The sequence below is a fragment of the Macaca mulatta genome, chromosome 12, assembly GCF_049350105.2.
Source record: "Macaca mulatta isolate MMU2019108-1 chromosome 12, T2T-MMU8v2.0, whole genome shotgun sequence".
NCBI lineage: Eukaryota > Metazoa > Chordata > Mammalia > Primates > Cercopithecidae > Macaca > Macaca mulatta.
The window spans coordinates 23,855,792-23,999,970 of NC_133417.1; the positions used below are offsets into that span (position 1 = coordinate 23,855,792).

General features: G+C 40.0%; 1 protein-coding gene, 1 long non-coding RNA gene and 1 other non-coding gene across 12 annotated transcripts; 2 read left to right on the forward strand and 1 right to left on the reverse strand.

Moving 5' to 3' along the window:
• Positions 1-5,750: 5,750 nt before the first annotated feature.
• On the forward strand, positions 5,751-85,327 carry SLC35F5 (solute carrier family 35 member F5). Of its 10 annotated transcripts, XR_013401969.1 has the most exons (20): positions 5,751-6,023; positions 6,848-6,935; positions 7,087-7,228; positions 11,389-11,532; positions 15,628-15,690; positions 18,161-18,242; positions 19,090-19,277; positions 26,440-26,521; positions 27,624-27,711; positions 29,486-29,550; positions 31,641-31,745; positions 35,602-35,761; positions 38,260-38,350; positions 42,094-42,248; positions 43,398-43,491; positions 48,764-48,809; positions 55,917-56,052; positions 57,803-66,075; positions 83,918-84,219; positions 85,001-85,327. XR_013401969.1 is itself a non-coding variant. In XM_015109950.3 (16 exons), exons 1-15 carry the CDS (start codon positions 6,324-6,326, stop codon positions 43,471-43,473), a joined length of 1,551 nt encoding a protein of 516 aa, XP_014965436.1. In that variant the 5' UTR covers positions 5,751-6,323; the 3' UTR covers positions 43,474-43,491; positions 46,693-49,359. The 10 variants fall into 10 exon arrangements, 6 of the variants coding, with proteins under 6 accessions (XP_014965436.1, XP_077812999.1, XP_014965434.1 ...); XR_013401970.1 differs by lacking the exon at positions 57,803-66,075; XR_013401972.1 differs by lacking the exons at positions 55,917-56,052; positions 57,803-66,075 and having other exon boundaries at positions 5,751-6,345.
• Positions 85,328-88,866: 3,539 nt separating this feature from the next.
• LOC114671690 (U6 spliceosomal RNA) lies at positions 88,867-88,973 on the reverse strand. Its single transcript, XR_003721706.2, has one exon. It is a non-coding gene; the product is annotated as a U6 spliceosomal RNA (small nuclear RNA).
• Positions 88,974-93,001: 4,028 nt separating this feature from the next.
• Positions 93,002-114,920, forward strand: LOC144333370 (uncharacterized). Its single transcript, XR_013401974.1, has 3 exons — positions 93,002-93,124; positions 93,649-93,834; positions 112,821-114,920. It is a non-coding gene; the product is annotated as an uncharacterized LOC144333370 (long non-coding RNA).
• The last annotated feature ends 29,259 nt before the right edge of the window (positions 114,921-144,179 follow it).

Here is a 144,179-nt window from a genome sequence, read left to right on the forward strand (position 1 = left end):
CAAGCGACTCTCCTGCATCAGCCTCCTGAGCAGCTGGGATTATAGGCATGCACCACCATGCCTGGCTAATTTTGTATTTTTAGTAGAGACAGGGTTTCTCCATGTTGGTCAGGCTGATCCCAACCTCAGGTGATCCACCTGCCTTGGCCTTCCAAAGTGTTGGGGATTACAGGTGTGAGCCACCATGCCCAGCCAATACTTTCTAATCTATTGAAAGCTTTTCTCCCTTACTTAAATGCCCTTAGGTTTTCATTACATACAAATTAAAAACTCTCTTGCCTAGTTTCCAAAGCACGCTTCAGTCTCTCCAGAACTCACCTGACCTGTCTTATTTCCCACTGCTTCTCTACCTATATGCCAAACCAGTTTTACTCTTGCCTCTGAACACACCTTGTTTTCTTGTTCATCATGGTTTTACTCACTTGGAAAAATATCCTTTTTCCCCCATATTAAAATCATACCCATCACTGAAATCAAGCTCAGATTTCACCACTTTTTAAAAGTCTTCTCTATCAATATCTACCTGAATAGGTCATTCCAAGTCTCTGGTCCATCCCCTCATGGGCATGGCAATAAGTGGGGTACACAGTTGGCTGAGGCAAAATGAATATAAGTAGAGTTAATTTGGGCCAAGCTTGAAGATTGCAACCAAGAAGCATAGATTCAAGTTGCCTTGAATATACGCACTGATTAGCAGCCATCTTCAAGCAAACACTGCCTAGGGATGCTTATTCTATGGAAGTTTGGAACTTTTATTCAAATCTTTGTGAATATATTACTCCTCCAACTTGGCAGTAAAGCCCTTGAAACTTACGACTTGATTGCATGCAATAACCCTTAATACCTTAGATATCTCAGAACCTCCCAAGTTTATGACGTTCACTGCAGCATGATTTACTCCATAAAATGTAGTAAGGTGCCCAGGAGTAGGTGGCTTATGCCTGTAATCTCAACACTTTGGGAGGCCAAGGTGGGCAGATCATTTCAGGTCAGGAGTTCGAGACCAGCCTGGCCAACGTGGTGAAACTCCGTTTCTACTAAAAATACAAAAGTTAGCTGGATGATAGTGGTGCACACCTATATTCCCAGCTACTCGTGAGGCTGAGGCAGGAGAATCACTTGATCCTGGGAGGCGTAGGTTGCAGTGAGTCGAGATTGAGCCACTGTACTCCAATCTGGGTGACACAGTGAGACCCTGTCTCAAAAAAAAAAAAAAAAAAAGACAGTTCAAATTCAAAATAAGTCTTTTATATACAATAATTTTTAAAAATTGTTAACCTCAATCCATTTAACTACATCTTAGAAGGAAATCAAATCAACAAATATTTGTCTAGCTGATCATGTACCCAGCATTCTGGTAGGTACTGCAGAAAATAAGATGATATAGAGTACTCTTGTGACAGACAGAATATAGAAATGGACAATGACCAGAGCATATGTAAAAATGGAACTCTGACCTACAACCTCTCCAGGAACTAGTTCAGAAAGACAAAAGCTATTTCTGCATTAATCAACCCAGGACTTGATCAACTGCCAGTTTCCTTAGTTTTTGTCCTGTTTCCAATTTAGGACCAACCAGAGAAAGCCAAATGTGTATCCCCAACTGACCACATAGGATGCCGCGCTTCCACTTAACCTGCCTCCAGCCAACAACATCAAATCAGGGCATACCTGAAGTCTTTCCTTTTTTCTCATTATAAAACTTTCACACTCTCCTGCCTGCCTTCCAATCTCTGACAAACACAAGTGATGGTGGCTGACTGCTTTGCCACAGCAAGCTTTGAATAAATATCCTTTGCTTGTATTCATATGACTGTTCTCCATTTATTTCTGCTCTTGGAATTACAGAATTATTATAGGTGGTTTCAATTATTAATTTATACCCCCAAAGACTCAAGACATAGTCATTTATAATTTTACTAGGGCTGGAATTTGAATTGTACTATTTGAGACTGATATATGGCAGTTAGTGACTGCCCTGTACACACATACAACTTTGCTTTTATATTCATACTGTGACACATGTACCTTACTGGGGAAATTATATTCTCTAGAGTATATTTTGGGGGATTTTTTTTTTTGTTATTTTTATTTTTTGAGATGGAGTCTCGCTCAGTCGCCCAGGCTGGAGTGCAGTGGTGTGATCGTGGCTCACTGCAAGCTCCGCCTCCTGGGTTCGCACCATTCTCCTGCCTCGGCCTCCCAAGTACTGGGACTACAGGTGCCCACCACTACTCCCGGCTAATTTTTTTGTATTTTCAGTAGAGACAGGGTTTCACCATGTTAGCCAGGTTGGTCTCGAACTCCTGACCTCGTGATCTGCCCGTCTCGGCCTCCCAAAGTGCTGGGATTACAGGCTTGAGCCACCGTGCCCGGCCTGGGGGATTATTTTTGAAGGTATCAGACTTAACACCTATGTATCTTAAGGGTCTACTATTGAGAAATTTCCAAAGAGTGATCGACTTTGAAGAGTAGAAAGGAAATTAATAAAAGATCAAGCCTGTGGGACTTAGAAAAAATAGTGCTACTCTGTTGACCTAAAAGGAAGAAGCTGAAGCAAAGTTAATATAAGTAGAGTTAATTTGGGCCAAGCTTGAAGATTGCAACCTAGGAGCATAGATTCAAGTTACCTTGAATATACACACCGATTAGCAGCCATCACAAGTGAATCTTATTTATTTATTTATTTATTATTTTTTTTTGAGACGGGGTCTCGCTCTGTCACCCAGGCTGGAGTGCAGTGGCCGGATCTCAGCTCACTGCAAGCTCCGCCTCCCGGGTTCACGCCATTCTCCTGCCTCAGCCTCCTGAGTAGCTGGGACTACAGGCGCCCGCCACCTCGCCCGGCTAGTTTTTTGTATTTTTTAGTAGAGACGGGGTTTCACCGGGTTAGCCAGGATGGTCTCGATCTCCTGACCTTGTGATCCACCCGTCTCGGCCTCCCAAAGTGCTGGGATTACAGGCTTGAGCCACCGCGCCCAGCCTATTTATTTATTTTGAGACAGAGTCTTGCTCTGTTGCCCAGGCTGGAGTCAATGGCATCATCTTGGCTCACTGCCACCTCCACCCCCAGGTTCAAGCGATTCTCCTGCCTCAGCCTCCTGAGTAGCTGGGATTATAGGTGCATGCTACCACGCCCAGCTAATTTTTGTAGAGACGGGGTTTCACCATGTTAGTTAGGCTGGTCTTGAACTCCTGATCTCGTGATCTGCCTGCCTCAGCCTCCCAAAGTGCTGAGATTACAGGTGTGAGCCACTGCGCCCGGCCCACAGGTGAATCTTTAAAGGCAAAAAAGGGAACAAGGAGTGAACTGATACAACGTTGTGTACAGAATTCTTATTGGTTTATGGAAATAACATTTATTAGTGACTGGTTACATTGTTAAGCTATAGGATGTAGGTTATAGTGTCTGATGCGACATTAGGTTAATTTATAGCTACTTGTGGCATAAGCAAGCAGTTTCAGGAGATGAATACCTAGCTCAAGGGAGAAGTAGGATGTGATTGTTGTCTCCTTTTAATGTCCCTCTGGGTCTGACAGTTTAAAATAACCACATTCCTCAGATAAAAATAATTTTCTTTTCTCACTCTAAATGACAGAAATGGAGACTTCGGAAAGGAATTAAGTATAAGGAAAAGATCAAGAGACAGCAGGATGTTCAAGTTCATTGAACAAACATTGACTGGCAGCTAGAGAATAGTAGGCACTATTCTAGATGCTGAGGATAATAGTGAAGAACAAAACAGAACAAAATCCTTTCTCTTGTGGAACTTACATTTGAAATTACACAGTTGAAGATTTAGCCTTGGGTAAGACATAGACATAAGGACAAAAAAAGGAATGCCTGAGATGCTCAGGATGCTGCCACAGCACAGAAACACACTAGGGCCTATGTTACAGCAGTCCCGTGGAATTTCCCTTAAATAACCCAGGGAAAAGATATTAATGGAAGTTAAACTAGGTTTTGAGACTAGCTGAAGACAGTCTGCCAGAATTACTTTATCCGTTACAAGAATATCCACAGCTTGTCCTTTAACAGATGGTCTGGAAACAGGAGGTAATAATGGTAACTTACACAGTACTATCATTTACAATATTTTAATTCAGAAGCTCATATTTATAGAAGAAACTGAGGCACAGTAGAAAGTAGAATAATCCTCAAGATTATATAACAAATTGTAGTCAGATTAAGAATTGGTATCTAGCTTTCCTGACTCTTAAGATTCTGAGAGATATTTATAATGCTATTATTTTTTCAGACTATACATCAAATATTAGCATAAAGAATTCTTAGGCGTCTTACGGGCTGATACCCTAAAGAATGCTAACGAAATAAAAAAAGAGACTGGTGCTGGAATAATATGATTAATGTCTGCAACGAAATTTCCCCTAAGTAGTCATACCAAGTAGTTGGTTAAGGTTTTTTTTTTTTTTTTTTTTTTTTTTTTTCTTGCACAATACGTTTCTGAATGATTTATTAGAGGTGTTTGATGCTTATAGTTTATTTGAAATTGATTCGATCAATTAAAATGCTCATTGGCATTGTTTTATTAGTCGCTAGAATATGCATTCAACTTCACTGAAACAAGACTTAAAAGGTAAGAGGTACACTAAATCGTGACTACAAGAGTAAGAGAACTTAATTTCTTCACACCATCTGGACAAGATGTTAAATTACAGAACCCTTTAGTCTTGTTTTTGTCTTCTAGATAGAAATCAGGATGCTGAACAAACCTTTCCCATGGAATAGTCAAAATATTTAAGGAACAATCTATATACAGTTTAATAATCGCCAACATTTGGCAGGGCGTGGTGGCTCGCGCCTATAATCCCAGCACTTCGGCAGCTCGAGGCGGGCGGATCACTTAAAACCAGGAGTAGGAGACCAGCTTGGCCAACATGGCGAAACCCCGTCTCTACTGAAAAATATAAAAATTAGCCTGGCATTGGTGGCTTGCGCCTCTAGTCCCGGATACATTGGAAGCTGAGGCTGGAGAATCGCTTGACCCCGGGAAGCAGAGGTTGCAGTGAGCTGTGATTGTGCCACTGCACTCCAGCCTGGGTGGCAGAGTGAGACACTGTCTCAAAACAAACAAACAAAAAATTGCTAACATTTGTGAGGTTCTTATTATGTGCCACGAATGGATCTAAGCCCTTCACATTTGTAAACTCATGCAATCCTGGCATATACACAAAAAACGAATGTGGCTGGTACTATCATCATGTCCATTTTGTAGATAAAGAAACCGAGGGCCAGAGAAGTTGAAGTAGCTTGCCCTAGGATGTAGTTTGTAACTCCTAGAGCTGAGATCTTGTTTATATACAAAAGGTTTCAAGAATCAAAAGCACTCTAAGCCACTTTGCGTTTCGGCTGTCGAGAAAGGGATATCCAAAGTTTCAGGTTCGCAGTTTGTGAAACGGAGCTGCCAGCTTTCGTTCTAAGGCGGGCTTAGGTTTGGCACTCCCTCGTCCAACGCTCTGCCCCAGACACCCACGCTCGCTTTCCTCTTCTTCCTCCACCTCGCCCTACTTCCCTTCTTCCTATCTTCGCTCTTTTTTCGCCTCGCCGCCGTGTATCCTCGTTCGCTGCAGAGCGCCTCGCATTACTTCCCTAGCCTCTGCCACGCCACGCTGGATACGCGCCCACGCGCAGTCCGCCGTCGCGCCTCTATGACGTGTCGCCGCTTTCGGGCGGGGGGGGGGGCGAGGCTGCGCGGAGGGCAAGCCGGGGGCGGGGCCGGGGCCAGAGCAGAACCCCGGGTCTCCGCGGCCATCGCTGACTGAGCTGTCCCTTCCCCTCACCCGCTCCACGCCCTCCTGGGCCGAGTGGAGTTGGGTGGTGTCAGCAGCCTCTCCCTGAGGGGCACCGCGGCTTCAGGAGCTGGGCCTCAAGTGCGGCGCGATGTCAGGCGCCGTGACAGCTCTGTGAGTCCGAGGCCGCGGCCGTGGCGCTGGGCGGCTGCGGGGCCTGGCCGGTCCGCTCATGGTGCCGCCACGACGCCATCGCGGGGCAGGAAGGCCAGGTAGGCAGGCAGGGAAGGGCCCCGACATCACCGGAGCCCAAACCGGGACGGAGTGCCCACCAACAGCACCACCTCCTGCCCTTGGTGGCAGCCGGAGCGCCTTGACCGAAACCGTGACGGTCTCCAGGGGCGGAGGGACGGGAGCTGACAGGGGCGCCCGAGCCCTGCGCCCACCCCTGGCAATTGAGGAAGCCGTGCGTGCGCCCTCGCCTCGGCTCGCCGGGGAGGCGTCACTGCCTTAACTGTCTTCCCCGCTCCAAAACAGGAGGAGGATTCCTTTTCCCAGCTGTTTCTTTTGAAATGACTGGATGTTTTGACAGAGGTGGGTGGAGGAGCGTGGAGAATCCTTTTCTTTTACCACTTGAGGATATTGGAGAGGTGCCTTCAAGATCCACAACAAATCACTTACTCTCGGATAACCAAATTCCACTCCAGGAGATCGGGGACAGAAAAGACACTTTTAGAAACAGTGTCTAGACGCTGTCCCCGGGGATGGATTCCTCTGGGTGGAGAGGTGAATGGAGTTCTGTGTTTGTGAAATTCAGAGAAGCTATTTTCTAGTAGTTAACTATTCTTAAATGTGCCGTCTGTTGTATATTACTCCCCCTCGCTGCCCGCCCGGTATCGCGTATCTCTCTAAGGATAATCTGAAGCGTACAGTGGATACCATGAAAGTACTGAGAAAGGTGGCAAGTATGTTTAACACCTTTTGGTCCTTTTCTTTGATTTGCTTTCAGTTTGAAGGCGAAGAGTAAAAAACGATGTGATGAATCTTACCTTGAGTTACTGACGTTTTCATAGCATAATTTCATGGTTGTTTTTAGGGGTGCTGAGTTCTTCACCTTTCAGACTGAGATCTGCCAAGTTTTCCGGCATTGCTCTTGAGGATCTCAGAGAGGCTCTTAAGACCAGGTAGGTTCCACATGCTTATCCACTATGTAACTTTCACACTGAACATTAGCTAACACATGTCAGATGTTTCTGTTATACTAATTTTCTGATTTTTAATGGTTATTTTTCTAAAATCATCTCTAATGTGATCTGTATTTTCTAAAAAAAACAGACTGCAAATGGTGTGTGTGTTTATCATGAACCGAATGAATTCCCAGAACAGTGGTTTCACTCAGCGCAGGCGAATGGCTCTTGGGATTGTTATTCTGCTGCTTGTTGATGTGATATGGGTTGCTTCCTCCGAACTTACTTCGGTACGTACCTGCGGTCCAGGAATGATGTTACATTACAGCCACGATGTTACTGTTAACCTGTAGTAACTCTAGCCATTACAATCTCCTGCTTTCTCAAAGCAGTATCTTAAATGCTATCGAATTTTTAAAAAATATCGAATGATTGCCACTTGAAGTTAAAACTGAAAGGATGATCTTTTTTATTGTTTCATACAGTTTTCTTGCATCTTTTAGGGAGGGTTACTTAGAGAGACTATGCATATTTTCTTATATTTGAAAGTGTTACTTTTGGCTTTTTTTCTAAATTCAAATTCTTTCTGTGAATATTATTTTCTAGTGAAATAACTATCAGGATGCAAAACAATGTCACCATTTACTAGAAAGTTCAGCGTGCTTTTGGACAAATGAGTAAAAATAATGAGTTTTCATGTGTAGGTCACTGTTATGCCCATGAGTGGTTGCATCCACATTTATGCTTGCTGACTCAAACCTTATTATGAGGTGCTTGGTATACCTCATAATTTTCCTTCAGTTAAGTTGTATCTTTACAATTTCCTTCAGTTAAATTGTATCTTTATTGATGACCTATTGGTAGTAATGTGGCATTTTGAATTTGCAAGCTAGTTTTTCTTTCTACTTGTATACTTTATTCTGCTTGGTTAATGATCCCTATAAAAAGCAACTTTTATTTTCAGAAGTCTGCATTTCAACTTCTATGTTGCAATTTTAAGGCGAATATACAGCAGGAAACTGGCATTTATAAAATGAATTTAACTTTCAAAAGCAGTTTAATACTCAGGTCTTCTCATATTGTAGCTAAGTAAATATTGACATTGGCATTGTATTCTATGAGTATATAAGTTTTTTTTTTTGAGATGGAATCTTGCTCTGTTGCCCAGGCTGGAGTGCAATGGCGCGATCTCGGCTCACTGCAACCTCCGCCTCCTGGGTTCAAGCGATTCTCCTGCCCCAACCCCCTGAATAGCTGGGATTACAGGCGTGCCCCACCATGCCAGGCTAATTTTTGTATTTTTAGTAGAGACGGGGTTTCACCATGTTGGTCAGTCTGGTCTCGAACTCCTGACCTCGTGATCCGCCCGCCTTGGCCTCCCAAAGTGCTGGGATTACAGGTGTGAGCCACCGCACCCGGCCAAGTATATAAGTTTTTATACTTTTCGGAGTTAGTCTCTGGAATCTAATAGGCCATATATTTTTCGTTTTAGAACTCTTCTATAACTTTCTTTTAGATGAACATTTTGTACTTTTACCTCAAAGAAATGTCTTTGATATTGACAGGGAACTAAATCTATCTTTTAAATTTTATTTTCATTTAAAATAAATAGTTTGCTTTTATTTATCAGTTAATACAATTTAGGACCAAATAGCACCTGGTTAAGTTATAATTTAACCATATCTAAGCAAAGTAGAAAAGAAAAAATGTGTTGTTTGTGGTAATCATTTCACAATGTATACATATATCAAAACACCACGTTGTAAAAAGTACATATATTTGGTATTTGTCAGTTGTACTTTAATGAAACTGGAGAAAAAAACTCATCTTTATTGTTTTAAAGTAAAATATTTTAGTAAGAGGATATTTTATAATCTCATTATTCAAGAGTATATGTAATGTCTCTACTTCTTCAACCAGATATGCTCATTAAACTTTGGAGATAGGGCTGGGCGTGGTGGCTCATGACTGTAATCCCAACACTTAGGGAGGATGAGGTGGGTGGATCACCTGAGGTCAGGAGTTTGAGACCAGCCTGGTCAACATGGTAAAACCCAGTCTCTACTAAAAATACAAAACTTAGCTGGGTGTGGTGGTGGGTACCTGTAATCCCCGTTTCTCGGGAGGCTGAGGCAGGAGAATCGCTTGAACCTGGGAGGCAGAGGTTGCAGTGAACCGAGATCATGCCATTGCACTCCAGCTTGGGCAACAAAAGTGAAACTCCTTCTCAAAAAAGAAAAAAGAAAGCAAACTTTGGAGATAAAGTGTGTATTTCAAAAATAAAATCAGTCTTTTTATTATGGATATTTTCTAACGTATACAAAGTAGAATATTATAATGAATCTCCTTGTGTTCATTACTTACCTTTAGCAGTTAACCAAATTTGCCAACCTTATCAACCTCTCCTCAAAACTTTTTTCCTGGAGCATTTTAAAGCATATTTTAAAGCATATGTCACATGTCATTTCAGCCACAATTTCTTTCCTATATACTTGAAACTGAAAAGGACTTTTAATTTTCTTAAACATAATCACTATGCCATTAACATAGTTAACAAAATTAACTGTAATTCCTTAAGATCATCTGACATCCAGTTCATGTTCAGTTTTCTCCAGTCCAGTTTTCTGCAGTGGTGTCAAGGACTTTTTTTTCCCATTAAGTTTGTTAGGATCTAAACAAAGATCACGCGTTGCATTTGTGATATCTTTTAAGTCACTTTATTCCTTAACTGTATCTTCCCTCCTTTTTTTTTTTTTTTTTCATATCATTAATTTGTTGGAGAAACTGGGTCATTTTTCCTATTGGGTGTATCACACATTCTGGATTTAGCTGATTGTTTCCTTGGGGTATCATTTAACTTGTTATTTTTCTCTTTATTTCTTGTAAAGTGGTAGTTAGGTATAAAGTCGATTTAGGTTTAGTTTTCAGGAAAGAATACTTTGGGGTACTGAGTACTTCCTGTAACATTCCAGCATGAGATTAATGACTGCAAGTCTCAATTTAGATGATGCCATTTAAGTACTATAAAGTTCCTCATCACCTTTTAGGTAATAGTTGAATATCCACGTTTAAGTTGTCTAGATAAAGTATTTCATTAGGGGTTGCAAAATGGTGATTTTTTTTTTTTGAGTTATTCCCTCTGTATTTATTAGCTGGAATTCTTTAAGTCTTTTTAATATGGCCTTATTGATTTTTTTTTTTTTTTTTTTGAGATGGAGTTTTGCTCTTGTCACCTAGGCTGGAGTGCAATGGTGCGATCTTGGCTCACTGCAACCTCTGCCTCCCAGGTTCAAGCAATTCTCCTGCCTCAGCCTTCTGAGTAGCTGGGATTATAGGCACCTGCCACCATGCCCAGCTAATTTTTGTATTTTTAGTAGAGACTGGGTTTCACCATGTTGGCCAGGATGGTCTTGAACTCCTGACTTCAAGTGATCCACCCACCTTGGCTTCCCAAAGTGCTGGGATTATAGGTGTGAGCCACTGTGCCTGGCCAGAGCCATTGTTTCTTTTAGTATCAAATGGCGTGAACCACCGTTTACGTCCTAGAGTTGCACTTTCCTCCTGGATTGTCATTTTTTTCTATGCCTTTTTAGTGGCTATAACTAGGTATTTTCTTAGGATATAAAAAATTGTGAGTTTATATTCACGATACACTAAAAACAAACAAACAGAAAACACTAGTCTCCCTTGGGAAACGTCCATAACGTTGAAATTTGTCAGTTTCCTTTTGGTGCTCCCATGGTATCCTGAACCCCTCTCTTGTTACTTGGCACATTATGCTTATTGTCTTCATATATATGTCTCCTCTATTAGATGTTAAGCTCCCCAAGGGCAGGATAACTTCCCTTATTTCTCTCTTTTTTTTCTTTATGAAATAGGGTCTTGCTGTGTTGCCCAGGCTGGAGTGCAGTGCCTTGATCATGGCTCACTGCAGCCTCAACCTTTGTGAACTCAAGGGATCCTCCTGCTTCAGCCTCCTAAGTAGCTGGGACTACAGGCGCATGCCGCCACGCCTGGCTAATTTTTCTATTTTGTTGCAGAGACAGAGTTTTGCCATGTTGCCCAGGCTGGTCTTGAAATTCTGGACTCAAGCACTCCGCCTGTCTTGGTCTCCCCAAGTGCTGGGATTATTGGCGTGAGCCACCACGCCTGGCCCTGTCTTATTTTTCTTTAGCTCCTAGTATAGGCACTGTTTCATAGTAGGTTTCAATGAATGTTAAACCAAACTTATTTTAACAGGTTGTTGCTGCTTTGTTTGGTGATATCCTTTTGTATGCAAGGTAAATACAGTATTCAGAAATGAATCTAAAATATTTTTGTAATCCCTTTGACTTCTTCTTTCCAAGTGAACTTCTGAAGAGTTAAAAATCATGTAGTGACTTTATTTTGGAGACGGGTAATAAGGTTTAAGATCATCTCAAAGTTGTCTGTGTAACTTGTTCCTCTGCAGTATGTTTTTACCCAGTACAACAAACCATTCTTCAGCACCTTTGCAAAAACATCTATGTTTGTTTTGTACCTTTTGGGCTTTATTATTTGGAAGCCATGGAGACAACAGTGTACAAGAGGACTTCGCGGAAAGCATGCTGCTTTTGTAAGTTTTTAATTTTAAGTGTCTGTTGGGAAGGGGGTATATGTATGTTTTTTCAAAGTTTAAAGACGTATTAGTTTCTTTAAGGAGAGTCTTATTTTAAGTTGTTCAGTTAAGCGAGTGAAGATGATATAAGGAAACCTGCTCTCGTCCAGGATTTTAAATGTATTCTTCTAATCAAGTAGTATCAGAATATTTTGTGAGAACTCTTACTCCATGACGTTTTCTGAGTTGTTAAAAATTGTTGAATTAGTCCAAATCAATTAATGTGGCGATGAAGATGAAACTAAGGAATAAGAAGAATGTCAAGAGTCTTTGCAGATTGGATGAGTATCCTCTAATTGTTAGGTGGATTCTGGAAACAAAACAATTCAAAGTTTTATGTATTAAAATGAAAATCTCATATTTCCAGACATATTTTAGATGTTTGGCTAATCAAACTATATTCTTTGATTGAAGTAATATAACATGCTCATTCATAGTGTTGAAAGAAATATGAGTTTATATAATGATATATCTTCTTTATAGAAGTAGAAATTTTGAATTATTGAGAATGAAGAATTATAAAACTGTTTCTTATATTAATCCTTTTAAAAAATTATTATGTTAAAATATATATAATGTGAAATATACCATTTTAACTATTTTTAAATGTATACTAGTGGCATTAAGTGCATTTTCTTTGCTGTACAACCATCAGCTCCAGAATTTTTTATCATCCTAGACAGAAAGTCTGTACACAGACTTAAAAATAACCCCTATTCATTCTTCCCTCCAAACCCTAGTAACCACTATATTATTTTCTGTCTCTATTAATCTTTTTCTTTCATGTGTATTATTTTTTGTGGGTTAAAATAGTATTGTTTGTTTCTTGTCTTATCTAATAAGTACATTCTTTTTAAAATTACTGATTTATTTTTAGAGACAAGGTCTCACTTTGTTGCCCAGGCTGGAGTGCAGTGGTTTAATCATAGTTTGCTATAACCTTGAACTCCTGGGGTCAAGCAATCCACTTGCCTCAGTCTCTCTAGCTGAGTACATAGCCATGCAATACCACACCCCACTCATTTTTGTATTTTTTGTAGAGACAGTGTCTCACTATGTTGCTCAGGCTGGTCTCAAAGTCTGGCCTCAGGCAGTCCACTGTCTTGGCCTCCCAAAGTGCTGGGGTTACAGGCCTGAGCCACCGCACCCTGCAGTCAGGGGCTTTCAATAATTGTATTTTAAAGCTGGGCTTGGTGGCTCATACCTGTAATCCCAGCACATTGGAAGGCCAAGGCAGGCAGATCTCTTGAGCCTCAGGAGTTCAAGACCTGCCTGGGCCATAGTAGCTCATGCCTCTTATCCTAGCACTTTTGGAGGCTGAGGTGGGCGAATCATGAGGTCAGGAGATCGAGACCATCCTGGCCAACATGGTGAAACCCCGTCTCTACTAAAAATACAAAAATTACCTGGGCATGGTGGCATGCTCCTGTAGTCACAGCTACTCAGGAGACTGAGGCAGGAGAATTGCTTGGACTCGTGAGTCAGAGGTTGCAGTGAGCTGAGATCACGCCACTGCACTCCAGCCTGGTGACAGAGCGAAACTCCGTCTCTAAATAAATAAATAAATAAATAAATAAATAAAAAACATTAAATTTTTTTTTTAAATTTAGGTGAAGCCTGCAAATGTATACTCATGTGTACACACAAATTTAACTTACCAAAAATATAAGTACGTATTTCTTTACTTTGCAAAAGTAATACATGTACATTGTAGCAATTATATATACATCATAATATCACATGTAGGGATAAATTGTATGTGTATTAGCATAGGTATATTGTTGAAAATTTAGAAAATACAGAGAAACAAGAAGAAGAAAAGAAATTCTACCATTCAAGGAATAACCACTGATAATATTTTGACATATATCCTACCATTCTTTTCATGTGTGTATTTTTTATTTTTTACAAAAATGGAATTGGGCCTGGTGCGGTGGCTCATGCCTATTATTCCAGCACTTGAGGAAGCTGATGTGGGTGGATCATTTGTGGCCAGGAGTTTGAGACCGGCCTGGCTAACATGGTGAAACTCTGTCTCTACTAAAAATACAAAAAATTAGCCAGTAATGGCAGTGCATTCCTATAATCCCAGCTAGTTGGGAGGCTGAGGCACGAGAATTGCTTGAAGTCGGGAGGTGAAGGTTACAGCGAGCAGAGATTGCGCCACTGTACTCCTGTCTGGGTGACAGAGTGAGACTGTCTCAAAAAAAATAAAATAAAAATGAAAATGGAATTGTTTCTTTTTAAGGTTTATCCATGTTGTAGTGTTTCTGTACTTCATTCATTTTTTGTTGTTGTTGTTGAGACAGAATCTCACACTCTTGCCCAGGCTGGAGTGCAGTGGCGTGATCTCGGCTCACTGCAACCTCTGCCTCCTGGGTTCAAGTGATTCTCATGCCTCAGCCTCCTGAGTAGCTGGGATTACACGCGCCCACCACCATGCCCGGCTAATTTTTGTATTTGTATTAGAGACGGGGTTTCACCATGTTGGTCAGGCTGGTCTTGAACTCCTGACCTCAAGCAATCCACCCACCTCGGCCTCCTAGAGTGCTGGGACTACAGGCGTGAGCCACTGCATCCGGCCAAGTAATGTCATTTTTAAAGCTTTTAATTCTTATTGCTAAATTACCGTCTGTAATGGTTGCATTAATTCTTATCTCTGTTAGCAGTATATAATTAAACCCTTGTTAAACACTCATTAAATCTCATGATTGAACCCTTACCAACATCCCGACATTTGGCAACTTGACAGGTGAACAATGATGATAGCTTGTTTAATGTGCATGTTTTTGGTTACTTTCTCATATATTTTTTGGAAAGTAGAACTCTTGTGTTTGTTGTCTGCGTCTTATTTTTCTACAATGACTCCCTTTTTGTTATTGATCTTTTAGGGTTCTTTTACAGCATGGGGCTCTAGTGTTTGAATCTTATTCTATCACTTGCCAACTTTTGACCTTGTGCAAGTTTTTTAACCTCTTCAGACTTTCAGCAGAGATAATGATAGACTAGCTATGAATATGAAATGGAATCATATAGCATTAGCGCAGTGATTCTCAAAGTGTGGTCCAAACCTTGAAATTCATTCAGGGTTTTTTTCTTTTTTCTTTTTGAGACGGAATCTTGCTCTGTGGCCCAGATTGGAGTGCAGTGTCGTGATCTCGGCTCACTGCAACCTCTGCGTCCTAGTTCAAGCGATTCCCCTGCCTCAGCCTCTTGAGTAGCTGGGATTACAGGCACACGCCACTGTGCCCAGCTAATTTTTGCATTTTTTAGTAGAGATAGGGTTTCACCATGTTGGCCAGGCTGGTCTCAAACTCCTGACCTCAAGTGATCCACCCACCTCAGCCTCCCATAGAGCTGGGATTACAGGTGTGAGCCACCACGCTTGGTCTCATTCAGAGGTTTTTGAGGTCAAAACTAATTTCATCATAATACTGAGATACTGAGATGTTTCTTCCCTTTTTTTTTTTTGAGACGTAGTCTTGCCGCCCAGGCTGGAGTGCAGTGGCACGATCTTGGCCCACTGCAACCTCCACCTTCAGAGTTGAAGTCATTCTCCTGTCTCAGCCTCCTGAGTAGCTGAGATTACAGGCACGTGCCAACACCCTTAGCTAATATTTTTGTATTTTTAGTAGAGACAGGGTTTCACCATGTTGGTCAGGCTGGTCTTGAACTCCTGACCTCAGATGATCCACCAGCCTTGGCCTGTTACTTGCCTTTTTAACTAACCCATCCCTCCTTTCCCTACTTATCTGAAATATTATAGTAGTGTTGTGAAAAGGGCATAAGCTTTTGTTTTAGACTAACTTGGGTTTTAATCCTGACTGTCAGGATTAAAAATCTCTCAGCCTCAAATTTTTCATCCATAAAATGAAGATAATACCTACCTCACAATGGTGAATATGTGGCATTAGCTGCTATTATTGTTAGTAACAGTTATACTCTTGTAGGTTGATTCTGGATTTTTGCTTCTATTTATTTGAGTCATGTCTGACTAGTCCTACAGTGTAATATAAATTGAATTGGATTTTATACCTTGTTATCTGTATTTAGTTTGCAGATGCTGAAGGTTACTTTGCTGCTTGCACAACAGATACAACCATGAACAGTTCTTTGGTAAGTCCTTTTTTTGTCAGGAATGGAGAGGTGGGGTTGAGCCATGGTAGGAAAAACTGAAACAGTTTTGATGTTAGCAAAGCTATGTTACAACATAGATATGGCTCAATATTGGGTGCCCATCATGAGGATTGTAATTTGGTACTTTTTTTCTCCTTAGGGATACCTGGGGCCTAGAGGTAAGCAATTTAGCTGCCTCTGAAGAGAGAGGGGAAGGGGAAACTGGTTCAGGAGTGAAAATAATAAAGGACAATCCTTTGTTACTAACCAACTTTTTTACTTCATGCACGTTATTATTATCATTTAGAAACACATATTTTTGACACTGAGACTATATAGGCAAATTGTTTGTTTGTGTATTCCACAAATTTTTTACAGTGACAAATATGTGTTAAACACTTTTTCTAGGCTCTGAAGATACAGCTTTGTTCTAGTGTGTGAGTGTGTGTGTATTTGCGAGGGGACAGGTAATAAGCAAGTAAAGTAATTGACGTAGTCACTTATTTTAAGCATTTATAATCTAGTTGGAGAGGTAGTATATAAAAATCTGTTTTTTTTAAGATGATCACTCAGGCACCTCTTCTTTTATTTTTTATTTTTAGATTTCTTTTTAGAGACAGGGTCTTGCTCTGTTGCCTGGGATGGAGTACAGTGGCAATGTTATGGCTCATTGTTAACTTTGAACTGCTGGGTTTAAACGATCCCCTTGTCTCAGCCTCCTAAATACAAGCATACTCCACCACTAGCTTTTGATTTTTATTTTTTAGAAACATGGTCGTGCTGTGTTGCTCAGGGTGGCATCTCTGTAAAATGTATTTTTAATGATACTTGTTTTTTTTCCAAACATGGCATTTTATCTGAGAAAAATTGTAATTACTCTAAAATTTAATAGCAATTTGTGAAGCACTGGCTTGGGGACCTTACTCCCAGCACAGTTTTCTTGTTTGCCTCTCTGTTTTTTAGTGTAGGCTACAGTGGCATGCAGAGTAGGTTAATAGGTACTATGAAGAATTTTTTTTTTTCCTGGGATTTTAAGCATCAATAACATAATTTAGTATCATTTGTCTCTATCAGTACAGAAGACAGAGTTGAGATGACAGCCTGCTCTTCTGACTACTCTTATACTAATTCTTGCTATTATCTGTAAGATGGATATGTCAAATTGCTCTAGGCCAGATGCTATAGTGAAAACTTCAGTATAACAAAGAGATTATGTCTATTTCCAAACCTACTGTCCCTTCATTTACTGAATACATACATTTTTTTATTGGTAGAGCTCTACACCAGGAGTTAAAAGAGAAATCAAAGAAATAAAAAAAATTCTGTTAATTTTGAACAATTAGCCTAGTTGGAGATTTGTACCTTAAATATAGATCATCTGAAGAACATTTGTAAAAACAGTTGAGAAATTTATAACTACCTGAAAATATGGACCTTTGGAGCATGGTTAGACAAACCTGGCTTTAATTCTTTTGTCTACTACCTGATTACTTTATATCTCAGCTTTATTCTCTAAAATTATTAATATTATTATTATTGTTTTGAGATGGAGTCTCGCTCTGTCACCCAGGCTGGAGTGCAGTGGCAGAATCTCAGCTCACTGCAGTCTCCGCCTCCTGGTTTCAAGCGATTCTCCTGCCTCCACCTCATGAGTAGCTGGGATTACAGGCACACACCACCACGCTCAGCTAATTTTTGTATTTTAGTAGAGATGGGGTTTCACCATGTTGGCCAGGCTGCTCTCGAACTCCTGACCTCAAGTGATCTGCCCGCCTCAGCCTCCCGAAGTTCTGAGATTACAAGCATGAACCACTGCACCGGCCATATTCTATAAAATTATTGTGAGGACTAATGAGAAATATATGTTTAACTGCTCTAGAGTTGGTACTCAATACATAGTAAGAACTGGTAAGTAGTAGCTATTTTGTGTAAAGGTCTTCAAGAATTTTAGTTACTATAAGAGGAGACAATTTAGTAAATATTAAATACATACTATATACCTGGTTATCAGTTTGTTATCTGCCTTCCCTGTTAGGCTGAATGGTCACTGAGGAAGAGACTGCTTTTATTTCCCCTTATTTCCCCAGGATGTAGAACAGCATCTGACATCGTAGGAGCTCAATAAGCATTTGTTAAATGAATGAAAAGGAATGAGACATAATCTGTTAGCTGAGATAGAATCTGTTAGCTAAGAAAGAGATATGTTTTTATGACATTTAAATATTAGATATCATAATATGCCAATGCTGTTATATTACGTTTCTAAACTGTAAACTGGATTCTTTTCTGTCATTGTACCTGTATGGATCTGTTGAGTTTCCTTTTTTAAGTCTTGAAAATTGCTGTTTAAACTTGGTGGTGAACAACCATGTTTTAGATGGTATTTGTGTTTACGTACCATCCGTTTAAATTTTAACCAGTATATTAGCTCTTATATTTGTTGTTTATTTTTTTTTCTGTTATATTACAGAGTGAACCTCTGTATGTTCCTGTGAAATTCCATGATCTTCCAAGTGAAAAACCTGAGAGCACAAACATTGATACTGAAAAAAGTAAGCAAAACTTAGAAATGGGTAGAAAGTTTAGCTTTATCCAAGCCACTTCAGAACTTAGTGATGATGTGGGTTGACTGAAACACCCAGCAATTCTGCTCCATGTGGTGTCGTCTCAGCCTAAAGTCTTCTAGAAGTTTGACTGGATTGTGAATCTAATATAGTATAATCATTTTTGTATTATTTCAACTGGAAATAATTTCTAAATACCAGAGATCTCTATGGTTTCATCATATATATGTATACACACATATACACACACGCATCACACGCATATACATTTATATATATACTTTTTTAAACAAATAATATCCTCTTAAATATGCCCTCAAAGAGCCTAATAGCAAATTATAAGAATTTTGCTGCTTCTGTGAATTTAGTGAAGAATGCCACCTTTAACATAAGGTGCAGTATTTATCCTTAATTTCCCTTGCAAGGAATGGACCTATAGAGAATTGTTCTGTGTGCTTGCCCAGGAAACGAATTCTCATAAATTGGATATGCATGAGGAAAAATCCAAATAAAGTTTTACTAGAAATACTAAAATAGTAATCAACTAAAATCCTGAAATAGGCAGTTGTGTATATACAGTACACAATTGCAGAAACCTTGTTCGAATATTGGTTTCATTTTAAACCTTTTACAACATTTTTGTAGATGAAAACATTTTTCCTTTTAGCTCTTTTAAGTGAACAAAGTTGTCTCAGGTAATGATATACCTCTGGTTTACTTTGACTGTCTTACTCTGATCATAGATGAACTTATACATTTATCAGTAAATTAAAACTTGTGACTTTTGTTGGAGAAGAATTATTTAAATATTTCGTATTGTGCTTTTCCTTTTAAGCCCCCAAAAAGTCTCGTGTAAGGTTCAGTAATATCATGGAGATTCGACAGCTTCCGTCAAGCCATGCATTGGAAGCAAAGTTGTCTCGAATGTCATATCCTGTGAAAGAACAAGAATCCATACTGAAAACTGTGGGGAAACTTACTGCAACTCAAGTAGCAAAAATTAGCTTTTTTTTTTGCTTTGTGGTAGGTCTTTTTATGATCTGTTTGCATATGATATTTGAAACTTGAATTTTAAGACAGTATATATACCAACAATATAGGATGGAAGTGTGAGACAATTAGGTTGTTTAATCATGACTTTAAACTCTGCTGTTTGAGACCTGTAGGAAGTTAGGGTATCAAAATTAGTAAATGCTTGATATACCTCAAAGAGTTAGCATTCAATAAGTCCTATAACACTTCAGCTATTTATATATATGCACAAACTTTTGAACACGCACAGTTTGGGAAGTTCTTCAGAATTTAGCATTGCCTCATGGTCAAAATTATGAATAGAGTTATTTTCCACTGTAATATATGTATATACAAAGGTTAGTAAATATCCAGATAAGAGTTTACTGTATGCATTGATTTTTTTCAAATAAGTGTTTTGCAGTTTTATATTCATATAAATGAGGTTAAGTATTATTTTGTCAAGTACTCAGTATATTTCTACAGAATTTCTGGTTGTATTATTTATAGTTTCTTACTTTTTAAAGATAGAAACTGAAAAATGTGCTTAAGATTTCACATAGAATAATGATGGAGTAAATAAAGTATTGTTATTTTGGGCTAAGCTGGGATTAGAGACTTGTCTGAGTTAGTGAGAACTCTAACATGTAGAATTTAAAAAATGAATTTCTGTGCTATTTTATGTATACATCATTGGAAGTAGCCTAATCCAAGGTTTTTTAATATGAGCCTTTAAGATTCAAATTTATACCGAGCATCTTAAAACCCTAAATAATGAAATGCTAATGTCAATGTTATTAGCCTGATTATAAAATTTTTTTAATGTCATGATTTTGCCTTTCATACTCAAATAGCCCATTTTTCTCCATTCCCTGGCTCTACTAATAACACTACTCTTTATAGCAGATTTAAAGGTATGTGCAGATAATAGCCTTTTTAAGAATTAATTTTTGAAATTATAATAAAGTATACATAAAATACACCATTTTGATCATTTTTTCTTTTTTTAAACGGAGTTTTGCTCTTGTTGCCCAGGCTGGGGTGCAATGGCGCGATCTCGGCTCACCACAACCTCTGCCTCCTGGGTTCGAGCAATTCTCCTGCCTCACCGCCCCGAGTAGCTGGGATTATAGGCATGCGCCACTACAGCCAGCTAATTTTGTGTTTTTAGTAGAGACGGGGTTTCTCCATGTTGGTCAGGCTGGTCTCAAACTCCCGACCTCAGGTAATGTCCCCTGCCTCAGCCTCCTGAAGTGTTGGGATTACAGGCATAAGCCACCGCTCCCGGCCTTGATCATTTTTAAGTGTACGGTTAGTGGCATAAAGTACATTCACATTGTTGTGCAACCATCACCCCATCCATCCACAGAATTTTTTCATCTTATAAAACTGAAACTATCTGTTAAACAATAACTCTTCTTTCCCACCACCCACAGCCCCTGGCGACCTCTATTCTGTTTCTGTTTCTATGGATTTGACTACTCATAAGTACCTCATGTTGAGCGGAATCATACAGCATTTGTCTTTTTGAGACTGGTTTATTTCATTTAGCATAATGTCCTCCGGGTTCATCCAGGTTGTAACTTGTGTCAGAATTTCCTTTCTTTTGAAGGCAGAATAATATTTCATTGTACAGATATACCATCTTTTGTTTATTCATTATTCTGTCAGTAGATGCTTGGGTCACTTAGACCATAAATTGTCTTTGAAAAATAGCAACTTAAAATACATTGTGAAAGCAGAAAGCTAACAGATAGTTTCAGTTTTATAAGATGAAAAAATCTGGCCAGGCGCGGCGGCTCATGTCTGTAATCCCAGCACTTTAGGAGGCTGAGGTGGGTGAATCACGAGGTGAAGAGATCGAGACCATCCTGGCCAACATGGTGAAACCCCGTCTCTACTAAAAATACAAAAATTAGCTGGGCGTGGTGGTGCACGCCTGTAGTCTCAGCTACTCAGGAGGCTGAGGCAGGAGAATCGCTTGAACCCAGGAGGCAGAGGTTGCAGTGAGCTGAGATTGCGCGACTGCACTCCAGCCTGGGTGACTGAGCGAGACTGTCTCAAAAAAAAAGAGAAAAAAATCCTGTGGATGGATGGGGTGATGGTTGCACAACAATGTGAATGCACTTTATGCCACTAACTGTACACTTAAAAATGATCCAAATGGTATATTTTATGTATATTATAATTTCAAAAAATAATTTTTAAAAATGCTATTATCTGCACATACCTTTAAATCTGCTATAAAGGCTAGTGTTGTTACATAACAATTTACATAATACATTTCTCTCAGAGTTTTAAGTTAGGAAAAAGTTTGCTTTTTCCAAGGAAGGGAGATAGTTCCTTTTAACAGACAATGAGCTATGTAACTCAGGTTTTCCTATTGCCTCCCTGCCTTTTTGCCTACAGATGAGTTGTATGCTCGCCTGAAGTAGCTTTCTTCCTTTAAACTGAAGTTTCTGATATAATCATCACGTTCCACAGCCAGCTCCCACTCCATTACCCATTTAATCTGGCTCTGATCTTTTTACTCATTTTAATTTTCACCATATACAATTGGTCCTTGAACAACATGGGTCTGTATTGCGCAGGTATGCTTACACACAGATTTTCATCTATCTCTGCCACACCTAAAACAGCAAGACCAGTCCCTTCTCTTTCCCAGGCTTCTTATGCAACATGAAAATGACAAGGATGATGACCTTTATATGATGATTCATTTCCACTTAATGAGTAGTAAATATATTCTTTCTTATGATTTTCTTAATAGCATTTCTTTTCTCTAGCTTTCTTTATTATAAGCATATAGTATACACTACATATAACATACAAAATATCTGTTAATCATTACTTATGTTATTGGTAGGGTTTCCAGTCACCAGTAGTCTATCAGTAGCTACATTTTAGGGGAGTCAAAAGTTATAGCAGATTTTTTTTATTGCCTGAGGGTTGGTCCCCCAATCCCCATGTTGTTCAAGGGTCAACTATAGATGCTTTTATTACATATCTCCTTTGAAAACTGGGTAGCATATAATTAATACATTTTAGTCCTGCCTTACACTCATTTAAAACAAGCAGAGACCCCAACTAATAAAATAACATGAATATATGAGACTTTAAACTATTTTTATTACATATGTAATTATCATACTGCAAATTCCAAAGATTTTCTTTTGATTTACCTAGCAGAGTATTATTAATCAAGTTATCACTAAAATAAAGGCATTCCTTTGGGAAGTCAGAGGAATACAGTCCAGACATACAGTTTGTCCTCCAAATCCTTGAGTTCTGCCTCCTTGGATCCAACCAACTTCAGATCAAAAATAGTGAAGGTGAAAAAATAGAAGAACAGCAATACAACAATAAAAATAATAGAGATTAAAAAACAATAGCACAACAACTATTTACGTTGTCTTAGGTACGAGTAATCTAGAGATGATTTAAAGTATATGGGAGGATGTATGTAGATTGTATCCAAATGCTATGCCATTTTATGTAAGGGACTTGAGCATCTTTGGATTTTGATACCTTTGGGGTTGGGGTCCTGGACCCAATCCCCTGCAGATACTGAGAGAAAACTTACCTTTTTAGAAATCTAGCTTAATGGAATGATAAGCTTTAGATAAGGTTAAGAGCAGTGCTGTTCAATAGAAATATAACATGAGCCTCAAATGCAGGCCACAAACATAGTTTTAAATTATCTAGTAGATGCATTTAAAAAAGGAAAAGGAAACAGATGTTATCCATTTCAATATTATATTTGTATTTAACCCACTATATGTAAAAATATTATTTCAACATGTTATTGATGTAAAAATTATTGATGAGATAGTTTACATTCTTTTTTTGTACTAAAATTTTCTAAACCCAGTATGCATTATACTTAAAGCACTTTTCAGTTCAGATCAGCCAATTTCAATTGCTCAGTAGCCATGAGTGGCTAGTGTCTAATGTACTGGACAGTGTAGATTAAAAAGAGTTAATGATTACTGTATTTGCCAATCTTCTTTGAATATCTTTTGTCTTACTAGGTTTTTTTTTTTTTTCTGTAAAATATAATTTAGGTGATACTGGCTTTATCAAGAATATCTCTTACTACATATCCAAAGTAAATGAAATCAGTATCTCATAGAGATGTCTGCACCTCCATGTTTATTTTACAGTATTCATCATAGACAAGATATGGGAATAACCTGAGTGTCTATCGATGGATGAATATATATAGTACATTTTCATGGCTGAACATAATGTAATATTATTCAGCTGTAAAAAGAAGGAAATCCTGCCATTTGCAACAACATGGACAAACCTGGAAGATATTATGCTAAATAAAATAAGCTAGGCATAGAATGTCAAATACTCACAAATATGATCTCACTTATGTATGTAGAATCTAAAATAGAAGCAAAGAGTAGAATGGTGGTTGCCAGAGAGTAGAATGGTAGGGAAATGGGGACGTGTTGGTCAAAGAGTACATAATTTCAATTATAAGATAAATAAGTTTTGGGAACTAATGTGTATGGAGACTTCAGATAACAGTACTATATTCTTGTAATTTGATAAGAGCAGATTCTTCAGTGTGTTCATCACATATACACACAGAAAAATGGTAACTATGGGTGATGATGGATGTGCTAATTAGACTATGGTAATCAGTAGACAATGTTATGTGTATATTAAATCATGTTATATACCTTGAACATACACAATATTTTGTCAAATATTAATGTTTTATGACAATTTATAAATGAATTACTACTAATGAAATTATGAAATGTATTATTTGCTATAATTATTCATAAATCGTTGTCCTCAACTCTGAAATAATGAAGGCAGACGTTGTATGGACAATTTTTATTGGAGGATGGTTGAGATGGGTCTTCTTTTGTGATGAGGGTGCTGTGGAAACAATAGCCAAAGAATGGTGTTTGGTGAGAGGTAGAGAATGGAAAGGCTATTCTGGAAAGAGTTCACAGCTAATGAAGGATTCTTATGACCTTTGAATGCTTCTTATCTAAGTGATCTGTTTTTATTTATTTACCTTGAATTAGCATGGACCAGTGAGGTTGTTTGGAAAATGAGGACAATATTTAAGTATAAAAATAGTAAGAGAAGTGGGTCAAGAAAGCTAATAATCACTCTGTGAGCATTGTCTGTTCATGGAGAAAATCTTTGACAGATAAGATTAAGGGTTGAGTCTTCTTTTCTAGCACTTCATCTGCACGCAGATTGTGGCTTCTCTTGCCATATATGTTTGATATTGCCCATCAGTTGTTACCTCGTTTTATCTAGATAGGCATGTGAAATTATCTAGGAAATCAAAGGATTGCAGATGGAATCAGAACCACGTTGCCATAATTTCATTCTGGCTTTAGCCTTGAGTACAGTATAGACTGAATGGAGACTACTAGGCTGTCAGCCATCTGCTGCCTTCTGATAGTGCTCTACAATCATGTGTCTCTACTGCTTCTTTGCAGTGTGAATACTAGTGTAATACTACTCAGCCATAGGCTCTGAGAGAGTTAGATGTTCCTGTCTTAATAGAGATAAGTCATTTAGTGAGATAGCTCTTCGAGTCAACCAGTGTAAGTAGTAGAGACACCAAAAACAGTTAGTCTAGCTGTTAGTTTACTTTGCTTGACCCAGCAATCCACCTCTTAGTATATGCTTTGGTGACACTCATGTACTTATGTACCAGGTGGCAGGCATGTGCTAGAATTAAGATATTCATAGTCGCATTGTTTCAGATAGTAAAAAGAGTGTTATCCACAAAAAATGGATGAATTATCAGTGAAAATTACTGAACTTTGGACACACACACATCCTGCCAGCCTTCATCAAAAAAAGTATTATTTCCTTTTTTTTTTTTTTTTTTTTTTTGAGACGGAGTCTTGCTCTGTCGCCCAGGCTGGTGTGCGGTGGCACGATCTCGGCTTACTGCAAGCTCCGCCTCCCGGGTTCACACATTCTCCTGCCTCAGCCTCCTGAGTAGCTGGGACTACAGGCGCCCACCACCACGCCCGGCTAATTTTTTCTATTTTTAGTAGAGACGGGGTTTCACCGTTGTTAGCCAGGATGGTCTCGACCTCCTGACCTCGTGATCCGCCCGTCTTGGCCTCCCAAAGTGCTGGGATTACAGGCGTGAGCCACCGCGCCCGGCCAAAAGTATTATTTCTTATTCTCCATCCTAACCTAGATAAGTGGAAGAAAAGAAAGAATTTTTGTGAAAAAGTCCTGATAGCTGGAAAGCTTCCTTCACTGTATCCAAAGTTATGAGAACTCTTTGTGTCTCCAAACTGAGATTCAGAAAAACAATCACAATTAACCAGTAAATTAACAATTTTCATAGGACATGTCTAAATTTCCAAAGTGAATATAGCCTTTTATTTTTCAATCCAGCTAGCTAGCTAAGACCATCCATATCCACGCACATCATCTGGTTTAATAGATTTCTCGTTATGCTGTATTCATCTGTACATATTCTAATGTTGGAGAATTTTCCCAAATTTAAATATGATTTAGATAAACTTCACAGAGTGTCAGCAGTACTTAGATAAAGCAATTTTTTTTTTTTTTTTTTTCTGAGACAAGGTCTCTCTGTCACCTAGGCTGAAGTGCAGTGAGGCAGTCATGCCTCACTGCAGCCTCAACTTCCCAGGCTCAAGTAATCCTCCCACCTCAGCCTCCCGTGTAGCTGGGATTACAGGTGTGCACTACCACGCCTGGCTTATTTTTGTATCTTTTTTTGTAGAAATGGGGTTTCACTGTGTTGCCCAGGCTGGTCTTTCTGGGCTCAAGCAATCCACCCACCTTAGCCTCCCAAAATGCTAGGATTACAGGCATGAGCCACTATGCCCAGCCTAGATAAAGCAAATTTTTAAATTGATTTGATACTTGATTTTACTCTCATTAAAAAAAAGAAAAGAAAAACCTGAATGCTAATTGTTAACCAACTATTGTTAAATTTTAAGGGAAACTGGGTAGCGGGGTCTTAGGTCTGATTATAAATGTTTGTCTTTTTTGGGAGCCTGTGATTTTTTCAATACAAAGCAGCTTTTAAAACATCTTGTGAGAACAGTGTTTAGGAGGAGAACAAAAGAGGGAATTCTGAATTGTAATGACAGATGTAAACATGTCTTTCATTAGGGTTCACTTTGGTTTTCTTTTCCTTTAGTGGTTTTTGGCAAATTTGTCATATCAAGAAGCACTTTCAGACACACAAGTTGCTATAGTTAATATTTTATCTTCAACTTCTGGTAAGAAATTTGTCTTTAAAACTCTGCATTATAAATCAGTGTATATATTTCTGGTGTATATGTGTGTACATATACAGCATTTTTATCTCGTTATAGCTTCTTATATTAGTTCTAATATACATTAGTCTATTATAACTGCCTTTTAATCTGTATATAGTCAGGTGCCGCATATGATGTTTCAGTCTACAACAGACTGTATATACAATGGTGGTCCTATAAGATTATAATACTATATATTTTACTGTACCTTTTCTATGTTTAAATATGTTTGGATACACAAATACTTACCGCTGTGTTACAATTGCCTAGAGTATTCAATACAGTAACATGCTATACAATTTGGTAGCCTATAAGCAATAGGCTATAGCATATCGCATAGCTGTGTAGTAGGCTATACCATTTAGGTTTGTGTAAGTGTGCTCTATGATGGTGGCACAAGGATGACATTGCCGAACGACACACATTTTCTCTGTATTTATCCCTGTTGTTAAGCATGACTGTAGTTTCATGCCTTAGCCTGTGCTATTTATGTTCCTTCAAATAATTTACAATTTTTTAAATATAACAATATATTACAGTTTTATAGGCTGGCCTTTTGTATTGTAGTTGCCTTTCCCTTCATACATACTTTTCCGAGATCTTTTTCTAGACCCTTTGGCTAAAATGTAATTGCTTATTTCAGAACTATAATTTGCCCTATGATAGGTGTTTTATTTTTAAGATTGAATCACTTTTCAAATCTGGAAGACAAAAGTATTTTTGAAACTATAAAAATAACTTCAGGACACAAGCTTGATTATGATGAAGTCAACATGTTACTCTGAATAAGATTTAAGTTTCCTATTAGTTTAAAATAAATAGGACTGTACTTGATCTGTACTGTTGAAATAAACATGGTTTAGTTTGGAGGCTATTTTATGCATGAACTTTAAACATTTCAGTCTAGTCATTACTTAACTGCAGTTATTTTCTTAGTTAAGAGTGACAAAAATAATTTGAAAGTTAGGTATATAATTTGCTTATTTAAACAATGAAGTTGTTAGTAAAAATGTTGACAGTATTTAAACTCATGTACCATTTTTAAATTCTTTTCTCCTGATAGGACTTTTTACCTTAATCCTTGCTGCAGTATTTCCAAGTAACAGTGGAGATAGATTTACCCTTTCTAAACTATTAGCTGTAATTTTAAGGTAAGAATATACTGTGATAGCTAGTTTACTCTGCTTAAAAATACAATGTCACAATTTCTGGTAGTGGCACCAGGGTAGTTTATATTGTAAGAGCAAAGAAAGATGTGGATAAAAGAAGGCTTTAAATGGACATGATGCTACTTAGCCCTGTCACATCCAAATTTTATTGAAACACAGCTACTCTCATCTATTTGCAAATTGTCTATGGCCATTTTAGCACTACAGAGGCAGAGTTGAATTGCAACAATGTGGCCCACAAGCCTAAAATATTTACTATCTGTACCTTTAAAAAAAAGTGTTACTTAGAAATTTTTTGTGTAAGTGTATGTTCTTAAGAATTATGTATTAAACATTGTTTAATACTTTGCTTTGAATTGGCATTTTACTAAGAGATTCAATTTCTGAGGATATAAAAAGAATTTTACATAGCAACAATCTGGAAGGAAATCTAAGCAAAGAAATCTCATTTCATCAATTGAGAGACAAGAGTGTGGCCTCAAGCCAAACCACTTGGAATCCAATCCCATCTCCATCATTATTAGTTTTGAGATCTTGGGCAAGTTCCTTACGTTTCTGTGCCAATTTTCTCGTCTGTATATTGGGGATAATAATAGGATTTCTCTCATAGGATTATTATGAGGATTGAATGAGTAGAACTTCTAAAGTGCTTGGAACAATGTGTGATACACAACAGGAGGTGCTCCCTATATTTAGCCATTATCATAATCATCATCATCTAAATGGAAACAAAACCCCTGGTTTCTAAATATATTGTGGATACTCAATAAATAATAGCTGAATCTGAATATGAACAATGATTATTATAGAAAATTGTGATGATTTAATTGAAGGGTATGCATATTTAATGTAAGGACTACATTTAAGTTCTGATGACATCTTTCCATAAGGGAATACATATTTTCTTTCATCTTCTCCTACTGCCACCCTGGTCTTTCTGATCAGGGTGAGAGAATTAGGCTTTTTTTTTTTTAAATTAGGAATATCTCATCTACTTGAAAACATGTTACAATTTATAAGATTCATAGAAATAGAAAGACAATGTAAGTTCCCTGAGGACAGGAACCACATCTGTTTTGGTCACTTCTGTAACCCTGTGCTTTGCTCATATTAGATGCCCAGAAAATAACAATTGAGTTTATGAATGACCTCTGATATCTCTACAACCTTAATTCAGTCTTATTTTTATCCACTAAAATCATGAGATTAGTGAAATTGTTTAAGCACATAAGGATAGTTTTACCGTTAATTTAGATTTTACCAATAAGCAAGAGTAAGTACTGTTACATTGCTGGATTTATATGGGTTTGATATATTTTTGTAATCCAAAAGAAAGATTGGAAAGGGATGACAAGTTGGTTAATTCATTCCTAATTGAAAGACAGTTGATAGCACAGCACTTAAGAGCACTGGACTGTGGAGTAAAACTGCCTGCGTTTCAGTCTCGGCTATGTGATCTTGGTCAAGTTACCTTACCTCTTTGTGTATTAGTTTTCACATGTAAAATGGGAATGGCAGTAATAATACTTCCTTATAAGGTATAATATTGTACACGTTGTGAGGATTAAATGAGTTAATACGAATATAACACTATATTATATTGATATTGTTAGATATTGTTATTGAAATTGCTAAATTATTTGACAGTGTTACCCAAAGTTGAGATTAGTCTTGATCACTTATAAATAATTTTTATCTTTATGATTAGCCTTTTCAGAATTGTTTAGCTCATCATTAATGACTGTTATTCTCATAGCATTGGAGGTGTTGTACTGGTAAACCTGTCAGGATCTGAAAAATCTGCTGGAAGAGATACAATAGGTAAGTACTTGACTCTGCATTCTCTCTGTTAAGGGTATACAGGAAAGTTTTTTGTTAAACAAGAAAGTCAAATGTGCATGCTCACGCGCACAGATACACGTACAAAGTGTAGGCACTAGCAGGTGTTTTTTTAAACTTTTCCTTGGGAAACAATATTAAAAAATGCATAAGTATTTTAGTGAATTCTCATAGCCTTCACCCAGATTTTTCAACTGTTAACAACGTACATAACTATTATACAGTTATAAAAATCAGGAATTAACATTGACTCTAATACTGTTACCTATAAAGCCTTTTCAAATTTTGCCATTTTTTACACTAATGTTCTTTTTCCGATCTAGGATCATTTATTGCATTTAATTGTCATGTTCCCTTAGTTTCCTTTAAATGCAGAACTGTTTCTCAGTCTTCTTTTATGACCTTGACACTTTTGTAGGGTCCCACCTAGTTGGTTTGTAGAATGTTTCTCAATTTGTATTTGTCAGACATTTTCTTTGGTTAAATTGAGGTTGTGCATTTTTGGTAAGAATATAATGGAAGTGATATTGTTTCCTGAGCAGTGCATTCTACCAACAGGCACAGGATATTGATTTGTCCTGTTGCTGGTAATGTTAATTTTAAGGTGGTTAAAATTAACCACCTTATTCCAGTGTAAAGTTACTAATTTTTCCCATTGTAAGTAATAAGCATCTTGTCGGGGATTCTTTGAGGCTATACAAATTTCCTGTTGCTGTCATATCACCCAGGAATATTGTCATTCCCTCTTGATTCTTGTCTGAAACAGTTACTGCTATGATGAACACTTAGTTTTTGATCCATTGCTTAGACTTAACAAAAACGAAGATAAACAGAACCTAGCTGGGCTGAGCATGGTGACTCATGCCTGTTAACCCAGTGCTTTGGGAGGCCAAGGTGGGAGGATTGCTTGAGGCCAGGAGTTCAAGACCAGCCTGGACAGCACAGTGAGACCTCATAATAAAAAATAAACCTATATTAATTATTTCTCTTTGGATACTTCTTTAGATATTTGAGGTTTATTGAATAGAACAATGCTTTCTAAATTATTCCTAACTACTACCCAGTGAGCTGTGCTTTGAACCTCCTCACCTCTTTCTCACCCAGAGCAGCTTTGTGTATACAAATACATAAAACAATATATGTATTTGGTATGTGCATGTGTGTGCAATATTTTGTTGACAAAAGCTTTAAAAAAGTTTGAAAATAATAAAAGATGTAATAAAACATTCATCTTTTGAATAATTGATTAAAGTATTGAATATGACCACTTGGCAGAACATTATTTAGCTGTTTTGAAAGGTTTAAATGTTTTTGAGAGAGAGTTAATGAAGAGAATCAGTATTTATTATTCATGTACTGTGAGAGCTGTATTATGTTAGCTATTTTGGAACATTAAAAAGTATAAATTATGTGTTTGTAGTTTTCAAGGAGTTCTTGATTTGGAACAATAAGAGATTTATAAAATGAAGCTACTAGGGATTAAACTAATACCATACTTGACAATAGTAAGTATTGTCTAAAACAGAAGACAGAATGGAAATGCAGCAGATTAGAAAGAGGATGATTTGTGGAAGAAATGAAACTTTAACAGAGCCTTTAAGATGGGAATGGTAGTGCAATACATATTAAGAATGATATATGGGGGTAAGGAAGACAATACAAGCAACAGCTTAGTGATGGAAAGAAACATTTGTTAAGTTGGAAAATGCCAGGTGTCAAGATTGTTTATGTAGGGTAAAATAAGAAACATGCATTTCCAAATTAAAAACAAAGTGTTACTTTTTAGTTGTATTACTATAATATGTATAGGTTTTGGTCAGATCATTGAGGTGAATGCTTTTGCATTTATTTGTTAACACACTAAACTCCTTCCTGTACTCCTAAAAGACGTGGATGGGGTAGGCTATACCTTTTCATTATATATCTTTGTGTCAATATAAAGGTGATTTATCTAATTATATATCTTTTCACTTTTGTATATTCTTGCAATATTATCTGATACATTATTGGATTTTAAGTGTATATTGAATGAATTAATGAGTGGTTGCTTTAAATCATGTTGATTTTTACAGGTTCCATTTGGTCTCTTGCTGGAGCCATGCTCTATGCTGTCTATATTGTTATGATTAAGAGAAAAGTAGATAGAGAAGACAAGTTGGATATTCCAATGTTCTTTGGTAAGAATATGTTTAACTTGTGAGGCTATTTACTGTAAATGTCTAACACAGGGTTTTGCTTTTGTTTTTTTGGACGGAATAGGGAACGCTTTTTTTTTTTTTCTTCCATATGATTCTTTAAAACCATTTAAAGATTATGAAGGCCGATCCCAATGTTTACTTTATCCTGCATGGTTGTGTACCTATGAGGGAATGCCCATCTCCTTAGTGTGTGACAGAAACTCCTAACACTTTTTTCAAATTGATGTCTTCAGACTGCAAGTCAGATATTTATCTCAGCGATATGACAGAGTTATGCTCTTATAAGCATGTGAGAGTTTACCTGCTGTATTTTACATTTTGCCAGTTTTGAATAGTTAGCAAAGGATTGGGGAGACTGCCCCCAAATTATATGTTTAACGCTCTCACAGTCTATGTACTTATTTACATTAAAAATTGTGGGCCATTTAAAGGGTTTTCATTTGCATTTTATGTTTAAGACATAGACACTTTTATAACATAGATTCCTTCTCAAATTACCCAATTATAGTTTCTAGATATGGTTTATAAATTTTCCTTTGCCTAACATCAGTTCAGGAAAGAACTGGCGATATCTGTAGGACTGCAGAAGAAGAACGCATTGACAAGCTATCTTCAAAAGATATCTGAATATAAATAGATAAAGAAGCTCAGTGATAAGAGTTCAAAGTGCAGCTTACAAGGAGTCAGGAGACCTGGAATCCAGCTGTTGTAACTTTATTTATCTCATAGACATCTGGAATATGAGGAAATTGGACTAGATAAATGGCCTCTAAACTGTGATTTAGGGAATAGATAGGCTCCCGGGATGGTTGGAAGGAAATAGAGTTGCATGCAGGGGTCTAGTTCTTGGACTCCTTTGCTGCTTCACCTGTGGAACAGCTCTACTTTGTTGAGCATTTTGCATTAGAATTTAATTTGTAGTAAAGATTTTTCTTATGATTGGGCATGGTGGCTCACTCCTGTGATCCTAGCACTTTGAGAGGCTGAGGCAGGAGGGTTGCTTGAAGCCAGGGATTTAAGATCAGCCTGGTCAACGTAGGGAGACTGCATTTCTATTTAATTTTTTTTTTTAAAGACTATTTTAAAACTAAAAATAGTTTAAATACTTGTATCTGAAGACTAACAAAAATAAAATGTTTGAAAAGCCATGAGGCTGAGTGATTGCTTAAATTCTTTTTAAATACAGAATTCAAGAAATATAGCTTAATAGCCAGGTTTGGTTGCATGTGTCTGTAATCCCAGCTACTTGAGAGGCTGAGGCAGGAGAATCACTTGAGTCCAGGAGTTCAAGTCTGCAGTGAGCTATGATTGTGTCTCTGCACCTTAGCCTGGGTAACAGAATAAGATGCTGTCTCTTAGAAAAGATAATTTTAATGGTATTTTATTTGGCAGTCATAGAAAATTTTATTTGGAATGGAATAAAATGCTAGTTTTTTTTAGGGTTTTAGGTAGGTGATTGGGTCAGTGGTACTTTTTAAAAATTTAAACGTTGACAACTTGCAAGAAAAATTGCTTAATTTACTCATATTAGGGAGAGTGCATATAGACATGTAGCTTGTGTTGGTCCTGTTCATATGTGATGTGATATGTAAAGCAATATTGATCTGCCCTGGGCTTTAGAATAGACAGGATTTGGAGAAGTCAGGGTTGGGATATTGGGGGCTCTTCAGGCAAGGGAGTTTGAGCAGAGGCTTAACGCGGAGCAGTGAGTAGATCTGAATGATTGTGCTGGAACTTCGCTTTGTGGAAGAACAGAAAGGTGTGTGGTGCCAGATTCTGGGCAGTCTAGGGAATAGGTGGAGTCATTGGGACTTTTGTCTTTAGGTCAAAGGATGTTAATTTATGTGGGATTTCATAGACTCAGCACTTCAGGGACCAGAAAATAGGTTCAGTTCTTGGTAATGCCACATTTTGGTGTTTCATTAAAACAACTTTGTAATGTTATTTAAGCATTTTAGGTCATGTGTCCTGTATATGTGTTCTTTTGTTGTTGTTTTTTTAATGAATAGATGTCTGAAGGTTGTGTATTAGTCTGTTTTCCCACTGCTATAAAGAACTACCTGAGACTGGGTAATTTATAAACAAAAGAGGTTTAATTGACTCAGTTCTGCATGGCTGGGCAGGCCTCAGGAAACTTACAATCATGGCGTAAGGTGAAGGGGAAGCAAGGCATGTTTTACACACTGGCAAGAGAGAGAGAACTTGCGAAGGGGGAATTGCCAAACACGTTAAAACCATTAAATCTTGTAAGAACTCACTATGATGTGAACAGCATGGGGGAACCGCCCCAATGATCCAGTCACCTCCCACCAGGTCCCTCCCTGACATGTGGGGATTACAATTCGAGATGACATTTGGGTGGGGACACAGAGCCAAACCATAATAGTTGGGCTCCCTAAAACAGGATATGAGATGGGGAATTTGTGTAGGTGATTCATTGTGGGGAGTTCACTGAAGGAAAAACTTGGAGTGAAGGAAGCAAGATAGAGAAGGGGAAAGAACCAGGTGGCACACAAGTATAACTGAGGTTTGGCCCAATTCATTGCAGGTGCTGGGGCGGGGAGCAGAGGGAGAGCAGCTAATATGTCTGGGCCTTGAGCCATGATGGCCGGCCTCATAAAGCCTCCATCAATTAGTCATGAGCTGCAGAAGATGGGGTGGGGTGGAGGGTGGGAACTTGCTGGGAAAGGCAGACTTATTTGCCCCTCCCTTCACTGAAGTGGGGTGGCTGTGAGTCTTTAGCATCAGATAGAGAGTGGGTGCTCCTGCCCTGTTAAGATTTAATTAGGCATCCTAATTACCGGTTTATTATTTAGGTGACATAGTATCAATTATATATCTACTGTAATTTAATTTTCTTTTAAGAAAGCTATATAGTTACCGCATAAATCATATAGCAAATTTGTGACATAAACTACATAGAAAGTACAACAAAATTTATTATACAGTTGTAATCTTTTTTCTTTATAGTCTTTACTTTCACATGTATATAGTCATATATAAACTTAATTTCTATAGTAATATTTGCTTTTATTAAATGCTTACTTTGTGCCAGATACTATGCTATATTTTATGTGTTTAATCTTGCCAGCAACCTAATTAAATATTATTAAATTTTATTTTATGTTTATAGATTGGAAAACTAAGGCTTAAAAGAGGTATAAGGTTCGCACTACTATTCAATGATAGATAGAGCTGGGATTGGACCCAGGCAGTCAGACTGCCGAGCACACACTTAACCACTATGTGGGATGGCTTTCCTTAATAACTGGTCAGTCTGTACTTTGCTCATATGTTGAATAGCTCTTTGTGTGTACAAACTTTCTCACTAACTAGCTAGAAGTCTGGGAATGCAGGAACCAAGAGTTTTATCTCCTTTGGAACTTCTTCCATTACTGCTCGCGTAGCACAAGTGTTTTGGACATAAATACTTGAATCAGAAAGCAAACCATCCAATTCTTTAAAATTAATTTAGGCTGAATACACAAACACATACATACCAGTTATTTCTTTTAAGTTCTAGGGCACTATATTGTCAGTTGCTAAGGCTAACAGCCCTTCTTGTTGAGTTGTCCTAAGTGGTTTACTCCACAGTAGTTGCTCCCATACAGTGGGATAGTTGAACTGACTGATCACCAGTTGCTTCAGGCAGTTTTCTTTTTATGGTTTTGAGCTATTCACAGGACTGACTTAAAAACAAACCAACAGAAGGTTTAGCTAGTGAATTCTCCCAGAGTGCTTTTGTGCAAAATCTAATTTTGATTTTAGAGTTAATAAGCTTGGAGAATAGAAATAAATCACAATTTTAACTTTTGTTTCTTTTATACATGTTCAGGTTTTGTAGGTTTATTTAATCTGCTGCTCTTATGGCCAGGTTTCTTTTTACTTCATTATACTGGATTTGAGGACTTCGAGTTTCCCAATAAAGTAGTATTAATGTGCATTATCATTAATGGCCTTATTGGAACAGTACTCTCAGAGTTCCTGTGGTTGTGGTATGTACTGTTTATTCTCCAATTATTAATTATCAGTTGATTAATTTTTGTATATTTTAAGCGTTTATATTTTGTCTGTTTGCTGGTGGCCCTTCCTGTGCACCCCATTCTGCAACACACGTAAAACTGAATACTTTAACTCCACTAGAGCAGGGACTTTGTTTTTTAACTTCTGTGTGCCCATTCCAGAGTAGTGCCTTGTCCACAGGAGGAGCTCAATAAATACTTGTTGAATGAAGGAATGAATATGAATGGTCTAAATCTGTAAAAATGTTTTAGAAAGTGGAGTATTATGCAAATGAAAGTAGTCATTATCTAATGGATATCCAAATGTATGAGTTATGTATGCCAAGTGTGAAGGCATGAGTTCTAATTGAGAATCCAGGAGATGGTGCTTATTTAAGAGGCTTTGGAATATCTGTTTGCTTGTTCATAGGTGTTTTTGTTTTATTTATTTTCAGGACCTTTCATATCGGTGAGCCAGATATGTAAACCTTAAACTCTGATTGATTTGAGATGTTGACATACTTTGATATGCTATATATCCAATATATTGATATGCAATAATAAACTTAAAATAATTTGAAGACAGTATCATGTATGGAGTTTGAGAAACCTTTCAAATAACAGAGCTTTCTACTTAGTCCTATTTTTATTTAATAGAAACTTAAATAAATAGAATGAATAAAACATAAATGAATAAAATGAATTTTATTACATACCCATTGAAACTGTTAACTAGTTTTCCCTTGTGAAAGACTGCAACAGAAATGGACTTTTTTTGTGGAGTCTTCCTTAATGCTCTGCCTATACTGCTGTGCCTCCCTGCCCAGTTAAGGAATATCTGTTTTCTTGGATCCCCCATATTCACTCTCTTTTGTGTAATACTTGAAGATTTACTTTGTATTGTAGTAATTTATGTTCTTATCTAAACTCCTTTGCTGATCTAAAATTCTTTAAAATCGTAATCCATTAACTCATTAATTTTTTCATCTTTAATTATATACATTTTAGATACTCGATTGTTTTAACCTGAACTATTAACAGATGACAAAAGGCTTTAGCCATCAGCTAAATTGGATCCACCTTAAAAGCTGGATTAAGTCAAACAGGCTTTATAATTCTACCTTCCAGGTTTTTTTTATTTTTATTTTTTATTTTTAGACGGAGTCTCGCTCTGCCACCCAGGCTGGAGTGCAGTGGCCGGATCTCAGCTCACTGCAAGCTCCGCCTCCCGGGTTCACGCCATTCTCCTGCCTCAGCCTCCCAAGTAGCTGGGACTACAGGCGCCCGCCACCTCGCCCGGCTAGTTTTTTGTATTTTTTAGTAGAGACGGGGTTTCACCGTGTCAGCCAGGATGGTCTCGATCTCCTGACCTCGTGATCCGCCCGTCTCGGCCTCCTAAAGTGCTGGGATTACAGGCTTGAGCCACCGCGCCCGGCCCAGGTTTTTTATTATAGTACTCTGCATGACAAATATCCAAGAACATATGCTATATTTGACCCCGAACGCTCTTTTCACAGAGCAGCTAAGTAGTGGGAACCACAAGTACTTAAATTCCCTTTACCTCATCAAAAAGGACTAATTGTTCAGCCTCTGTTCAGTACTTCTAGTGACACTTTATTGAGAGATAGCCCCTTTTATTGCAGGACAGCATTATTAATTCTGACATATACTGAGCTAGATTTTACTTGCCTATAACTTCCATGGATCTGTAGTCCTAACGATATACATTATGGTTTTGTCTTGGCTTATAATTCATTTTCTCCTTATAAACCCAAATTATCAGTCTTTATAAATGGCTCATCTGTCTCCATTGGGTATAATATTTTCTTTCAATTCAACAAAATTATATGCAGATAGATATTTCAAAATTTCATACCCACATTGATAATTCAAGGTAAAATTAAAGAACTTAACTTTTGGTTAGGACAATTGTTAGAAAAATGGAAAACAACAAGAAGATATTTTTAAAGAATATTCAAGCCTTTCTTTTTTATGCCAAGCCAAATCAAAAGAATAACACACTATTTTAGTGTTCATGAAGGTGAGATATTTTTGCTTGGTGACAGAATCACATGTTGGCTTATCACTTCCTTAAAGTCTATGTGTGAAGTATTGTCCTGCAACATTAATATTGCTGTTTTCTTTGTTATCTACGTATCATCACAAAACTGTAACAACTGTTCAACAGTTTTTTAAAAAAATTAATGAAATATAAGCTATAAACTCAAAGTTGAATGTCTGCAAACAGATCTTGAAAAATAGCATAAAATATTTTGAGCTTTTTATACTTACATATTTGTATTTTTAATATTTGAAGAAAAACTTTGAGAATCATCTTAATGACTTTATTGTATTTTATGTCTCAATCCATCCTAACCTCTTATCTTTGCTCCTGATCTCACAAGCCTATATTATAAGAAAGTCTTTGTTCAGTGTTTTTCTTTGGTTGTTTAATTTTTTTAATATAGAAATGTCTATTTTCTTTTTTTTAGGGGCTGCTTTCTTACCTCATCATTGATAGGCACACTTGCACTAAGCCTTACAATACCTCTGTCCATAATAGCTGACATGTGTATGCAAAAGGTAAGGAAACTATTATTCATAGATATTTTAGGTATGTTATTAAAACAAACGTAATGAAAGTTGAGATGTGATTAAATTATAAGGATACAAACATAAATAATACTTGATGCTTTCTCTCCCAAGGTGCTTTACTACATAGAAATACAAAAAGTACCAAAGAAATAGATAATTTCCATTTTTAGCTTTTCCATTTTTTTCCCTAAATTTCTAAGTTAAGGGCATCATCTTCATATGTAGTTCTCCAGTTTTAGAGCTGATTCTGTTCCAGATGTTCTTTGGTAAGTCACATTTATCATATAAGCATTTTAGTTTCTGCGATGAACCGTATCACAGGTTCCTTAACACTGTGCTGATACTACCGAAGATATGAGCAGTACATGAATAATGTTGTTTGCAGTGAATGTTAGCCATCTCTCTCTGGACTCAGCAGAGTGGGTGTCCCATCCCTCTTCTCTGAAGGCCTAGTATGGATGCGGGGATTCTTGTAATAATATTGGCAATGCTAACACCACAGAAAAGAGAATCTGGGATGTTTCTCCCAACAGCCTAGAAGGGAAGAGTTTTTTCAGTGCTCCTAGGTGTAGCAGGAAGAACAGAGGTATGCTGTTGCGCACACTGAAAGATGGAGCATAGCCATTTATCACACAGTTCAGTAGATGTAGGCATTTAACTACAACTACTAAGTCATAGAAGTGTGTGTGTGTGTTTTAGTCTAATATAATTTGAAGAGGGAAATATTTCAAGGCCCAAAGGTTTATAATGTGTACAAGCAATAGTCAAATTTTTAAAGCTATTTTTCTTTAGGTCTTTGTGCGGTTTTTAAGATAAAAGTGGCTGGGCACCATGGCTCATGCCTGTTATCCCAGCACGTGGGAGGCCAAGGCAGCCGGATCACTTGAGGTCAGGAGTTCGAGACCAGCCTGGCCAACATAGTGAAACCCCGACTCTACTAAAAATACAAAAATTAGCTGGGTGTGGTGGTGTGCACCTGTAATTCCAGCTACTTGGGAGGCTGAGGCAGGAGAATCACTTGAACCTGGGAGATGGAGGTTGCAGTGAGCTGAGATCATGCCACTGCACTCCAGCCTGGGCAACAGAACAAGATTCCATCTCAAAAAAAAAAAAAAGATAAAAGCAAAATATGCTTAGTGCTATATATCCTCTCTATTTATAAAACAATTCTTTACTGATATTTAACTTTGTTTTATGGTTCAGTAAATTCTTATTTATTTGTCATGGTTAAAGAACTGAGATTCTCTCCTTAATTGAGAATTAATTGCCTTACATAACTTGCATTTTCATAGAATGTGGATATTCTATATAACACTAACATTACACATTATTACAAATATGAACCAAAATGGTTGTGAAACTGGGAAAGTGCTACTTGCTAGAGGATTTTCGTAGACTACTGTGTAAATCCTCTTTATTGTACTGATATTTTAAAAACATAAGCTTTTGTAGATTGAAAAAAAATGGCAGGTTAATGTTCAGGAATTTTTAAGAGAATAGTCACAGGGGACCTAAATTTATTAAATGATTAGTCATTTAATAATTATCATTACAAATAATGGTTATAATTTGTTTAATAAAGTATTTTAGGATAAAGGCAAAACGGGAAAATGTATGTACAAGCAATTAATTATGAAAACATAACTAAACTTTAACTGATTGCCGAGTTCTAGATATGAAGACAATCAGGAAAAAGATCTGGTTTTCTTGATTGTCTTCACATCTAGAACTGGGCAATCAGTTAAAGGAGTAGGCTGTGCGTTGGTGTTGGGATTGAGGTTAGGGAGATTCCATCTGGAAAAAGAAGCAGGGTGTGTCCAGAACTGTGACAGAAACATGATAAGAGAAATCTACTTTTATAGGGTTTGAGGTTCACTTAGCTAACTGTATTTATTTATAGCTTCTGAAATGTTAGCATTTATTAACATTATTGTGCTTGAAACAAATTGGTTATTTAAGTCTATTTATAATTATTTTATATAATAGGAAGCATCCCTGATCATAATCTATTTTATATTCAGATATATTTAGGAATTAGAAAACAAATTTTGTTTACATAGGTAATTTTCTTTGTTGTAGTAAGTGGCTTTATTTCTTTTGTCATAGCTTGTTGGAAATCAAATTAGAAGTTTTTTATTATGAGACAACATATACACGACTACATTGTTGCAAGCAAACTTGCCTTCTAAAGTCTTCTAGGGCTTTATCTGTCTTTATTAAGTTTGCTTTGATTCAGTTATGAAAGAAGGTTTTTAGTTGAATATTCATGAAATCATTCTGTCAACTATAGCTGCGTTTTTAATTGCATTATTTATAACTTCTTAATACCTTTTCTGATCTTGGGTAATTTAAATACAGCATGGTTTTTCCTGATTATTAGTCATTCTGGCAAATATTCCAGGAATATGTTAAAATATATTGGTAATTTCATAACTAAATGAAGACTTTTTAGTTTAATGACTATTGTTTCTGGGGTGTTCTCAGGCTGACTCAGTCACCGTGGATGAATACCATACAAATAGGGCCTGCATGTTAAAAATCGCTGGTTATTATTCTTGTGTTATGTACTGTGAGTTCCCTCATAAAAGACATTATGCTCACAAAACCCCTTTACTCTGACTAATGGTGCTATGAAGTGGAATAGTATATGTTTTCCACCAGAGGGAGTCTTGCCTGTGATTCCAGACTTTTTTTTTTGGAGTTCTCAAAGAGGGCAAACACAGTTTTCCTTCCCTATTTTACAGATAGAAGTTACTATTTTCATCATTTTTTTAAAGCAAACCTCCTGTGTGTTGCACTTAAGTTTCAGTAGCTGATCGGTGTAGGCTTCTTTGACAATTGTTTCTGATCTTTAGTTGAGTCTGGATGGTAAAAGTGAACTAGTGAAAGGGAAGAATTAGTTTTGTTTTGGTAACTTTATGGCATCTCATTATTTTTTATTTTCTTTTTATGTATATATTTGTTTTCTTGTTTATTTTTTTCTTATTTTTTTTAATTTTAATACCTCCACCCTACTTACAGATATTTTTTATTTTCTTGACAACCCTGATAAATGATGGATTGGAGGATCACACTTGTTGACATCAGAGGGCCCTTCACTGATGAGGCTTGTCTTGTTGCTTGTCTTCTCTGACTAATATTCCTTAGTAAAAATATTCCTATATATTTTTCTTTATTTTAGTCATTATTTCATTTTGAGGTTTTTTCATTTATTGCTAGTTTTGAGTGTCATAAATTTGCACTTAATTTGTTTTTGGTACTGTCATAAGAACTGTAGCATACACAGGATAGTACAACTATAAGTTTTTACGAAAATGTACATTTTTTGAAGATGACTGTGGAAATTGAGGAAGAGGGAACTATTTGAGACCAGGCAGCAAACAGTGAAAAAGGAATGAGCAACATGGTGTGCAGGACCAAAGTTTCATACTATATATCGCTACTCTCAGTGTGCAATGCCTATAAATGGAAAGTATGTTTTTTTGGCTTTCCTTTAGCCTGTTTTCCAAGCAAGAACTATTGTTGTTGGTAATTTAGGTACATGGAATTGTAAGTTGAAGTCTTGAATTCTTACTTAATAATAATACACTTAATACACCGTCAGTGTTTAATTTTGTCTTCCCGTTGTTCTTATTCCTGCTAGTTGTCACAAATAGAAAACTTACATTGAAGGGGGAAATTGCCTTAATGATAATTGTGGGTGTGTTTTTTCCTCTATCTTTTATTTTTAGGTGCAGTTTTCTTGGTTATTTTTTGCAGGAGCTATCCCTGTATTTTTTTCATTTTTTATTGTAACTCTCCTATGCCATTATAATAATTGGGATCCTGTGATGGTGGGAATCAGAAGAATATTTGCTTTTATATGCAGAAAACATCGAATTCAGAGGTAAGTTTAGTCCCAATACACATTTTTTAAAATAGTGTTTGCTAGATAACTGAGAATTGCATCATGCTGGCCTAGCTTTTAGAGATTTTGTGAGGAATTATTGAAATATGATAACTTATATGTTATGGCAGATAAAAATAAAATAATTTGTTTAGATCTTTTGGGTAATAAGATTCTTTCTCTTTCTCTCTCTCTTTCCTTTTCTTTCTCTCTTTCTTTCTTCTTCTTTTCTCTTTCTTGACAGAGTCTTGCTCTGTAGTCCAGCCTGGAGTGCAATGGTATGACCTCAGCTCACTGCAACCTCTGCCTCCTGGGTTCAAGTGATTCTCTGCCTCAGCCTCCTGAGTAGCTGGGATCACAGGCACACACCACCATGCCCAGCTAATTTTTGTATTTTTAGTAGAGACAGGGTTTCACCGTGTTGGCCAGGCTGGCCTTGAATTCCCGACCACAAGTGATTTGCCTGCCTAATAACTACAATTTTTAAAAAAAGTTTTGATTCACAGGTAATACCAAAAGGTTTACTGTTTTGCCATAATGAACTTAAATATAGAAGACTTTTATTGGTTTGAACATAATTCGTGATAGAATAGTATTGCCTCAATTTTTCTTTCCAATTTCTTTCTATTTAAGAATGAAAGCTTTTTATATTTTGCTATGAAAAGAACTTGATTCCAGTGACTCTGGAGGCTGAGGTGGGAGGATTGCTTGAGGTTAGGAGCTCGAGACCAGCCTGAGCAACATATCAAGACCCTGTCTCTAAGAAAATAAAAAAAAATTACCCAGACATGATGGCATATACCTGTAGTCCCAAGCTACTTGGGAGGCTGAGGTAGGAGGATCACTTGAACCCAGGAATTCAAAGCTGCAGTGAACTATGATAGCACCACTACACTTTAGCGTGGGTGACAGAGTGATACCCTGTCTCTTATTTAAATAACAAAAAGTGAGACCCTATCTCTTATTTAAAAAACAAAAACAAAAACTGCTAACTTGGTACAAGTTCTTGAGAAATTTTATCCTAGTGTTGGTTCTCCCACTGACTTGCATCCTGCCCACATAGCTTCAGCCAATGGAATAAATAAGGTTTAAGGTTCCTTTTCAGCTCTAAAGCTTTCCTTAATTATTGACTTTTTTTTTTTTCTCAAGAGTTCCAGAAGACAGCGAACAGTGTGAGAGTCTCATTTCTATGCACAGTGTTTCTCAGGAGGATGGAGCTAGTTAGCTGTTGTCTGTAGCCCAGGTTTGTATGTGAGCTGGGTTTACTATTGAATATGATTCTTATTTGTGTAATATTCAAACAAAGGATTGATTTTTTTTTTTTTTTTTTTTTTGAGATGGAGTCTCACTCTGTTGCCCAGGCTGGAGTACAGTGGCACAAACTTGGCTCACTGCAAGCTCCGCCTCCCAGGTTCATGCCATTCTCTTGCCTCAGCCTCCTGAGGGACTACAGGCGCCCACCACCACGCCCGGCTAATTTTTTGTATTTTTAGTAGACATGGGGTTTCATTGTGTTAGCCAGGATGGTCTCGATCTCCTGACCTCGTATCTGCCCGCCGCGGCCTCCCAGAGTGCTGGGATTACAAGCATGAGCCACCACGCCTGGCCAGGATTGATTTTTATAATTAGTTGTTTGAGAGGCCATACAGCCTTAAAGGCTAAAGGGGCTAAAGCCTGGGCTCCAATTCTATCTTCTGCACATACTAGCTGTGTGGCCCGGTGCAAGGTTCTTAATCCCTTGGTGCTCTGGTTTTCTTATTTGTGAAATGGGATTACAATAGAACCTCCCTTATAAGAGTGTTAAAATAGTAAATACTTGGTAAATATAAAGTATATACAATAGTGCCTGACTCAAATGATCAGGAAGTTTTAACTCTTATTTTTATTCATGCTAAGGGTCATTTTATTTAATAATATGCTTTAGAAAAATATTTTTTCTCTGATGATAAAAGTAAGAAAAATGTAATATTCTGGTGTACAATATACTGGTTGGAAAATACTAGTCTTTTATGTGTGTGTTTTACATAACTGGCACAGTGTATATCCTCATTCTCTGACATTGCTTTGTCATTTAATAATGCTTCTGGAATATTTTCCCATTTTTTACATTTTAAGAAATAGTGTCTTCTATATGTCTTTGATGGTAGAGTACATGACATTTTGCTGAATGGATGCTTGAATTAAATGCAACATACATATTTTGCAGGTACAAAAGTGATTATTTAGAATGAAAGATCACAATAAACTACTAGAATTCTGAAGATCCAGGCCCCTTTTTCTGAGACATCTTTAGGCAATTTATATTGAAATGTTTCTTGATTGCTACTGAGTTTTCCCTCCCTATCTAGAACATTGTACAACTCCTGTCAATTGTTAACACTTATGTTGGGCTTGAAGTTTAAGTTTCATTATCCTCATGGTAAACTTGCTTCTAACCTACGGCTAACGGTCCTGGTTATCTGTTTTTCTTGAGTGGGCTGTTTTTAAATCTAGTTTATACTGCACATGGTTTAAGCTCTAGTTCTCCAAGACTTTTTGTACAAGGCAGCTACCCCTGCCCTTCCCTGGCCTGCCCATCCTGCTTTCATTCTCTTCCCACTCTGAGGAAATTAAACTCTTAGCTGATTCCTTTGGTGTTTTCCTTCTTGTCTCCCTAAGTATCATGCTTATGACTTCTGTTCCATGAGTTCTCAGTTTTAGGCATCTTCTGCTGACTTTTCCACTGAGATCAATGAAGACAGATTATTTTCAACTTTACTCCTCCTCTGCTCCTACCTCACATGCCTCCTATCTCCATATCAGTTCTGCCTCCTCATCATCCCTGTATAGTTATTGCATAATTTTGGATAGATCTGTAGTCAGTGTTTATACTGCTGCAACTAAAAAATTGTTACTTATAACTGAGCCATGTAGGATTTGTCCTGGTATTTCCCTTATGCAGAGATCCTCTGTTACTACCCTTTTTGGAGAATAAACCTTAAAGTCTTCTCCTGGGTTAGAGAAAAGGCACTTGGCCAACTGTGAAAAGTAAGAGAGGGCATCTGAGTGTCTCTCTGCTTTTGCTATAGACATTATACCAGTCTTCCTGTTTGTAGTTGTTTCTTCATCCCTCCTTACAGAGATATCTGGTCCTATTTTTCCATTGCTAACTAAGAGTTGGCTGTTATTTTCTCATTTCTCTACTTTTCTTTTTGTCCATGTGGTTTATTCCTTTTAAGAAAAAAATTCCAAGCTGGGCACAGTGACTCATGCCTGTAATCCTAGCATTTTGGGAGGCTGAGGAGGGAGGATCACTTGAGCTCAGGAGTTTGAGACTAGCCTGGGCAACATAGTGAGACCTTACTTCTATTGAAAAATATATATATTTTTTAACCCTTTATTTTCTTTTTAGTGAGGTTTTGGAGAACAAGTGGAACTAAATATGTGTTTATGTGCCATCTTTAAATTTAAAAAAACCATAAACACAATTATAGTAAGTCCTCACTTAACATCATCAATAGGTTCTTATAAACTGTGACTTTCAGCAAAATTACAGCAAAACCATTTTTTTTTTTTTTTTTTTGCATCAACACTATAATGTAACAACACTGAACAAAACAATGTTATTCGGGGACCTAAAGTCAGTTTCCTAGAACCTGTGACATTAAGAGAGGACTTTGTATTCTTGAAAGCTTTTTAATGCTGTAATTTATGCATTATTTTTCTTGGGTATGCTGTGCATTGTTCTCATACTCACACTTAAACCCACCCATATCCAGCAAGGTTTCAGTATTTTTAGAAGTGAGAGCTGGGTAAAGAAGAAAGAGTGGGCCGGGCGCGGTGGCTCAAGCCTGTAATCCCAGCACTTTGGGAGGCCGAGACGGGCGGATCACGAGGTCAGGAGATCGAGACCATCCTGGCTAACACGGTGAAACCCCGTCTCTACTAAAAAATACAAAAAACTAGCCGGGCGAGGTGGCGGGCGCCTGTAGTCCCAGCTACTCGGGAGGCTGAGGCAGGAGAATGGTCTAAACCCGGGAGGCGGAGCTTGCAGTGAGCTGAGATCCGGCCACTGCACCCCAGCCTGGGCGACAGAGCAAGACTCTGTCTCAAAAAAAAAAAAAAAAAAAGAAGAAAGAGTGAAGACTAAAGAAGATGGATTGCAACAGAGTAGAATAGACTGGGCAAGTGTCTTTGTCTTTGCAGGAGTAATGGTGGAATATACCAGGAGTAAAACTAACTGCTAATACACAATCTCTCGTGTCGATGTCAGCTTTTGACATTGCTATAGAAGTCACATTCATAAGTTCTTAGTACTCCAAATTTGAGTATCCAGTTATTAAGTATGTATACCGTGAAAATAGGTATTTCATTTTAAGATAATTTGCTTTTTAAAATGTAAACTGTAGAAAACTAAAACTATGAAATTATAATCTAATCACATTTCTGTGGTTTTTGTTTTTAGCACGATAATGGAACTATACAGCGAAGAGACAATCTCTGGCAAGTTTTTGTAGAAAAAATGTTTCAGTGCCTAGTCTGAAAAATAACAGTTTCAGTTCTTTGAAACTCTAAAATATATTTTTCTCATACCTGTTTTCTTCATTTTCATAATGAAGCACTTTGCTATGTAGCTGTGTACATATCACTACAGTTCTAGGAAGTTCCAGTCTACAGTCCATCCAAAGGACCAACCTGCCTTACACATCTCAAGGAGTTCAGCTGTTGAAATCATTTGAACTAATCAAGGAATAAATCCTAATGTTCCAGGACTTTATTTTCACATACTTGTTAAATGCTGGAATATATTATAAAAATGTTTTCAAGAAATCACTTAAGTGTTCATAGACCAGTGTTTCTGACAGGTAAAATGCTAAAATAAGCTACCTGTAGTAAGTATGGATGATATTTTTGGGTTTTGTTGAATATTGCAAATTAACCACACAAAAAACGTTTAATTTATGCAACAAGCATGTTTGTGCAAATTTCGTGGAACTTTAAAAAGAATAAATATTTGAGAAAATATCTGATTCACTTACACTACATTTACTGTATTATTCTTTTATAGCATTAGGTGCCTTGTATTTTAAATCTGTGACAAACCATGGCAAATTTTTAAAGGGGAAGTATTATTATAAAATGAAGAAATATGTATTTCTAAAGGCTATATTGCTGTAAACTTAATTGATAAAGCTCTGTTTAATTTAGAGTTTTGAAGAAATAGTCTCCCTTCAATTAAGAACTTTTCATAATGGAATGATTTAAATTGAAGTGACAAAGAGTATTATTAAAATACAATGTTTATATGTGTATTTGTGTATTATAGATGTATCAAGTGATTTCTAATTTTTTCTCATATGAATATGCCAGATTACTCTAGAACTAGATGCCTCTTCTTTAAATAATTTTAGTTTTCCTGAATAAATTTGTAATGGTTAAAGTACCAAGGAAGGAAGGCGAGAAGGGATTCTGTTTTTAAAATCACATCTGAACTGTTCCTCTACTAAGATTAAATTAAAGGTGAAATACTCGTAATTGCAATTCTTAAACTTAGGCACATGTGCTCACTGTGCACCTGCTCCTGGACTCTATTCACCATAGTACCAGTAAACGTGTGTCCCAGGATTCACAGGCTTTTGATTAATCAATATTCTTTTCAAGTTTTCTGTGAATAGTTTAGTTCTCTTCAAAATTTCTTAACTAATCTGATTTTTAAGAATTCACTTTGCAGTGTTTAGCTTCCTATTCACATTCTTAAAATTGCTTTGGTGTTACCATGAGTCGAAAATGAAGTTTAGCCTTCTTTCTGCTTCATTCTGAGAACTTCTTGATTACCTTTAAAAATTGTTTATGATATTAAATTTAAAATACAAACAGCTCTCTCTCTCTCTCTCTCTTTTTTTAATCATCCAGCCCGAAGTGGCAAAAACAGCTCTTTTCTCATGTGGCACCACCAATAACTCAATTAAAAATAATGTTGAGTTTATTATACTTTTGACCTGTTTAGCTCAACAGGGTGAAGGCATGTAAAGAATGTGGACTTCTGAGGAATTTTCTTTTAAAAAGAACTTAAGGAAGTAACATTTTAATTACTAAAGGACTACTTTTGGTTGAAGTTTATTATCTAGATACCTCTACTTTTTGTTTTTGCTGTTCGATAGTTCACAAAGACCTTCAGCAATTTACAGGGTAAAATAGTTGAAGTAGTGGAGGTAAAACTGAAATTTAAAATTATTCTGTAAATGCGATAGAGAAAGAAGCTGAGCTTAGAATCTTTTGGTTGTTCATGTGCTCTGTGCTCCTCTCATCACACAGGTCATGTGTTGTCACTCACGATTCTGGAAGTACTAAGCCGTAGTTAACAGGCTGGATAGATCTTCAGGCAATCTTCTTCCAGTATACTGCTGCTTTTCTGTTTCTTAAAACAAAAAATCAAAGAACAACTTCTTTAGAAGGAAGCACCACCATTCAGTTGGTTAACTGAAAGTATGAATCACTGCTGCTTCGCTTGCCCACCTGTTCTCTTTTTCTCACAGGTTTTATTTCTCGGAATGATTGTTGCATTTGAATACTGTAGCCATGGTGAGTGAGCAGTTGAAGACTTCCTTTCTGCACCTTCATAGTTAAGGGTTCATCTTCTCACGAAATAAAGTTGTGCTGGGTTGCTTCAATTCTGTGGATTGCCTGGAAACTAGGTAACAAGGCCCTTAGATCACAACGACCACGTTGCAGGTCTTTGGAAATGCTGGGAAGGGGTTACGTTCAAGTAACTGCTGACATCCTTCCTGTCTATCAGAACCATGTTGGCCTGTAATTATATTTTTCTGAATCTAAAAACAAATAGAAATTTCTGGTATCTTTTCAGTCTCCTACTTTTCTTTCTATTCATCACTTAAATCTCATTATTGTATAATGTTTCAAATTATGACCTGGATTGAAGGAAGTCTGTTTTGTCAGAAAGACTTTGTTAGGTGAACATCAGAATCTCAACCAAAACAAAGCTGAAAAATGAGGCAGACTTAAAAGTGAATGCTTTTGAAATGAGTGCTTTTTGGAGCTTAGGAGAGCCATTAGGTTTATGTAATGCACCCATACTTATTCCTTTAAATAAATTTTAATTTAAAAACATTGAGATATTGGCTTCTGTCAGCCTGATTTAATTAATTCTTTACATTAAGCTGATTTTCCCCCTGGCAGCTGACAAATAAGTTCATTGTTCTTGTAGAAGTGAGCTCACAAGGTTAAATGTGAATGTTCTCACAGGTACACAGCCCTGGTTCAGAAGAATTTTAATGCCCACTTTAAAATCAATCATGCAGAGCCAATTTGGGGTTGCAAGGTATGACTCCTCTGGAAGCCAAGTTTTTTCATAAAGCACTGTGGTAATACCCATAGCACTAATCCTCAGTGTGCTGGTTGAAGAAATAAAATGTCTTTAAAGAAGGATAAAGGAGAAATTAATTAGAAAATGTTTTTTCCCACATATTAGCAAATAAATGAAATGTTATTTTCGTATTAACTATAGTTACGATCTTACTTCATTTCTCCCTCTTCTCCTTTGAAATATTCTTTATTACTAAATAATATTTTAGGAGGAATTAAGAGAAATAATTACCTGTAACATCTGCAGATAAACTTACATAGCTAACATTGTGTGCTGACTTTTTTAAATGGTGAAGTGGCATTAATGAGATGTTCAGTTTACAGAATTTGAAGTTTGAGTTCTATTTTAATAGTCTGCTGTGTCCCCAAAATCCCATTTAGATAAATTGAGGTTCATTTTTCACATAGACTTGCAATTTTTAGACACCACATTTCCTTTTTTATAGTAACAGCCTCATTTGCCTGTACAATAAGTAATAATACAGTATTTCATAGGTACATTGTATGTGCACAGGAATTTTTTCTTTAAATCTTAAGAGCCTTTAATAAACTGGGGATATTTAAGTATTTTAATGTTACTACATTTAAAAAATAGTGTTTTCCTACAAAAATTTCTGTATTCAGTATACGTTAACTATGAGAATGTCAAACAGTGAAATCATTGAAATATATTTAAGGAAAAATTACCAACCAAAAGTCATGAGTACCTTCTATATGCATATTTACTGGAATGTTCATGTGAAATGCCAGCATCTCCAATAAGAGAATTTTGAGTCAGGGGTGACACAAACATGATTTTTATTTTTGAGCTGGGGATTTTGATGGAGAAGCACCTAGATGAAGATACCATTTCATTCATGATATTTTAAAATTAGAAAAGTAAAGCTTCTAAATTGAAACTCTTATCAGGTCACTTCATGAAATTTTTAGTTTTAAATCTAATTTTACATGAGATGTCTTTCGGAAGAGCTACTTTTATTAACTTTCACTTAGATCCTTGTGTGCTAGGCATTCCGTATTTCTCTACTTGATTTTCCTGTACCTAGTTTTGATTACAGCAAGTATTTAATAATAAAGTCAGTCATGTGAGAGTATCCATTAATTTCAGTGGGTCCTTGCAAGGCAGGCAGAAGATTTCTTTCCAAGAGTCTTATTTTTGACATGAGGTGAAAATCTTTTTTTTTTTTTTTTTTGATGGGGTCTCACTCTGTCACCCAAGCTGGAGTGCAGTGGCAGGATCTTTCTGCAACCTCCCAAGCTCAAGCCATCCTCCTCCCACCTGAGTCTCCTGAGTAGCACTACTGGCATGTGCCACTATTCCTGGCTAGTTTTTTGTATTTTTGGTAGAGATGGGGTCTTGCTATATTGTCTAATTTTTGTGTTTTCAGTAGAGATGGGGTTTCACCATGTTGGCCAGGCTGCTCTTGAACTCCTGAGCTCAAGTAATCCACCCACCCTGGCCTCCCAAAGTGCTGGGATTACAGGTATGAGCCATCATGCCTGACTCAAACCAGTTCTTTAGATTGTTTTTGCCACCATTTACTTACTTGGAATAGTTTTCATATTTATTTTTCTTATGAAGAAATCCAGTATCAATCAGATCATGTAACATCAAAGCAAAATTTCATTGAAGGCTATCCTTGTCTTAATTATTCTAAAATAAAGTACAATAAACTAAATTATTTTGACCTTTGTAGTAGCATAGTGTTAAGTTATATATATATATATATATACACACACACATATATATATATATACATATATATATATACATATATATATATATATACACATATATATATATATGCATACTCCCAAGTAAAATTTCAGAGACAACATGCTGGAGAGCAGTGGCTCTCAGACAGCATCAGTATTACCTGAAGGCCGTGTTAAATACACATTATTGGCAGAGAGGGGAGAACACAGTGACTCATGCCTGTAATTCCAGTGCTTTGGGAGACTGAGGCAGGAGGATCACTTGAGCCCAGAAGTTCAAGATCAGGCTGGGCAATACAGCAAGACCCCTGTCTCTACCAAAACAAAAAAACAGGCATAGTAGTGTATGCCTGTAGTCTGAGCTGCTTGGGAATCTGAGGCAGGAGGATCACTAGAACCCAGGAGTTCGAGGGTGCAGTGAGTTGTTATTGGACCACTGCAGTCCAGCCTGGGCGACAAAGTGAGACCTTGTCTATTAAAAAAACAAAAGCAAAAACTTGATTGCTGGGTGCCACCCTAGAGTTTCTGATTCAGTTGGCCTGGAGGTGGGGGTGGTGGGCCTGGGAATTTGCCTTTCTAACAAGCGTCCAGGGAATGCCCCAGCTGCTGGTCCCAGGACCACACTTTGCAAATTATTACTCTGAGAAGAGCACTAACTTTGACATTGGATTCCTTCTGTTCCTCATTAGCGAATTTATTTGGGGGAGATTATTCAATCTGGTAGATCCGCATTCACTTAGCTGTGAAGTGGGGGTTAATGCAACCTGCCTGGGACTGTGAGAATGAGAAACTCTATTTGAAATACCCAGCCCAGCGTGCCTGCGTGCTTGAAAAATGCTGACTCCCATGGTCCGTCCTCCCCTCACTCTTCTCAGCTATAAAGCGAGGAGCGAAATTCAGTATCTTCTAAGATTCTTCTTAGGTGTAAAATGCTGTGATTCTAAAAGTTTTGTAGTTCCAGAGACAATGCCAAACACCTGTGTGTACTTAGTGCTTTATAAAGAGTGGTAATAACGTGATACCACATAGGCCATAGTTTTGTTTTTGCTTTTGTTAGGGTGTTTAGCATCTTGACTCCTTAAAAGTTTTCAATCAGATTTATAAAGCAGCATTGAAGAAGTTGTATTATATTTGAGCACAGTTTGAATCCATGGCAGTTTTACGAAGGCCGAGTATATCAGATGAATAGGCTAATTTCCCTGAGTTGCTGACCTTATTAGTCCCTACCATGTTGCCCCCTGGTTACCTAATACATGTTCAAAATGTATAGTTTTCATCACCTGCTTGATCTTGATTTTCAGACAGCATCAAATCAGCTGCAAAACAAATCCAAGCTAAAATTGTGAGCATATGATTAATTTAATATAGCATGTAATTATGTAGTATTTTATTTATTTATTTTTTGAGATGGAGTCTCACTCCCTTGCCCAGGCTGAAGTGCAGTGGCACGATCTCAGCTCACTGTAACCTCTGCCTCCTGGGTTCAAGTGATTCTCCTGCCTCAGCCTCCCTAATAGCTGGGATTACAGGCATGCACCACCACGCCCAGCTAATTTTTTGTATTTATATAGAGACGGGGTTTTACCATGTTGGTCTTGAACTCTTGACCTCAAGTGATCTACCTGCCTTGGTCTCCCAAAGTGCCGGGATTACAGGTGTGAGCCACTGTGCCCAGCTATCCAGTATTTTATTTAAAAGTTGTCACTAGGGTGTTCACTATTATGAATTTATAATCTTAAAAGTTGGGGATGCTAAAAGTACCAGGCTAAAATATTACTAGGTTTTCTCCTCTTTTAATTCCATTTTGTTAGAAAAAAAATAATCACAACCAGGGTTCTTTTGCCTTTCTCCAGCCATCTAGACTGCTTTACTGCAATGTCGGGAAGATTGCATACAATGAAAAGTGTAACTAGTTGATTGGGATTTGGAAAAATTGAATCAAGCATTTGCATTCATCCAGAATGGTCTTAAACTACTGACTAGGGGGTGCCCACAGGATGAGCACTGGTGGCGTGGGTGGGAGGAATTTCCCTGGGTACTGCAATTGCATTTGAAAGATCTATTTTCCAAAACCTGAGCAGAGAGAGGCTAGGAGGAATGCAGACAGGACATTCAAAATGCTAATTTCCTTTACTACTAGAACATGAAATATCTGATAATGGTTTTAAAAAAAATAAGTGCCAGGATTCATTGTAGTATAAAGGTTCAACTAGTATAATTTAAAATGAGTCTTTATATTCAGGCCAGGCACGGTGGCTCATGCCCTTTAATCCCAGCACTTTGGGAGTCTGAGGCGGGTGGATCACCTGAGATCAGGAGTTCAAAACCAGTCTGGCCAACATGGAGAAACCTCATCTCTACTAAAAATACAAAAAATTAGCCAGGCATGGTGGTGCGCGCCTGTAGTCCCAGATACTTGGGAGGCTGAGGCAGGAGAATCACTTGAATCCAGGAGGCAGAGGTTGCAGTGAGCTGAGATAGCACCACTGCACTCCAGCCTGGGTGACAGAGCGAGACCCTGTTTCAAAAAAATAAAAAAAATAAAAAATAAAAAGTGAGTCTTCATATTCAAATTAGTATATGAGGTTAGACAAACCATTCTTATGTGGGACCAGGTATATTTAATTTGCCTTTCTTTGTAGTCATCCTAGTAAATCCTTGTAAAGGGTTGTTTTAAATACAATTTTATAGTATATTCTAAATCCCCTTTGGCAAATAAAGCTGAAGTTATCTAGTGTCAGCATATTGTGATTTGTATACTTATATAAGACAAGATTATATCATTCTGATCAAGTTGCAGCATTTTAATTTTATATGATAGGTCTGTATTGAGTAATCAGTACCTATGTGCAAATATTAAGTCAACTTAATTACCAGACCCAGAAGGCCAGAGCTAATCAAAGAGTACTTTAGGAAGATGAAATATTTATAATGAGTTATGGAAACAATGTTTTAGAAATGTTTTTCTTGGTGTAATTTAATGCAGATTTTTACCTCAATTTTGTTAGAAAACTTGGTAATTTTATCCCTCCATCTATTTAATATTTAATATTTTCAGATTCTAGAGTATTTAAAATTTAAACACAATTATAAAATTAATTATAATTCCTACTTATGTTAGTAGCTATGATTTAGGGCCAAAACTATCCTGGTTTTGTCTGCAACTTGAAACATTGTGTATTTTAAACTATATAATTTGGGAACATTATTTTATAGACTGTGGATAACCAAATATAGAGTTTGTGATTTTTTAATGCTTTATTTGTATAAAATCATTTGTATATTCTATTTATAGTATGCATTTTCTAGCTCATTAAAAGTACATAAAAACTTCAAATCTATCCTTATACAAATATTTGATTTCTAGTTTCCTTTTATTAAAACATTTTCACTCATTCATTCTTTCACACCTTAATCTCCAAGATGTGTCTTGGGTATTTGATAAAGTAGGTCTTCTTGTGGAGCACATCACTCAGCTTTGGAGACCAAACATTAAACACACTGAGTTGCATCTTATGCATGTTAAGGTCTAAAGCCAACAGAAAAGGTGAAATTTTTGAATAATCAAATTGCCCTGGGGAGGGTCCTGAATAAGAGACCTATATCCATCATGAGATGGAATGTAGGTCATTGAACTTTTCCTCCAAAATTGGAATAGAAATTAGCAACAGCAGAAAGCCAATGCTATCCCTAGGATGGTGGGGTGGAGGGAGGAAGCCATCATAAAGCTCAAGGCCAGGGTCACACAGAGGAAGCAGAACCCCCACAGCAGAGCACAGGGGCCTTCAAGGTGTTGCAGCTGGAGGCAAAGAAGGAGGGAAAGAAATAATCTTGCTTTTCTTTTCTTTTTGCCATTGACTCCCATTGACAGGACCTGACTGGAAGCCAGCTGGCATGGGAGCTTGGGAGACGTATCCCTCTGGTATATCCCCTGACTTAGAGCAGAGCAGCAGATCTCAGGTCAAGCAGGCTCAGAATTGGCACAGACGCTAAGTAACTGGCTTGCACTGGGGACCATATTGTACACTTACTTTGAGCAATAGAATCACAGCTGTGAAGATGTCACAGTACAAGAAATATTCTGGAACCAAGATCACTTTTATCCATCTCAAGTTCACTCCGGAAAGTGGAATTAGGGGAAAGTGCCTGCCCTGCACTAGTATTTCAAATCCCATCCCTCCTGTTCCTCTACTTACTCCCCTTTCCCTTTTTCTTCTCTCAAGCTGGGCTAAAGGGAAATGTGAAAAACATTATTGTCTCTTTAAAACCAAACACATATAAAACATGAAAAATACTTTTCAGTGACAAAAGATAAGAATGGAAGTATTCAGGATAGTGTATTCGTAGATGCTTTGGGAAAGAGGAAAGAAAATAATTTCTTAAATTTTTTTCTTGAAAGACTAAAAATAGAATCTTAAGGAGATAGTGTTCTTCAAGCCTTGCTCTGACTACTTATAATGTCTTTCTTCATCCACTAATTATTTTGAAAACTCACTTAGTCATTTGTCAATCCTAACCTTTAGAGAGAAACATTTAAAATCAGTTCACTAATCACAGCATCTTTTTTTCTTTCTTTTTTTTTTTTTTGAGATGGAGCCTTGCTCTGTTGCCAGACTGGAGTGGCAACATCTTGGGTTACTGCAACCTCTGCCTCCTGGGCTCAGGTGATTCTCCTGCCTGAGCCTCCTGAGTAGCTGGGACTACAGGCGCACGCCACCACGCCCAGGTAATTTTTGTGTTTTTAGTAGAGACAGGGTTTCACCATGTTGGCCAGGATGGTCTCGATCTCTTGACCTCGTGATCTGCCCTCCTTGGCCTCCCAAAGTGCTGGGATTACAGGCGTGAGCCACCGCACCTGGCCCACAGCATTATTTTTCAAGTGTCTCTAGGGTGAGCAGGTGTCCCGGTTTGCCAAGGACAGTCCCAGTTTCTACCTGCTGTCCTGGTACAATCATGAATAGTGCCCCTTTCAGTTTCAAAAGTGCCATAGTTTAGACAATAAATTACCTGACCACCCTTATATGCCGCATGTTTCTTAACACCTAGGCTGTGACAAAACTCACATTTTCTGACTGTCAGTCTAGTGTTCTTTATACTAGACGGATATGGTCCACAAAGGAAGCAATATTGGCCAACAATTAATCTTGGGTCTTTGGATTAGAATGTTAGAGTCCTACCTTCAAAGCATTTTCCTCCTGGAGTGGTCTTTGCACAAATGGTAGGGTGATTTGTGGAGCCAGTGAAGAACCAGACTAATCCAGCTTGTTTTATTGGCCCCAATTTTTCTTCTCAGGGCCATAAGCCAGTTATTACCAGGAAACAAAAGCGAACAAGCAAGTATTTAGTTTTAAATTGGTATAAGGAGAAGCATCTAGAATTAAATCTTGCCACATAAACCCAAATCACCCCCAAAGCTAAGGGGATCTAAAATAGACAATGAGTGCTGTTTTCATAAAGATGATGGAAAAGCCTTAACAGGTAAGTTGCTGTACCTTCACACAAAGAAAATAGCAGGTTATTATGCTTTTGTTAAAACAAGTGACTACTACGTCATTTCTAAATCATTCCAGAATTAAGATGAGTCCTAAAAAAATATATATAGTGCCTCTGATGAGTGCATTTTAGATTTGCTTGAATGAGGGAGCAGTTATTACTAGCTGCTAAAATGCTCTGGAAACTCTGGTGCATACTCCAAAAACACACAAATAGTTAGGCCTAAGGAGAGAATGATACATGAACACTGGCAAAGAGCCTTACAAGAATGTATGCTGTGGGGAGTGTGGCCAGGGCTTTACAAACCATTAATTAATAAAGTTCTGTACATATGATAGAAAAAGACTTGCCTTGACCAACAGCATCAGTCTGGGCTGCACTATTCTCGATCTGAAAGAATCCAGAAGTTTAAGAGTGCATTGAAGCCCTTCAATAATCAAAATGAGGGAATATTAATGGGACCTTTTCTTTCTATCAGGTACATTTAATCTGGGAGACCTATTAACCCTGAGTTCTTGAATAGTGTTTGCGAATCAACCGCTCAGTCTTCTATAGGACACCCGTGTATGTCCTATAACCTGAATTTTTAAGTCAGATCATTTTTGTTTTAACATTCATTTTAGATGGGTGATACAAGCATACCTACATGAAACTATTTCTCAATTAAAACCAGTACTAGTGGCCCAGAAGATAATGGGTGTTCCAAAACAAAACATAAAAACAAAAGCGAATTCTAGGATGGAAAACTTGGGAAACATGTTCATAGATTTCACTGTAGCAGTGAAACAGGACTCTTTATTGCAGCATTGTGTGAAAGATTCGATATGTATATAAACAAAGGGGATTTTAAAGAGGATGAGAGGGTTTAAGAGAGGATGTGGCCTAATTTTCAGTTTTCTTCATGCTCATTTGATCACTGATTCCTCACACTCCCCCACTCCATAAGTCCTTGCTTTGTTGCTAACCATCTATTCTCTATGCAGAGACACTCGCATTCCATAGAATACAGTTCAGAAAATGCTGGCAAAAGGACTCACAAAAGGTCGGGAATCTTTATGTGTTTTTGTGTCATTTTGCATTTTTGGGGGAAGAAATGTTTCCCTTTCTGAGATAATGAAGAGGGTGAATAGATAATATGTTTTCCTAGGCACAGATGGCAGATTTGAAGTGCTTTGGCAATCAACTTTGTGTCCCTAATACGTGCGTAGTACTTTTACCTTCAGCTTGTAGTAAAACATCACACAGCAGAAGATTGATAAGCAGTTCAAAAATAATGTCTCCTATCCTTTTTAAATTAGATTCCCAAACCGAAAGAAGCTTTGCAATTACTGCCAAAATGTCTCAGAGGGCGTTAGGTTAACCGAAGCTGGAGAGGATTGGGAAAAGAGGCAGCTGCTAGTCACTGAGAATAAGGACTCTATTTGCTGTGAGGTTTGTAGGGGCAGCACTTTGCTGTTGGGGTTTGGCAAGGGGATTTGTTTTAAAATTGGAATTATATTTTGTTGGCTTTTAATCATAAGCAGGGAAATACATTTTTCCTATGCCTAAGAATATACAGAAGCTAATTTGGTCCATAATTAGAAAAATCATTGCCTTTAGCATATGGACCGTAACAATAGCGGTCATAACTCATGAGTCGTGTGACACATTGTTTCCCTTTGGTGAAGTTTTATTTTAAGATCTGTTAGGTATATCCAGGGAGAGAAAGAGATGAAGGTCAAGACATGCTTATTTTTACAGATGAGAGAGAGAGAGAGAGAGAGAGAGAAACAGAGAGAAAGAGATTCATTAAACTTTGAGTTATACTTTATTTTTATTTTTATTTCTTGAAATGGGGTCTTGCTCTGTCACCCAGGCTGGAGTGCAGTCACATGATCTTGGCTCATTGCAACCTCCACCACCAGGGCTCAAGTGATTCTCCCACCTCAGCCTCTCAAGCTGCTGGGACTACAAGTGCACACCACCAAGCCTGGCTAAGTTTTTTATTTTTAGTAGAGATGAGGTCTTGCTCTGTTGCCCAGGCTGGTTTCAAACTCCTGACCTCAACAATCTGCCTGCCTTGGCTTCCCAAAGTGCTAGGATTACAGATGTGAGCCACTGTGCCTGGCCTATATTTTATTCAGTAGGAATCTTTGCTATTTGCCATTATTTTTAATTCTTCTTGCATCTTAATTTTGCTTCCCCAATGAGTATATGTTCTTTAAAATCTTCCTATTAAAAAATCATAAACATATTAAACAATTCTCTAATTGAATGTGCTAATTTGGTAAATATTTGAGTGGATACCTACTATTTGCAAAGCTTCAGGGAATACATTGATGAATAAGATAGTATTTTTTTTTTTTTTTTTGAGACAGAGTCTTGCTCTGTCTTCCAGGCTGGAGTACAGTGGCACGATCTCAGCTCATTGCCACCTCTGCTTCCTGGGTTTCAAGCGATTCTCCTGCTTCAGCCTCACAAGTAGCTTAGATTACAGAAGCACATTACCATGCTTGGCTCATTTTTGCATTTTTAGTAGTGATGAGGTTTCACCGTGTTGGCCAGGCTGGTCTCGAACTCCTGAGTTCAAGTGATCCGCCTGTCACAATTTGCTCCGCTTATAGGCGTCAGACACTGCACTTGGCCAGTAAGATCATCTTTAATCTCAAGGAGTTTACGATTTTTTTCTTAGGGGAGGTGATAAGAAAATACGTAAAAACAATAAACATAGGTTACAGTAGTTGCCATTATAGAGGGTGGGTTGGGGGTGTTCCTAGGCCATCAAAGGAATGGGGAAAGGCTTTTTATCAAGCTTGTCTAGCTTGTGGACCATGGGCTGCATGTGGCCCAACACAAATTCGTAAACTCTCTTTAAACATTATGAGATTGTTGTTGTTGTTGTTTAGCTCACCAGCTATCATTAGTGTTAGTATATCTTACGTGTGGCCCAAGATAGTTCTTCTTCCAGTGTGGCCCAGAGAAGCCAAAAGATCGGACACCCCTGCACAGAGAAAGGAGCATTTAAGATGGACTTGAAGGTTGAAATTAAACTTCAAGAGGTGTTGTTGGCAGGCAGGAGATAGGAAGCAAATAACTGCACAGAGTTGGAGAAATTTGTTGGTCTTTGGGGAAAAGCAAGTAGTTCAGTCTGGCAGGAGTTGGAATAAGTGTTAGGGAATAATGGGAAATAGAGTTAGAAAAGCAAATTGTGAAATACTGTGTATCAGTCGGCTTAGGCAGTTAAACTGCAGTAACAAAGGACTCTCCAAATCACAGCAATACTACAAGCTTAGTTCTCTCTTACATTACATTTCCCTTATGGGTATCTGTAGCTCTGCTCCGTGGCTCCTTTGTTCTGGGGTCAGGCTAAAGAGGCAGCTTCAATCTTGGTTATCATCAGTTCTGGCCAAGGGAAAGAAAATATGGCAGAACTGTTCAATGGTTTTCATAGTGTCCGCTTGACTGTGGCTTATGTTACTGCTGTTTACATTTCATTGGCCAAAGCAAGTCACTTGGCCATGCCTGCCATCCCTGGGAAACGGGAAATATAATCCTCTTACAGGAAAGAACAACAGTTAATATATAAAACAATTTACCAAAAGCCTTGAAAGCCAGTGTGAGTCTTTTGCATTTAAATCTTTATATGGTTTGGAGCCATAGCAAGTTTCTGGACAAGATCATATGGCTTAGTAAAACAAACAGACAAATAAAAACATCAGGGCAGTTTATATATTGTGTGTGTGTGTTTGTGTGTATGTGTGTGCATGTACATAAAAATGATTTAGGGTATTTATTACAAATGCAGGTTCCAGGGTTCCAGAAAGTCTGATTCAGGGAGCTCAGGAATCTGCCCTGTAGCAAGCAGCCAGGTGGAGAGCATGTAGATTGTCCACAGACCTCATTTTAAAAAACCCTGGATCAAGGAATGAATGGAGAGCACTCAGGCAAGTGCAGGTGAGAGGGGGCAGTGAGTGAGTGCAGAGGCCCAGGTGCAATGTGGGCACATGGTAAATGGCCAGTACGGAGGCAGATAGATACAGAGAGAACAGATTGAACTAGAATTACTCAAGGAGGGAGGCTATGGTGCAAACAGCCAGGAAACAGGGTAGTGGAAGGGGCAAATCTTAGGAGCTAAGATTAGGAATATCAGGGGATCCTGATCTTCCCTGAGAAGGAGGAGGCAAGCCTAGTTGATGCAAGAAAAAACTGAGAACTTGAGGAGAGCAGAGGCAGTGAACAGGAAGTCGCAGGAAACTCAATGCTTGTAAGCAGCTATGGAAAATAGTGTTGACCAAAAGCGACCACATAAATTTGATTTTGCATTCGGCCAAAAGAGGGAGCTACAGTAGCACATATGCTGATGTCTGGGCTCGGCCACCCAAACTGAGTATAGCCAGCTCCTGTCCAACAGGATTATTAACCCGACCCACAGTGCAATATTTTGGGCGATTCATTTATTACTTTTATAGCCGTGAACCTTTTTAGAAGGAACTTTAAGGTTTCTATTTAATTATTAAGGAATCCAGTGGTTTTTTTTTTTTTTGAACTGCCTATCCTATAGTCAAGAAGAAATTAATTCCACAGAGTTTAAGGGAATTATTACCCATTTATTGGCTTCACTTGAGGCATGGAGTGGAGATTAGGACAGAGAGAAGAAAAGATCTAGAAGAGAGAAAAGTGCATTTGAGGCATGACTTCTGGAAGTGTAATTGCTGAGCCCAAGGGGTTGGAATCTTACATGGTTTTTTTTGAGACAATGAGAGTCTGGCTCTGTCGTCCAGGCTGGAGTACAGTGGTGTGATCTCGGCTCACTGCAACCTCCACCTCCCAGGTTCAAGCGATTCTTCTGCCTCAGCCTCCCGAGTAGACGAGATGACAGGTATGCGCCACTACGCCCGGTTAATTTTTGTGTTTTAGTGGAGATGGGGTTTCTCCATGTTGACCAGGCTGGTCTTGAACTCCTGACCTCACATGATCCGCCCGCCTTGGCCTCCTAAAGTGCTGGGATTACAGGCGTGAGCCACCGCGCCCAGCCGCATCTTAGGTTTTGTTAGATGCTGTCCGATTGCTTTTCAGAGACATTGTGCCGATTTACTTTTACAACAATAATGCATGAGAGGCTTATTTTTTTAACACATTTGAAAATGTTTTAATCTTTGCCACTCTGATGAGGAATTATGGATTTGGGGGGTAGGTTTAACTTGAATCTCTTAAGGTGCCGAAGAGGGTAGACACTTTTTCCTACTTAAATCCTATTTTCACATTTTTTCCTCTCTGTGAATGGTATGTGCATGTTCTTTGCCAGTGGGTCTTTTACTTATTGATTTGTAGGATCTTTTTTTTTTTTTTTTTTTTTTTTAATGAGGTCAATCCAAAGATTCAGTGAACAATAGGATAAATAAATTATGCTCTTCAGTAGATGTTTAAATGATGAATGGCTGTCAGGTGTTGTCTACTATACCTGCGTATTCGATGCATGAATCACCTATCTTGTGGACACGGGTCTAAGACTCCTGTTTCAGATCACCTTTGGGTAGTCTGCTGTGTAGAATCATTTGCCTCAAGAATGCCATTTTCTTTGATTTTATCCTTCATTTCAATATGGAGAAAAGCCAGAAGTTAAATGGTAATGAATCAGCTGTATGTAGTGGTTGGAATATTTTTACTGGTTTAAAATCACCCAATGGCAAAGTGGTGGGCTCCCATTCCCAGTGCTTAAAATGGGGCATTTTCAGAGGAGGCCCGGGCATGCTCAACTGTGATATGGATCAAGATTCAACAGGCTCTTGAGTGAGGATAATCACGAAAGCCCCGCCATTGATTTTCCGCCCCTCCCAGACACGCATTCCTTAGTAATGAGATTACATTTGTTTTGTAACAGCTTCATTGAGATAGATTCACATCCTACATAGTTCACCCATTTAAAGTGTGCACTTAAATGGTTCTTAGTGTTTTCATGGAGCCATGCAACCATGACTGCAGTCAATTTTAGAACTTTTCCATTATTCCTAAAGAAATCTTGTACCTCTTTAAAATTGCTCCCCAGTCCCCTCCTTGTCCCCAGCCCTAAGCCAATCACAAATCTACTTTCTGTCTCTATACATTTTGCCCATTCAGGAGATTTCTCATAATGGAATGACACAGTAAGTAAGCTTTTGTGACTGGCTTCTTTCACTTAGCATAATGTTTTCATGGTTTATCCATGTTGTAGTGTTTCTGTACTTCATTCACTTTGTTGTTGTTGTTGAGACAGAATCTCACTCTCTTGCCCAGGCTGGAGTGCAGTGGCGCCATCTCAGCTCACTGCAACCTCCACCTCCTGGGTTCAAGCGATTCTCCTGCTTCAGCCTCCCGAGTAGCTGGGATTACAGGTGCCCGCCATCACGCCCGACTAATTTTTGTATTTTTGGTAGAGACAAGGTTTCACTACGTTGGCCAGGCTGGTCTTGAACTCCCGAACTCAAGTGATCCGCCCGCCTTGGCCTCCCAAAGTGCTGGATTACAGGCATGAGCCACCGCACCCAGCCTATTTTTATGATCAAATAATATTCCATTGTGTGGACAAACTACATTTTGTTGACCTGTTCACTAGTTATTGGGTGTCTGGATTGTTTCCACCTTTTAGCTATTATGAATAGTGCTGCTGTGAATGTTTGTGTTCAAGTTTTCGTGTGGATACGTTTTTATTTCTCCTGGATATATATCTGGGAGTAGAATTGCTGGATCTAACGGTAACTCAGTATTTAATGTTTTGAAGAACTGGTCAGCTGTTCTACAGTGGCTGTGCCATTTTCCCTTTCCACCAGCAATGTATGAGTATTTCAGTTTCTCCACATCCTCACCGACATTTGCTATGTTCTGTTTTTTAGGGGCTTTCTTGTTTTCATACAGCCATACTCATAAGTCCAAGTGGTATATCACTGTGATTTTTTTGGTTTTGTTTTTGTGGTCTATGCTTGAGATGGTTACTCATGTGTCAACTTGACTGGGTGATGGGATACCCAGCTGGTTGGTTAAACCTTATTTCTGGTGTGTTTGTGAGGGTGTTCCCAGAAAAGATTAGCATTGGAATGGTTGGACTGAGTAAAGAAGATAGTCAATGTGGGTGGGCATTATCAGATCTACCAAGGGCCTGAATAAAACAAGAAGGCAGAGGAAGGTTGAATTAAGTCTGCTTGACTACTGAGGTGGGGTATCAGTCTTCTCCAGCCCTCACCACTCCTGGTTCTCAGGCCTTAAGAGAACCAGTTCTCAGGCCTTAGGAGAACCAGGACTAGAATCTACACCATTGATTCGCCACCTCTGGGACTTTTGGACACCACAGGCTTTCCTAGATGTCCAGTTCACAGGTGGCTCACAGCGGGACGTAGCCTCCAGAATCATGTGATCCAATCAATATCTATTTTATTTTATTTTCCTTTAAGTTCTGGGATATATGCACGGAACATGCAGGTTTGCTACATAGGTACACATGTGCCATGGTGGTTTGCTGCACCTGTCAACCTGTCATCTAGGTTTTAAGCCCCACATGCATTAGGTATTTGTCCTAATGCTCTCCCTACCCTTTCCCTGCAACTGCCCGACAGGCTCTGGTGTGTGACGTTCCCCTCCCTGTGTCCATGTGTTCTTATTGTTCAACTCCCACTCATGAGCGAGACATGTGGTGTTTGGTTTTCTGTTCCTGTGTTAGTTTGCTGAGAATGATGGTTTCCAGCTTTATCCATGACCCTGCAAAGGACATGGATAAAAGACCCATGCAAAGGACTCATTCTTTTTCATAGCGGCGTAGTATTCCATGGTGTATATGTCCCACATTTCCTTTATCCAGTCTGTCATTGATGGGCATTTGGGTTGGTTCCAACTCTTTGCTATTGTAAATAGTGCTGCAGTAAACATACCTGTGCATATGTCTTTATAGTAGAATGATTTATAATCCTTTGGATATATACACAGTAATGGGATTGCTGGGTCAAATGATATTTCTGGTCCTAGATGAGCCAATCGATATCTTATAAATAAACAAGCAAACAAATTCTATTGGTTCTATTTCTCTGGAGAACCTTGACTAATACAATGCTTTAATTGTTTTTTCTTACTGTGGTAAAATATGCAGCATATAAAACTTATAATTTTAGCCTGTTGTTGTTGTGAGACAAAGTCTCACTCTTGCCCAGGCTGGAGTGCAGTGGTGCAGTCACAGCTCACTGCAGCCTCAACCTCCCAGGCTCAAGCGATCCTCCCACCTCAGCCTTCTGAATAGCTGGGACTACTGGCATGCACCGCTACACCCAGCTAATTTTTTATTTCTTGTAGAGCTGGGTTCTCCCTATGTTGCCCAGGCTGGTCTTGAACTCCTGGGCTCAAGGGCTTCTTTCACTTTGGCCTCCAAAAGAGCTGGGATTATAGGTGTGAACCACTGCATCTGGCCTGTTTGAGGCATTTTTAATTGTACAGCTCAGCAGCCTTCATTACATTCACATTGTTCACATCATGGTGGTTTTGGTTTGCGTTTCCCTGGTGATTAATGATGTTGGGCATCTTTTTCCTGGGCTTGCTGGCCATTTGTATATCCTCCTTGGAGAACTGTCTGTTTGAGATCTTTGCTCATGTTTGATTTGGGTTGTGTTTTTATTGTTGAGTTGTGTCTATTCTTTATATATTCTGGATACTTGTCTCAATTGTAACAGCAGGGTTTTAGTTTATGGAGGTGACTGAATGATGATGCGGAGAGGTCAATGCTACTGAAAGAAGAGTTTTCTTACTTACAGTTCCTGAGCGGAGGGGACATGCCACAACACACAGGGCCACAGCGGAAGCATGAGGATGGTCAAGAGGCAAAAGACGAGTGAGAAGGCATGAGCCAGAGCCCTTGCTGGAGTTTCTGCAGGAAAGGCGAGGCCAGGCCGGGCCATCAGTTTAGGACTGGCTACTTTGAATAACATGGGTGAGCCTGGGCTATAGGGGTGGCTCTAGTTGCTTGGAACCTGGCCTTGGGATGATTTAGGATAAGGGAAATATTGGTTTGGTGTGTGAGAGTTATATAGAAGGCGGGTGGAGGTACAGACTTGGATCAGCCTGTCTGCACATGACAGGAGAATTCTAGTCAAGTTGACGTATATTTGTCCAATTGTTTGATAATGAATTTCCATGTTTTTGGAAACAGTGAATCAAATGTGGACGGGAATAACTCTCCCTCACTTGCCTCCCGCACCCAGGCTTGCCTCGCTGTGGGAATGCCCCATCCTTGGAGAGGAATGCCCCTTCTTGAAGGAGAGAGGTAAACACTTGTTTGCTGGCCTTGCAGTTACTAGATGCCAAATGGACGTAAAGAATCTCAGGTCAGGTGTGGTGGCTCACGCCTGTAATCCCAGAACTTTGGGAGGCCAAGGTGGGCAGATCACTTGAGGTCAGGAGTTTGAGACTAGCCTGGTCAAAATGGCAAAACCCCATCTCTACTAATAATACAGAAATTAGCCAGGTGTAGTGGCGTGTGCCTGTAATCCCAGCTAACTGGGAGGCTGAGACAGGAGAATCACTTGAATATGGGAGGCGGAGGTTTCAGTGAGCTGAGATCGCGCCACTGCACTCCAGCCTGGGCAACAGAGCGAGACTCCGTCTCAAAAAAAATAAAAAATAAAAAAATAAAAAAAGAATCTCTGAAACCACAGGACATCAGACAGACCCTGAACAGATACATACAGTTGGCAAACATATTCTCTGATTCTGTGGGTTGTCGTTTCTCTTTTTTGATAGAGTTCTTCAGTGCACAAAAGTTTAAAATTTTGTTGAAATTCATTGCATCTCTGTTTTTCTCTTGTTGCTTGAGCTTCTGACACTGTGAGGAGAGTTGGCATTCTCAGAACAAAGAACCTATTGCCAAACCTAAGATCATAAGGATGTATCCCTCTGTATTCTCTTACATTTAGGCCTTTGTTTCATTTTGAGTTAATTTTTCATATAGTATGAGGTAAGGTTATATATTATAGAAATTTTTATGTTATAAAGTGATAAGCCAAAGCCTACAGAGGACAATTTGGTGATATTTATTACAAATGTATATCCCTCCCAATTCTATTTCTAGGAATTTATTCTATAGATACAAGGCAAAAGATATATGTGTAAGGTAAATCACTGCAACATTCTTTTTTTTTTTTTTTTTTAAATAATAGTAAAGCATTGTAAAAAGTCTACGTGTCCCTCAATAGAGGCTTTGAAATAAATTGTGCAAAAATAAAATACTATAGGGCTACAAAAAAAAAAAGAATTTCTATATGTGCTGCTTTGGAAAGCTCTCCAAAAAATATTGTTCAATGAAAAGAAAAACAAATTTTAGAACAGAATGGCTTTTTGGTGTGTGAAACATTTGGGACAATAAGACACATATTTATTTTTGAAGTTTTTAGATTTTTTTTTTTTGAGACAGAGCCTGTGCTCTGTCGCTCAAGCTGGAGTGCAGTGGCACGATCTCGGCTTACTGAAACCTCTGCCTCCCGGGTTCAAGTGATTCTCCCGCCTCAGCCTCCTGAGTAGCTAGGATTAGAGGCACGCGCCACCACGCCCAGCTAATTTTTGTATTTTTAGTACGGAGGGGGTTTCCCTATGTTGGTCAGGCTGGTTTCGAACTCCTGACCTCAAATGATCCACCCTCCTCAGCCTCCCAAAGTGCTGGGATTACAGGCATGACCCACCACGCCTGGCGTAAGTTTTAAAAAGTTTTTAATTAAAAAATAATTGCGGCCGGGCGCGGTGGCTCAAGCCTGTAATCCCAGCACTTTGGGAGGCCGAGACGGGTGGATCACGAGGTCAGGAGATCGAGACTATCCTGGCTAACACGGTGAAACCCCGTCTCTACTAAAAAATACAAAAAACTAGCCGGGCGCAGTGGCAGGCGCCTGTAGTCCCAACTACTCGGGAGGCTGAGGCAGGAGAATGGCGTGAACCCGGGAGGCGGAGCTTGCAGTGAGCTGAGATCCGGCCACGGCACTCCAGCCTGGGCGACAGAGCGAGACTCCGTCTCAAAAAAAAAAAAAAAAAAAAAAATTATTGCATGCATTTATGGGATAAAATGTGATGTTTTGATACACATAAACACTGGGGAATGATACAACCAGGCTAATTAGCATATCCATCACCTCCAGTAGTTACCATTTCTTTGTGGTGAGAACACTTAAAATTCTCTCCTTCAGGTCTTTTGAAATATACGATACATTAGTATTAACTATAGTCACCACGCAGTGCAATAGAGCACCAGAACTTAATCCTTCTAACTGATAATCACTTTGTACCCATTGATCAACCTCTTCCCTTTCCCTGCCCGCCCCTCCCTCCAGCCTCTGGTAACCATCATTCTACTCTCCACTTCTGTGAGTGTGACGTTTTTAGAGTCCACACATAAGTGAGGTCATGCAGAATTTTTGCTCTGTATATGCACATGTCTTATGTACAAGTAAAGAAGCTCTGCAAATTTTAAGACACCAAGGATGGGGCATTCCCACAACGAGGCAGGTGCTGGGTGCAGGAGGTAAGTGAGGGAGAGGTGTTCCAGTTCAGATTTGACTCACTGTTTCTGAAAACATGGACATGCATTACCAAACAATTGGACAAATATACGTTAAAATTTAAAAAGAACCTTCTGCAGAAAAGAAAGGAGCAGCGGGGATAAAACAGCCACATAGTCATGGGTGTTGTACACATATTTTGTTCCAGTTGAAGCTCTGTGCTTTTCTTAGCTGGTTTTCTCATGACCACTGATGTACTAAGTACAATCACACCAGAGCTGGCTGAGGTTAGACTGCAGGCTATGGGCATGGAGCAGAGCGGCAAGCTGGCCCCAGGATGTTGAATAACAGCCCTGGCCTCATCCACACAGTAAAGAGCAGACCTCACATGGGATAGTTTACCATCAAGGAGTCCAGACAGAAAGGCTGTTCTAGAACCCCTCTCACTTAAAGAGCACAAATCTGAATGAATACATAGTTTTACTGTTTTACCAGTAAGGTTCTTGACACCGGATGACTTACCTTCCTATCCCCAGGTAACAGACGGTAAGTGTCCTTGAGAAGAATATCCCTTCACAGCAAATTCACATCTGTCCTTCAGCCTAGAGAGATCGGACAGAGATGAAGACCTCACCACTAAAGACCCACTCTCCTAGCTGTTTTGGAGAGGTCACTCTTGTCTTCATCAAGTTCTGAAGTTGTCTCTTGGCATATTTCCCTCCCCTCAAATCCTTATAAAAACAGGTGTGGCTAAAGCCTGTCTTTGCTGAAAGAACACTCTCTTCCTTAATAGAAAATTCTCTGTTGAAAATGTATTTTCCCAGGCCCGGCGCGGTGGCTCACGCCTGTAATCCCAGCACTTTGACAGGCCAAGGCGGGTGGATCACACGGTCAGGAGATCAAGACCAGCCTGGCCAACATGGTGAAACCCTGTCTCTACTAAAAATACAAAAATTAGCTTGACGTGGTGGTACGTGCCGGTAATCCCAGCTACTCAGGAGGCTGACGCAGGAGACTTGCTTGAACCAGGGAGGTGGAGGTTGCGGTGAGCCAAGATCATGCCACTGCACTCTAGCCTGGCGACTAAGCGAGACTCCACCTCAAAAAAAAAAAAAAATGTATTTTCCTTTTCTGGCTTCTGTGGTTAGCAGTGTAATAGTAGCAAAACTGGTTCTAGACATGTGAGCATGCAGCAGGAAATCTGCAAACCGACAATGGTCACCGTGTGTACTTTTCACCCTTTCTGTGTATGCTAGACCAGAGGCCGGTGCTGGCATGCCATTCTGACACGCACTGTGAGAACAAATGCTGCATGTGTGGAAGATGGACGAGTGCTGTGTGAAGGAAGCAGGCCAAATTCCTTCTGTTTTTATCTTCCTTCCAGTACGAGCCCCAAATATCAACTCCACAAGTGGGAAACTGTGCCTGACCAGAATGTGTAGAGAAGTGTTTGGGGAACTGTGGGAGGGGGAGAAGATAATATTGGTATAATAAAATCAAATTCGGGACTGGGCATGGTGGCTCACGCCTGTAATCCCAGCATTTGGGAGGCCAAGGTGGGTGGATCACTTGAGGTCAGCAGTTTGAGACCAGCCTAACCAACATGGTGAAACCTGTCTCTACAAAAAAATACAAAAATTAGCCAGGCATGGTGATGCCTACCTTTAGTCCCAGCTACTCCGGAGGCTAAGGTAGGAGAATGGCTTGAACTCAGGAGGTGGAGGTTGCAGTGAGCTGAGATCGTGCCACTACACTCCAGCGTAGCTGACAGAGTGAAACCCTGTCTCAGAAAACAAACAACAACAACAAAAAAAAAAAAAAAAAAGAAAAGAAAAAAAGAAAAAAACTTGAAAAAGAACTCCATTGAAAAGAAAAACACTGGTTGTATAACTATAATAAAAATATACTATAAATATAATAAAACGCCATAGAGTCTTTGTCTAACTCTAGAGAAAAAAATTGTCATCTAAAAGACAAATTCCAGAACCAGACACCAGAAAAGTTCTCAACAAATGAATGGCTTCTTTAGAAGACAAAGAATAAGTAAGTTCAGTTGTAACTAGAAGTGAAAGGAAAGTCATCTCCAGCTACGCTTGGAGATGTTGGTCTTTTCATAGCATGGTCTTTTTGTGGCATGCAGCAGTGAGGGCAAAGAAACCATTAGGGAACTTTGAAGCCTTGGTTTGCTGCTGCGAGGGTTCTTTCTCTGGTAGCGCAGGAGCTCTGAGGCAATGGAGCTTCTGAGAGCCAGGTGGCAGGAGAAGCTCCATTTTGAAAAATGGGAAAAATGGCTCCTGTCTTGTGGTTGGCACAAGACACCACATGCATCCTTTCCACTTTAACTCAAAGTCAAATCAGATTGTTTGCTTTGTTGTTTGAAAAAATGCCCAGTTGTTAAACTTTCCTGTTGGACCGGTTTTACCAACTGCATTCCATCCTCTGGGTTTGAAAACTTGGAGGCTATTTGACCACATTTCTTCACCCATGTCTCCAGAAGTCACCAAAATGTAGCTAAATATTTCTTGGTGGAGTTAAAGCTTTTTCTCTTTTATTTTTGCAGAAGTCTTGAAAGGTTAAAGGAACTCTACTTCTACCTTCCGTTCATTGCTAGGGTTCTCTTACCTTTGATAAGAAACCATATCACCTTTTGATTAAAATCTCCAGAGATGTGAACTCACCTCCGCCAAAGAGAAGTCCCATCATAGGTGGATAGCTCTCTGGTTTCACACATATCTTTGCATTTCACTATTTTGCTTCCCTAAGAGCTGAGTGTTGCCCCACTGAGCAAGGCCAACTCTTCTTTCTTTTGATGGTCCTTCAAATACGGGAAGTTAGTTCTCATGTCTATGCTGTGAGCTAGTTCCAAAGTGAGTCACACCTTTCCCCAGGATTGCGGCCCCATCTGCCATTCGGATCTTCAGACTGCCAATGCCCCCTGCAATCAGACTTGCACATTGACGCTAGATTTATCTAAAAACAGCTTTTCCTTTGCAATCACTTGCTGAAACATCAACAAAGTGTTCCCATTATACAAAAACATATTTCCTGCTAAGACTTTTTTTTTCCCCTCCCACAGCCCTATGATTGGTTTATAACCTGGGTCTCTATTTCCCAATAAAGCCATCTCCTGCTCTGGTTAGGCGACCTTCACAGTAGTCCCGCCACTTACTTTGCTCATCTCTCAGCTTCTCACCGTATGCATTCCTGGGCTTCCTCAACTGGCAAGCTTTACATTGCTTTCTCCAAAATCATCATCTTTTTTTTGTAACCTTAAATATCGCTTTCTCCATAAAGCCTATCCTGAACAACATTAGCCTCAATTATGTGACATGTATTTTGAATGTGTCCTCATAAGTGAATGTCTTCGGGCAGGTTCCCCAGGAAACAAACTATGAAATGGAGATTTGCATGCAGGATGTTTGTGGGGAGTAGTCTCAAACACAAACCTGAGAGGAAGTCAAGGGAGAAGGATTGGATACAGGGTAAATTTGAAAACTGCGATGTTGTTGCAACAGAAGCTTCAGTAAAGTCATGGGGCACCCTGGAGTTGGGATTGCCTGTTGAGGCCGGGAGGCCAGACTTTCTATTGCTGTATGGACCAGTCATTAGATGTGGGCTGCCTCCTGTGAGAAGCAAAATCTTGAGCCAGCAGCTTTCTTTTGCAGAGAGCAATTTCTGGGGAGGAACTGGCTGTGAGTTCTCAGCAAGCAACACTCCCAGCAGCTGGGAAGATGAAGACAAGTGTCTCAGCTCTGAGGTGGAGTCTGGGTGGCAATCTTTGACATGAACAGTCTGCAGTTGAGAACAACCTAGCTTGTGCTTGTCTAGATGTATAAGAGCTTTAGGTGATTTTGTTGTACCTTTTGGTAAGAACCACTGTTCTAGCCCTTTGGGTGACTCATGGACCCATGGATGTTTGTGGGTGTTGTTTGCTATCAGAGGACAACATATTGAGAGGAGACAGGTAGATATAGGTCAAAATAGTTGAAAGTGGTTAAAAATTAAAATGCCATGAATATTGTATGCAGTTTGGATATTTTTTTTTTTACCCTACAAATTAGGAAATTTCTACAATTTGACCATGAGAAAAATATTTAAATGTAACCCTATAGATTCCAGATTTTAAGAATTGATCAGTTAATTTTATTAGTAGTATTACTACATGTGGTATTTAACAGCATATTACATACAGAAAAAATACACAGATCCTAAGTGTACAGCTTGATAAATTTTCACTTAGTGAATAAACCCGTATATCCAGCGTGCAGATCAAGAATGAGAAATTTACCTTATCTGACAAGTGTTCATGTACCTCCTTGCAGTTTCCCCAGCTGCAGTGCAGAGTAACCTCTCTCCTGACCTCCTGCACCGTAGGTTAGTTTGCTCCCTCTTGATGTTCATGTACATGGATTATACAGTGTGTAACTTTCACAAACTTGTGTTCAACATTATGAATGTGAGTCAATCATGTTGTTATGCAGTTTTAATCCATTCATTCTCCACAATGTATTTTCTGTTCTACTATAGATGGACATTTGGCTGTTTCGAATTTGGGGATATTATGATTAGTGAGGCCACGGACATTCTTTTACCTATCTTTTAGTCAATACGTAAATGCACTTATTTTGTTTATATATCTAGGAATACAATTGCCGAACTATACATATAGAAATGTTCCTTGACTTACAATGGAATTATGTCCCAATAAACCCATTGTAAGTTGAAAATACTATTAAATTGAAAATACATTTAATACACTTAATCTACAGAACACCATAGCCTAGCCTAGCCTACCTTAAATGTGCTCAGAAAACCTTACATTAGCCTACAGCAGGTCAAAATCATCTGGCAATGCAGTACACCACATACTATCAGTTGGTTATCCTTATGATTATGTGACTGACTGGGAGCTGTTGCTCCCTGCACTGCCCAGAATCATCAGAGAGTACTGTCCTGCATATTGCTAGCCCAGGAAAATATCAAAATTCAAAGTATGTTTCCAGCTGGGTGGAAATGACACTGATAATCCCAGCACTTTTGGAGGCTGAGGTGGGCAGATCACCTGAGGTCAGGAGTTCAAGACCAGCCTGACCAACATGGAGAAACTGTACTTCTAAAAACCTCATCTAAAGATTAGCCAGGCATGGTGGCGGGCACACGTAATCCCAGCTACTAGGGAGGCTGAGGCAGGAGAATCACTTGAACCCAGGAGATGGAAGTTGCAGTAGCCGAGATCATGCCGTTGGACTCCAGCCTGGGCTACAGAGCGAGACTCCATCTCAAAACAAAATAAAATAAAACAAAAATATGACTTCTACTGTATAACTTTTGCACCATTGTAAAGTTTAAAAATCGTAAGTTGAATCATCACAAGTCAAGGACCATCTGCACATATGTTTAGCTTTTCTAGATACTGTCAAACAGCTTTCCAAAGTGGTAGTACCAGTTTACCTGCCCACCAGAAGAGTATGAGAGTTCTAACTGCTTCACAGTCTTGCCAACATGTGCTTTTATCTGTTTCTCTCATTTTGGCTATTTTGTTGTATATGTAGTAGTATTACATTGTGGTTTTAATGTGAATTTCCCTGATGACTAATGAAGCTGAACATTCTTTTAATGCATATTGAGCATTTCCTCCAAAAAACTGTTTAACTCTTTTTTTTTTTCTTTTTTTTTTCGAGATGGGGTCTTGCCCTGTTACCCAGCCTGGAGTGCAGTGGTGCGATCATGGTTCACTGCAGCCTCAATCTCCTGGGCTCAGGTGATCCTCCCACCTCAGCCTCCCAAGTAGCTGGTACTACAGGCATGCACAACCACACCTGGCTAATTTTTGTATATTTTATAGAGACAGGGTTTTGCCATGTTGCCCAGACTGGTCTTCAACTCCTGGGCTCAAGCAATCCACCTACCTCAATTTCCCAAAATGTTGGGATTATAGGCATAAGCCAACATGCCCGGGCTGCTTAAGTCCTTTGCCCATTTTTCTATTGGGTTGTCTGAGCTGAGCAAAGGCTTTTATATGATATGATGGCACGGATTTATATTTATTAACATATAAAGATTCTCATAATACTGGAAGAGAAAGTAAAAATTACAATGGCTCTAACACAGCTTGCTTAATATAATCATATTGTCTTAGTCAATTTTTTGCTGCTGTAACAAAATACCACAGATTGGGTAATTTATAAAGAAACATATGTTATTCATCTCATGGTTCTGGAGGCTGGGAAATCCAAGAGCATGGTGTTGGCATCTGGTGAGGCCTCCTTGCTATGTCATAACATGTCAGAGATCATCATATGACATGAAAAAAGTGGGCATAGCAGCTCAAGTGTCTCTTCTTCTAATAAAACCACCAGTTCCATCATCTAATAACCTTATCTAATCCTAATTATCTCCTAAGGGTGCCACCTCCAATCAATGTATAAATTTGGGAATTCAGTTTCCAATACATGAAATTTTGGGGACATATTCAAACCTTACACGTGTTTTTATTTACAATTATATAAACTTGAAGGATAATACACTAAAATATCCATAACTCTCTCTGATTGGGAAGATTATGAATAGTTTTAACTTTCTACTTTCTAGCTACCCTTACTTGTTTTGTCTTCATTTGTTTTAATAACAAACATGGATTACTTTTATAATCTGGAAAAACAATAAAACGTTTTATTTTGAAACAAACAATCAAAACTCAAAATGAAACAAAACCTTCTCAGTATGTACTGGTTTGGCTTAGCCATCAGCCCTGTCCCATCTGGAGCACCAAGAGACACTGAGGAAAAGTGTGCTCTCTGGGCATGTTTTGAAAGTTTGAGTTAGGAGAAGAGAGTGTAAAAATGAAGAATTGCTTTTATTGCACTATAGCCATGTGCTCCCTCCCACCCCGCTGAGCCTGGAAGATGATCAGGGCCATAAAGACTGGCTAATTACTTAAATTGCCTCTTCTTTGTGGGAGTGAACTTTCTCAGTGCAATCGACTGGGCTTATTTGGTCTGATGACTGGAGTCCTGCTGTTAGCTAGGGTGAGGAAAGCACATTATTACAGTGTGTAAGTATAATGCTTTTGTTTACATTTCACAAGGCAAACAGAGTGACTTCCAGTCTTGTGTAACCTGGAGTTCTACCAGAACCAGGGCTAGGAAGCCCGTGATACTTCCCTCTGTTTCCCATTTTGTTCTATTTGGTCCTACTAACCCATAAACCAAAAACTAGTATGAAACCACCCTACCCATTAATATACAACTTCTAAAAATTTTTGAAGCAATTTTAAATTTCTAGAAAAGTTGCAAGTGTAGTACAAAGAACATTTATCCCCTGGACCGCTTGAGAGGAAGTTGTCCCCATGATTCTCCATCACTCCAAATACTTTAATATTTTCCACAAAGAGGGGTATTCTTTTACATAACGAGAATACAACCACTAAAATTGGGAAGTTGACACTGAAACATTAATACCATCCATATTCATATTTCTTCAGCTTTCCCATATAATGTCTCTTATAGCAAAAAATCCAGTGCAGAAGTATGTGTTGCATTAAATAACTGAGTTTTTGATGACTGTGTTGAAAACTTGCATCTCTTTAAAATCTGAGCAGTCTTTGGCCAGGGCTTCTTGTCTCTGTCCCAGGAAGACTTCCTCCCTCTCCTCTACCACCCACAGGAAGGTGCTATGGATTCTTGGTCTTGAGGGGCACAGACACAGGAAGAGTGCTGATGTTGCAAAAAGGAAGGGCAGGCTTGGCATGGGGAAGCACGGTGGAGACAGGGATGTGGGGCACAGAATCCTCCCATGATGGGGATAGTACCCAGGAAATGTCAACTAAGCCCCATATAAAATTCTCCATCTGCCTTTTAATTTTTTCTCTGTATCTCTTCTATTGTCTTCCTTTTTCCTATTCCTTCTACTTCCTTCTTCATGCCTTTCTCATTTTCAAACTCTTGCATCGTTCTCATGTACTCCTCCTCCTCTGCTTCTTAGACATTTCTTTTTTCTTTTTTTGAGACAGAGTTTTCGCCTTGTTGCCCAGGCTGGAGTGCAGTGGCACGATCTCAGCTCACTGCAACCTCTGCCTCCAGGGTTCAAGCTTTTCTCCTGCCTCAGCCTCCTGAGTAGCTGGGATTACAGGTGTGCATCACCACGCCCAGCTAATTTTTTGTATTTTTATTACTGACAGGGTTTCATCATGTTGGCCAGGCTGGTCTCGAACTCCTGACCTCAGGTGATCCACCCTCCTTGGCCTCCCAAAGTGCAGGGATTACAGGCGTGAGCCACCATGCCTGGCCTCCATTTACAATCGCTATAAAAAAAATAACCTAAGAATACATCTAACCAAAGAGGTGAAAGTTCTCTACAAGGAGAACTACAAAACACTAAAAACACTACTGAAAGAAATCATAGGTGTCACAAAAAAATGGAAAAGCATTCCATGTTCATGGATCAGAGTTAATATCTTTTTTTTTTTTTTTTTTTGAGACAGAGTCTCACTCTGTTGCCCAGGCTGGAGTACAGGGACATGATCTTGGCTCACTGCAACCTCTGCCTCCCAGGTTCAAGTGATTCTCGTGCCTCAGCCTCTCGAGTAGCTGGGATTACAAGCACGCACTACCGCACCCAGATAATTTTGGTAATTTTAGTAGAGATGAGGTTTCACCATGTTGGCCAGGCTGGTCTCGAACTTCTGAGCTCAAGTCATCTGCCTGCCTTAGCCTCCCAAACTACTGAGATTATAGATGTGAGCCACTGCACCTGGCCAGTAAATTGATTTTTGATAAAGGTGCCATGAACACACAATGGGCAAAAGACAGTCTTTTTAATAAATGGTGTTGGGAAAACTGGATAGCCACACGCATAAGATTGAAACTAGATCCTTATCTCTCTCCATATTTAAAAAAAACCAACTCTAAGTGGATTAAAGCCTTAAATTTAAGCCTCCAAAACTATGAAACTGTTAGAAGAAAACACAGGGGAAAGCTCTGTGACATTGGTCTGGGCAATAATTTACCTCAAAAGCACAGGCAACGAAAGCAAAAAATGCACAAATGGGATTACATCAAACTGAAGAGCTTTTGCACAGCAAAGGAAACAATGGTGTTAAGAGACAACCTACAGAATGGGAGAACATATTTGCAAACTATGTATTTTATTTTATTTTATTCTTTTGAGACGGAGTTTCACCCTTGTCCCCCAGGCTGGAGTGCAATGGCATAATCTTGGCTCACTGCAGCATCCGCCTCCTGGGTTCAAGCGAATCTCCTGCCTCAACCTTCCGAGTAGTGGGGATTACATGTGCGTGCCGCCATGCCCAGCTAATTTTTGTATTTCTAATAGAGACGGGATTTCACCATGTTGGCCAGGCTGGTCTCAAACTCCTGACTTCAGGTGATCCACTTGCCTCGGCCTCCCAAAATGCTAGGATTACATGTGCGAGTCACCACGCTCTGCCAAACTATATATTTCATAAGAGATTAATGTCCAAAATACGTAAGGAACTCAAGCAACTCAACAGCAAAAACAGATAACTTGATTTTAAAATTCAGCAAGAGATCTCATAGACATTTTGCAAAGAAGATATACAAATAGCCAACAGGTACATGGAAAAAAAAATGCTCAGCATCACTCATCATCAGAGAGATCACTTCTTGGCCTTTCGGCTAAGATCAAGTAATCATCAGATAATGCAAATGAAAACTGCAATGAGATATTACCTCATTCCAGCTAGAATGACTTTTATCAAAAAGACAAAAGATAACAAGCGATGGAAAGGATATGGAAAAGGGATCCCTTACATACCATTAGTGGGAATAGAAATCAGTCTAGCCATTATGAAAAACATTATGGAGGTTCCTGAAAAATTAAAAACACTACTACCAGATGATCTAACAATCCCACTACTGGGTATGTAACCAGAATAAATCAATGTGTTAAACAGGTATCTGCACTCCTGTGTTTACAGCAACACTATTCACAATAGCCAAGATAATGCAATCAATCTAAGTGTCTATCAACAGATGCATGGATAAACAGAATGTGCTCTATATATACAATGGAATACTACTCAGCCATTAAAAAACATTGAAATACTGTCATTTATGACAAATAAAAGGGAAATGAAACTTTAAAAAATAAAAAACAAAATATGTATCTCATGAAGGCATGCATTGTAGACTTTCTTTCTTTTTTGTAGTTCCACAGATATGTCTGTTCTAACTCTGCTCCTCAGGCTCCATAGGTGTGTGTTTTCTAGAAGATTCTGTCCTGTCTTGCTTGTTCTTAACACTCACTGTCATGATGATCTCTCTCACTCCCATGATTTCAACTCTGTGGATGATTCCCAAATGTATCTCCTTCAAACTGACATTAGTCTGATCTCCGGGGTTGCATTTCCAGGTGCCTATCAGATACCTTAAACTCAACCAAACTTGTTAGTGATATTTTATACCCTCCTTAGAGCAGCTCAGTCTACTGACTTCTGATGCGAAAACTCATGCTTTTTTATTCCTTCCTGTCTTTTCCGGTGCTCTTCCAAGCTTTAGTAATTGTCAGTTATTTCTTTGAAATATTTTTATCTTTTTGGGTTCATTCCCACATCATTTGTTTCTACAGTATTTAATAAACATATATTAATTTTTCTATTTCTCTTCTAGTACTTTTTCATTTTTAATTTATTTTAGTAGCTTTATGGAGATACAATTTACATGCACACAATTCACCCAAGATAAATGCACAGTTTAATTACTTTTGTAAATGTAGAGAGTGATGCAACCATCAACACCATCTAGTTTTATACATTTTCTTCAACTCATAAAATGCCCTTGTATCCATTTGCAGTTCTTTCTCATGCTCACCTTCAGCCTCAGGCAACCACTGATCTGCTTTTTATTTCTATAGATTTGCTTTTTCTAGAAATTTTATACAATTGGAACTGTACAATATGTAGCCTTCTGTGTCTGTTTTTTTTTTTTTTCATGTAGCACAATGCATTTGAAGTTTATTCGTGTGGAAATATCAGTAGTTTGTTTCTTTTGTATTGCTGAGTAGCATTCCATTGTACAGATCTACTACATTTACTTTATCTATGCACCAGTTAATGAATATTTGAATTACTTTCAGTTTTTACTTTTTATGAATAATGTGGCTTCAAACACTCCCATGTACATTTTTAGGTAGACATACACCTTCAGTTCTCTTCATAGATACTTAGGAGTGAAATTGATGGATGATTTCTTAAGTATAGGTACAGGTTTAACTTTTTAACACACTTCCAAACTATTTTCCAAAGTGACTATGCCATTTTAAAATCTTACCAACACATACTTGTCAATACTTGGTACTGTCAATCTCTTAATTATAGGCATTTTAGTGGGTATGAACTGAGTGTATGTTATTGTGGTTTTAGTTGCATTTCCCTAATGATTAATTATTTTGAACATTTTTCATGTGTTTGTTAGCCATTCATATATCTTCTTAGGTGATATGTCTACTAAAATCCTTTACACATTTTTAATTAGCTTCAAACTATTGAGCTGTACAAATTCTTTGCATTATCTGTATATAAATCCTTGATCAAATAAATAATTTGCAAATATTTTCTCCAAGTGTATAGTTTATCTGTTTACTTTCTTAATACTATCTTTTGAAGAACTAAAGTTTTAAATTTTGTTGAAGTATAATATATCAATATTTTCTTTTATGAATCATATTTTTGATGTCAAATCTAAAAATCTTTTTTTGCCTAATTCAAGGTCACAAAGATTTTTCTTCTATCTTTTAAAGAAGTTTTATAGTTTTAGTTCTTACATTGAAGCTTATGGTCCATTTAAATTAATTTTTGTGTATCTCTGCTGGTGGGAATGTAAATTAGTACAACCTCTATGGAAAACAGTATGGAGATTTCTTAAAAAACTGAAAGTAGAGCTACCTTTCGATCCAACAATCCCACTTCTGAGTATCAACCCAAAGGAAAAAAAGTCATTATAAAAAAGACACCTGCATGCATATATTCACTGCAGCACAATTCACAACTGCAAAGATAAGGAACTAACCTAAGTGCTCATTGACCAATAAGTGGATAAGGAAAAAAAGGTATATATACACCATGAATACTACTCAGCCATAAACAATAATCAAATAATGTCTTCTGTAGCAACTTTGATGAAGTAACTCAGGAATAAGAAGCCAAATATTGCATGTTATCACTTACAAGTGGGAGCTAAGCTATGGGTATGCAAAGGCATACAGAGTGATATAATGGACTCTGAAGACTCAGAAGGGGGAGGGTAGGAGGGAGGGCAAGTGATAAAAAGCTACATATTGGGTACAACAGGTGACAGTTGCACTAAAATCTCAGACTTCATCACTATACAATTCATCCATGCAACTATTGAAAATTTCAACTATTGAAATAAAAAATAGTAAATAAAAATACAAATAAAAAAGGCAAAAAATAATACGTTTCTGTATGGTGTGAGATAAAGGCCTAAAGTCATTTATTTTATAGCAATTCAATTCTGTAAGTATATTAATCCATTCTTACGCTGCTAATAAAGACATACCCAAGATTAGGTAATTTATAATGGAAAGAGATTTAATTTACTCACAGTTCAGCATGGCTGGGGAGGCCTCAGGAAACTTACAATCATGGTAGAAGGGGAAGCAAACACGTCCCTCTTCACATGGTGGCAGCAAGGAGAAGCGCAGAGCACAAGGGGGAAAGGGCCCTTATGAAACCACCAGATCTCATGAGAACTCACTCACTATCATGAGATCAGCATGAGGGTAACCACCCCATGATTAAATTACCTCCCACCGGGTCCCTCCCATGACACATGGGGATTATGAAAGCTATAATTCAAGATGAAATTTGTGTGGGGACACAGCCAAACCATATTAATAAACATTATCTGTTGAAAAAAAAAAACCTGTCTTTTCTACAGGTATTGCCTTTGTACCCTTGACAAAAATCAATTGTCCATAAATGTAAAGGTTTATTTTTGTACTCTATTCTGTTCCATTGACCAACATGTCTGTCCTTATGCCAGGACCACCCTGAATTGATTACTCTAGTTTTACAGTAAATTTTGAAATGAAGTAATATGAATTGTGGGGTTTTTTTTGAAACTTACATTGGCTAGTCTAGATCCTTTGCATCTTAATATATATTTTGAAATCAACTTGCTAATTTCTACAAAATCCTAACTGGAATTTTGGTAGGGATTGCATTTGAATTTGTAGATAAATTTGGTTAGAATTGCCATCTCAACAACACTGAGTTTTCCAACCCAGGAACATAACACGTTTCTCCATTTATTTGTATCTTCACAAAATATTGTTTCAAAGTTCTCAGTGTATGAGTCTTACACTTCTTTTGTTAATATTTTCCCAAGTGTTTTATTATTTTTTGTTGTATTGTGAGTGCAATTTTTTCCTTAATATCATTTTAGATTGTTCATTGCTAGCATATAAAAATACAATTGATTTTTTATATTGGTTTTATATCCTGCAACCTTTCTAACCTTACTCATTAGCTCTAGCAGGTTTTTAAAAATAGATTCCACCAGATTTTCTACACACATCTTCTGTGATTAAGGACAGTTTTATTTCTTTTTTTCCCAGTCTGGACGCCTTCTGTTATTTTTTTCTGGCCTATTCCTGGCTGTAACTTTCAGTAAAATTTTCTTTTTTTTTTTTTTTTTTTTTTTTGAGACAGAGTCTGGCTCTGTCGCCCAGGCTGGAGTGCAGTGGCGCAATCTCGGCTCACTGCAAGCTCCGCCTTCCGGGTTCACGCCATTCTCCTGCCTCAGCCTCCTGAGTAGCTGGGACTACAGGCGCCCGCCACCACGCCCGGCTAATTTTTTGTATTTTTAGTAGAAACGGGGTTTCACCGTGGTCTCGATCTCCTGACCTTGTGATCCGCCCGCCTCGGCCTCCCAAAGTGCTGGGATTACAGGCGTGAGCCACCGCGCCCGGCCAAAATTTTCAATAGAAGTGTTAAGAATGGACATGCTTGTCTTGTTTCTGATCTCTTGGTCTTTCACCGTCAAATATCACACAGGTACAGGTTTCTTGAGAAAAGCTCTTTATAAGGTTGAAGAAGTTCTGCTTTTTTCTACTTTGTGGAAAGTTCTTTTTATTTTATCATGGATTTTGTCAAATGATTTTCCTGTATCTATTGAGATGATCATGTGATTTTTATTCTTTATTCTATTAATATGGTATGCAATATTAATATATTTTCAGATACTAATCTAACCTTACTTTCCTGAGCTAATTCCCACTTTGTCATGGGGTGTACTTAAAAATATATGTTTATATATTCAGTTTGCTAGTATTATTTTTGAAGAGGTTTTGCATCTATTTTTATGCGAGATTTTAGTCGATAGCTTTTCCTACTTCCGATAATCTTTGTATTGTGTTGGTATCTGGGTAACGACACTGGTCGTCAAATGAGTTGGGAAATATTTCCTCCTCACATATTGATATGGGTTGAATTGTGCCCTCCTCCCCAAATGTAGAGGTTAAAATGCTAAGCGCCAGAGCCTCTGAATGTGCTCTTATTTGGGGATAAGATTTTTATAGAGGTAATCAAGTTAAAATGAGGTCTTTAGGGTAGGTCCCAATCTGATATGACCGGTGTGCTTGTAAGATGGGGAAATTTGGACACGGACACAGAGGGAAGACAATGTAAAGACAGGCAGAAGATGACTCTGCAAGCCAATGAAACAGGCCTGGAACAGACCCTTCCCTCACAGTCCCTGGAAGGAACCAGCCTACCCACACTTTGGTCTTGGACTTGTAGCCTCTAGAACTGTGAGACAATAAATTTCCGTAGTTTAAGCCACATAGTGCGGTACTTTGTTATGGCAGCCCTCATAAACAAGTACACCGATTTTCTGAAGAGTTTGTGTAGGATTGGCAAGATTTCTTCCTTAAATATTAAATACGATTTACCAGTAAAGTCATCTGGGCCTAGACTTTTTTTTTTTTTTTTTTTTTTTTGTGGGAAGATTTTAAGTTTCTAATTCAATTTCTTATTTGTTATCAGTCTCTTCATATTTTAAATTTCTGACTGAGTCAGTTTTGGTAATTTTTGTCTTTCTTGGAATTAATACATTTCATCAACGTTGTATAATTTGCTGGCATAAAGTGGTTCATAATATTCCCTTAAAATTCTTTCTGTAGGGTCAGTAGTTACATTCTCTTTTCATTCTTGATTTTGGTAATGTATGTCTTATTTCTTTTCTTCTTTGTCAGTCTAGCAAAAATTTTATCAATTATATTTCTCTTTTCAAATAATCAGCTTTTGACTTTCTTCCTTATTGTTTTTATTTTATTGATTTGTATTTTGATCGCTATTGTTTCCTTCCATTTACTTTGGGTATATTTTGCCCTTCTTTTTCTACCTTTTTGAAGTGAAAGATTAGATTATGGATTATAGATCTTTCTTCCTTCTAATTTAAGCATTTAAAGCTATAAACTTTCTTCCAGGCCTTGCATTAGCTACCCTCATAAATTTCAGTTCATTCAGTTTGAAATATTTTCTAATTAATCTTATGATTTTTTCTTTGACCCGTGGTTATTCAATGATTTATTTATTTATTAATTATTTTATTTTTTCAGGGGATGGCGTTTTGCTCTTGTCGCCTAGGCAGGAGTGCAATGGCACGATCTCGGCTCACTGCAACATCCACCTCCCAGGTTCAAGCGATTCTTCTGCCTCAGCCACCTGAGTAGCTGCGACTACAGGCGCGTGCCACCATGCCGGCTAATTTTTGTATTTTTAGTAGATATGGGGTTTCACAGATGGAGTCTCACTCTGTCACCCAGGCTGGAGTGCAGTGGCTCGATATCAACTCACTGCAACCTCTGGCCAGGTTCAAGTAATTCTCCTGCCTCAGCCTCCTAAGTGGCTGCGACTACAGGTGTGTGCCACCATGCCGGCTAATTTTTGTATTTTTAGTAGATATGGGGTTTCACCATGTTAGCCAGGCTGGTCTTGAGCTCCTGACCTTAGGTAATCTACCCGCCTCAGCCTCCCAAATTGTTGGTATTACAGGCGTGAGCCACCACTCCTGGCCTCCATGGTTATTCAGAAGTATGTTTTTCAAATGTTTGAGGGTTTACCAAATTTCTTTCTGTTGTTAATTTTCAATTTAGTTCCATCAGGGTTGGAGGACATACTTCAGATGACTTCAGTCCTTTTAAGTTTATTGAGACTAGTTTTGTGATCCAGCTAGGGCTCTATCCTGGAAAATGTTCCATGTGGACGTGAAAGGATTATGTTCCCTGCTGTTGGGTGGGAGCATTCTATATGTTACTTGGGTAAAGTTGTTTGACAGTTGTGCAAGATTTATATATCCTTATTCATTTTATGTCTAGCCATTCTATTAGTTGCTTAGAGAAGGGACTTGAAATTTCGGATTATAATTACTAAATTGCCCATTTCTCCTCTCCGTTCTGTCAGTGTTTGCTGCCTGTATGTGTTATTCAATGCCTATGTCTTTACAATTGTTTTATCTTTCTGATGTTTTGATACTTTTATCATTATGAAATGTTGTTGCTATTTATCCCTAGCAATATTTCTTGTTTTAAATTCTATTTTTTTTTCTGATATTAACATAGGTATTTAAACTTCCTTATGGTAACATTTTGTATGATTTATATATATTTTCTCCATTCTTTTTTATTTTTATTTTTTGACAGAGTCTCTCTCTGTCGCCAGGCTGGAGTGCACCGGTACGATCTCTGCTCACTGCAACCTCCGCCTCCCAGGTTCAAGCGATTCTCTTGCTGCAGCCTCCTGAGTAGTGGGGATTACAGGTGTGCACCACCATGACTAGCTAATTTTGGTATTTTTAGTAGAGTTGGGGTTTCACCATGTTGGCCAGGCTGGTCTCGAACTCCCGACTTCAAGCGATCCCTCCACCTGGGCCTCCCAAAATGCGGGGATTACAGGCATGAGCCAGCCGTATTTTCCCCATTCTTTTACTTTGTAACTACTTGTGTCTTTGAATTAAAAGTGCTTTTCTTGAAGACAGCTTATGTAGTTCTGCGTCAATTAACAACGGGGATATGTTTTGAGAAATGTACCTTTCCAGAAACCTAGATGGTTAGTGATCCTAGGCTACAAACCTGTACAGCATGTCACTGTACTCAACACTGCAGGAAGCTGTAACATAATCATATCATAACTACTTGGGTATATAAGCATTTCTAAATATAGAAGAGATACAGTAAAAATATGATATAAAAGATAAAAAATGTAACACCTGTATAGTGAGCTTACCATGAATGGAACTTGTAGGACTAGAAGTTGCTATGGGTGAGTCAGTGAGTGAACGTGATTGAATGTGAATGCCTAGGACATTACTGTACCCTATTGCAGACTTCATACACGCTGTACACTTAGGCTACACTCAATGTATTAAAAAATAGTTTTCTTTCTTCAATAATAAAATAACCTTAGCATAATATAATTTTTACTTTATACTTTTTTTTTTTTTTTTAAGACAGAGTCTAGCTCTGTTGCCAGGCTGGAGTGCAGTGGTACAATCTTGGCTCACTGCAACCTCCGCCTCCTGGGTTCAAGTGATTCTCTTGCCTCAGCCTCCCCAGTAGCTGGGATTACCGGCACGTGCTGCCACGCCCAGCTAATTTTTGTATTTTTAGTAGAGACAGGGTTTCACCATGTTGGCCAGGATGGTCTCGATCTCCTGACCTTGTGATCCACCGACCTCAGCCTCCCAAAGTGCTGGGATTACAGGCATGGGCCACGGCGCCCAGCCTATACCCTTTTTAATATTTTAACTTTTTGACTTTTTTTTTTTTAATAACACTTAGCTTAAAGCACATATTGTACAGCTGTACAAAAGTATTCTCTTTCTTTATATCCTTATTCCATTTTTTAATTTTTAAAATTTGTAATTTTTTTCCTACTTTTCCAACTTCTTTGTTAAAAATGAAGAGACAAACACACACATTAGTCTGGGGCTCTACAGGGAGGGTCAGGATCATCAATATCACTGTTTCCCACCTCCACATCTTGTCCCACTGGAAGGTCTTCAGAGTCAGTAACATGGACAGAGCTGTCACTTCCTATGATAAAAATAATTTCTTCGGAAATATCTCCTGAAGGACCTGCCTGAGGCTGCTTTACAGTTAACTTAAAAAAAATGTAGGTGTGCACCCTAAAATAACAAAACAACAAAAAAGTATAGTACAGTATATATATAAACCAGTAGCATAGTCAGTTATTATCATTATCAGGTATTAGAGACTGCACTATAATTATGTGGGCTATACTTTTGTATGACTGGTAGTAGATGTGTTTACAGCAGCATCACCACAGACTCGAGTAATGCTTTGTGCTGCAACATTACCACAGATATGATGTCACTAGGCAATAGAAATTGTTTAGCTTCTTTATAATCCTATGGGGACACCATCCTATATGCGGCCTGTCATTGACTGAAATGTCATGATGTCGCACATGACTGTAGTTGGAACTTGCTTTTTTGTACATGTTGATAGTGACTGCCTTTTGACTGTAGCGTTTAATCCATTACATTTAATTATTGATATGATTAGATTTACATCTGCTATTTTACTATTTGTTTTTGTATGTCGCATGTCTTTTTTCCCCATCCTATTTTGCTGCCTTCTCTTGTGTTAAACACATCTTTTTTTTTTTTTTAGGTGAGACATTTTAAGTCCTAAGTTATTTTATTAACTATTTTGAAATTTAATTTTCTTTGTGGTTACTCTAGGGATTATAATATATATCTTATCACAATCTACTTTAGCTTAATACTGGGAATTTTGAAAAATTTAACAACTTTGTTGTAATATAGCTCCATTTCCCCATTCTTTGTGCCATTAATGCCATATTTATTATACCTATATATGCCATAAATCCAACAGAACAGTGATATAGTTATTGCCTTATGCAATCATATAATATTTTTAAAAACATTTTAAACTATTTTATATTAACAAATGTATATATATTTATATGTCATATGAACTTATATATATCTATAAAGATACATTTAAACAGAACATTTAAAACAAACTCAAATTAAAAAAGAGAAAAAAACCTGTTCATACAGCCTTTTATGTTAACCCACATATTTATCATTTCCATTGCTTTTCATTTCTTTCTGTGGATTCATTTTCTGGTATTATTTTCTTTTAACCTGAAAGTCTTCCTTTAGTATTTCTTACGGGACAGTTCTGCTAGCTACAGATTCTGTTTTTGTTCATCTTTCTTTTGAGGCAGAATCTTGCTCTGTCTCCCAGGCTGGAGTGCAGTGGCACGATCTTGGCTCACTGCAACCTCCACCTCTGGAGTTCAAGTGATTCTTGTGCCTCAGCCTCCAGCGTAGCTGGGACTACAGGTGAACGCCACCACGCCTGGCTAATTTTTGTATTTTTTGTAGAGATAGGGTTTCACCATGTTGGCCAGGCTGATCTCAAACTCCTGAGCTCAAGTGATCCACCTGCCTCGGCCTCCCAAAGTGCTAGGATTACAGGCATGAGCTGCCGTGCCCGGCCTGTTTTTGTGTATCTTTGAATGAATTTATTTTACCTTCATTTTTGAAAAATATTTTGCAGGACATATTGGTTGACACTTTTTTCTTTGAGTCTTTTGAATATGTTGTTCTACTGCCTTTTGGCCTCCACTGATTCTGATGGAAACTCAGCTGTTAAATATGTTGTTGTTCTTCTGTACGTGGGAGTTATGTTTCTTACTGCATTCAAGATTTTTAAATTGTCTTTGGCTTTTAGCAATTTAACTATGATGTGTAAATCTCTTTGTGTTTTTCTTATTTGGGTTTGTGGGGCTTCTTGAACCTGCTGATTAATGTTTTTCAGCATAGTTAGGAAGTTTTCAGGGCATTATTTCTTCAAAAAAAATTGTTTAACCTTTTTTCTGCTCTCCTTCCCTTTAGGACTCCTATTATACGTATGTTTGTATGCTTGATGTTGTCCCAGAGGTCTCTGAGGCTCTGTTCATTTTTCTCCATGTTCTTCAGAAAGGATAATTTCTTTCTTTCTTTTTTTTCTTTTCTTTTTTTTTTTTTTTTTGAGGTAGAGTTTTGCTCTTCTTGTCCAGGCTGTGGTAGTGCAGTGACACTATCTTGGCTCACTACAACCTCCGCCTCATAAGTTCAAGTGATTCTCCTGCCTCAGCCTCCTAAGTAGCTGGGATTACAGGCGCCCGCTACCATCCTCGCTAATTTTTGTATTTTTATTAGAGATGGGGTTTCATCATGTTGGCCAGGCTGGTCTCGAACTCCTGACCTCAGGTGATCCACCCACTTTGACCTCCCAAACTGCAGGGATTACAGACATGAGCCACCTCACCTGGCTGCAGAAATGATAATTTCTACTGGTCTATCTATATCTATAGATGTGAGATGACAGGAGAAAATAATCAGTGAGTTCAGACTTCTGCTGTTCTTATTGACATTTGGGCAGATTTCATGAATATACCCTTTTTAGTTTATAATTTGCTTTTGGTTGATTTCCAGTCCTAAAATGCTTGTTTAAACAGTTTTATACTTATTTTTAAAATGAAACACTTCGTGAATTTGTGTGTCATCCTCGTGCGGGGGCCATGCTGATCTTCTCTGTATCGTTCCAATTTTAGTTCATGTGCTGCGGAAGTGAGCAAAACAACTTTTTACTTTTATATTTGTTTTGTGGGGAGAGGGTTTGTCCACCTTTTTCGGCTGCTCTAACTTGAAGTATCATCTCTGGTATGTTTATAGTTTTTTTTTAATGTTTACATTTTGGAGTTTTAATTTTGTTTATTCAGTAGCTTGAGATAGGGATCTAACTTTACTTTTCTTCCATATGAATAGATAATTTACCAAACAACTTCTGGCTGACTGACTGCATCCCCAGCTTCAGTCTGTTTGTGTATATAATTTTTGGATGAGACTAATGTTCGAGTGTGTGTGTATGTTGGTGCAGCTGTGGAAGAAAACGAATGGCACATAGGTCCTTAAAATAAAATGAATCACCTCGAAATGTTAAGATAAAACGGAAGCATCTGTATGCAATGGGTGAGATTAATCTGCGGAAGACATCCCGGAAATGACCAGTGTTTAGACTGTTATTTGTGATGGTGTTGTGTCTGACTTTGAGCCATTCATGACTCTACATGCTTGTTTTTATATCCTGTCTACATCTTTTCCTGTATCTAATCTTGGTCCAACATTTTGATTTTAGCTTTTCTGCTATTTTTGTACACTTGGCAACAACGTGGGACCCTCATTTAAAAGTGCAAGCAACCTTATAAAAGAGACTCCGGAAAGATTCCTCACCCCCTTTATCATGTGAAGACCCAGAAAAAGACAGCCATCTATGATCCAGGAAGCAGACCCTCACCAGACTCCAAATTTACCAATGCCTTGACTTTGTACTTCCAGCCTCTAGGACCATGAGTAACTAATCTCTGCCTATGGCATTTTGTTATAGCAGCTTGAACAGACTAAAACAATCACTTATGTATAAGGAAAATTAACTTTTGGCAAGTTATTTTTATGGCAGTTAACCCTCACTCAAGGATATTCAGCAAGTAATTGTAGAAGGAGACAGGAACCCACCTCTGTCTGCAACAGTTCTGAAAAAAATCACTTAAACACCATAGTTCAACAGGAGGATGCATCCTGAAAGAGAAATGGGCTTCATTTTAGGTAGGTAAGTCAATCTCCATAGTAATTAGAGACAAAGTACATAAAGCACATCATATGACATAGGACTCAACAAATGGTAGTTGTCAGTATGATCATTGTTATAATCATTCTATGATTGTTATTTTGTGATACAACTAAAATAAAAAAAATTTAAGGATACCAGCCACCCCTAAATGAAATGTTAGGGTGAAATTCCAGACTCTGACAAGCCAAGGCCCAGACAGAACCATGATGCAAGGTCCCCTTACATGGTACTACTATGCTGAAAGCTCGGCCCTGCCTGGAAGGGTCACCTACCTTATCAGTTGCACCATCACTGTAGCTAGCTACCTCATGCTGGGGAGTGTTTCTATGGTGTACAATAGGCCTGCTGAGAGAAAGACTCTTTGATGCTATTTATTTGGGCTGAGATAGGTCTATGGCTGCCTACATGGGCAGCATTTCAGGGGTAGCACACAGGCTTTGAGATCTGGATCTAGCCCTACTCATGTCCTAGCTGCGTGAGCTTAGCAAGTTGCTTTATCCCTCAGAGACCCCGGGTCTCTTATCTATAAAACAGGGTTGATGATACTTTGCAGGGTTTTTGTGAAAATTGGAGATAATATGTAGGAAGTATTCAGTACACCCTAAGTGCTATATAATGGTATCATTTAAACACTTCAACAGCATCCATTAATCACCCCTATCTTGGAGGTTTTACTTGAGGATTCAACGAAAAAAATATGTAAAGTACCTAGTACATAATAGACCCTTAATAATTGGTTAGACTATTATGTAAATTTCAAGGAATACAGTTATCGAATGGACTTCTTTAAGTGTAATTCTCAATTTGTAGTTAAGAGGTTTGGGTCTTGGATCTAGAGCTAATTAGCTGTGTACTCTTAAGCAATATCACTCTGAGTCTGTTTCCTCACTCGAAAATTACATATTTGCAGAAATGAGAAGCCAGGATGTCTCTTTTTATAAGTTGAAAAGGAAACTTTTTCACAGTTAGCAAGGAAGGAGCTTTGGAATACTAGGGAACATTCGAGAAGCCTGGCTTAACACTACTAAGTTAGGGCCACTAAATTTTCAAAATGAATGAATTCATTATGAATAAGAGAGGAAGAAAAATTACCCCATGACACATGTTTACCTGTGTAACAAACCTTCACAGGTACCCCCAAACCTGAAATGAAAGTTAGAAAAAAAAAACTTGCCTTGATTTCCATCAGGTTTCTAAACTTTCTGGGTCAAAAGATATATTAATTTGTTTTATACTCATTTGTTTTCTTCTTTAACGATATTTATTCAATTGAAAAGTATGTACTATTATTACCTAAAACCATTAAAATTTGGCGAGAGATTAAAGGAGTGCCATAATTAATGTTTAATAGTTGTCACAATACAAAATAATTTTAGCAGTTTTGTTGAGGTATAATTGACATACAATAAACTGCACACTGAAAATATATACTTTGGTAAGTTTCAATGTGCATACATACTCATCATAATCACCATATTCATTACATTATATATACGCACCACTCCAAAAAGTTTTCACGTGTCCCTTTGTAATACCTCCCTCTTCTCCCGACAATCACGCTACTGCTTTTTGTCTCCTTGTAGAATTTAAATACATGAAATTGTTCATGCAGCGTGATACTATTTTTTAAATCTGAAATATTTTCTCAGAATAATTCTTTTGAGACTCATTCATGTAGTAGAATGTACCAAATGTATTCTTTTTTTATTGTAGAGTAGAATTTATTGTATGCATATATCGTAATGTGTTTTCATGTTTATCTGTTGATGAAAAGTTGAGTTGTTTTCAATTTTTGCTATCACAAGTAAAACTTCTGAACACACACACACACACACACACACACACAAAAGAAAAATAGTTTATGCGCAGCCGAGTTCATTCATTCAGATATATTAGCTGTGCACCTGAGTCTTGGAGAAATGTCTTGCTCTTCTGAATTCCTCCAAACGGGATTTTTGATGGAGTCTTACATGTTTTGCTTTCTTCTCACATCAAAACATTCCATGTGCTTTGAATTTAGATTCAGCCCTTCCTCCTGGTATTAAGGAAGCAGTGAATACATCAACATCAACATCAACATCAACCTTCTTTCTATCCATATGAGAGAACTACCTGTTTTTTTTTTTTATTATAATAAAAAGAACACCTTTTTGCAAGCCAAAAGATTCAGCTTACCTTGAAAGAACCTTTCCTCTTAATTAAAAAGCTATTAATGGCCTGCTCTGTAAAACATTTCTTTGAGTTAAATATTGGTGTTTGTGGGGGAGGGGTACGGGGAGAGGTTGGTGAATGAGAAAGCTCTGCTTTGGGGATTTTGATACAAAAACTATTAAGGGATTACATAGTTGCTTTGGCCACAGCATACATTCTTCATGATTCATGTATTTGTTCTGGTATGCTCAGTGTCTGGCACATAGTACAGGTAGCTGCTAAAATATTTGTCGAATTAGTAAATGAATAAGAGAAATGTCTTTTCATAGTCTCCAATAAGGAAAATGGCATAAACAATCTTGAATGTGTTTCTGGTGGATCCCATTTGAATAGAATTTAATTGGACGGGGCACGTGGACTTTGGGAAATTGGGTTTAGGAGCAGTCCGGGAAGGGGAGATGCTAGCTTAGTACCTGCTGGGACCTCTTCCTTCAGACAGGAAAAGGGATATAGTGTGAGGAGGTTAACAACCCATTGTGTGGGCTTAGCATTCAGTCTCCAGCCCAGATAAGGACGGTTGGCCTCCTCCGACAATAGTTGGGAATTGGGATGCATGTGTGGGGAGGGTGGATAGGAATGACTGAGCTTTACCTGAGTTATTGGAAAGAAGCAAAGGTTGCAAAAACAAAAATAAAAATAAAAATGTTGAGACTACAAACTGTTTATATGTGGTATGAAGCAAGTGAATGACCCTTACACTTGCATTTGGTACCTGATGCCCCTCTTTACAGATGATGACTTTTCATAATGAAGATGCTTCTTCCTTTCCAGAGGACCAAGAACTTCACTTCATTCCTGGCAGCATGCATGACTCGTGGCAGCATGAAAAAAACAGAGTCCTGAGTATGAAGTAGAAAAAATAGTGGACTAGAAGTAATGGCTCATTTGGTAAGCTGTGGGGCTTTTGGCAAATTCTTTAACCTCTCTGGGGCTCTGTTACAACATCTGTCAGGTAAGGTGTTTGGACTAGGTGATCTTTTTCATTCAGCAACGTAAACTGTGCTGCGTGCCAGGCAGTAGGATCTTGAGTTGAGTCACACGTAGTCCTGGTTCACATTCTGGCTGATAAGAGCTGGAAGAGGAGCTAATTAAAAATACCAGCAGACACACAGGAGGGGATAATTCATTCTGTTTGCTAGGGCTTGGGAGCTGATATTTCAAAAGTAGAAATTCCCCAGAAATTTATTAATCTTGTCATCATTCATTCATTTATTCAACAAATGTTGACACTATGGCAACTGTATACCAGGGTGCCTACTTTCTATGAAGAATGGGGAAATAGTCATGAAGAAAGCAGACAAAATTTCTTTCAGTTTAGTCTAAGCTGAAGGTGCTAGGGGAGGTTGGGAAAAGGTACTATTAGTATTTAGCATTCAATGAATATTTAATATTGTTTCATTTCACTCTCCCAGTATATCCACAAAGAAGGCAGTACCCTCACTTTACAGCGAGAAACCTGAGGCCTAGAGGAGTGAAATCATTTACTGAGCTCATACTAATAAGTCATAAGGACTCAACCCCACCGCTGCCTGTGTTCAGAGCTCCAGCATTTACCCGTATTGCAATTTTATGGCAGAAGTGGCTTCCTCGGCTGCTGGGTGAGTGAACACTTGGTTCGCCTTGCCAACACTTCCTCTTTGAGTAGCAGTGCACCTGTTTTCCTCTGGAGAGCTAAGTCCTCCCACTCTCAATTCAGTCCTATAAGGAGGAGCTCTGGTCCCTCCTACAGGTGTCAGAGGCGAGGTCATGCTGTGGGCTTAATGTATCAGACCACGTCCTTCTAGGCACAGTGATTGGCCCAACCAGTGATGGGCACATGACCAGGCTACACCAGTTGGCATCAATGCCTGGACTTTTGCTGGAAATATTGAAAAAGAGTCTTGTTTTTTTTCTCCTGGGATTTAAACTGTAGACTGTAAGCCTAGAGTAGGTGATGTTCTCCAGAAGGGGTGAGGGAGCCTGCCTGAAAAATGAAGCTTATAGAGAAGCACATTAGTTCATTCTCACATTGCTATAAATAAATACCTAAACCTGGATAATTTATAAGAAAAGAGGTTTAATTGGCTCATGGTTCTTCAGGCTGCACAGGAAGCATAGCACCAGCATCAGCCTCTGGGGAAATCTCAGGAAACTTCCAATCTTGGGGGAAGGTGAAAGGAGAGCAGGCGTCTCTCATAGTTGGAGCACGAGGAAGAGAGATGGAGAGTGGGGAGGGAGGTTTCGTTGTAGGGCTTTTCCCTTAGTTCAGCTAAGAGCTGGGTTCTTGTCACATGGCCATGAGAGATCAGGCATGCAGACACTTTTTTTTTTTTTTTTTTTTTGAGACTGAGTCTGGCTCTGCCGCCCAGGCTGGAGTGCAGTGGCCGGATCTCAGCTCACTGCAAGCTCCGCCTCCCGGGTTTACGCCATTCTCCTGCCTCAGCCTCCCGAGTAGCTGGGACCACAGGTGCCCGCCACTTCGCCCGGCTAGTTTTTTGTATTTTTTTAGTAGAGACGGGGTTTCACCGTGTTAGCCAGGATGGTCTCGATCATGCAGACACTTTGAAGGGTGAGAATAAATGGAAATTATTGGGCAAAAGGGAAAAAAAGCCCAACAGGGACCAAAAGCCCAACAGGGACCTTCTACAAAGCCAGAATCCTGCTAGTGTGCTTCCTGCCTCGCAGACTGAATCCCATGTTCCACCCAGGAAGAGGAGGGGCCAGCTCCTTCCGGCTGCAAACAGCACGAACTTCCTGAGGCTCCACCCCAGTGTGCACCCCTCCCAGTGCGCAGGCCATTTGGAGTTTCTCTGGGGACCCCTTGGCTGTCTCCGTTTCACACACTTTTAAATGACCAGATCTCTCGAGAACTTGCTCACTATTTTGAGGACAGCACCAAGGGGACTGTGCCAAACAATTCATGAGAAATTTGTCGCCATGATTTAAATCACTTCCCACCAGGCCCTACTGCTAACATTGGGGATTATAATTCCACATGAGATTTGGGCAGTGACACACATCCAAATCACATCAAGAGGAAAGCAAAATCAGAGCAACAATTTCCAGAAAACATTGTTGGAGGCCTTGGATCTAATTTTGCCTGAAACAGGCACTTATTCCTGTGCTTTCAGTTCTATGAGCTAATACATTATTCTTTTTCCTCTTAAGATGGTCTGGGTTGTTATTACTTGCAACCAAGCGTCTGGAAGAATATAGCCTCCAAGAGAGTGCAGAGAATGTTTATTTCTCTTTCTCCCTAGTGTATTATTCACAGTACCTGCAAAAGTCTCTACCAACTTCACTTAAACTTTTCTTCTTGGAGGTAAACACACATGGTTTTTTGCTATGCTGTGCCTCAAAACTCTGTCCCCAGGGTCATATTTCCATATATCAGGTGATGCCAGGCTTCACATGCTCAAGTATAGATTGGGCAGCCTTCTTATTGAATGTTAACCAACATCTCTCCCTGTGTCCTCTCCAAGGCCTCTGCTATCCAGTTCTGGCTCCTTTGCTCACCATACGGTGACCCCAGACAAGCTCTAACATTGAGGATGTCATGCTCCGAGTCTATATGACCTGCTCTATGGTGGCAGCATGAATGAAGGCTGAGGATGACCAGAGGGGACAGCTTCTTCCCTGATCCTAGTTTCCAGTAATGTTTTTTCCAGACTCAGATTCCCAGAATCTCACCTCTGGATAGCCTGTCAGATGTAGCCTAATCTTTATAAGCTGAGAGTCAAAGGAGCCCTTACCATCTTTTTATCAGGAATGAGAGAGGTTGTCGGGTGCTATATTAGACCTTACCTGGCCTCATCATCTCTCTCACTGCTGACATCTGGGGCCCAGTCTGATTGCTCCATTTTTTTCCCCTTAGAGTTCCATCCTCCAGGGTCATCAGAACCCATTTATTCAAGGGAATGGGGTGACTCTTCTGCTTCCTGTTCATGCTTCCTGACTGCTCCCAGGCAAACTAGCATCTGAATTGCTAGGCATACCATTGCTATATGCTAATAGGAGACACCTCTTTCCCACAACCAGAGCAAAATGAGAGGTGTTTTCACTTCATTGGGTCTTCAAATTTTGTGCAAGAAATGATCCACTTGGGTTTGGGCAGTACCTTCTCTAAACTTATAGCCTATAGAGTCCCAACCAGTTAATTCTCTGAGGTGCAAGGAGTCCTGCCTGTATTGACTAGCACAACTTATGCAGGGTCTCCACCTTGACCTTGGATGGTTCGGCATCCTCCTCCTCACCATCAGAAGGGATCTTCCTTTTCAAGCCAAGTCTGGGGTTGAAGATTGCAGCAAGTGCTTTATTGTGGGACACACACAATCGTGTGTTGGAGGCTCTTAAGTGTATAGCGCTCAGTAGTACAACCACCACCCTCGATATTGAAGCAGAGACTTTTAATCTACCTTCTGGAAAGTGTTGGGCATCTGAACTGCACATCCTGGAGACCTGAGGCATTTGGCCCCCAACAACAAAGCACTGTTCAATCTGAGGACATGAATGAGTTAAACATGGGTCTCTATGACATTCTCTCCATCAGCCCTCTCTTTCCACCTTGATCTCTGCCTGTGTGGTCCTTGAACCAGGGATGAATTTTTCTCTTCTTGCTGTTGCAGGAGCATTCTCTGAGACCAGTCTCAGCTTTTGTTAAGAAAGAGCCTTGTGGGCCGGGCGCGGTGGCTCACGCCTGTAATCCCAGCACTTTAGGAGGCGGAGGCTGGTGGATCACGAGGTCAGGAGATCGAGACCATCCTCGCTAACACGGTGAACCCCCGTCTCTATTAAAAATACAGAAAATTAGCCGGGCATGGTGGCATATGCTGTAGTCCCAGCTGAGGCAGGAGAATCGCTTGAACCCGGGAGGTGGAGGTTACAGTGAGCCAAGATGGCACCACTGCACTCCAGCCTGGGCAACAGAGCAAGACTCTGTCTCAAAAAAAAAAAAATTAAGAGCTTTGCAAAACGCCATTGACAAATCCAATTCCTGATTGAGGACGTGGAGGACATGAGTCTGAGCTCTAGTGGGACTCCCTAGCAGCATTTGGTCTTGACCAACACCTCTAAAATAAATGCACTCTAAAGTCTGACATCACTTTGTAAGAATGAAGCCATCCTTCAGATATACTGTATGGAAAATAACTTGTAGATCAAACTCCACAATGCCTGGGAGGCAAGTCTGAATGGAAGATCAGATTAAAAGAGGGTCAGTGGCACATATACCCTACAACTTAAAGTATAATAATAATAATAATAATAATAATAATAAAAGAAAGCAGGGGCTTTGGGTGCCTGTGAACAGGAGGGTCTTCCCTCCATCTCAGCTGGCTTCACTGAAGCAGGAGGAGGCACAGTGAGAAGGACTCCCATGATGGGAAGATTGAACGGGATGTTTTGTTCTCTGCTTCTCACCTTAAGTGAGAGTGGGCTGGAAGGAGAAGTCAACAGGGGCAGCCCAAGCTACCGGCAGGTGCTTGCTCTGAAGGTAGCAGGATCCCTCTCCCTGGAGTCCACATTCCACTCCCACCCCCTGCAATTCATTGTCCCACAGTAGCCTCAGGGATCATCTTAAAATGATAAAACTAAACATCTATTGAAATAAAAATAAATAAATAATTTTTAAATGCTAAAACTATAAAAATGGAGAACAGATTCATTGTCAGAGGTTAGGGAGGAGGAAGGGAAAAGGGAATCAGGTGTGGGAATAAGAGACAACATGAGGGACCCTGGTTATGATGGAAATGTTCTGTATCTCAACTGTATCAATGTCAATATCTTAGTTGCCATGTTATACTATAGTTGCAAGTATAGTTGTTATATACTTAGTTGCAAGATATTGCCATTGGGGGAAACTGGGTAAGGGGTACAAAAATCTCTCTGTGTCATTCTTCACAACTGCATGTGAATCTAAAACTACTCAAAATTAAAAATTGAATTAAAAAAAAAAAGAGGGTCAGTGAGTCCTAGAAAGAAGGAATCCTGCATGGGAGGCCATATTCTTTAGCAGGGCTTGATAATAGTGAGGGAGGACACAACTTTTTCTCTGCCCTCTTAATGTTGTGACTGAGATCTATGAATTAAGCTGACAAAAGACAGATTAATAATGGAAAATCATTTAAATTGTATTTGACGTTAATATTTGTATGTGGCACAGGAAGGGGGCCTTCATAGAAAAAAAAAAGTGAAAACCTCAAGGAAGTGGTGAGACTTGGGGGCTTATGGTACCATCATAACAAAGGGCAATAAATTGTGGGGAAGTGACTAGACAAAGAAAAGGAATTTGGGCTTCTATGGCTGGTAAATTGAGGGGGAAAAAAACTAGAAAATATATGGGAGAAATGAATGGACAATAAGCGTTATTTCCATAAGGTTTATTTGTGCAGACTTATGTCAGAGTTGACTTCTCATCTCCAGTGATAAGAATGTTTTCTTCTTCCTAGTATTGGAAAGACAAATTTCTCACAGAAAATTTATACACTGCTTTTAGGCAGAAAGGAGGAGGGCAGAAAGCCCTTCCTGCATTGGCTGTTTCTTAATTGCCTTCACCCGAAAATGGCATATTGGGGGATGGCATGTTCTAATCTTCAGTTCCAAGAATAGCATCCTGATACCTACCATGAAACAAGCTATAGGAAAAACCTTTGTGTGGCCTGAAAGTTCTGTTATACTGGATCCCAAAACCCCAAAATATTTAAGATGTTGTGCATCCTTCCTAAATGAGTTAGAAAGGATACAATAATTAGGTGGGTTTTCTTTTCCAACAGGCATTGTTGAAACTCTCTGAGACTAGTGACGTAGTTCTGCCCCCTTGGCTGGGGCAGAGGTCCAAGCCAGTGTGGGTAGCAGCCTGCTTGCAGAGAGGAACAAGGCTGCAGAGTGGTGCCTCCACAGCGACACAGACTCAGGGTGAGAGGCAGCCCAGGCTCACTCTTGGTACATGTAAGACACATCCTGGTGATTCTCAGGAATGTGTGGAGCAGAGCAGAAAAACTGTGAGAACTGAAATTCTTGACTGGGCAAATGGATGCTTAGGCCTAGGGAGTTTCGGGTGTCAATATTCCTGTGATCGCATTCGGCTCACCCTGGGGAGGCTAAGGAGCATCCGGTCTCGCTGTCTCACGGTGTGGGGAGGGTGTCTTGTGAGGAAGCTGTTAATTTTCCACAAAGTGTGAATTTGCACCAGTCTAAGATGCAAATCATTTCTCACCCTGCCTTTCTCCTCTGCATCATTCTCAGTGCCCAGTCACTGGAGGGAGGGTGGAAGGAGTGGGAAAGAACTGCTGAGCTCGGTTGCTCTTGGGAGGGGCCTGCCACAGTCAAGTTAGGGAACCTCTATCAGGACTCTCAAGCCACAGGCGACAATAGACTTCTGGAAGTGTTAGGTAGCAGACCATTTAAGGAACCAGCAAGGAAAAGCACCATGCAGTAAATGTCTGGAGTGTCCTAATTTATTTCTCTAAAAGCCCCAAAGCCCCCATTACTAACTTCTCTACCAAGGTCTAAAAGACTTCTATTAAAATGCAAATGGATTTGCTAAAGACTTTCCATTAAGCCATTACTAACAATTAATGCCTTAGCTGCCCCTCCTTTTTTTAGGTACGAATAGGGTAGGGAGCTGGGTCATCAGGCAGCTAAATTTTGATGGGAGAGGGTGAGAACCTGATCTACTCACTGCATGGGTGGCTCTAGGCGCATAGACACATCACAGGAGCTGGCAGTAGCATGAGAGCCTAACTTTGGAGAAAGGACAGAGAATGGATTTTTTTTTTTCTTTTCCTTTTTTTGAGAAACAGTCTTGTTCTGTTGCCCAGGCTGAAGTGCAGTGGCACGATCATAGCTCATTGCAGCCTCAAACTCCTGAGCTCAAATGATTCTCCCGCCTCCTGCCTCATCCTTGCAAGTAGCTGGGACTAGGAGTACACACCACCATGCAGGGCTTATTATTATTATTATTGTTGTTGTTGTTATTATTATTATTTGTAGAGGCAGAGTCTTGCTGTGTTGCCCAGGCTGGTCTTGAACTCCTGGCCTCAAGTCACTTTCCCACCTCAGCATCCCAAAGAGCTGGGATTTATAGGCATGAGCCACTACACCTACCTGAGACATGGAAAAGAGACGAAGAGAGCCCTTCAGACCAATTTGACGTTTTCAGTTTTACCTGTGGTTGAAATTATCCGTATTATTTAGCACCAGCCTTTCTCAAGGCATTACTGACCCACTCGGAATCACACTTTCCCTTTGGAAATAGCCATTTTCAAGAGCATTGGAGGTGCAAGCCACACACGACCAAGCTCTCTGTCCAAGAAACGACCACCCCCACCATCCTCGCCCCCGACACCTTCTTTTGGAGCCTTCAGATTAATGAGCTTTGTTTGGACGCTTCTCAGATGGGTTTCTTGGCTGCCCCAGCCAGCCTCCCTAACTGCATCATCTGTTTGTTTGTTTGTTTGTTTTGAGACGGAGTCTAGCTCTGTCGCCCAGGCTGGAGTGCAGTGGCCGGATCTCAGCTCACTGCAAGCTCCGCCTCCCGGGTTTACGCCATTCTCCTGCCTCAGCCTCCCGAGTAGCTGGGGCTACAGGCGCCCGCCACCGGGCCCGGCTAATTTTTTTGTATTTTTAGTAGAGACGGGGTTTCACCGTGTTAGCCAGGATGGTCTCGATCTCCTGACCTCGTGATCCGCCTGCCTCGGTCTCCCAAAGTGCTGGGATTACAGGCGTGAGTAACCGCGCCCGGCCCCTAACTGCATGATTTTTAGCTTTAAACAGCTCTTTCTTCTGGAGGACCTTCACATAGAGCCTCTGGCCTGCTAACCAATTGCTGCAGGCACTGTATTGTAGACACACTTCACTTTATAAACAATTAATATGAGACGTGTTGGCCTTTCAGCCTGGAATTATTTTCAGACTCAAATCTTATAAATGTAGACTCCCCTTTGAGTTTCCTGAGCCCCCTAAGTGGTTTCCATGCAGATTCATATCACCTAATGGCCATCGCTGGAACTGCAGGGTGTATTTGTCAAAAGTGCTGTTTAATCATTGGGGTAATTTTGAGTGTTTCTACGGCTGGCTGATTTCTGGAACAAAAGTCCAGTATGTTTCAGACATTCCTAGCTGACATTTTTTTTTTTCTGATTTCAAGACATCTAAATTGGTCCTCCAATTGCCTCTTAATTTTACAGAGGCATATAAAATGTTTCATGCTTAAAGCTGGCATATTAATTTTACATCAAATTTATAATAGGGTTATTATGCACTATATAACATTTTAGAGAACAGTGGAGTCCCTTGGATGATCAATATGTTAGGTTCATTTATGACAGTTTTATAGGGACAGAAGCATAATTTTGTGCTTTACTATTATAGACATTTATAGTTATTTCATTGTAGATTGCTGGTCATGCCTGTAATTTACTCGATGCCAGTTTCTTGGCCAGTGCTCCACCCTCACTCCCTTTCCTTTACATTAGACTCTCCTGAATCTGGATGAATCTTGCTTTCTAGTGTTAAGGTGAAATTAGGGGCTTCCTAAATCATCAGTCCAAACTGGAATTGCTTGAAATACGTGAGTGTGAGTACGTTTTAGATAATGGAACCCAAAAAGCCAATGGTTTTGCAGCCTCCTCAGTATTGTAGAGCATGAACAGATTCTTAAAATGCATCTCAACACCCAACCTTGGAAATTCATCTCTGTGCCCAGAGTTGCAGGCAGGGAGAAGGCTGTGGCTCATCCAGACTGCCCCTTCTGGGTTGGTGGCACAGGCCTCTGCATCTGCTGCCTTACTGTACCTGTGCTTCTTTTGTTTTATTTGGCTTGGCTTTACCTATTCTTATTCCGTAACAGCTGGTGGGTGTGTGCTTGTAAGAAGGAACAAACAAGCAGGCTTGGCTGAAACCTTAAAATGAAAATAAATCCATTACCAAATGTGGGCTGTTCTCTGTTTCGCTTCTGACTTATTTTCTCATCATATGACCTCAACAGGGATCTATTTTTATAAGACGGGGGCAGTGAGAATCCTTTGTTCATCCCTGAATCAAGTTGAGTCTTGAAGCTTGCTGGAAATATTGATGCCATCACTGAACATGTTAGTCCTGGGATTTCGTGGCAGCCGGTAACAGATATGAAATGGTGGAAGCTCTCTGGATACGAAATTAGGGATTGATGTTTAGCAAGGCGGAAGAGCGCCAAAATAGGTCCTTCTTTTCCTTGAAGATTGTTTTGACACAAGGTGGTTTTTATGGTGCCAGAAACCACATGCTAGGCTGTAATTGAGCATAATTATTGCTCTGCATGCTGCAAAGTGCTGGACTTGAGGCATCCTACAGAATCCCATTAATATCTTGATTGGACTCTAAAAAATAGTGCCCCCCACAGGGCCAGAGAGAGCTGTACTTTATCTGTCTGGTCTTTAAATGAAGAAGTCATTGGCTGTCCAGTTGGTCAATGTTTCCCCCAACTCTGGGGCCTTCATCCGTAATCCAGGACTCCACTGTCAACACACTTGCTTAGAATTCTGCTACGGTATCACGTCAGCCTTGCAATATTTCCACATAGGAAAACGGAAATGGACAATGGAAGAATTCATATGAATAATTCAAACACACACCTAAAATATGCCCAGAGTACAAAATAAGCCATTTGTAATTATCGGGTTATTTCAAGTGAGAGGTTTGAAAAAAGGCTAAATTATTTGGATAATTGCCTTTTCCTTTTGATTCGACATGTATAATGACCCAAACTTCAGCTATGTTACCTAGAAGCTCTCAGGGATGCAGGATTCTGCCTCTTTCCCCAACATTATATAGTAGCCTATGTGTGGGAATGTGACTGTCCACTCCTAAATATCCTCCAAGCTTAGGTATATTTTCCGAAAGCAACTTGAGCGTGCTACAATTGTTTCAATTGTTCGTTGTTAAAATATCTTTCCAAAATGTTTGTGTCTGATGTCCTGCGTTCATAACTACAATTTGTGGAGCAGAAGTTAATTTTTGCTGATTGAATTTGTCCAGCCCTTCCAGGATCTTTGTCTTGATCGTTAAATCTCACTGTTCAGTCTGTCATTGTGAATGGAAATGGAAACTGGGATGAATGTTAACTGTACTCAGGAATTTTTTGGAAGAGGCATGTTTTAAACGATCAAGGCTAGATATTAGATTTTGTTTTCTCTTGGCTTCTCTTTTCTCTTAATAGAAACCATGCCAAATATCCAGTTAACTGAAGGTTTCTATTATGTACATTCCAGTGAACTTAAATGTTGACAAATTTTAGGTGGTCTAGTAAAGTCAAATGGCTGTTGTGGCTCCAGTGTCTTCTTCTATAGCAGGGAATTTCCTGTGACTTTCTCAGGAAGCCTCACTTCTTACCACCTCTGGTAGAGATTAGGGAGGAATTTCTTCTTGCCAACTTGCAAAGATGCCAGCCATGTCTGCCATGCTGTGGATTCAATAGGCTACCAAATTATTTTCATGGAAAACATATTTGGAGTTCCAGCTCTGAATTTGAAAAACTGGGAATGCATCTCTGTCCCAGCTTCTCCATGGGGATAGCAAGAAAAGATTCCAGTGTTTTCCCCATCATCCATGCCCCACCCGCATGCCCCACCTTGCATATTGCAGGACTGTACGTGTACTGGTTGATCATATCATGAAGGAGGATGCTAGTCTTTTTATTTAGTGTCCAAGTCTACTTCCGCTGTAAATATATGTGCTAGAAATCTTTTCCTCTAGCATATTATTGGTGTTTAACACTACTTGTGGTGACTTTTATTTATTTATTTATTTTGAGATGGAGTCTCGCTCTGTTGCCCAGGCTGGAGTGCAGTGGCGTAATCTCGGCTCACTGCAACCTCCACCTCCCAGGTTCAAGTGATTCTCCTGCCTCAGCCTCCTGAGTAGCTGGGACTACAAGTGTGCACCACCATGTCCAGCTGATTTATTTTTGTATTTTTAGTAGAGATGGGGTTTCACCATGTTGGCTAGGCTACTCTCAAACTCCTGACCTATAGTGATCCATCTGCCTCAGCCTCCCAAAGTGCTGGGATTATAGGCGTGAGCCACTGCTCCCAGTCTCGACTTTTATTATATAACAGTTTCAAAATATTATGAAATCTGATTAATCAAAATTCTCCTTCATTCTCCAAGATTCTTGGTTCTGTTCCTTCTTTAGGAAAGACTAACCCAAACTCAGATAATTAAGAGAAGGAATAAAAATTCTTTCTGTCTGTATTTGTTTTCTATTGCTATTTCTATTTCATAACCAATTGCCACCACAAATTCAGCAGATTAAAACAAACATGCACTTATTACTCACAGTTTCCCTGGACCAGTATTCTGAGCACAGCCCGGGTCTTCTGTGCAGTGTCTTACAGGGCTCCAATCCAGGTGTTGGCTGGGGCTGGGGTCTCATGTGAGGCTTGAGATCCTCTTCCAAGCTCCCATGGCAGAATTCCTTTCCTTGCTCGTGGTGGAACTCATGGTGTTTGCTGCTTCAAGGCCAGCAGGAGTGTCTTTGAGGCTTTAAGTCTCTCACCTGTAGATCGTCTTCTAAGTGTTCACCTGATTAGGTTATGCCCTCCAGGGTAATTTTGCTTTTGATCATCTGAAAGTCACTGATTAGTGATCTTAATTACATCTGTAAAAATGCTTTTGTATTTTCCATTTAACACAACGTCATCATAGCAATGACAATCATCATACTCACAGCTCCCAGTCATACTCAAGGAGAGGAGATAATGTAGGTCTTGCACACCAGGAGTTGGGAATCTTGAGGTTCGTCTTAGAATTCTGCTACCACACTGCTTTTAAACAGCACTGTTTTAAAAAATTGCTTTATAAAGAAGGCTGAGAATTTTAATAATTATAGGCGATGTCAAGTAGGTACAAGAACTTCTATTGTAACATGATAAAGTTTTTGTGAAAACCCTCATATTCTGCAAAAGGACACACTAAAAATCCCAGGGTTATGGGAAAATGAAAGTTAAGGAAAGACCACTCAAAACCTAAGCTACTTTGTAACCAGAGCACTAAAAAGACAATAAGAATGCTAACAAAGCTACTAGCACAGTTTAAAAGACAGTTTAAATGCTCAATAAATAATGATATATTGTAGCATATATAGAATTCTACCTAACAGAGAAAAAACTGAGTGTAGCTTAATGGTTGAGGAGTAAGAAAAGATGGAGACTGCTAAGTGCAGCAATAATGGAAAACGTGCAAAGAGCAGGGAAGCCTCACCATGGGCATGTTACTAAACTAAGCCCAGAGAAAAATATACAGTGAAGCAGCACTGCATGTAGAATTGTGTCCCTTTGCAGATTGTACATTCAGCTGTTTTAGCATATGTTGTGGTCAGTTGCTGTTCGTTAGTTGCAAAAACTTTAATTTCTTGGAAACCCTTGAATATGAACATGACTCCACATTAGACTGACCTGATTCTTTTATTTACCAATAGCGTATGAGCTAATTTGTATTACAGAAACTCATGTTGTACCCAAAGAGATTGCACATAATTAAAATTTCTATTGTTATAACACTATATGTTGAATAGTCTATCATTTCTTCTCCAGGTAGTTATTTTTATTTTTATTTTTTTGAGATGGAGTCCCACTCTGTTGCCCAGTTTGGAGTGCAGTGGTGTGATCTCGGCTCACTGCAACCTCTGCCTCTTGGGTTCAAGTGATTCTCCTGCCTCAGCCCCTCCAATAGCTGGGATTACAGGCGCCCGCCACCATGCCCAGCTAAGTTTTGTATTTTTAGTAGAGACGGGGTTTTGTCATGTTGGCCAGGCTGGTCTCCAACGCCTGACCTCAGGTGATCCACCCACCTCAGCCTCCCAAAGTACTGGGATTACAGGCATGAGTCATCGCGCCCGGCCCAGTTATTGTTTTTAATTTGGTTTTGATTCTATCAAAGTGTACATAGACATAGTCAAATAGTTTTACAAGACTTGTTACAAATGATAGCACTCCTGTGTGTCCACCACCATTTTCCTGCTCCCTGGGGCCACCATTTCAACGATTTTAGTTGATTCTTTTGGTATCTATCTCCGTATCTCCACATGCTTATACTGCTGTTTCTTTTTCTTTTTCTTTTTTTTTCCCCCAGTTTGAGCCAGTATCTATTGACTCTCTATTAGAGAAGATGAAGATTTAGCCCATGTTCACTCTTCTGTCTGGTACCTAAAACCCCCTCACCACTCATTGTTCCATCCTCGCGAAAGAATTGAAAGAATTCTATTGCTTTTGTTTGGGCTCCATGTAGTATTGGCATTAGTACTGCTATATAAATGCAAATCATAACCGCCGGTGAAGTTGCCAGTGGTTATTTTTTCTTTCTTGCCCAACATCTGTATCACCTAGAATTATTATAAATAACTTAATTTTGTTTTATTTCCATGTACATATGAATGCAACCTTAAACTTTCCTCCAGGTAGGTAAATCTCTGGTGTATTTTTTTTTTTTTTTTTTTTGGTCCCATGTTTCGTGTGTTTAAAGTCCGCTTTGTCCATTAAAGGAGAAGAGGCTGTGGATCAAATTAAGCAATTGATGTCAGTCTTTTCGCATCGAACTCTTATGACTGACTAGGTGATATTTTGTATGGTTCATGTATGTTTATTTAATCGCAGTCACTTTTTTCCAACACAAATTTGAAGTAACTGGCTATTTAATTATCACAAGCTTAGCGTTTAGTGGGATTTACCCAATGTAAAAATCACAAAGAAATGACTACAGTAGAAGCTACAGGAGATGGTAATATTCCCAGGACGCTGGGAAGTTAGTACCACCCTCCCATTTCCCAATTTCCTATTTTGTCCTTGTGTTTAACCCATTTCAAAAACCCACTGGTTGCAGAGAGGGGAGAAATGTTTGTCCAAGGCCACAAGGTAGATGGAAGTAAGAGGTGATGAAGAACAGTAAACTCTGGCCCATCTGCCAAATCTATCTGGGAGCCTGTTTTTGTACTGCCAGAGAACTAAGAAGGGTTTCTACATTTTTAAAAGATTGCAGAAAACAAAACAAAAGCAAAACCCTCCAAATGAAGACACGCCCTATGTGCTCACAAAGCCTGAAACATTTACTACTTACTTGACCCTTTACAGAAAAAGTTTGTTGACTCCTACTTAGGAGCTCAAGCTCTAGAATCAGACAGACCTGGGTTTGGATTCTAGTGAGACCTACGCAAATTACTAATGTCTTTGAGCCTCAGTTTCCTCATCTGTAAAATGGGATTGATGTGAGGATTGAATGAAGTTGGGTTGCAGAGTCCTCCTCACAGAGCCTGCTAAGTGCTCAACATAGAAGCTTATATATTTGGATTGTTTTTATGGGAGTGAAGTCTCCTGATACTTTCTAGAGCAGGCTACTCCCTGCCCTGGCTGGATCTCCAGAGGTGTGATCATCTCCGAGTACTGAAGGTGCCATGGCCTTTCTCCTCCCACTGCTCCCAGCTGTAATCAGGCAATCACTTTGGCCCTAGCACCTAATCAGACAATTTTGCTATTTCACATTCAAACACTGTGCTTTTCAGACTCTTCTGTGAAACCCATATATTTTCATTAAGAGTTGATAATAAACTCTAGCACTGAAAGTTTTTCCAAGTTCATGATTGATGACAATGTGATAGGGAGCTGAGTGGCTCCAGTTGCCAGCTCAGGCGAGAATCTGCTTAGGGCCATTGCAGAGCCTCCTGGCAGCGCATTCCAAAACTCTTCAGCTTCACTGCCTGCCCAGAGCCATCTGGAGACAGCCCCCTCCTCCAGGCATGATTTGCAGAGTAAACAGACTGGGCAGGCGTTTGGCAACTTTCTATTTCCTTCTTCTTGTAGTGCTGCTCTGGAGGCAGAGTATCCTGGCAGAAGGCAAGCTGTGACCATAATCCAGAAGGCTTGGAAATGTGGTCTTTATTTTTATGCATTTCAGTGGTAGCAAAAGATGAAATCTGTGAATTCTTTCTTCCTTGCTTTTCCTTTTTTTTGGTTTCTTTGTCTTTCTCTAAAATTTGCCAACACTCTGAAATCTGAGTTTCTTGAATTCTTGAAGGCAGGGTAGAGAGTGTCCCTTTCGAGTTGGTTCCAGGAGCTGAGATGTGACAAGAGTTGAGAGGAGCCAGAGGGGCCAAGAACCCCACTGCTGGACAACCAGATGTTTGGGGGATGGGCGGCTATTGCCCTGTCTTGGGAGCACTGCAGCGTTAGCAGAAGCAGGATGTGCCCACACCCGTGTACTCCAGCTGCAGCCTAGCCTCTGTAGGAAGTCAACGCCTGGCACTAGGTCCTGAACTATTTGGAAGTGTGCTCCTCGCCTCTGCCAAAGCGGGAAGGACCTGGGAGATTGTAGGGAGCTCTGCCCACTCACTAGTGGGAAACAGAGCCACTTGGACAGGAAGTCAGAGGCAACTAGGAGTGGGTATTGCAAAGAATGTCGATGGCCACACACATTTTGGAAGGGAGCCTAGCACCAAGTACTAGGATGAAGATGGCAATTGCCAGTGTTTGCCCATGTGTGCACAGTAGCAGCTCAGAGAAGCTTTGGGAAGTGAAGAGCTTAGTGATCCGCGGCCAAGGAGATGAGAGTCTGAGTGTGGGTGTCATAAAGTTCTGCCTTAAGAGGGGATTGTTTTAATGGGGGAGGAGTGCGCCTGGGTGGGGCTTGCGGGCTGTGCAAACAGTCTGGGGCCCCTCCCTCCTCCAGCAAGGGGACTACTGGCTTCAACTTTACCTCCATCTGTGAGGCCAACTCAGATCAGCTGATGGGATGTATGTTTGGCCTTGACTGTTGCTAATTGATAAATTTTGTTCACAGACAACACAGAGGTGTTTAATATGGAGTTTAAAGTAATAGAAACTAATTGGAATCTGGGAGTGAATTAGATGTGTACCTTTTTTTAAATCCTAAAACTTAGCTTATTTTTCAGAAAGGTATTTCAACGCATATTTTTTCTTCTTCCTATTAGATTTTCATTCATACGTGTGCCAAGTCACACAGCCCTAAGGTGCCGAGACAGTTAACAGTCTACCTTTGCCTTTACTTTCCACAGATTAGAGGAGAAGGGAAAGGATTTGCTTTTTTGGTCTTAGCAAAACTTTGGCTCTGCCTTTAGCAAGTCAGTGAACAGAATGAAAATGGGAGCGCCTTTTATTGTTCCATCCGGAAAGAGCATCAAAGACAACGGATACAGGGTGAGACCATGAAGCATGGCAAAAGAAGGCAGCAAAACCTGGAAGCTGATGCTGCCTGTCAAAGAGGGCCACCATCTTGTTTTGGGGAATCCTAGCATTTCCTTCTTTCAAAACTTCTAAGACCCTAAACTAGACCCCACTTTTGTGTTTAGCTTACCCATCTCTGGGCTATCCTGGCTTACCTTTTTCCTTCCCAGGTCCCTTCTACTGAGGAGCTGAGGCTGATGCTAAATAGAAAGGTGAAGAGTTAATAGAGCAAATGTCCTCAACTTTAAAGTTGAACAACCCTTCCCCATTCTCATATCCTTTCATCCCCTCTCTCATGCAAATTCCATCTCTTTCACAGCCTGCTGGAAGGATAATGTGTTTTCTCTTGCCCATATACTCTTATTATTTTTTTGTTGTTGTTTTTTAATGTTTCTTCCATCAAGAGGAGAGCATTTCTCACTTAGCCTAAAATGTGAATGGTTGATAGCTCTGCCCTAGAAGTCTTGGAACAGAAAGACAGATGTTTAGAAATTAATCTCACCTTCCCTTAATGTTGACATTCCTACAGCTGCCTCTGTTTTAGACAGCAGTGATATTGGAATTAATCGAGAGAGTTGCAAAGGGGAATATTTGCTGGACTCCGTTGTACCAAACTAGCCTTATGATTTACTTCTGTGACATGTCAGGACATGTTTGTCTTTTTGATGCAGATTTAAATTTTTGTTTGTTTGTTTGTTTTGTTTTTTGAGACAGGGCCTCCCTCTGTGATGGCTAATATTGAGTGTCAACTTGATTGGATTGAAGGATGCAAAGTATTGCTCCTGGGTGTGTCTGTGAGGCTGTTGCCGAAGGAGATTCACATTTGAGTCAGTGGACTGGGGGAGGCAGAGCCACCCTCAATCTAGGTGGGCACCGTCTAATCAGCTGCCAGCATGGCTAGAGTAAAGCAGGCAGAAGAAGGTGGAAGGGGTGAACTTGCTGAGTGTTCTGACCCCCATCTTTCTCCCGTGCTGGATGCCTCCTGCCCTTGAACATCAGACCCCAAGTTCTTCATCTTTTGGACTCCTGGACTTACACCAGTGGTTTGCCAGGGGCTCTCAGGCCTTCATTCACAGACTGAAGGCTGCTCTGTCGGCTTCCCTACTTTTGAGGTTTTGGGACTCATACTGATCCACTATGAGTCAAGCTTCCTTGCTCCTCAACTCGCAGACAGCCTATTGTGGGATTTGACCTTGTGATCGTGTGAGTCAGCTCTCCGTAATAAACTCCCTTTCATATATACATACATCCTATTAGTTGTGTCCCTCTAGAGAACCCTGACTAATACATCCTCTGTTGCCCAGGCTGGAGTGCAGTGGTGTGATCGTAGCTCACTGCAGCCTCGACCTCCTGGGCTCAAGCAATCTTCCCACCTCAACCTCCTGAGTAGCTGAGATTACAGGCATGCGCCACCACACCCAGTTAATTTTTAAAAATCTTCTGTACAGAGAGGGTCTCACTGTATTCCCCAGGCTGGTCTCAAACTTCTGGCCTCGAGTGATCGTCCCTCCTCGGTCTCTCAAAGCTCTGGGATTACAGGTATGAGCCACAGCATCCAGTCTTAAATTGCCTTAAATCATAGAGCATAGCAAACCAAAGACACTTTTATAGAATGAATGGAGTAAACCACAACTCTTACATGTTTTCCTTGTGGCTCTCAAACTCTCTAAAACGGACATCAAATCATCTGGGAGGCATGTTAAACCAAAGATGGCTAGGGTCCAGGATTTTGCGTTTCTAGCAAGTTCCTAGGTTTTGCTGATGCTGTGATCAGAAGATGACACTTTGAGAACTAGAGCATGAAAAAGGCTATGGAGTCTCCATGTTGATTTCTTTTCCCAACAAATCCCATGAAGTGCTTTGTTCTCTTGAGTGCATCTGAAAATATTCCCAGAGGACCATCTTTTTCTTTATGTGAGAAACAATTTAGGTACCAAACTGAACATTAGCGTGGCCAACTTTGCAGCTGCTCTCCAGAATGTGGCTGCTTGGGCCTGCCTGTGTGGAGACCTGGCTGGCAAACGGACCCTACTAGCAGGAGGGCTTCTAGAGACTTAAGGAGGGGATAGTGTGCTTGTTCCCCTCCCAGTCATTGATAGGATGTCCTGGGAATTCCTGACATTTTCTTCCTTGTCATGCTCAAAGCAACTTTATCTGGCACCAGCTTAAGGGAAGGTGGGTTCAGCAGGAGGAGAATGAGGATTTGGTCCCTGCCAAAGGTTCTGGAGTGAGATTTTTAAGAGATAATTGGTTGCTTTCAGAGTGTATTCTTCATGCTTCACTCTTTTAGTGGCCAGTGAGAAAATACAAAGCTCAAACCACCTTAACTAGAAAAAAAAAAAAAAAAAATGCACTGGCTCAGGTAACTGGAAAGGTCAGAGGTCAGAGGAAGCCTAGCTAGCTTCAGGCACAGCTGGATCCAAGATCTCCGAAACTATTTTCAAAGGAGACCTCTCTGTACTTCCCAGATCGATTTCTGTCCATATTGGCACTACACCTACCATCTGAATGTCCACTGTGAGTGAATAATTGTTATGGGCGCTAGGAAGAGAGGTTCCACATACCAAAAGAAACCTGAACGAAACAGGAAAGAAAATGCTTTCCCTTTTTTATGCTTGTTCCTTTATCGTAGGTGCTTTTACCTCCTAATTCCTGACTGTTCCATGCCTGTAAATGTTTCATCACCCACAACCGCGAAGCCTTCCCGGATTTCCCAGTTAGTAAGGTCTCTGTCTCTGAATACCACTAGTGGTTTACTTGTGAGAGATGGTGGAGTTTAACAGCTGAGTGTCTCCGCTCTGCTGGGCGCTGCCTGGCACTTGCTAGCCGTCTGGCTTCGAGCAATCACTTTATCTTTTTTTTTTTTTTTTTTTTTTTTGAGACGGAGTCTCGCTTTGTCGCCCAGGCTGGAGTGCAGTGGCCAGATCTCAGCTCACTGCAAGCTCCGCCTCCCGGGTTCCCACTATTCTCCTGCCTCAGCCTCCCGAGTAGCTGGGACCACAGGCGCCGCCACCTCGCCCGGCTAATTTTTTGTGTTTTTAGTAGAGACGGGGTTTTGCCGTGTTAGCCAGGATGGTCTCGATCTCCTGACCTTGTGATCCGCCCGTCTCGGCCTCCCAAAGTGCTGGGATTACAGGCTTGAGCCACCGTGCCCGGCCCACTTTATCTCTCTGTGCCTTAGTTTTCTCATCATAAAATGAAGAGAATCCGTTTCCACCTTCCAGAGTTGTTGTGAGAGTAACGAAACCATGGATGTGAAAGTGCTAAGGTGGTGTCCGTCACAGAGAAGGTCCTCAACAAGTGCTTCATCTTGTTAATTTTTCCTCTGTGCCATTCCCCATTTTGTACGTTGTATTATTGTTTCTGGTCAAAATAACCTCATTGCCCCATTTTTACAGGTCAGGCCCCCCTTGGCTACAAAAATGTCCCGGCCCACAACTTGCAGAAGATGTTGACACTGTGACGTCTGACGGCCTCTCCTGATCGCCAGCTATACCATGACTCCAACGTGGCTCAGAGGAGAACTTGTTGATGGGTATTGCTAGCTTGTACCTCATATTTTCCTTGTTTTCCACCACCTCTAATTTCTTTCCACAGTAACCAGCAGCTCATGGTGAACAGCTTTAGTGGAGTGCCAGCACTGACTGTCAACCATTAAGGTATTAAAACCCTGAGGAGTCCGACCATCCCAGTCTTCTTGGCACTGGTAGATTTTTTAAATGCTTCCAAATTCTCATATCCATATGTCAAAACACAGATTTTTATATTATACTTCACGTTTGATTACAAGAAAGGCAAATTCCTTTTTTTTTTTTTTGAGATAGAGTCTCGCTCTGTCGCCCAGGCTGGAGTGCAGTGGTGTAGTCTCCGCTCACTGCAAGCTCCGCCTCCCGGGTTCGCGCCATTCTCCTGCATCAGCCTCCCGAGTAGCTGGGACTACAGGTGCCGCCACCATGCCCGGCTAATTTTTTGTATTTTTAGTAGAAACAGCGTTTCACCGTGTTAGCCAGGATGGTCTCGATCTCCTGACCTCGTGATCCACCCGCCTTGGCCTCCCAAAGTGCTGGGACTACAGGTGTGAGCCACTGAGTCCAGCCCAAGAAAGACAAATTCTTATGCCTCCTCAAGAATTTATCCTCAAATCCTAGTTTGAGAAACACTATCTTAAAAAACAACAACAAAAAAATCTTACTCTGTGGAAATATTTGACTTCCTGATTATTGATGTTAAAGAGAAATTTTCCTTTTTTTTTTTTTTTGAGATGGAGTCTTGCTCTGCCGCCCAGGCTAGAGTGCAGTGAAGCAATCTCGGCTCACTCTGCCTCCTGGGATCAGGCAATTCTCCTGCCTTAGCCTCCCGAGTAGCTGGGATTACAGGCACCCGCCACCATACTCGCTAAATTTGTATTTTTAGTAGAGACAGGGTTTCACCATGTTGGCCAGGATGGTCTTGAACTCGCGACCTCAAGTGATCCACCCGCCTCAGCCTTCCAAAGTACTGGGATTACAGGCATGAGCCACGGCGCCCAGCCGAGAAATTTTCTTATTATAATTAGCAAAGGACAGAAATGTTAAGATTATCTTTGAAATGAAAACACAAAGTAGTTCTCTATCAGGAGGACTGATAGAGATACACACTATCACTAAGAGAAAATACATATAGTGGTGAAGAGAATTCCAAAGCATTTGCTGGGAAACACAAAAGAAACGGAAGCAGGCAATTATCGAATAAAAGGGACAGTTAAGGATTCAGAATGGACTCAACCTGGATGTCCTTTTTGAGAACTCAAAAAAAAAAAAAAAAAAAAAAAAAAAAGGCAAGGAACTGAATTAGGAGCCTTCCATCATCAGCACCATTCACTCCAACTTTGTCCGAATACTGGATTTCTGGATGGTGAATTTTAAGCCTCTATGACACATACATTTATTATGTATGTATATTTTCTATCTCTTCAACTAGATGACATTTTCAAGGACAGGTTTTGGCATTTTGTTCAAACCAAACAAGGCTCTTCCTTTAATTTTGTGGAGGTGATAAATAGAGATTGTTGATTTTGAAGCGACATCAACATCTCATAGGGTCCTCGGATCTTTTCAGATTACATGTTTTCAGATAGAACTTGAGGCGCAAAGATGGAAAGACAGAGAAATGAGACATATGTGAGGGATTTGGCAGAAGGAATGAATTAGTGCTGGAGTCTGCTTTGAAGGATCATATCTGGGAACAAGGAAGAATGTATTTACTTATAGAGAAGGAGCAGTATAAACATTGTGCTTCACAGACAGTAATTTTTCCTCTAAATTACTTAAAAGACTAAACCTTCCTTAAAGTCAGGCAGTACGGAGGATGGTCAGCAGGAAATTCATCATTTCCTCCCCTTTCTTCTAGGTCAGTGGGATACAGTATTTGTCGGGCATGTGGTGTGTTGGGAACCTGGGGCCCATAGTGCAGTGTGGCTTCTGCCTATGTCCTGAGGAGCCTCCAAAACAACTCTCGCCAATGCCCCAGTAAGCTCCTAGAGGCAGGATTCCAGGATTCACTTTTAAGGCTTTAACCCAGGAGTTGGCAACCTTCTTCTGTAATGGGCCAGATAGTGAATATCCTTGGTTTGCGGCCATCTGGTCTCTGTCGTGACTCCTCGGTGTTGCTGCGGTAGCTCGAAAGCAGCTGCAGAGCATACGCAAATGAAGAAGCATGGCTGTGATCCCATAAGATGGCATGCATGGATGCTGAAATTCAAATTTCATATGCTTTTCAAGTTAGAAAATATTATCCTTCTCTATTTTTTTCAGTCACTTAAAAATGTAAAGACCATTCTTCGCTGTGGGCCATACAAAAACATGTGGCATGTGGTAGGCTGGACTTGACCAGCAGGTCATAGTTTACTGATCCCTGATTGACTGACTTGAGACAGAGTCTCTATCTGTCACCCAGGCCAGAGTGCAGTGGCATGACCTTGGCTTATTGCAACCTCCACCTCTGGGTTCAAACAATTCTCCCTCAGCCTCCTGAGTAGCTGGGATTACAGACGTGCACAACCATGCCCAGCCAATTTTTGTATTTTTAGTAGAGACTGGGTTTCACTATGTTGAACAGGCTGATCTCGAACTCCCGGGCTCAAGTGATCTGCCCACCATGGCCTCCCAAAGTGTTGGGATTATTGGCATGAGCCACCACGCCCGGCCCCTGATCCCTGATTTAGAAAACCCCTAGCTGGTGGTAATGTACAGGTCAACATTGAGAATCCCTAGGCTAGATTTGGAGTTTCTCGAGCCCTAGGCCTAAGTTATCTTTGCATCCCCACACGGTAGGTGGGTGGTTGATCAAGGTTGAATGGATTCATCTTTATAGGTACCCTGCATCCCCATGCCATGTCAATATTATTGACATGATTAATAATCCAGGATTACCAGGGAGCAGGGCAGGTTATGACTGGTAAAGAGGAGACACCAAGCAGCAGCAGGTGCTGGAGGGTTCTCGGGAGGCAGAGGTTTGGGAGGGGCTGTGGTGGCCACAGGGGACTCCACTCAGACCTCGCTTCAAGAGAATCTGCTGCAAGGAGGGTAGCTGGTGGACAGTCATTAGCTGCTGCACCTTTGGATCCACCAGGGTTCACACAGAGGCCACGCTTTCCCGGGCTGTTCCCAGCTAATACTAAGCATGGCAGGGGCCTAGAGCTGGGCCATTTCTGCCCATTGCAAGACCTTCTGCTGGGCCATCTCCACCCTGGGGCTCTGCACCAGCCTGGCTGAGGCTTTCTCAGAGCTGCACTGCAGTGTGAGGCTCCTTCCACCCCTTTCTTCCTTCCCTCTCTCGGTTCACAGCTGCCAGACCTGCATTGTGGTCTGAAGCCATTCCCCAGGTACACCAGCTCCCTCTCCTCTTTATCCTTCACAGGGATTTCTTCCAGTCAATCTCTTCTTGGAGGACTTGGACTGACACAGGGACACTCAGGGGGAAGACTGGGAAAAGCAGACAGATCTCACTTTGTCGGGGTTTCTTTTTTTAAAAAGTTCTTTTTCCATTTTTTCCTTATTTCTCTGAAGCTAGAATGAACAGGGTTAGCAATAGCCATTCTAATGTTAATGGAATTGTTTTCATTATCATTATTTTTATTAATATTTTATTTTCAGGCAAGGTGGAGTGCAGTGGCATGATCACGGCTCACTGCAGCCTTGAACTCATGGGCTCAAAAAATTCTCTCACCTCAGCCTCTCAAGTAGCTGGGACTACAGGCATATGCCACAATCCCTGGCTAATTTTTTTTTTTTTTTTGTAGAGACCGGGTCTTACTACATTGCCCAGGCTGGTCTCAAACTCCTAGGCTGAAGAAATTCTTCTGCCTTGGCCTCCCAAAATGCTGGGATTACAGGCATGCGCCACTGTGCCCAGCTTATTCTGATTTTAATGGAATTGATGAAAGAATTGCAGTCAAGTGTGAAACTTCCTCCTGTGCTCACAGGTATTCTCGACTTGAGACTGGCAATTCCTTCGGGAAATTTTACATTGTGCTCATAGCGTCCAGTAAAAATGAATCCTTCTTTCACTTGTTTGTGGTAATGGTTGTGCAGCTGCCATATCACTGAGACATTTGAGAGGCCTTCAGGTGGGAGGCCTGGGAGCTACATTGGGTTTGACAATCTGAGGACTGACTCCAGCCTGGGTTGGTCACCAAGGGGTGAGGAAGCAGATGAGCTAGGCTGCGTGGAATGTCCCCAGGTTTTGTCTGTCTTCATTGTCATTCTGTAGAATCTATTTGAGAATAGATATTCAAGTTCATTCCTGGGGAAGAATGATGCATAGAAACCAGATAAAAGCATCGAGGCTCCCTGCCGAGTGCCTGAGGTCTGGCGCAATCCTGCCACCCTCAGAAATGATGAAAGGGAAACTACAGGCCTGAGAGATGACAGACGCCACAGCTCAGTTCCTCCCCTTCCCAGGCTCATTTACCTGGATGCAGAGTCACGGGCTGTGTCCAGCTTCTGCAGTGGGGTGAGGACCTTCTAGCATCGTTCTTATCAGGTCAGACTTTGGGCTGGATGGAGTCTGCAGATGCCATCATTAAGGGACTCTTTAAGTTGGCTAGGGGTGACAGAAGCTGACAGGATCTGGCATGCAGCTGCTGGGACTGATGAGCCAGAGGGGGCTAGGGGATACAAGCAGCTCCCGGCTTATGTGATGCACATCGGTAGAAACCCCAGGAGACGAGACCTTCTTCTCTGACAGTTTCAGGCCAAATCCTTGGAAGGGCGTTGATTGACTGGATCTGAATCATGTGCCCACATTTGGTCAAAGGAAGCTCATGTGGAAGGGGCTTTGTAGCAAAAAAGAGGGGGTGATGTTTCCAGAAGACGATGAGCTAGGCTGAGTGGACTGTCCCTTACCCCCACCACAGGGGACACAAAAGCTACCACTCTCCTCTGCACGTGACAGGAAGCAGGTCAGAGGCCAGGCCTTCAGATGAGATCCGAAAGCACACCAATATGAAAAGTAGTAGTCCAGAGTTCAGGAAAATAGCCAGGAATGAGACCTGTGGGAACAGGACTGAAGAAGGATGGCCAATATAAAAGTAGTAACAGTGAGCACATGCTGAATGCTGTATCAGCTAGGACGCTTTCACCTACAAATAAGGAGAAATCTTACTCAACACGTTTAAACAATGAAAAGGCTCAAGGTAGAGGCCTCTGGGATGCTTAAGACAGCAGCTCGATGGTCTTCAAGACCCTGGGTCTCTCCACCCTCCCACTTTATCATTCTCATCATTTTTATCTTCCTCTTTAGGTGAGGCTCCCTCACAGTCCTACAATGGTTAAGCGTCTAAGTGTTATCACCTTCTATAATGAAATACAAGTGCTTCCCTTCCTTGAGTAACCCTCCCCCTGACCTTCTTCTATTTATGGTATAATATGCATAACATAGCATTTACCCTCTTAAGCATTTTAAAATGTACAGTTCAGCAGAATTAAGTACATTCACATTGTCGTGCAATCATCGTCGCCATCCATCTGTGAACACTCTGAATTTTTGAGAAACAAAAGCATTCAAACCATAGCCCACCCACTCTCCCACAGGCACTGGCATGCACCATTCAGCTCTCTGCCTCTACAAATTTGAGTATTCCAGGTGCCTCATATACGTGGAATAATACAGTATTTGTCCTTTTGTGACTGGCTTATTTCCCGTAGCATAATGTCCTCAAGGTTCATCCATGTTGTAGCATATGTCAAAATTTCCTTCCTTTTGAAGGCTGACTCACATCCCACTGTGTGTATACACTACATTTTGTTTATCCACATATCCCTTAAGGGACACTTGAGTTGCTCCTACCTTTTCACTATTGTGAATAATGCAGCTATAACAAATATCTCTTGGAAACCCTTCTTTTCTTTCTTTCTTTTTTTTTTTGAGACATAGTCTCACTCTGTCGCCTAGGCTGGAGTGCAGTGGTGTGATCTCGGCTCACTGCAAGCTCCGCCTCCCAGGTTCACGCTATTTTCCTGCCTCAGCCTCCCGAGAAGCTGGTACTACAGGCGCCTGCCACCACGCCCGGCTAATTTTTTGTATTTTTTAGTAGAGACGGGGTTTCACCGTGTTAGCCAGAATGGTCTCGATCTCCTGACCTCGTGATCCACCGGTCTTGGCCTCCCAAAGTGTTTGGATTACAGGTGTGAGCCACCGCGCCTGGCTGAGACCCTGCTTTTAATTCTTTTGGGGATATACCCAGAAGTGCAATTGCTGGATTGTACAATTACTTTATTTTATTTTCTGAGTCTTTTTTAAACCTGAAAACATCTTTCTAGAAGGTTTATCAAACAGGTTTCCCCTTCCACTTCTTTGTCCAGATTGCCTCATATGGCTATTCTTTTTTTTTTTTTTTTGAGACGGAGTCTCGCTCTGTCGCCCAGGCTGGAGTGCAGTGGCCGGATCTCAGCTCACTGCAAGCTCCGCCTCCCGGGTTCACACCATTCTCCTGCCTCAGCCTCCCGAGTAGCTGGGACCACAGACGCCCGCCACCTCGCCTGGCTAGTTTTTTTGTATTTTTTAGTAGAGACGGGGTTTCACCATGTTAGCCAGGATGGTCTCGATCTCCTGACCTCGTGATCCACCCGTCTCGGCCTCCCAAAGTGCTGGGATTACAGGCTTGAGCCACCGCGCCCGGCCCATATGGCTATTCTTAATCAGTCATTGGCAGAGGAAGCAGAAATAGAACTGCTATGATTGGCTTAATCGTGTGGTCAAGGGTGGTGGCTTCCAGAGTAAAATTGGGATTCTACCAGGAAGAAAGAAGGGAAGAGGCATGCCTGTATGGCAGGCTGCTAGGCTCTTATCCAGCAACTACTCCTGTCCCTTTCTTTCCTACTGACTGGGGCTGCTACCCATGAGAGACACATAGCCACGTGACCCAATTCTGACATGAAGTAGGTGACCAACTCAGGTTTGCCTGGGACTTTCTTGGATTTAGTACTGTAAGTCCTGTGTCCCGGAATGCTGTGGGGGAAAACTCTTCTATTTGATTATAAAAGAGAGACGTGTGAGGGGAGTTCTTCTTAACCCCACTTCCTCCCTGGCTTAGGCAAGTTTGTGTGAGGTCATGATGCCTGGATCTCTGGCAGCCATTTTGCTATTACAAGGTGATAAGTTTAAGGATGAAAGTCAAGCTCCTTAGTTTAATTAGATCCCATTTGTCAATTTTGGCTTCTGTTGCAATTGCTTTTGGCATTTTCATCATGAAGTCTTTGCCCATGGCTATGTCCTGAGTGGTATTACCTAGGTTTTCTTTTAGGGTTTTTATGGTGTTGGGTTTTACATTTAAGCCTTTAATCCATCTTAAGTTAATTTTTGTATAAAGTGTAAGAAAAGGGGTCCAGTTTCAGTTTTCTGCATATGGCTAGCCAGTTTTCCCAGCACCATATATTGAATAGGAGATTTTTCCCTATTGCTTGTTTTTGTCCAGTTTGTCAAAAATCAGATGGTTGTAGATGTATGGTGTTATTTCTGAGATTTCTGTTCTGTTCCATTGGTCTATATGTCTGTTTTGGTACCAGTACCATGCTGTTTTGGTTACTGTGGCTTTGTAATATAGTTTGAAGTCAGGTAGCATGATGCCTCCAGCTTTGTTCTCTTTGCTGAAGATTGTCTTGGCTATATGGGCTCTTTTTTGCTCCCATATGAATTTTAAAGTAGTTTTTTTCTAATTCTGTGAAGACTGTCAATGGTAGTTTGATGGGAATAGTATTGAATCTATAAATTACTTTGGGAAGTATGACCATTTTCACAATATTGAGTCTTCCTATCTATGAGGATGGAATGTTTCTCCATTTGTTTGCGTCCACTTTCATTTCCTTAAACAGTGGTTTGTAGTTCTCCTTGAAGAGGTCCTTCACATCCCTTGTTACTGTATTCCTAGGTGTTTTATTCTCTTTGTAGCAATTGTAAATGGCAGTTCATTCATGATTTGGCTCTCTGCTTGTCTATTGTTGGTGTATAAGAATGCTTGTGAGTTTTGCATGTTGATTTTGTATCCTGAGACTTTGCTGAAGTTGCTTTTCAGCTTAAGGAATTTTTGAGCTGAGATGATGGGGTTTTCTAAATATAGAATCATGTCTTCTGCAAACAGAGACAATTTGACTTCCTCTCGTCCTATTTGAATACATTTTATTTCTTTCTCTTGCCTGATTGCCCTGGCCAGGACTTCTAATACTATGCCGAATAGGTATGGTGAGAGAGGACATTCTTGTGTTGGTTTTCAAAGTGAATGCTTCTAGCTTTTGCCTATTCAATATGACATTGGCTACAGGTTTGTCATAAATAGCTCTTGCTGTTTTGAGGTATGTTCCATCAATACCTAGTTAATTGTGAGTTTTTAACAATTAAGGATATTGAATTTTATCAAAGGCCTTTTCTGCATCTATTGAGATAATCATGTGGTTTTTGTCTTTGGTTCTGTTTATGTGATGGATTACGTTTATTGATTTGCTTATGTTAAACTAGGCTTGCATCCCCGGGATGAAGCCGACTTGATTGTGGTGGATAAGTTTTTTGATATGTTGCTGGATTTGGTCTGCCAGTATTTTACTGAGGATTTTCACATCAAGGGACAGCCAAAATGCTTCATTAAACAGGTCCTATTCACTGAGACCCCCCAGTAGGGGTCGTCAGACACCCTATACAGGAGCAATCCTACTGGCATCAGGTTGGTGCCTGTCAAGGTCAGAGATCCCAGAAGAAGGAGAAGATACCCATCTTTGCTGTTCTTCAGCCTTCTTGAATGACATCTCCAAGTGCAGGAGTGAACCAGTTGAATAGCGCCTAAAGTGAACCCCTAGCAAACTGCAGCAGCCTTGCAGAAGAGGGAACTGACCATTGAAAGAAAAACAAACAAACAAACAAACAGAAAACAACAACAATTGCTTCAAGACCCATCGGTGTGCTGTATGTGGAAGACCCATCCCACATGCAAAGACACACATAGGCTCAAAATAAAGGGATGGAGAAAAATTTACCAAGCAAATGGAAAGCAACAAAACAAAACAAAACAAAACCAGGGGTTGCAATCCTAGTCTCTGACAAAACAGACTTTAAACCAACAAAGATCCAAAAAGACAAAGAAGGGCATTACATAATGGTAAAGGGATCAATTCAACAAGAAGAGGTTACTATCTTAAATATATATGCACCCAATACAGGAGTACCCAGATTAAAAAGACAAGTTTTTAGAGACCTACAAAGACCTCCCACACAATAATAGTGGGAGACTTTAATGCCCTGCTGTCAATATTAGACAGATCAATGAGACAGAAAATTAACAAAGATATTCAGGACTTGAAAACAGCTCTGGATCAAGTGGACCTAATAGACATCTACAGAACTCCCCACCCCAAATCAACAGAACATACATTCTTCTCAGCATCACATTGCACTTATTCCAAAATTGACCACATAATTGGAAGTAAGACACTCCTCAGCAAATGCTAAAGAACGGAAATCATAACAGTCGCTCAGATCACAGTGCAATCAAATTAGAACTCAGGATTAAGAAACTCACTCAAAACCACACAACTACATGGAAATTGAACAACCTGCTCCTGAATGACTCCTGGGTAAATAATGAAATTAAGACAGAAATGAAGGAGCTCTGCAGCCAAAAAACATATGAAAAAATGCTCAACATCACTCATCATTACAGAAATGCAAATCAAAATCACAATGAGCTACCATCTCATGCCAGTCAGAATGACGATTATTAAAAAGTCAAGAAACAACAGATGCTGGTGAGGTTGTGGAGAAATAGGAATGCTTTTATACTGTAGATGGGAGTGAAAATTAGTTCAACCATTTTGGAAGACAGTGTGGCAATTCCTCAAGGATCTAGAACCAGAAATACCATTTGACCCAGCAACCCCATTACTGGGTATATACCCGAAGGATTATAAATCATTCTACTAAAAAGACACATGCACACGTATGCTTATTGCAGCACTATTTACAATAGCAAAGACTTGGAACTAACCCAAATGCCCATCAATGATAGACTGCATAATGCAAATGTGGTACATATACACCATGGAATACCATGTAGCCATGAAAAGGAATGAGATCATGTCCTTTGCACAGACGTGGATGAAGCTGGAAGCCATCATCCTCAGCAAAGTAACACAGGAACAGAAAACCAAACACCACATGTTCTCACTCATAAGTGGGAGTTGAACAATGAGAACATATGGACACAAGGAGGGGAAGAAAACACACTGGGGCCTGTCTGGGGTCGGGGGAGAGGGGAGGGAGAGGATTAGGACAAATACCTAATGCACACAGGGCTTAAAACCTAGATGATGGGTTGATAGGTGCAGCAAACCACCATGGCACATGTATACTTATGTAACAAACCTGAACATTCTGCACGTGTATCCTGGAACTTAAAGTAAAATTTAAAAAACAACTACACACAAAAAAAGAAAGTCAAGCTTCTGAGTGGAAGATGGAAAGAACTTATGTCCTCAATACATACCTGGATGGTGGAGTCAAACTTGGGACTGTCCTTTACTCCCACCACCTCCAACTGCTGCCAGTGTTACCATGTGTCAGGAAGTAAACTTCACAGGCAGACTCTGAGGCAGGAACTGTCACTAGCTGTTTTCCAGGTAAGGAAGCTGGTGCCCAATTTGTTAAGTACCTTCCTTGAAGACACCTGGCTCATATGTGAAGGAGCTGAGACTTGAACTTAGGCAGTTGGCAGGACGGAGCACAAAGCTGAGTATCGAAGGATATATGGATGAGGTCGGCATGAGGGGCGAATAGTGTCTATTGAAAAGGAGCCACGATTTCTTCCTCAGTAGCTAGTACTGGTTTTTCTAGCAACACCAGCCATTCTCCCCACCCACACTCCTGCTCAAAGGCTCAGCTTCACTTCCAGCCCCTATAGGTGGACCCAGGGAGTCATATGTGAATCTGGCAGTCTCACCCCCACTCACAGTTGATTGGACTAAGGTCAAGTATTTAACACAAAGGGAGTGAATCAGACCTCTCTCCTAGGACTGTGGACTAAAGACGTTGAGTAAAGGATTCAGTTGTTATGAGGCCACGCTGCAAGGTCAGTGTCAAGGTTGGAATCAGCACTTGAGGTTTTGGTAGAGAAGCATCCTTAGCTAAAGCTTGTACTTTTTCTTAAATTGTCCTTATCAACTTTTAAGATAGATGCTCAGGGATCCCAGGGTCAGATGAAAGTGGGACAAACCTATTGCTGCCATGCCAGGATCTCCAGGTGAACCTTGAGAAGCTGGAATTCAGAGAGTCATAGCTCAGCAAAGGAAAAGAGGAGTCCACAGAGTCCAGCCGGTGATGCCCATATAGCTGAGAGGGGTACAGAAAGGTGGGGGCAGTGTCCAGATGACTGTCCCTCACCATCCTGGTCAGCCCCCAGGGTGTACAGGTGCACAGTTAGGAAGTCCTTTGCTCACTCTGTGTGGGGAAGTCAAGGTTTTGTTTTCCGTTTTTTTTGAAATGGTGTCTCACTCTGTCACCCAAGCTGGAGTGCAGTGGTGTGATCTTGGCTTACTAAAACCTCCACCTCCCAGGCTCACGCGATCTCCCACCTCAGCCTCCCACGTAGCTGGGACTACACAGGCACATGCTGCCACACCTGGCCAATTTTTGTATTTTTTGTTGAGGTTTTGCCATGTTGCCCAGGCTAGTCTCGAACTCCTGAGCTCAAGCAATCCACCCGCCTTGGCCTCCCAAAGTACTGGGATTACAGGGTTGAGCAACTGCACCAGGCCTGGGAGCCAAGGTTCTATATACAGATTTTTGACACAGAATTCTTATAGCTAACAAAATATTACCAACGCCATATTAGGGGAAAGCAGAATGTTCCCTTCTAAGTAATTTACGAAGTGGTTTGGTGAGGGTGGGGGGTTCAAGGTGACCTGGCCAGAAAATTGGGCTTTTTCTAGTTTTACACATCACAAGGCACAGCTACAGGGAAGTCAAAGTTAGGGAGAAGCAGAACCTGGGACTGTTTCGGGGAGCCCTTTCCAGATTGGACAACAGCGAACTGGCCTTTCTTTCCTGATAGTCACAGACCTCAGGCCTGCTTACAGAGTCTGTGCACAAATTTTCTTTATGCTCTATAGTTTACTTTTTCACTTAAAGAGTCAATTTTCACCTCACTTTCATGCTAAAACTTCACCTCAAAGTGAACATGGAATGTACATTGCATATATGTTTACTCACTGCATTCACGCCTGACTTCCCTCATGAATATTCATACATTTCCTCCAAACCTGCTGAATATGTATGTAAGGCTCACCTTGCGAGGCATGAGTATACCAGCTTTCCTTTCCCTTCCGTGGAGCACGTACTTTCCGTTTTCCTTGGAGGTGGCGTTCCCCAATCTGCAGATGACTTCTCCCTCTGAAAATAGTTTTCTCCTTTCCTTCCTCCATGGGGCTTTTTTGTTTACAATCCTCATCCTCTGCCACATGTCTTCTGCTGGGTTCTCCAAAAGGAGACCTGGAATTGGGGGCTCATGTGTAAATTGTCTGTTAAGGAAGTGTTTCCCGGAGGGAGTGGAGAGGACGAAGAAACCAGGCAGGGCTGTGATTTCAAGTGAAGTCCCCTCCTCAGCCTGATGCCATGGGGCGCTCTGGAGTGGGACTCACCCCACAGTTTATCCCCTCTCAAGGCACAGGAGTGGCGCTTTCACACTCCCATCGCCTTAGTGGTTAGTGCACGGGCAATCACTGAGGAAGGAAACACCTGCTGGCCATGAGGAGCGAAGCACGGAGAAGCTGTGAGACACTGCTGAAGGGATTTTGTAGGCACATAGGTGGAGGTCAACCAGCAGACAGGTGAGCCGGGATCAGAGCTACCCAGCCAACCTGCAGCTGTGTGAGAAGCGAAGGCTTTTTGGTCTGTGCTAGTGAGATTTTGTTCTTGTTTGTCATGCAGCATTCTTGAAGCCGTAGCTGACAGTAAGTTATTGGGATTTTCTGGCTCCTTATGGTTTTCCAGTGCTTTGAAATGCAGCTGGACATTCTGCTCCTGGGTTCTGTGGCATACAAAGGATCCTAATTTAAAAAAACGAAACAAACATTTCCACTTCAGCTAGTTTAAGCGGTTTCCCTTTCCTTGCAAGGAAAAGATTTCCCACCTATCAGCTATGCAGCTGCAGTCGTTCAGGTTGAGATATGATTTAACGTAGTCTGTGGTTTCTTGTTGGCTTAGAATATTTCTAGACAGTTTTTGAAAGAATATCCCTTGAGCTTACCCAGCCAAAGGTACACTCACCTCCTTTGAACCTTCATCCAGGATGTCAGCTTTACCTGTGGGTCCTGGCAATTAAGTAACCTTTTATGAGAGTCCTGTAGGGGCCCGGAGGAGCTGGGCTCTGTGTATTGATGAAAGGAACCCGGTGCTCCCTCTTCTCAGAAGCCTGAATGGCAGAAGTGTTCCCAGCCTTGAGCTAAAGCAGGGATAAATCATTCACTGTGGATTCTTTAATATAAAAGCCAATATGGGCTTCCTGGTAGAATGTGGCGGAAACAGAGCTGTCTGCCTCCAAAGGGCACCTCTCTGTGTCTTCATTCCCCAAAGAGGTGCAAACTTAGAAATCCTGCAATTCTTCTTTAAAACGTCTCTGAGGTTTTTCCTTAAGATCGTCACTAGCGCCTTCAATTGTAGCCTAACTTTATTTTCATGATTGCTGACACCTCATACTACCAGAATCAAGGTATAATTTCCCCTAAGGTATTAGTGAGGAGAAAAGAAATGGCCACTTTGACTTCCTCGAAGCATCCCTATTCTTTTTCTCTGGCTCGTTGCTGTTTTCGTTTTAATTTTTAAGAAACCTCCAGGCTTTTCTGGTAATTGCAAAGCAGGGAATTAAGTTGATTTTAGGCTTTGTTAGGCTGCTGATGGGTTACAAATGTTTTGGACAATTGCTTAAATTGTAAACTCATGATCATATTTCTTTTTCCTCTCTGTTTAATTTCTTTTTCTCTTTCTTCCTTGGTTATGAAAGTGGGAGAGTTCTCTGAACCCCCTTGCAGGACGTGTGGCTTATCTGTCTGGCCTCCATGCGCACTCAGACTCTCTTATGGGAGGGAGAGCATGCAGATGGACAGGTGCAGGAGCCTGGGTGAGTGTCCCTGGGCTCTGGCCCCACAGCAGCATCCAGGGGTGGGTACCCACAGCTCCTGAAGCCCAAGTGGACGTGTGTTACAGCACGCTCTCTTAGCTTTGTCATCCATGGACAGTGTTAACCAAGTTCAGTACCCTCTTGGTACCTGGGTTGTGGTCCAGAATCCAGGAAGAATCAGGTCACACACAAACTTGAAGGATGAATGCAGGGGTTTTATTGAGTGGTGGAGGTGGCTCTCAGCAGGATGGATGGGGTGCTGGAAGGGAGACGGAGTGGGAAGATGATCTTCCTCTGGAGTTTGGCTGTCCAGCGGCCGATCTCCTCTCTGACTGTCCCCAGTCGAACTCCTCTCAGTGTTTAGATATTCCTTCTCTTCTCTCTGCTGCACTGTTCTGCCATTCATCTGTTTTTCTGTTCATCTCCTCATCTGCTCATCTGCTCATGGAGCCTGAGGTTTGGAGGTTTATGTGGGTACAGGGTAGGGGGTGTGGCAGGCCAAAAGGCAACTTTTGGGTGCAAAAACAGGAATACCTGTTCTCATTTTGGGTCGTGGGTTTCCAGGTTTGAGGGTGGGATCTTTGCCAGGGAACCACCCTCTTCTACGCTGTATTTTCCTGTCTCCTGTCCATATCAGTTAGAGTATACGATATTTGGTCAGCAAAATTGACTAGACCATGAGTTTGAGAGGTAGCTCAACCAAGGTATTGTCTCTTTATTATAATTGCCAGTTTTTCATCTAATCCTTTTATAAATTTTGAGTTAAGGAGAATATCATTTTGATGATTAGAATAACTTTCTTCTGATGGGTCTGAATATTGTTGAAATACTTTTTCAAATCTCTCATAGTATGACATTATAGGCTCATCAAAATGTTGTTGGCATTGTTTTATTTTACTCCAATCAACTACTGTTTTGAAAACTAAGGGGATAGTATCTAGTAAAGACTTGGCAATACTGCAGGCCCATTCATGATCTGCTTCAGAAAATGTATGCAAGTTTTTCACAATTTATTCCTGCAGTTTACCTTTGCTACCCAGTCTTGGCTTTTCTTTCTGATATTAACATGTGAACCAATTGGTGTATGTCAGAAAATCCAGCCACAGTCGTAAGTTCAAATATTTATTTCAAATTCTTTAGTAAATTCAGTGGAGTTCTGAAGAGGATACAGGAATTCTTTAGGCCTATAAGTTCCACTTTGGACCATAATCAATAACCAAGGCAGGTTCCCCTCTATCAGACATAAAGTATTTCCAGAATGGTGCCGGAACAGCAGAAGGTAGAGGAGGAAAGAGAGGTAAGTTCGGACAAGGAAGTTCTGGCAAAAGAAAAGAAGATGAAGAAGGGGGGAAACTTTTGGCAGTCTTTTTCAATTTAGAAAGTGTTTTAGACAATCTTTTGTTTTCCACTTGCAAAGAAATGACTATTAGAACCTCTCTAGAAACTTCTAACACCACTGAAAATAGGTACCATCCGCAGTTATTTTGTTTTATTTTAGAGCTGGCTTTTTCTAACTGACTGTACTGATAAACTAGGCTAGGTATTTCAAAGGTACTCCACGTGGACCATTGTAATTTGGGGGTCTCTGGGAGTTATGTGAGACCATTTTTCTAAATATTTGCATGAAGCAATGCTGTAAGTATTACACAGAAGTCCAGTTGGTGTTTCTAAAGGTGATTCTCTCAGTAAGGAGGAAGAGTCAGTTTTAGAAGTATAATTGCCCACAATTTAGATCTTCCTTTTGCATGAGCAAAAATATCTAATGGGATTTCGTTTTGGATGGAGTGTGCAGCTTATACGAATAGCTCCTCAAGGTGTCAACCCTGAGTGGGTTCTTACCTTTTACGTGTCTTGGTGGTTCCAAGAAACTTGGTGCTTAAGGCATTAGATGACTAGCCTTTATGTGTTTCCACTGGGTTAAGCAAGGCTCCCTACGTGTTCTTCTTAAAAGACTTCCGTGAGACAGTTCACATTGTAAGTGATTATCTCCAACATTCCTACAAGACCTTAGCCACCTAAGGTGCCTTTTGTTTAGGTGGAACAGCATCTTATTTTGTCCTCTTCTTATTTTGGTCACTCAAGAAGAAAGTATAGATTTATCAATTGAGCCAAGTTTCAGAATCTGGCCAGCTTTTAAAATTACACTTTTTATTCATTTTTATTTTTTTTGCTTAAGCCACAAAAATCCACTTCCTCTTTGCAGAGAGAACTCTTTCCCCCCGACTAAAATTTTGAATGAGAGAAAAAGTTGAAAATCAAAATCTCTAATGAATAATTCCAAAACAACCCCTTAACCTCAGAGAAAAGTAAAACTCACAAATTCATGATTAGCAGAATCTCTAGAGAATAACAAATGAAACTCCTGCCTTGAGGTAGAGCTTCAATTCCAACTCTGTTGAGTTAGGAATGTGTGTAGCTCAAATATTCTGCATCTGCAACCGAGCCTGGGATGATTTGGACTGAGAGGGGCCTTACCAGAGATCTCCATTGACTCTTGTGAAATTGGGTGAATGAAAATCATTTGTGTTGGTGCTGCTACTAGAAAGGAGTCCTGATCCAGACCCCAAGAGAGGGTTCCTAGATCTCATGTAAGAAAGAATTCGGGGTGAGTCCACAGAGTAAAGTGAAAGGGAGTTTATTAGAGAAGTAAAGAAACAAAAGAATGGCTGCTCCGTAGAGCAGCCCCAAGGGCTTCTGGTTGGCTATTTTTATGGTTATGTCTTGATTATATTCTAAACAAAGGGTGATTTATTCATGAGTTTTCTAGGCAAAGAGCAGGGAGCTCCTGGAACTGAGGGTTCTTCCCCTTCTTAGACTATAAGGGGTAATTTGCAGACATGACCATGGCATTTGTAAACTGTCATGGCACTGGTGGGAGTTTTTTAGCATGCTAATGTATTATAATTAGTGTATAATGAGCAGTGAGGCTGACCAGAGGTCACTTTAGTCACCATCTTGGTTTTGACAGGTTTTGACTGGCTTCTTTACTGCATCCTGTTTTATCAGCAAGGTCTTGGTGACCTGTATCTTGTGCCAACCTCCTGTCTCATCCTGTCACTAAGAATGCCTAACCACCTGGGAATGCAGCCTAGCACATCACAGCCTCATTTTACCCCACTCCTATTCCAGGTAAAGTTGCTCTGGTTTGAATGCCTCTGATAGTACCAGTGCTCCATCTGTCGGTGAAGTGACAGGGATCACTGAAGGTCCACAAAAGGATTTCTTGGCTGCAGCACCTGATTAAAACCTTCTTCCCTGGCAACATTCATCTCAGTGATTGGCATTCTGTGTGGCAAGCAACAGGATCTAGACCACACTCTTGGTGTTTTGGTGACAAGATTTCATCACGATTTCAGAACTGCATGTAATTTAAAATATATGCATTGTTAATTTCTGGAATTTTTCATTTACTATTTTCTGACCATCATTGACTGTGGATAACCAAAACCATAGAAAGTGAAACTACAGATAAAGGCAGACTACCATAGTCAGAAGTTGCTGGAGTGTTAATTTTAAATAATGAGATTCAGAACAGATGATTAAGTATAGAGTTTATTTGAGCGCAAAGCTTGGGAATGGCCACCCACAAAAGCACTGACTCCAGACAAATAGAGTTAGCATTTGATAAGTGGGGAAGCTAAAGTTTCAATTATATAGGCAAAGAGAGAAATTCTAGCAGGATTACAACATTTTCCATATAAGGTCAGGTATACATGCCATAGAAATTTGATTGTTTACAGATTGCCCCATTCCAATAGAGATTAAACTTTATTAATTTTGAGAAGGGGCAGTAATCTGAGAGGGTCTTATCTCCAGTACTGCTTGGTCTTTTTAATTATTTACAGAAACAAAAGGCAGAATTTGCAGCTGGATGTCGTGTGACTCAGGTTTTATAGGCACATTCAAGACTCAGGATAATTTAAAGTCCCAACAGCTGTAAATCTGAATTATTTAATTTCACAGCCTAAAATATTTCCTATCTTCTCCAGGCTAAATCAATGGTTTGGAACTTTAGGGGAGGAAAAGTAATTTTTTCTTTACCCCTGTGAGTTATTAGTTGGACAGATCCCTGTAACAAAAGACAGATTAGCAAGAGAAAAACAAATAGAAGTTTATTAACATGTATACTTCAAACATACATGGGAGATACCCAGAGACATGAGGATATCTAAAAGAGATGACTTTGAATTCAGGCTTGGATACTACTATCTACTGAAAACTGAGGAGGATTGGTCTGGGGAAGGCTAACCATGGAGAGGTATACAGCAGAGAACAGTAAACAGGTAAGGTTTGTCATGTAGATTTAAGTCAGTGCCTTTGCCATTATATGTGTCTCTAGTGATTTCGTCCTCTTTCTTTTCCTGGTACAGAGAGGGAGACACCCTTAAAATGAAGATTTCATTTGTGGAAATGAATTTCTCTTGCAAAAGTGTAACTTGTACTCAGTTTTCAGAACTTCTCTTGTGTCTGCAGTTGCTTGAAATAATCAGATTAAAATAATTCTTTTGCCAAAGAGACATAATATGGGGTAGCACATTCTGGCCTCCTACACAACTTATTTCTCTGGTGCCAATCTATCTCTGGTAGAGAGAAAAAGGGAAGAGGGAGGAGAGAGGGAAAGGACGTCCCCTCTCCAGCCTCCAACCCAGATTCCGGCTTTGCCCAGAGGGTTATTTGTTAGGATTAGTCATTGTTCACATTAGCCTTCACTGGAAGACAGTGGTCTCCGCTAAAAACTTGGGAGAACCCCTGACTAAAGTAGTCTGCCTTTATCTGTGGTTTCATTTTCCATGGTTTCAGTTACCCACGGGCAATGGTGGTCTGAAAATATTATGTGAAAAACTCCAGAAATAAACATTTCATAAGTTTTAAATTGAGTGCTGTTCTGAAATCTTGTTACAAAACACCAGGGATTTGATCTGGGTCCTGTTGCTCACCACACAGAAAACCAGTCACTGAAATGAGTGTCATCTGGGAAGAAGGCTTTAATCAGGTGCTGCAGCCAAGAAGAACAGGAATGAGTCTCAAATCCATCTCTCTGATGACTAAAATTGGGAGGTTTGTATAGTGGAGAAGGAGGGAAAACAGGAATTAGGGAGGAGTAAGGAAGCAGTTATGATGGATGAAGGGTCTGATGTCTCATTGTCTGGATGCAGTGATCTGATGAGTTTCAGTTCATCTCCTGAGGAAGGAACTCAGATGAGACAAATGTAAGTTTGAAGTGTTAAGACCAGGGAGAATCAATTTCTATGTTTATTCAAAAAACTGTAAAAATTATTTCCATGAGACAGTATGAGGCAGTTTTAATCCCCACTTTCTATTTATCAATTCCTCAGTCATGGGGAATCTGCTGGTCATTTCCTTTTGCTGCTTCATGTTGAAGAGGGGGCGATGTGGGATGATGATGAGGAATGAAAACGTTACCCCTGTAAATGGAAGTACTCAGGAGTACCTGGCTGGCGCCCAGCTGGTCCAAACACCATGTGCCTCCAACTGTGTCTCGTTATAATAAAAGAAAACAGATTCTTACTGAAATCAGGCAAATAGCTATATTGCCACAGATTAAGAATATTCAGAAATAGTTTCTGAATTCTGGAGAATTCAAGCAGAGATAGAGAAATATGCATCAGGTTTTGTTTACAAGGCTAAAATAGCTTAAAAAAAAGAATTTTTCTTGACTCTGAGAAACAAAAAGAATTAGCAATGTTTGAAAGAAAAAAGTCACAAAGATTATTTCAGTCCTCTAATAGTTCAGTGCATGCAATTAACTCTTGTTTTGCTTCATATTGGGTTGACAATATTAATGAACAAAAACAGCTTTGTAAGTATAGTCCTGGCTGTTTCTTTTTTTAGTCCAATGGCATAATCACCAAAGTTATCAGAAATCTATATTCAAGAGTCTTTTTCATGGAATCCCCTAAAGAAGTAAGTTGTTTTTTTAAAAAAAAACAAAAACAGGTCGGGTGCAGTGGCTCACGTCTGCAATCCCAGCACTTTGGGAGGCCAAGGTGGGTGGATCACCTGAGGTCAGGATTTCTAGACCAGCCTGGCCAACATGGTGAAACCCTGTCTCTACTAAAAATACAAAAATTAGCTGAGCATGGTGGCAGGCACCTATAATCCCTGTTACTTGGGAAGCTGAGGCAGGAGAATCACTTGAACCCAGAAGGTGGAGGTTACAGTGAGCCGAGATTGTGCCACTGCAATCCAGCCTGGGCGACAGAGCGAGACTTTGTCTCAAAACAACATCAAAAACGAAAAACCAAGACATTTATTCTCTCATGGTTTTTTGAGGCTAGAAGTCCAAAATCAAAGCGTTAGCTGAGCTGGTCCTTTTTGGAGGTTGTGACAGAGAATAACATGCCTTTCACCCCACTTTTGGTGGTTGCTGGCAATGCTTGGCGTGGCTTGGCTTGTGGCCGCATCACTGCAATTTCCTCCCTCAGCAGCACGTGGTGTTCCACTCTCTGCATCTCTGCATGTCCTTCTTCTTCTTATAAGGAGTCAGTTATCAGATTTAGGGCTCACCTAAAATGATCCTATTTCCAAATAAGGTCACATCTTGAAATTCTGGGTGGACACAAATTTTGGAGGGACACTATTCAACCCATTACAATAATCATCCAGGAACTATCAATGACCCTACTATGATTACACTACCAAGGTTTACACATTCTTCTTTCGTCGGTAGAGATACAGTGACTATAGCTAATTCTTTGGTAATTCCCTAATCCAGAGATGGTGTAGGTATTCAGAAGTCTAGATCAGCTTGACTCTGATATGTGTAAGAAAATTTGTAAGAATAAGAAGTAAGTTTTAGACTGTAACTGATGATAAGCTGCTTTTTGAGAAGAATCAAAATGAAGCAATAATTGTGGATGACAAAAGTCTTAGGACAGCTATAGTTAAAAACACAGTTGACAAAGAAATTTGGTTATTTCTGTGTCATACAACAATTTAGCATAATAATCATTATTACTATTACTGATAACATATACTAAGACATGTAAGAATTTTAGGAATCTCATACAACTTTGGAACACATTAATAATATATTTATATAAATATAACCCAGAGAAAGTTAAACACAACTTCATATTTGACAATGTTTTCTGTATAATTTTAACATATCAAATAAGCTTAAATGTCTCTCTTGGACTTTGGGGAAACTTAGTATCTAAAAAGTTAGTTTAAGGTAAAAAAAAAACAAAACAAAACTGAATTTAGAACTTGAGATTTTTGCTTTGCAAATTTGTCAAATATCAAATGTCTGAAACACTTGATATTCCCAAATAGGATCACAGGTCATTCATCTAGCCAAAATGATAATTCAAAGATTTCAAAAAATGATAACCTTTATTCTTTGGTAGAGTGGAGACTCAGGTTCCCAAACAATAAAACCTAATAAAGGCAGCATGAGGTCAACTAAATCTCTCTCTCTCCTTTGTCTGCAGTTTACTCAAAAGGTAGACAACAATCTTTCATTATCTCTTATTAATATTACATGAAAATTTTGTTCAAAAGAGAAAACCAAATTTTAACATTCGTATAGTGTACTATTAATGTTAAAGCTAATTTTAATAGAAGCTTATGAATAAAACTATTTAATTTTAATCAGTTTGACCAAAAGATAATATTTCCATAAATCCTTTATAGCCTTTTACAATTTTCTATTAAAAAGTAGATCAATGCTCCAAGAAAACCTTGTTATTCTGACACAGCGGCCCAGATGCTGGCCTTGCATCAGTGTGCTTTTGATATTAATGTTTAATTTGTAGAAAAACTCTGAACTAATCTTATCTCTCAAAATCGGCCCTTAAAATCTCATGCACTTACCTCGTCCTTGATAGTCCCTAGGCCTGGAAGGATTGAATAGTTTTAATATATAGCTCTGTGTCTCTGAAAACAACTCATTTTGATTGTTGCCTTCTCCCAGGTCTGAAGACAAGGCTTTGACTGGTGTCAATGTTTGAGATTTAGCAGGAGTTGGTGACTTTTTCAGACCAAGGAATTAAAGGTCTGTAACTTGACAGCCAAGGACTTTAAAAAGCAATACAGAAAGTTACATGGATGTAAAAACCTTAATTTATTTATATTTTAATGTTTTTTATTTTATTGAGACAGGCTTTTGCTCTGTTTCCTAGGTCAGAGTGCAGTGGTGCAATCATGGCCTGTTGTAAGCCTTGACCTCCTGAGTTCAAGCAATCCTCCCACCTCAGCCTCCCAAATAACTAGGACTACAGGCAAATGCCACACACCTTGCTAAATTTTTTCTTTTGGTAGAGATGGGACCTCTCTATGTTGCCCAGGCTGGTCTTAAACTCCTAGGCTCAAGTGATCCTCCCATCTCAGTCTTCCAAAGTGCTGGGATTACAGGCATGAGCTACCATGCCTGGCCCTTCATTCCTTTTAATTCCAGTTTTCCTAAGCCATCAAAAACTTCATAACAATGACATAGGAATTATCTCAATAACACGTAGAATCTGTTTCTTACGCCAGTTACCAAAAAGTAAAGAAAGACCATCTGTAGTGTGATTGCTTCTCCTATGGTATCATAAGTTTTTCATATTCCTCTCCCCTACTTACTGGTTCCTTTCTTCTTTATTTTATACATCACCTTTTCAAGTCCATAATGTGAATCAACCTTTAGGTAACTTTTGAATTTAGACAAATTTTTTTCTCAATAGGGACACATCTTCTTTGTCACATTTTATATACAGAATTATATATTAATTAGAATTCTTATTCTTTAGCAACCTTACATTTTAGTGAAAAACCTAGGAAGTAAGAAATATTGAACTTCTATCAGATACCAGCATCTTCTAGATAAGAACATTCCATAATTTTTAAAAATATGTTTCCCCATTTCATAACCCCTTCTTAATTAGAAATTACCAAGACATTTAATGACCATCCAAATGATTTCAAGATTTAAAATTACACAAAAAGTTCACCTACAGCATTTACCTCCTTTATATTTTATTCATTTCTAGCAATTTATCTAGATTACTTAGGAGAACTGAGATATTAGACAAAACTAGTCATTATTTCCTTGTCAACTATTTTTTATAACCTGTGCATATTAGGTGTTCACCTAAGTAAGAAGCTTAAAGTTAAATATATGGGTATGTTCATCAATAACTCAGAAGATTCAGCTGTTTTCATAAAACCAAAAACTTTAGTCTTATTTATCAAAAAAGTCACTCAAAGATCATTTTGTTTTTGATTGGGTTTATAGTCTTATAACCTTTTGTGCCAAGCCCTGACATATTTAAATATGTAGCACAGACAAATATAAAACCTGGACAAAAAATGTATGCTGCCAATTCCAAAGACATTTCTATTTTTATTTTACCCATAATCTTAAAGCCAGCTTGTTTATTAAATATTTACTAAAGTCATGTGAACTTGAAAAATGCTTAGACTTACTAACTTATGGGTGCTCTTTTGCTTACAAGCCAATTTGGTACTCTGTAGACACAATATATAATAAATGTACATCCACATAAACACATCTAGACATATATGCACACACATAAACAAAGATCCAATGGCTTTTACCTCGAAACTCTACCCATGAGATAACAACATAAATTTGTCAGTTTAAAAACATGTTCACATGGCTAAACTGTTTGCCTCAATAGGTAATCCAATGAGGGCTGTGACCAAAATTTTGGGTAAAGCAATGGTAGTTCAATTTTAGAGGACAAACCTCCCCAAACTCCAAAGAACACTGGGGCCAAGCATACCAAAGAAGAATGTTACATACTAACTGGGCCCGACTGGGGTTAGAACAGAAGTGTAAAAGCCTGCATACATGGAACTCCATCCTGTTTTCCCATTCAACAGGCAAATGAATCCAGTTGTAAGATAGCACTACAATTCAAAGATTCATGGAGTCCAAGCCTCCCCAGACTCCAAAGAATGCTGGGACAAATCGCATTACAAAAGAATAGCATTTTTCTTTGTTCTTTTGGTTTATAACTATGCAGACCAATTTTGAAGAACACGCCCAAGTCAACTGCATTCTAGGATCAAATTCCAATTTCCCATGACTATATCAGCACACACAGAAAAGAATTATCAAAATATAATCTAACCGAAGTAGTGACTAACAAGCCCCAAGAGTATCTGAACTATAGTTGGGGTGCTTCACTTTCACAATTGGTTGGGCTTGTTCAATCTGCAAACAGAAATTCCTTCAACATTCCCCAAGTCAAGAGGAACTGATCCTGCTCTCTGGTGTCCACAAAAGATGCTCATTTGTCTGGGTACACACACAAACAATTACTAACAAGCCCCCAAGAGTGTCCAGACCGACATGGTCAGAGTGCTTCCCTCTCTCAGTTAGTTGGGCTTGTTCAACCTGCAAACAGAAATTCCTTTAAATTTTCCCAAATTGAGAAGAGCAGATCCCACTGACTGGGCCCACAAAAGACACTCACTGATCTGGATGCAGATGTCATATTTCAAAGGCTGTTCTTCCTAGACAATCAGGAATACAGTCGGGGCTGGCAACAGTGTGACCAAAGAAAGACACACAAAAATCCACCTCTGGTTATAAAGAAACAGGCGGCTAGCTGCTTAGGAGGGCTTCTCAGACTCTCCTGTCCCTCAACAGCCAAGTCATGAGCAATGCACTCCTGATCAGGGAAGCATGATCTGTTAGCAAAATGCCAGGGGTGTGGTCTAGGTCCTGCTGCTCACTGCACAGAAAGCCAATCACTGAGACAACAAGTATTGCCAGGGAAGAAGGCTTTAATCAGATGCTGCAGCTAAAGAGAACAGAAAATACATCTCAAATCCATATCTCCAACTGACTAAAATTGGGAATTTCTCTTTAAGGAACCCTTATTTTACTTAATAGTGGCCCCAAAGCACAAAAGTAGTGATGTTGGCATATTGTTATAATTGTTCTATTTTATTATTAATTATTATGGTTAATCTCTTACTATGCCTAAATTACAAATCAAACTTCATCATAGATATATAACAGTGTATATAGGTATCCACTGGGGGCCTTAGAATGTACCCCCCTTGGATACTGGGGGACTAAAGTAGATTTTTTCTAAAGTTTCTCACAGATCTAACATGCCAAAGTTCCTCATTTCCAGCAAATTCAGCTCAGAGTTAGAGTCAAACTTTATTTGAAGACTTTTTAGTAATTTGATGTTAATTGGAAGTGATTTACAAAATGGAACAAACACTAACTTTGTAAAACATAGAAAAAATATTTTTAAAGCATAGTACATAACAAAATACCTTTCTTGGAGGTATTATAAAAAATTCCTGGCCAGGTGCGGTGGCTGACGCCTGTAATCCTAGCACTTTGGGAGACTGAGGTGGGCGGATCATGAGGTCAGGAGATCGAGACCATCCTGGCTAACATGGTGAAACCCCATCTCTACTAAAAGTACAAAAAATTAGCCAGGCGTGGTAGCAGGCACCTGTAGTCCCAGCTACTCGGGAGGCTGAGGCAGGAGAATGGCGTGAACCTGGGAGGTGGAGCTTGCAGTGAGCCGAGATTGCGCCACTGCACTCCAGCCTGGGTGACAGAGCGAGACTCTGTCTCAAAAAAAATATTCACTAGAATGGAAAATATATTTCGAGGAAAATCTTGAAAATTGCAAAGCATCTTTAAAGAGAGTTCAACCCTGGGCTAACGTTGTGGCAGACACCCATGCCCCATCCCACCACCCTGGCCAGGTGCCACTTCCATGTGCTGTCCTCTGGGAACGGCTGGCTGAGTTCAGGAAAGCAGAATTAGGGTTGTCAGAGTGATTCATTTTTTCACTGCTAAGAGGTGAAAATATTTTACTTTTAAAAAGAAATTGTGTTATCAGATCCCAGGTATGTTTTTTTTCCTTAAGAATGAAACTTTCACTTTGTTGAATCTATTTCATTTTATTTATTCATTTTCCTTCCTGAAATTTCGGACTGCTTTAGTAGGCTGACAAAGCCCACTGCCATTCATATTCAACTTACCTGCATAATGGTCTCATTTACAATTGGTGGGCATGCTGAAGGAGCATTGCTGGGCCGTCCGTCTGACTTTCTTCTGCTGTGAAGACTGTTTGTGAGTTTCCAGGTAATGGGCGGGTGGGAGGGATTTCTCCCAGCTGTAAAACCCAGGCTTTCAAACACTTGAATGCCAGCAGTTCAACTCTCTTATCAGAGTCTTGGCATTATTCCTGAAGCTCCTCACAATAAACTTCTGCACCAAATTAATTAAAGAAAAGCCTGATAATTTCATTCCGAGGCATTCCAATGAAAGTAATTTCAGATACATAATGCACAATTGGCTTCTCCACTTAACTTTCAAACGAAATGCTCATGGTGTTTATTACCATTTACATTAATCAGCAAAACCATCAGATCTTTAGGCAGAAGAGAGAAACTGAAAATTTTGGGGAAGATGATCTTTGGGTAGCGTGGTGGTCATTAGATTATCTGTGTGAAGTGTGGTGGTCATTAAGGTATCTAAATAAATGGTAGACAAGTGGCTACAGGGCTACCTCCTGCCTTTGATAAAGAAGGAGCAATTTTAGGAAAGAATATGATGGGAACTACCGTAGAAGAAAAATTATTCACTGGACACTTGTTAAAACAGTAAGAAAAAAAATAGTAAGAAAGACTTTGTTCAAGACTGTTGTAATACCAGTCAACTCTGTTGCAATAGGAGAGAGAGATTGCGCTAAACTCCTAATACAGCAGACAGCTTAGGACTTATGGCCAATGGGCAGAATGAGGGGTCAGTGGATGGACAGTTACTAAGAGGAGACACCAAGGGTAGGAAGATTCTTGCTAAAGACAGGCAGAGAACTTAGACCTCAAGGATGGGGGCGGGGAGGAACTTGATCAGATATCAAGGGTGGGAGATGACTTAGCAGGATTCTTGCTAGCACTGAGCTCACCAAGGGCACACAGAAAACCAAGGTGAGGCCTAGTAGAGGAAAGGGCTCAGGGGAGTCTAACTAAAGTTTGGTTACAGAGGCTGTCTTTGTCACTGATCTTCAGCTATTTTGTGATAAAATAGTAGAAAGTGGGCACATGAGGAAATCAGAGGGTTAAACATTAGGCACTGGGCAGAATTCAGTGAAGATGGTTATCTGTGGGAGAAAGGGAACCAGTGACAGCCACAGAGGCCTCACCTCCTGGGCAGCCCTTCAAAGTCTAGAGTCGTTGGTGTGTTACCTGTGAGTTGGTGTGGCCCCGCCTAAGGACATGTATGATCTCAGCATTGCAACAAGTCTGGGGTGGGAGCCCCAGGTCACTTATTGCTGGCGTTGCCCGCCAGAAGCTCCACCTCCACTTAGTCTCTCATCACAAGCGGAGGCTGGCTGAGGTGCCATTGGCTCCCACCCCAGCAACAGGCATAGAAAAACTCCCAGGTGAGGCGAGGGCCCGTCCTGACCCAAGGTTTTCCTATTGCCAGAATTACACAGCAGTGCTCCTGCATGGCTGGTCCTACCTCTTTAGTTTCCACAAATCTTTTACATCTGGTTTCTCTATCATCTATTCAACGACTAGTTCTTCCTTCTGGGATCTGGTGTGTCCGGTTGGCTGTTGCTGGTCGAGTCAGTATTGAACTGATAATACATTTATGTAGCCTGAAGCCCATAAACTCTAAAATATAATATGTTCACTTTCACAAGCCCATAAAAGATCTTATGCCCTGTTCCTACAATCTCTTCATCAATAAAGTACATGAAGGGCATTAAATGATGAATTGGCCTTGCCAAAATTAAATCCTGGCTTGGAGAGATGCTACAGAAGACAGGCCATGTAAAGACAAGTGGAAGCAAAGTGAATGTCACTTTTTTTTTTTTTTTTTTTTTTTTTTTTTTTTTTGAGACGGAGTCTGGCTCTGTCGCCCAGGCTGGAGTGCAGTGGCCGGATCTCGGCTCACTGCAAGCTCCGCCTCCCGGGTTCACGCCATTCTCCTGCCTCAGCCTCCGGAGTAGCTGGGACTACAGGCGCCCACAACCGCGCCCGGCTAGTTTTTTGTATTTTTTTTTAGTAGAGACGGGGTTTCACCGTGTTAGCCAGGATGGTCTCGATCTCCTGACCTTGTGATCCGCCCGTCTCAGCCTCCCAAAGTGCTGGGATTACAGGCTTGAGCCACCGTGCCCGGCTACTTTTTTTTTTTTTTAAACAGAGTCTCCTTCTTTCACCAGGCTGGAGTGCTGTGGCATGATCTCAGCTCACTGCAACCTCCACCTCCCAGGTTCAAGTGATTCTCCTGCCTCAGCCTCCTGAGTAGCTGGGACTAAGGCACACACCACCATGACCAGCTAATTTTTTGTATTTTAAGTAGAGACGGGGTTTCACCATGTGGGCCAAAATGGTCTCAATCTCTTGACCTCGTGATCCGCCCGCCTCGGCCTCCCAAAGTTTAACTAGATTCTCAGTAACCCGGGACTGAAAGCTGGTTGTGAGATTGGTGACTCCACCCTCATGTGATGCTGTTGAGATGTATTATCCATACATTAAGGATCATACTAAACACACACATTTACGGTGGGCCTACTGTCAGTTCATATTTAACTTACCTGCATCATGGTCTCATTTACAGTTGGCGGGCACCCTGTAGGAGCCTTGTAGCTGAAGTAGCTGCCAGGCAGGTTTTACTTAATTCTTGTTTATTCACAAGGAACCGAGGCTCTAACAGGCTGAGGGGTCTGCCTGAGGTTGTAGGGGAAACAAGTGACAGGGCTGGAAGTCGAGCCTCACCCTTGTGATTCCAAGTCCAGACTCTTTCCTACATGTCGATATCATGTCGACCATCAGTGCTGGTCAGTGCACCTCACTCACCCACTAAAGACTGGCCATCTAACTTCCGAATTCAAGGGTACCTCCCTTATCTTGCAGCCATCTGTTGCCTGCCACAGCAGCAGGGCGGAATTAAGAGCAGCAGCTGCAGCTCCAGCAGCTCAGGGGCAGCTCTGGGCTCCCTAAATCTACCAGTGGAGACCCACGTGCAGTTGTGGGGAAATGTTTAACAGCCTTGATTGTTTTCCTTCCAGTATGTCCTGCCTTTAGCTTGCCTACCTGATCCTGTCTGCTGGTTTGGCATTAACTTTCAGAGAGATACGCTCCAGACTACGCAAGTGGTTTTAAGCTCCTGGCTGTGTTGATCACTGTCCTTCCCCGTGGGCCTCCAGTTTTTCTGTGCCTGTCCTGCATCTCTGAAATCAGGTGATGTTTATTCATAGCTCTCTAAACCTCTGGCTTGGGTTTCTTCTAGTAAAGATGAACTCTTCTTTCTGCTGAAAAATTATTCAACACTCTGGACTTCTCTCCACTTCCTCTTTCATCCCTAAACCTTTCAGGAAGTGAAAGATAGGTCTTGTTTAGAAAAAATGTGGAAGCTGCTTCAGCACATGTCCATGGCCACTCTAGTCTGTTTGGCTTCCTCTGTTTTCTGCAGCCTTGACTTGATGCCACTTAAGAGCCCGTGCACCCGGCAGCATGGGCGTCGGCATGTATTGTGCTGGGAAGGCTGGAGGAGAAGCAGCTTTGCTGGCCTGAGCATTGCTCATAGTGCCGACTTTAATTACCAAACCTTTATCAAAGGATCCCACAAAAGGCTTTGGTTCATTCTATTTTGCTTTCCTCCAATTTGCTTTTGAGAATGCTGGCTGAAAGATTTAGTCATTTGAAAGTTGGCTTCTGACCTAGAAACCTCTCACTTTCTCTGGCCTGAGTGCTTGGCATCTCTACTCCCCTCCAGCTACCACATTCTTCAGCTCCTGTGGAAAGATCAGTATTGTTCACAGTGGCGATCAAAGAGGCATCGTTTACAGTCTTATCTCATCTCCCAACTTCTCCATCATGATTGGAAAATTGATTCCCTACTGAGTGGCACAGCCATATTTCTTATGCAATAATATTAAACTTTCCCTATTAACAATTGATTCATGTCCATTGCTGTGAATGTAACACAAAGAAGCGAAGTATCCTAATAAATGAATTGGACCTGGCTGGCTACAATGTACCACCACTTGTTGGCGTCCTCACACCAGGGCGTGTGGGAAGAAGTGCACTGGCACATCTGTGGCCATACCCATTCCTGAGGGAGGTGAAGAGATGGATTGAGGCTGGTGATGCTTGGGAAAGGTGTTCATAAAAAATACCCTCACTTATCAGCAACCTCAGAGATAAAGAAGAGGCACAATTCAAGGTTTTCAGATGTCAATTTCTTTTCAAACTAGAGTAAGAATTCAGCATAAGTAAATCCATAGGGATAGAAATTGGATTAGTGGTTGTCAGGGAGTGGCAAAAAAAGAGTTGGGACTGACTGCTAATAATTTCTTTTTGGGTTGATGAGAATGTATGGGACCAGATACTTGTGATGGTTACACAACCTTGTGAATATATATAAAAACCACTGCATTGTACACCTTAGAAAATGTTTAAAAAAAAAAGATGTTCAGGCCAGCAGGGACCTCACAGCTCCTCTGGTCAGAACATGTGCCAGACTAACCAATTGTCCTCATTTGTCTGGGACTCAGGAGGTTCCTGGGGTCTGAGACTGTCACTACTGAAACCAGTGACAAAGCAGGATGATTCAATCACCCTAGTGTGTGCTAGGGCACTGTTCAGGGATGACAGGGAAGGCAGGCAACTTCCCATTTAACAGCAATTTCTCATTCACAATGCTCTTACTACCACCTTGTGAAGCAGCTGCCAGGGCAGGTTTTACTTAATTCTTGTTTATTCTCAAGGAACTGAGGCTCTAACAGGCTGAGAGGTCTGCCTAAGGTTGTAGGGGAAACAAGTGACAGGACTGGAAGTCAAGCCTCACCCTAGTGATTCCAAGTCCAGACTCTTTCCTACATGCAATAGTCATTTTTACACACCATCAGTCTGGTCAGTGTGCGTCACTCACCTGCCAAAGGCTGGCCATCTATCTAACTGCCAAATTCAAGAGTACCTCTTTCATCTTTCCTTCCCACCCGCAGAAGCTGCCTCCTGTGGAACCTCTCCTAACACAGTGGCCCACTCAGCGCCATCTCTAAGTTCGTCTTCCTTGTCCCTCTGCCATCTCTGGAGAGATGTCTCAGTCGTCTCTGCTCTTGGTTCCTATTACTTTGCCTGGTGCTCGATAAGCCCCAGCTGA

Excerpts from the sequence above, each read along its gene's own strand:
- SLC35F5 (XM_015109948.3), top strand. The coding sequence starts at position 5,984 with ATGGTGCCGCCACGACGCCATCGCGGGGCAGGAAGGCCAG. Across the intron at positions 15,691-18,160 it reads CAACCATGAACAGTTCTTTG|AGTGAACCTCTGTATGTTCC; the intron begins GTAAGTCCTTTT and ends GTTATATTACAG. Across the intron at positions 38,351-42,093 it reads CTGACATGTGTATGCAAAAG|GTGCAGTTTTCTTGGTTATT; the intron begins GTAAGGAAACTA and ends TTTTATTTTTAG.